Consider the following 142,551-nt stretch of genomic DNA (forward strand, 5'->3'; position numbering starts at 1 on the left):
ACGACGTACCAGCTGGGTGATCCTTTGGGCTAGTCACAGTTCTTTGGAGCTCTCTCGGCCCCACCTACCTCACAGGGTGTTTGTTGTGAGAAGGGAAGGGAAAGAAGTTTGTAAGCCCCTTTGAGTCTCCTACAGGAGAGAAAGGGGGGATATAAATCCAAACTACTCCTCCTCCTCCTCCTCCTCCTCCCCCCCCTCCTCCTCTTCTTCTTCTTCTTCTTCTTCTTCTTCTTCTTCTTCTTCTTCTTCTTCTTCTTCTTCTTCTTCTTCTTCTTCTTCTTCTTCTTCTTCTTCTTCTTCTTCTTCTTCTTCTTCTGCTACTACTACTACTACTACTTGTTTCTGATGGAGAGTTAACTTTGTAGACTATTCCGTATGTAGAGTGTTCTGTATGTGGACTATTCTGTGTTTATCTCCTTGGTGCTGATATGAACAAGCAAATAGGAGAGGTGAACACGGAGTCTATAAGAACATAAGAACAAGCCAGCTGGATCAGACCAAGTCCATCTAGTCCAGCTCTCTGCTACTTGCAGTGGCCCACCAGGTGCCTTTGGGAGCTCACGTGCAGGATGTGAAAGCAATGGCCTTCTGCTGCTGCTGCTCCTGAGCACCTGGTCTGCTAAGGCATTTGCAATCTGAGATCAAGGAGGATCAAGATTGGTAGCCACAGATCGCCTTCTCCTCCATAAATCTGTCCAATCCCTTTTTAAAGCTATTCAGGTGAGTGGCCATCACCACCTCCTGTGGCAGCATATTCCAAACACCAATCACACGTTGCGTGAAAAAATGTTTCCTTTTATTACTCCTAATTCTTCCCCCCAGCATTTTCAATGAATGCCCCCTGGTTGTAGTATAGTGAGAAAGAGAGAAAAATTTATCTAGTGAAGCATCATGATAAATGGAGGTCATGTTTTGCCTCTGGCCTTTAAAAATGATACTCGATTCCTGAGTGGCATTAGTATGATGACAGAGATAAAAAAAATACACCAACAATTTGGACGCACTGGCTGACCTAACAGCTCTATGTGCTGTTTTTAGCTCCTAAGTGCACTCTAAAATGACTGGCCTTTGAGTTATTTCAATTCAGTCACGTTAGCCAACACTGGGCCAACGTTCTCCAGCCGCAGGTATGTGATACAAAGATGATGATAAAATCCTAAACCTTGAAGAGGCGTTCGAAGCCCATATGCAACGCAACGGGATGTTTTCTAACAGTTTTTGTATTGAAATAGACGAAGAGTTTGGATTTATACCCCGCCTATCTTTCCTGTAAGGAGACTCAAGATGGTTTACAAACTCCTTTCCCTTCCTAGTGAGGTAGATGGGGCTGAGAGAGTTCTGAACATACTGTGACTAGCCCTAGGTCACCCAGCAGGAATGTAGGAGTGGGGAAACAAATCTGGTTCACCAGATAAGAATCCACCGCTCACGTGGAGGAGTCGGGACTCAAACCAGGTTCTCCAGATTAGAGTTCACCTGCTCTCGACTACTACACCATGCTGGCTCTCAGAAGTCTCTCCTGATTCCCCTCCTCACACCAGCCTTTACCACACATGACTTTTGTCCACAGGGGAACACAATCTCCACCACATTGTTCAAAATAGCTAGGAAAAACACTGCGGAGATGGAACAATTGTCATCACACCCCCGAAATCTAGCCCTGCTGTATATTTAGAACAGCTTGTTAATTATAAGTGCAGATGGGTCATGACAAGAGCAAGGTGCAACTCATTCCCCTCTGTCTATCTTCAAGGTCGTTTCCTTAACATTCCACAAAGTGAGCGTTGTTGTCGGTACTGTCCCAATGCTATGGACTCAATCCCTCATATCCTGCTTTACTATTCGAGGTATAATGATATTAGAATCGAAGCTTTACTACCTCTAGAATTTATGTTTCTCTCAGACAAACGAAAAATGTCTAAGCCAGTGGTGGCGAACCTATGGCACGGGTGCCAGAGGTGGCACTCAGAACCCTCTCTGTGGGCAGCCGCAAACAGAGTGCCCCCCCCCCCCCCACATCTAGGCTGGCCTGGACTCGATTATTAGCATTAAACCTTAGACCTAGTTTTGGGGAAGCAGTGTAGGTAACCCTGTTAAGCGCTGTTAAACCCCACTGATTTTCATGTGCTGAACTAAAGCACGATCCTTTACCTGGGAGTAAGCTCAGTTGCTGACAATGGGGCTTGCTTCTGAGTAAACTCCCTCCTAGGGTCTTTGATTCACCATTGGAAGAGTTTGCATTAAAGATTTGGCCGTTTCAAAAGCAAAGCCACCGACTACCACCAAGCTTACTCCTGAGTAATGCACGCCTTGGAGCCAACCATTTTTTCTAAACTAAAACCTCAGTATTCAGGTTAAATTGCCGTGTTGGCACTTTGCGATAAATAAGTGGGCTCTTTGGAGTTTTGCAATTTGAACGCACCTGGTCTCTGAAAAGGTTAAAAGCATACATCACTGAGTCTAAAGCTATTGAACAGCCCTAATGTAGAAATTTCTGAAGCAGTTGCTACATTTTTAATCCACGTTCTACATGATATATAACAATGATCCTGTTTTTGTACTTGGAATGTATGGTACTTCTGGTTTATGCCTAATAAAGGTTTTTGGATTGGATTGGATTGGAACAATGGTCTCAAGTTTAACTTTGCAGTGTGGATGGCGAGAGAAGATCAAGCGGAAGAACCCATCCAGAATTATAGGGGCAATTAATAAGCTAAAAATCATGTAAAATTAATTTATTAATCATCTAAATTAATGAGCTAAAAATCATGTTTAAAAAACCATGTGAAAAAAATGGTTCCCATTCCAAAGGACAACCTCTGTCATCTTCCATTCTTTGCTATATCAGGATCTTACAAGACTTCGAAGATTGCCAGTAAAGGATTTCTGTTTGTTTTAGATTGCTGGAGAATTCATTCTTATCCTTGCTGTTATCTGCGGTCTTATCTGGAGCAATCAGGATAGAATATACGTGCGTCAGGTTAATTCCCCAAAAGCCAGTTGGATTTTTTTCGCAAAGCTTTTCATCTTCAACCTTTTCAAATCCGGGAACCACAACACAAGGAAAAACTCAGTCTGCCTCTACTGAATCCATATTCTGACTTGGTACAGTAATGCTGCAAACTTGGCTTGTGTTACCGGAGTCTAGTTTATTGCACAATAAATACGCATTTGTTTCTCATTTACTGAACGCGGAGCCTATGTGTGCCCTCTGAGCTCTGCCGACTTCTGTGATACAGATATTCATTGTTATTTCCTTGGGGGGAAGAGTATATATCCTACCCTTTGATCAAGGGAGACTCAAGGTATCTTACAAACAACAGATCAGTTAAAATAATTTTACTCAGTCGCTCTTTTACCTTTCCCCCTGTAAAATGGAGCCCTGAACAGTTATACCTTTCTAAGTCTATTGAAGTCAGCTGTCTTATGATTGGGGTAATGCAGCTCAGTGGTGGGATCCAAAAATTTTAGTAACAGGTTCCCATGGTGGTGGGATTCAAACTGTGGCGTTAGCATAGTAGGTGAGGAGGGGCATGATGGAGGCGTGTGAGACATTCCAGAGGCGAGGAACATTCCTGGGCGGGGGCTGTGGCAAAGGATGCGGCAAATGTGAAGTCCTTGAATTGAGGCGAATGCACACAGGAGCAAGGCTGCGCCGGTTAACCCTCCTAGCGAGACTGCTTCAAGTTCTGCTACTGCTGAAGGTAACTAAGGCAAAAATCACGTGGCAAAATCACCCATTAGTAACCCCCTCTCGGCACACACAAATAATTAGTAACCTACTCTCGGGATCCTGTGAGAACCTGCTGGATCCCACCTCTGGTAATGCTGCTCTAGGTGGCATTGTATATGTCTTCCTGGCATCCAGTTATACAGCTTTCTGGAATGTAGGATCTAGGAGGGTACAAACTACAAAAAGAATGCCACGTATTTTAATTAGACTGCATTAGAATGCATTTTGCACATAGGTCATGATCCAGTTGCTTTGGGTTCTCAGATGCAGATGTCAAGATTTAGATATCACTCAGTAGAAGACAATTGTATCTCTCCCCCCAGGATTAAGTGGAGGTACGGTGGGGTTTTTTTTACTTGCTTTAAATCCTCTGCCGTTTTTCTTAATGTGTGCAGCACAATTCCCTATTTTTATGTCAAATAGTATTCCTGGCCACCAACAATTGTGCTTTTCTTCTTCCGTGTCCTTGAGGGTGACCTGCCCTGTCACATATTTTGGAAAGATTGGTAATTATGGGGATCCTCTTCTTACCTTTCAAGGGTCAGTGGGAATTGATAGCCTTGTGCCTTCTCCTGGTTTCATGCCTTGTCATTTCTGCCTAAGAAGAATATCTTGTCATTCTTGCAGAATTTTAAGCACTTAATGGGATTTCTCTGATGTCTCATCTTTCTTCTTCCTGTGCAACAGTGTCCAGACATCTACAAAGCTCTTAACTGCGTCATATGACTTTGCCCCCTTTTTTTCTGTCTGCACACAGGAAGATCAGCTTCTGGGCAGTGTGTAATCACATGTTACAAAGTCCTTGTGCACTCCATGTGTGTTTCTCCTGTGCTGTTTTTCTGACCTGAAATGAACTTAGCAACAGTGGAGAGTGAGTTTGGGATTCACACCCTGCGTGTGGACTTCACAGAGGCATCTGTGTGACCACTGTGAGAAACGGGATGCAGAATGAGATAGACCTTTGGTCTAACCTTGGCTAGTCACAGTTCTCTCTGAATTCTCTCAGCCCCACCTACCTCTCAAGGTGTCTGTTGTGGGGAGAGGAAGGGAAAGGAGTTTGTAAGCCACCTTGAGTCTCTTTGAAGGAGAGAAAGGTGGGGTATAAATCCAAACGGCATCTCCTCCTCCTCCTCTCCTCCTCCTCCTCCTCCTCCTCCTCTTCTTCTTCCTCCTTCTCTTCTTCTTCTTCATCTTCCTCCTCCTCTTCCTCCTCTTCCTCCTCCTCCTCCTCTTCCTCCTCCTCCTCCTCTTCCTCCTCCTCTTCCTCCTCTTCCTCCTCCTCTTCCTCCTCCTCCTCCTCTTCTTCTTCTTCTTCTTCTTCTTCTTCTTCTTCTTCTTCTTCTTCTTCTTCTTCTTCTTCTTCTTCTTCTTCTTCTTCTTCTTCCTCTTGCCACCTACTAGGGTTCTTCTTATGCTATATTCTTATCTGGTTGCTGACCACCACAAATAATAATGGGGGGGGGGCCAAGACTTTTAACAGAATTCACATCAAACTGTCATTCCTGTAAAAGGACATTACGAAAATGTGAGGCTTTCCTTGGAGGAAGAGACCTCCCCCCCCCCCCGCAGTTCACTGATATAAAAAACAAAAACGATAGTACATCACATTTGGCAGTCACTGCAGGCAGACGGCAGCTGACTTACTGGAAAATCCAAAATTGCTTTCAGTATCTCTCCCCTGTTGTGAATTTTCTGTTCCAGGTACGGTGGTGGGTCCGGGTCAGTTCTGCAGTATACCGGTAAATTATTTGGGCGTAGTTTTACAAGACTGAAGTTCTGTGAGGAATTTAGCATCCTTTCCCATGCTACGGGTTACTGTTCTTCCTCTGGGTTGTATTTACTTGCCCCATTTCTAGGAATAAACATCTGACCCTAATTACCTGGACAGCTGCTGTTTTGGGGGTGCTTGTACCACTGTTTCTTCCTAGGTTTCTTTGATATTGTTCATTAGCTAAAATAAGGCATCAATTTCCTGCCTTGCACACATCAAATGTCTGTGAACTGTTGTTTGTCTGGGGATCTTTGTTCAGTGCTGTCCTTCTGCCATTCCATACTGTCCACCACTTTCCACCAACAGAGGATCACCCCAATTCCTTTCCCTCCAGTGGGCTCCACCCCACCACTCCTGCAAACCACCTTCATCGGCTGTGATTGTGAGTTTCAATGTCCCTATGCTGATTTGCTGGCCACCAGTCCCTACTGGTGGGGCTTTCCATCTTTTCTAAGTTTTCCTGGGCATTTGTGATATCTCGTTTCCATTTTCGTGCATCAAGACCACTTGTGCAGAATAATGCACTTTCAATCCACTTTCAATGCCCTTTACAGCTGGATTTTACTGTGCAGAATAGCAAAATCCACTTACAAACAATTGTGAAAGTGGATTGAAAGTGCATTATTCTGCATGTGCAAAAGGGGCCTGAAGGAAGCATTTTTGCTTTCTTTTTCATCCATGCCATAGAATCTATCATTCCCCACTGTCAGTAACCTTAACCTCAGTATATCCCTCCCTCCCTCCCTCCCTCCCTCCCTCCCTCCCTCCCCCCATCTATCTATCTATCTATCTATCTATCTATCTATCTATCTATCTATCTATCTATCTATCTATCTATCTATCTATCTATCTATCTATCTATCTATCTATCTATCTATCCATCCATCCATCCATCCATCCATCCATCCATCCATCCATATCCATCCATCCATCCATCCATCCATCCATCCATCCATCCATCCATCCATCCATATCCATCCATCCATCCATCCATCCATCCATCCATCCATCCATCCATCCATCCATCCATCCATCCATCCACCCATCCATCCATCCATCCATCCATCCATCCCCATCCATCCATCCATCCATCCCTCCATCCCTCCATCCCTCCATCCCTCCATCCCTCCATCCCTCTATCCCTCTATCCTCTATTCTCTATCCTCTATCCTCTATCCTCTATCCTCTATCCTCCATCTATCATCTTTCTTCTATCTTCTATCTTCTTCTATCTTCCTTCTATCTTCTATCTTCTACCTTCTTTCTTCTATCTTCTTCTATCTTCTACCTTCTACCTTCTACCTACCTACCTACCTACCTACCTACCTACCTACCTACCTACCTACCTACCTACCTACCTACCTACCTACCTACCTACCTACCTACCTACCTACCTACCGTCAGTCGTCGTCCGTCCATCCCGTCCGTCCATCCATCCATCCATCCATCCATCCATCCATCCATCCATCCATCCATCCATCCATCCATCCATCCATCCATCCATCCATCCATCCATCCATCCATCCATCCATCCATCCATCCATCCATCCGTGTACCAATATATCAATGTTACGTTCCTTTGAAATATATTTAATAAGCTTTGTATTGCTCCCCCCACCCCACAAAAAGCAGGCTTTAGGTAAAGAGCGCTAGAGGTCATATTGGGAGAATGAAAGGGTGCTTGTGCCACAGGAGACTGATCCGGGCAGGTACAGCACAACTTCCCTGTGCTAATTCCCCATGCAAAGTTTGTAGATATAGAAACACCCACAGGCAACACAAACCTGGGAAAGGAAACTTCGATTTGCAAGGAAGTGCTTTACTCCTGCGCCAAGCCAGATTCGGTGACAAGAGCGCACCATGAATGCTACTTGCCCTGCATGAGAGGGAGGTGAATTTGCTACTGACAAAGGACAGAATAAGTAGCCAATAACTACTTACAGGAGGTGGTGATGGCCACTAACCTGGATAGCTTTAAAAGGGGCTTGGGCAGATTTATGGAGAAGTCGATTTATGGCTCCCAATCTTGATCCTCCTTGATCTGAGATGGCAAATGTCTTAGCAGACCAGGTGCTCAGGAGCAGCAGCAGCAGCAGGCCATTGCTTTCATCTCCTACAGGTGAACTCCCAAAGGCACCTGGTGGGCCACTGCGAGTAGCAGAGTGCTGGACTAGATGGACTCTGGTCTGCTCCAGCAGGCTCTTTCTGATGTTCTTGCTTATATCTGTGATAAATTGCGCAAATATCAGTTGATGTTTGACATATCGGCCAAGGCTGAGTCTGGCCAAACAATTGTTCAATTACTTACAAGTTAAAAGTAACGTCTTGCTTGTTGTGGCCAAATGCATGGCACTACCTCTGGTGCACGGAGCGGTGGGGGAGTGTTGAAAGCATTTCTTGCAGACTTGCCCATTCTTGCAAGCTGTTTTCACATGAATGGAGATCAAGGGGTAGCCTCCTGGTATCAGCAGGAATGTGTGCGGGAAGCAGCTCGCGCTTCGCTGTCCCTGATTCTTTGTTCTGTGGTTAGACCTACGAGTTCAAGTGGGAAGGTTACTACCGGACAAAGATGACAAGAGAGATTTGTGGAAAGAAACAAGGGAGCGCGCAGCCTTGGCTTGGTGAGCAGTCTGGGAGCGCGGACGGAGCAGCGCCGTTGGCAAGCGGCACTTTTAGCAGCTTGCTCACGTCGAGGGCCTCGCTGAAGTCTTGCTGACTTCATCCCAGACTGATCGAAAGGCAGTTCAGCAAACAACAACAACAACGCTCGAAAAGCTCGGAGCAGGCCTTGTGATCCTGCGGTCCTGGGGCAACACGGGACGGATTTACACCTGCGTACCTGAGATCAGCATTGGGCCTAAGTGGCCAGGGCCCCTGGAAATTGCAAATTGGTATCCACTAGTGTGTAAAACAGACCCTCGATTTATGAGTTCTGCTTCTGGGGAGAAAAACCTGCACAGGGCAGGATTTTTTTTGTTGCTCTTTTCAGCAAAGCCGCAGAAGGTTTAAAAAGTGATAATAAATTCCCTCCTAGTAATGTGCTCCCAAGCATGTGACGATTAACTCACTCACCAGTGTTGCAGAAATATGTGGCTGAGGTTAATGTGTGAGGCTCTAGCTGAACGGATGGCTGCCATAGGGGCATATTTGGTATTGTTTTCCATTAAAGACGATGGGGGGAGGGGTTTATAAAGTGTTTCACCGTGGAGGGAGAAGTGCAGGACTCAGTAGAGAAACAGAAGATTTTTCTCCAAGCTTTTGGGACAGGCTTAGATTAAGGTGACCAGCTGTCCCGATTTTTGCGGGACGCTCACGCTTTTGTGCAATGTGTCCTGCGTCCCGCCAGGCTTTGACATTGTCCCGATTAGGCAATGTGCTCCTGCGGCCGCGTGCGTGCTGCCGCAGTGCCTTCTGGGGCGCTTCCCTGTTTCCTGACCGGGGAGCGCTGCCGCAAAAGGCAGTGTGCTCATGCGGGTGCATGTGTGTGTGTGCGTGGCCGCCCCTCTTTTTAATAGTAAAAATCTGGTCACCTTAGCTTAGATTATGTGAGTTTGCAGTGAACATCTTCAAGGTGTGGGTGTTGACCTTCAAGGCCTTATGCAGCCTGGGACCCTCGTACCTTTGGGACCGCATTACCCTATATGTCCCTGCTCGGCCTCTGCATTTGGCAGAGGCCAATTTGCTGGTGGTCCCCGGCCCCTCAATGATGCGGCTGGCCTCCACACGGGCCAGGGCCTTTACGGCTCTGGCCCCGGCCTGGTGGAACACTCTCCCACCAGCTGTCCGGGCCCTGTGAGATCTTGGCGAATTCCGCAGGGCCTGTAAGACTGAGCTGTTCCACCGGGCCTTTGGAGAGACCGGCCGCTGAGTAAAGTGCCCCCTCCTGCTCCTTCCCTTCATATTGATGGGACCCGCTCAGAGGTGGGATCCAGCAGGTTCTCACAGGTTCCCGAGAGTAGGTTACTAATTATTTGTGTGTGCCGAGAGGGGGTTACTAATGGGTGATTTTGCCACGTGATTTTTGCCTTAGTTACACCCCTCCTCTCAGCAGTAGCATGCAGAACTTGAAGCAGTCTAGCAGGAGGTGCACCGGTGTGCATGGCAGCCTGCGCCTGTGTGCATTCGTTTCCTGCCCAAGGACCGGCGCAGCAGCTGCGTCCTTGCCACAGCCCCGCCCCCGGAATGCCCCACCCCGGAATGCTCGACCACGCCCCCGTCGTGCCCCGCCCGGTCCCGTTGGCGCTACGCCACAGTTTGAATCCCACCACCATGGGAACCTGTTACTAAAATTTTTGGATCCCACCACTGGACCCGCTGTTCCCCCCTCTTGGGGAGGATTTTAAATATTGGTTTTCGCTGGACGCCTTTTTTCGGTATTAACCGCTCTTTTAAAGGGATTTTAGTAATCATATTTTAAAATTGATGGAGCCTGTGTCATTTGTAATTTATTTGACATGTAGTTAGTTTTTGCTCCCTTGTTTGGTTGTATTGTGGTGGAATGTTATGCTGTACACCGCCCAGAGCCCCCCGGGGATAGGGTGGTATAGAAAACTAAATAATAAACAAAAAACAAACAAAACAAACAAACATATTAGACGTGGCCTGTGGGGGGGTTTATAGCTCATGATTTCGTTTGTACATCTTCTCGGATCTGGTATGCAGTGAAATTTTTGATTCCATGGATCTCACAGGCACGGAACTAAGATTCCCAACAAAACTCTTCTTTCATCCCGCCCCCCCGTCCCTCAAAAGGACATGGGAAAATGACATTGGTATGGAAATAAATTTGGAAACCTACAAGTAATTGGGGTGCTGTGTGGTTTCCGGCCTGTATGGCCGTGTTCTAGGACACGGCCATACAGCCCGGAAACCACACAGCACCCCAGTGATTCCGGCCGTGAAAGCCTTCTACAAGTAATTGATGAAGAGGTGTTTCTCCGGTGCCTAGTAGCATTTCCTCTGAAGAGGAGAAAACCAAGCGCGTGTAAATGTAAGAATCAACTCTGACCTAAAGGGCAGAGATGCCATTGGGCTGGCGGGTCAATGGTCCAATGTCAGCTAGGTTGTTTTTCGCAAGACCTTAAGCAACATGTGTCTCAACTTGCCTACTTCACCAGCCAAGTATTTCTTAAAACGTGTCTTGTTCAGGACTCAACAAACAAATGTCAACTTTGTGAGATATTCAGCCTTGGTTGATGTAGTCTTGAACAGGAGACGATACAGATGAGATTTTTAAATAGTCGCTCCCTGCACAACGCGGTGTGAAGCTATCTGTCATATTTTGATCTTTCAGAGGAACTCAGAGAGTGGGATTTTCTGGGCCATCCAGCGTAGGAACATGGAAACGCCAAGCTGTCTTAGGAGAACAGGAATGAAGTGTTTTGAGTTTTGTTTTCACAAGCATGACTGACCAACTCACTGCCTTGAGCAGAATGTTGTCTTTAAAATGGTCTCTTTGGCTGTGTCCAAACTCATGCTTCAATTTGGCAGGCCAAAGGGATACCACACGAAACCATCGGCAACTTTAAAAAGAAAACAAAACAGAAAATGAGAGGGTCCTACAAATGTTCTGACCGAAAACTGGTGACACGATGATAAAAACGGTGAGAGTTTCTCCCAATGCAACCTTTCTGTTGCAGTTAAAAACAGCATGTCAACAAACATGCTGTATATTTACAAACTGCCTATTATGATCTTTAAAAACAAGACAGGTCTGCGGAGTGGCATTGTTTTCTTCCTAGAAACGTACGAGCTTGATTGATAATTCATTCAATGTAGTGTGCACTAGGCTGTTTCCAGAATTTTGGCTTGTCTCTAAATGGTACTGTAAATTATTTATGCAAACCTTGCTAGCTCAGTAACCCATTCTGCATTGTTAAGTAGCGAATGAGAAGTTGTCCGAACCTCTGCCTTACCTTCATTATAGCTTACAGCAAGCAGTGACTGGCTATCTAAACTTGACCCCAACTCTGCCCAGTAAAGAGCCAAAGGAAAATCTAGTCTGAGAACAAACAATAGCAGATCAGTTTGGTGTGTCAGAGAGTGCTGTAGAGGTCTAAATAAGGTTATCATTTTGTGTGTAGCATTCTTATAACTACTATGGCCAGCTGAAATGTGTATTTGCTGAAAAAGTAGATTATTATCTGCCAAAACAAGTACGGACCAAGGAGCTTGTTCCGCAGTGAACTCTCTAGATGTGGGCACTAACACCGTATATAACACCATAACACCGTCCGTCTCTGTTTGGATTCTTTCAGGGGCTTTCCGCACTACAGAAGGGAGCTAAGGTCGACTCGGTTCCCTTCAGTGGGGGGCGATTCCAGGCTGTCCGCACAGCAACTTACTTGGCCCCCTGGAACTGAGCTAAGTGGGCGGGATCATCTTGGTGCCTGTTTCGCTCCTCGATCGTGATTGGAGCTTGTGTTACCATGGGAAACGGGAGCGTTCTTTTTTTCTCACAGTTTTTACAGTTTACAGTTTACAGTTACATGCCCGCCACAACTCTCCCGTTCTGCGCATGCCACAAAAGCGGCGCCTGATTGGTTGAATGGATGAGGTGTCGTTTTGATGCGTCCGCACTTCGAAGCTTCGAAGCGGTATCGACCTTGTTCCAGCAGAAAGGTGCAGTTCATAACTGCGACAGGGATGTCACAGTTCTGAGGGTGGGGGAACTGAGACAAAACAATGTTGACCTCAGTTGCAGTGTGGATACACTGAGATGAACCTAGATAGAAACCAGTACAACTCTATCAGTGCGGAAAGCCCCCCTGAGACTTTTTTGTCTCTGTTTGGATTTTCTAAGCTATATGGAGAATTGTCGAGTCTAATATTGAAGCACGTTGCCATGTGTGTGCATGTCATGTATTAAATATTCACTTTTCATGTATGTGCTTGTTAAGCAAGGATCATAATTCATTCAGCGGTCTGGGTAAAGCGTTTGGGGTTATGTTTGTTCGTAAATATCAGCCAGTATTTGCTGAAGAAGAGTGGGTTCCAATGCCAGCAAACATTTAACCCATATACATGATACTATTTACTTTAAAAAAACAACAACGCCATTAAAATCCCAATTAGCATCGCAATTGCGGACTAACCAACAAGAGGCAATTGATCAAAGTTGGAAAGCCCTGATACAATCAATACAGGACAATGACTCCAGAAGATTTTGGAAAATAGTCACTGGTGGGCTTAGAGAGAATAGTAGCCTTCCTTCCAGTATCTCAAGAACGCAATGGTATGAGTATTTTTTAGAAACAATGGGGGAGGGCCAGAATCTTCATTCCTCTCTGGCCCAAGTGTTACCTTCTGATAACCCCTGGCCCCCAGTATCCCCCCCTTGAGATTGGGAAACTTATAAGTCAACTTAAATGTGGTAAAGCTGCCGGCCCTGATACTCTTTTACCAGAGCTGTTTATAGTATTCAGGGAATGGTGGTCACCTATATTGGCACAATTGTTTAACACGGTTAACCTAACAGGTATAATCCCCACTGTGTGGAACTATTCAATTATCATCCCTATCTATAAGAAGGGGGACCCTGCCAGTCCTCTTAATTATAGACCGATCAGTCTACTCTCAGTTCTGGGCAAACTCTATGCCAAATACCTCCTTGGGAAATTAACTGATTGGATTGTTGATAGAAATGTCATAGGGAGGGAACAGATTGGATTCCAAAGGGGCAAGTCAACCCTTGACCACTGCCTGGTGTTAAGCTGCTTGATAACCAAATACAAGAGGAAAAAGAGCCCTTGTATGCAGCCTTTATCGATCTCCGAGTGCATTTGATTCTATTAATAGAGAGATTCTCTGGAGGAAACTCAGTAGCCAAGGTATAGAGTCAAGGTTGCTCGAATTAATCAAGATTCTGCACACAAATACTTACTGCCATGTGAGATGCAACATAAAGGGATTGTTAACCCCACAAATTCCAGTTACTAAAGGAGTGAAACCAGCCTGCGTGTTGGCCCCTACACTCTTTAAGCTCTTTATTAACGATCTAGCTTCCTCACTAAGTGAGGCCCAAGTACATAGTCCAACTCTGGGCTCAACTTCTATACCCCTGCTTCTGTTTGCCGATGATGCAGTTGTACTTTCAACGCACAAGAGTTGGACTAAGGAGAGCCCTAGAGCGTTGCATAGAATACTGCACACTCAACGATTTGCAACTCAACCTAGATAAATCTAAAATTGTGGTATTTACCCATAAATGGAAAGCCACCATCTGGCGGGTAGGCCACAGTAGGTTTGAGCAGGTGCAGTCGTATAAATACCTAGGGCTCACCTACCATCATAGGGCCTCCTGGACATCTCATAGGAATCGGGCCATTTCCATCGCTAGATTAAGTACTTCAGCCATCATACGCTTCCTTTATGGGAAAGGCAGAGGATACATCCCTGCGGCATTGAGAGTATTTAATGCCAAAGTGAGCCAACAAATCCTTTATGGGATTCCCATCTGGATAGGGGCATGGAGCAGAGAGGTTGAAATAATTCAGTCGCACTTTCTGTACAAAATCCTTGGCTTGCCCCATTCTGTCCCATATGCGGTCCTGTGCTTAGAAACAGGTCAGCATCGACTGGAAACTCTGGCCTGGTGTCGAACATTCAAGTTTTGGGCCAGGATCTGTTTCAATCGAGATGAACGGGACTACACATCCCAGGGACGCATCTATCCTCCACACAACCCAATGGTGGGCTAAAATCGAAGCCAAACTCAATGAGCTGGGTATTTCCTTAGAGGACCTGCTGATGCTAACAGAGCAGGAGGTCTATGGGGCTATCAAGAAGAGACTTTTTGATAGAGAGTTCCAACAGATGCTAGAGGAAGCCAATAAAACCTGTTCCCTGATCTCTCTGGGAATACCGGTGGATAGGTTAATTGCAGCCCGGTACCTCTACCTCCTGGTTGAGGCCCGGTGGCGCAGAGCAATCACCTTAGCTAGGTGTAATGCTTTGCCCTCTTCCTTTAGCCAGGGACGTCATCTTGGTATTCCACACAAAGAAAGGAAATGCCCCTTTGGCATGGGTTCTGTGGAAACAGTATCTCATATGCTGTTGAATTGTTCCCTTTATGAGAAAGATAGGAAGAAGCATATAATCCCCTCCCTGTACGGAAGTGAAGGCATAACAGATGATCAGAAGGTTATATATCTTTTAAATAGCCACAACCTTGATCTGTTGGAAGCGGTGGCTAAATTTTTAAACGGTGTTATATCAATGCGCTTGAAATTGTAAAACTTGTTTTAAATTTGTGATGTATATGCGGTTTATATGCCATTAAAGGTATTCGAAATTCGAAATTCGAAATTCGAGTCTAATATTGAAGCACGTTGCCATGTGTGTGCATGTCATGTATTAAATATTCACTTTTCATGTATGTGCTTGTTAAGCAAGGATCATAATTCATTCAGCGGTCTGGGTAAAGCGTTTGGGGTTATGTTTGTTCGTAAATATCAGCCAGTATTTGCTGAAGAAGAGTGGGTTCCAATGCCAGCAAACATTTAACCCATATACATGATACTATTTACTTTAAAAAAACAACAACGCCATGCTATAAATAGATGAATTTATTCCTTCTAGTAGCCACAAAATGCTTGTCTTAATTAAAAGGATTTGTCAAGGTATGTGCAGGGGGGAAAAAACGGATTCAGAAAAAGGCTTATATGTTGTTAGTTCGTATTGGAAGTTAAGCTGTCTGTGTTAGGAAATCAATCCAAGAGTCATTTATATTGCTTTTAAAGAGGAATGTGTTTCTGGGTGCAAGGCCATTTCGAAATATTTTGTCATGAAGCAAAAGTACAATTTTGATGTGACCCCACCCACATTCTGGTTAGTTCCTGAGCAGTAAAACATGGATTTATTATGCACTTTCTGTCCTAGGGAACGATAAATCAGCATTATTTTTATTTTAGGGATGTGATGGTAAGAGTGCCTTGTCCAAATCATCTTGTGAATTCATGTGTGTGTGTGTGTGTGTGTGTGTGTGTGTGTGTGTGTGTGTGTGTGTGTGTGTGTGAGAAGTGCTGTCAAGTCACAACAAACTTATGGCAACCCCAAAAAGGGGTTTTCAAGGTAAGCAAGAAGCAGAGGTGGTTTGCCATTGTCTTTCTCTGCAGAGTCTTCTTTGGTGGTGTCTCCTCCAAGCACCGACTTTGGTTAGTTTCCAAGATCTGACGAGATTGGGCGATACCCTGCTGCCTTCCCTTTTTGTGAATCCAAAGAGATCATGAAATTGGAATCATGGCAGTGGCGTATCTGCAAGAGGGATATGGGGGATCAATTGACCCGGGCGCCTCCTATTAGATCACATGGGGGAGCAAAATCGCCCCACACACCCCTGCCGCGGGCTGCGCCTCAGGCCGACAGAAGCAGAAGGGAAGCGCACGGCTTCCAATTAGCCAGAACTGGGCCTGGGCCGGACAGACAAAGGGTGACCAAGCCCTGCCGGTTCTTCTCCGCCACACTTCAGTTTCTTTTCCCGGCAGCTTCACTGTGGGGCGGAGCCATTCCTTCGCGCCCGGTGCATTCTAGTGACGCCAAACGCTCGAAGCAGTAGAGGGGCCATTTGTGTGGCAGAGGAGGAGGAGGAGAAGAAGAAGAAGAAGAAGAAGAAGAAGAAGAAGAAGAAGAAGAAGAAGAAGAAGAAGAAGAAGAGGAGGAGGAGGAGGAGGAGGAGGAGGAGGAGGAGGAGTTTGGATTTATATCCCCCCTTTCTCTCCTGTAGGAGACTCAAAGGGGCTTACAATCTCCTTGCCCTTCCCCCCTCACAACAAACACCCTGTGAGGTAGGTGGGGCTGAGAGAGCTCCGAAACGCTGCGACTAGCCCAAGGTCACCCAGCTGGCCGTGTGTGGGAGTGCACAGGCTAATCTGAATTCCCCAGATAAGCCTCCACAGCTCAGGCGGCAGAGCTGGGAATCAAACCCGGTTCCTCCAGATTAGATACACGAGCTCTCAACCTCCTATGCCACTGCTGCTCCTACGCCACTGCTGCTATGCCACTGAGACAGACCACAGCGCAGGTTTCTCTGAGATGCTGCGCCCCCTAGTGGACAGTGTCTGGAAATGGTACTGCACTGGATATAGCGGGCAATAAGACACAGCTGAGGAGTGGGCTGAAGAAACAGCCGGGTGGGAGGTCCACCGGGCGCCACTTGGCCCGGCCCCGCCAGGCTGCCTGGGACCGCCACCTCGCTCCTCTGCCAGCTGAGGTGAGGGGGGAGGGCGCACTTCAGAAGGTGTTGCCCCGGGCACCATTTTCTCCTGGTACGCCTCTGAATCATGGCTTTTCAAAATCACATACAGGGCTTTTGGGACGATGGTTTTTGCTCCTACTTGGCTCCTTAACTGTGTCATTCTTGATTTTGAACCAAGCCCGGCTACTGAACCAGAAAGCACAAAGAGCATTACAAGACCTGTTATCCAAAATTAAACACATCTTGTTTGCTTACACGTTCAAAAAATAAACCTTGAATAGCTGAAAGTCAGCACCTTTGGCTCGGAACGATCCCATAAAATTGGGTGTCTCAGAAGGGAAGAATTCACTGTTCCCTGGAGAAACGTAAGAACTTTAGCGGCAGTGAATGATTGCTCCAACCTGGAAGGTTTGCTCGCAGGGGGATTGTTTGTAGAAATGGTGGAATTGCCTCAGCCAAGTCAATATTGTCCTTTTTAGAAATGGAGCACAGATCTCACCAGCTTACTACAAATGATGACATTCTCAAAGCACAGCCACTACCACAGTATGTGGAAGACAGAATGAGAATATTGCATTCTTTCCATCAAATCTCCAGTACACGCATTGAACATAAGAACATAAGAACATAAGAACTAGCCTGCTGGATCAGACCAGAGTCCATCTAGTCCAGCATTCTGATACTCGCAGTGGCCCACCAGGTGCCTTTGGGAGCTCACATACAGGATGTGAAAGCAATGGCCTTCTGCTGCTGCTGCTCCTGAGCACCTGGTCTGCTAAGGCATTTGCAATTTGAGATCAAGGAGGATCAAGATTGGTAGCCATAGATTGACTTCTTCTCCATAAATCTGTCCAAGCCCCTTTTAAAGCTATCCATGTGAGTTGCCATCACCACCTCCTGTGGCAGCTTATTCCAAACACTGATCACACGTTGCGTGAAGAAGTGTTTCCTTTTATTAGTCCTAATTCTTCCCCGCAGCATTTTCAATGGATGCCCCCTGTTTCTAGTATTGTGAGAAAGAGAGAAAAATTTCTCTCTGTCAACATTTTCTCCCCCATGCATAATTTTATAGACTTCAATCATATCCCCCCTCAGATGTCTCCTCTCCAAACTAAAGAGTCCCAAACGCTGCAGCCTCTCCTCATAGGGAAGGTGCTCCAATCCTTCAATCATCCTCGTTGCCCTTCTCTGCACTTTTTCTATCTCTTCGATATCCTTTTCGAGATGTGGCGACCAGAACTGAACACAGTACTCCAAGTGCGGTCGCACCACTGCTTTATATAAGGGCATGACAGTCCTTGCAGTTTTATTATCAACTGAAGAGAAAAGACACGTTCAAGCAGTGATTTGGGGGAAGAGCGTGTTTCTCTCTCTCTCTCTGAACTGCCTAGCTTTTTGGATGGCATGTATATTTCTGACGGGTTTGAGAATCAGAGGCTGGGTTTGACATTAATGACATCTCCTCAAACATCACCTCAGTACCAACGAGTAAACCACCCTCATCTCTGTAGGTAGTGTGTGCTGGTGGCCAGTGGAAAGAGAGTCTAATTTTTGGAAGCGCTTTTGACTCTTGTTCTGCCTCAAGCCGATAATCTGCTGTGCTAGGCAGTTCAACTTTGCCCTTGAGGAAAGCCCAGACAATTTCTTTCTTGTCTGGGGGAGGCACACTCTGGAACAGCATTACGCATTAGTTTTTCCTGACAGTGTAACCTATGCACGTACATCTCTTGCCTTGAAAACCCTGTGTGTACATGAATTATTCATTATTTGTTTATTTAAGAACATAAGAACATAAGAACTAGCCTGTTGGATCAGACCAGAGTCCATCTAGTCCAGCACTCTGCTACTCGCAGTGGCCCACCAGGTGCCTTTGGGAGCTCCCAGACAGGATGTGAAAGCAATGGCCTTAAGAACATAAGAACTAGCCTGCTGGATCAGACCAGAGTCCATCTAGTCCAGCACTCTGCTACTCGCAGTGGCCCACCAGGTGCCTTTGGGAGCTCCCAGACAGGATGTGAAAGCAATGGCCTTAAGAACATAAGAACTAGCCTGCTGGATCAGACCATAGTCCATCTAATCCAGCACTCTGCTACTCGCAGTGGCCCACCAGGTGCCTTTGGGAGCTCCCAGACAGGATGTGAAAGCAATGGCCTTCTGCTGCTGCTGCTCCTGAGCACCTGGTCTGCTAAGGCCTTTGCAATCTGAGATCAAGGAGGATCAAGATTGGTAGCCATAGATCGACTTCTCCTCCATAAATCTGTCCATAAATCTGCTCCATAAATCTATTTAATTTATTTATATCCTACTTTTGTTCCCAGTGGGGACCCAGAGCGGTTTACATCATTCGCTTCTCTTCCATTTTATCCTCCAAAAAAAATCCTGTAAGGTAGGTAAGCCCGAGAGGGTATGATTGACTCAAGGTCACTCGGCAAATTCCCACAGCACGAGTGAGTCCTCCAGATCCTAGTCAGAGGAGAATTATACACTGCTGCTCTGCCCTGCAACAAGGGAACGTTTCCTTCGGGGCAGAATTTCCTTGCAGACATGCTCTGTGTTATGACGCCGCAGATCCCAAAAGCCGTGCAGTTAGTGAGAACGAGGAAACCCCGTTGTTTTCCCTTGCTTTGGGGTTTCTGCTCCTTCTGATCCCCCCCCCCCCACACACACTCCCCGTGGGCATTTCCAGGGGATCTGTGGCTAGCTTTTGTGAAAAGCACAAAAATACTGACACAGAGAATATCAACATAAATTTTTTAAGGACTTTAAAAACCAAGCTGTGACGACGAGGAATGACTCAGAAGTGGGGCAGGCAAGAGGCAGAGCAGAAAGTAGGGTGCCTCCTCACGTGTAAACAGGGAAATGCAAGGAGACACCACTACGACCCCACTGCAGAACGAAGAGCCCCAAGGAAAGCACTCCATGTGTAATAGACTTGAAACTCTATCCAGTGTCCCCAAAGAGCAGTTTTATCTGCTCTTAGGGTTAATGTGTGATAATCTGATTCCGCATGGGTCAAAAACAGCAGTGTGAAAACAGTGTGAAAATGGTGTAAAAGGGTTTAAAATGGTGTAAAAGAGTTTATACTGTTTTCACACCATTTTCACACTGCTGTTTTTAGGTCCATGCGGAATCAGCCCAAGAAAGCTAAATACATCCAACAAATCCCAGAAAAATAGAAAGAAGTGCATTTGATACAGCTAATTTTCTGCATGGCCCTTTGAACCAATTTCTTCTAAAAGGAGCAAAATGGAAGATGGGGATTCAGAGAACCTCCTAAGCCTATTATTACAATGCTCCAGTGATGTATTGATATTTTAGCGACTTCAAAAAAAGAGAGGAAAAGAAATCATGCACATTCAGGACGGTAAAGAGGAGAGAAAGTGGTTTGACCATTATGGTCCAATCATCAAACGGTAGCTGAAAGTAGGTGGGAGAGGGCAGGAGAAATACAACTGACAGAAATATTGTGCTTGAGGAAATAGCCAACTGAAAATTGGCTTCCTGGAAAAACATTGTGGTAAAAGTGGTCTCAAAAGAATCAGAGGAGGGGAACTGCAAAAACCCTGAAGTGAAACTTAAAGGCACAAAAACGTGTATGGAAATCAGAGGATAAAATGAACCCATATGGGGCCAGAACCGCTTAAAAAAAAATTCCATGTGGAAAAGCCCTCTGTGAAGATGGGAACTGTAGTCCATGAACATCTGGAGTGCCATAGGTTCGCCACCATGGCTCTATCCCATCCAATGAAAGATTTTGTCCCCATTGTCTGAACCAAGTAGAAACCTTAAACCACATGGTTTTCTTCTGTCCTAAGTACTCAAACATCAGTTACTTATTACCAGAAGAGAAGAAGAAGAAGAGTTTGGATTTATATCCCCCCTTTCTCTCCTGCAGGAGACTCAAAGGGGCTGACAATCTCCTTGCCCTTCCCCGCTCACAACAAACACCCTGTGAGGTAGGTGGAGCTGAGAGAGCTCCGAGAAGCTGTGACTAGCCCAAGGTCACCCAGCTGGCGTGTGTGGGAGTGCACAGGCTAATCTGAATTCCCCAGATAAGCCTCCACAGCTCAGGCGGCAGAGCTGGGAATCAAACCCGGTTCCTCCAGATTAGATTCACGAGCTCTTAACATCCTACGCCACTGCTGCTCGCAGTTAGTTGCCTCAGTGGCCCTGATAATGGTGGCAGAGTGGTGTATAAATCTTGTAAATCAATTAAATAGAATAAATGGATTTGCCATCTTAGAAAACGCTCTTACTAACGTCTTGAAGGAATCTTGCAACGTTTGCCGAATGCTTTTCCTTTTCTATCCTATACCCACCGCTTTTAATGAGCGTTCCGAGCAATAAATAAATAAAGAGAATAATTTATCCTTTAGTTCACTCGGCGGTAGTTCACACGATGCTATGTCTGGATGTGTGTTGCCGACTGTTCAAAAGAAAAGGTGGATCTGTACTTGTGTAACAAACACTTAATACCCAACTCTGTTTTTTCCCCTCTCAACACACGTTGGAAAGGCAAGTAGCTTTTCAAGGAGTCCTTATTCTAATTTGCCCCCTCACAAAACTGTTTTATGTCTACAAAAATGGTCATCGGGGATTAATTCGATGCAGCTGCATGTAATTTTAATTAGGCTCTAAGACGGTGCCATCTAGTCACACGAAATGGGCTCGCTGATGAAGAAATAAGAGCTGGCGTTTCATTTTGGAGACACTAGTAATTAAGACGTTTGTCCAGAAAGTGGGCAGCCTGTCTGGTTGCTCCAGAGGCGGCGTCAGTTCTATAGGATTCTCCGCGCCGGTCACCTGCTTCATATTTTGCCAGTCGGTGCCCTGTGATTTCATTTCCCCCCCCCAACAGATGCCGTTGGGAAGCAAGATCCCTTTGATGCCGATCTTGCTAAAGCTGCCGTTCGCCGTGGTGTCTGAAAGTTTGTTTTTCAATCGCCCAAATGTTTGAACTTCCAGGCTAGACGTGCGGATACATACATTACATGCAATGTAAACACTCCCCGTGTTCCAGAATCAACCGTAATTATGGAACTAAAACAAATCTGACTGTGTTCCCATCACTGGAGTGTTTCATGGTACTTATCTGTTTAAGTTGGAGGCTAATGAAAAGATCAGTATGTTTCACTTCAAAGGGCAGCTTGAGATTGCTTTCCCAGCGACGGGCTTTGCACGGGATTAAAGCGAGTCGCGTTTGCCGCCATACAGTTCTGCTCATTGGTCATGCATTCACATATAGCTCTCTTGAATGTCTAAAGTGGTCAAATGTTCTCCTTTTCCCTAGACTCTTTGCCGTGGGTGATATATGTGAGCCATGTGATCTGAGGTAACTGGTTATATTTAACACTCTCCAACCATTATTTTGTACTCACAGTCAGAGTGATAAAAAGAGTAGGCACCACTGTATATCTTAAAAAACACATACACATCGGTTTTCATTGCCTTTGGTTTTCATCGGTTTTGGTTTTCATCGATTTTTTCAGTGAAAAATTTGTCTCGGTTTTCATCGATTTGCCTTGGTTTTCATCGACGGTAAGGTGCAGGGGTTTGTGGAGAAAAATCACCCGGACAAAGCTGTTGCAGGCTGTGTCTGCAACTTGTTTAATGACAATGTTTTGCCCCATCATTTCAGACAAATCTTAGAGAGACGTCAGAAACAGACCTCTTGGGACAGCTTTCTGGTGCGACATTGGTCCACTGGCTGTGAAGCTGGTCCTAGTGTTATTGTTTGTTACTGTTTTCAGCATTAAACACTATGTTTATTCACCCAAAAATGTGTTTTAGTATGTTTTTTGGAGTGCCTAGAACAGATTAATTGGATTTACATTGATTCCTATGGAAAAGTTTGCCTCAGTTTTCATCTGTTTCGGTTTTCATCGATTCTTTTTGGACGGATTGCCAACGAAAACCGAGGTTCCACTGTATTTCTTATCAGTAGTAGAACCGGTGTGGTGTAGTGGTAGAGGCCCCTTCCGCACATGCAGAATAATGCACTTTCAATCCACTTTCAATGCACTTTGCAGCTGGATTTTACTGTGCGGAATAGCAAAATCCACCTGCAAACAATTGTGAAAGTGGATTGACTGCGCATTGTGGGAGGGGCCTAAGATCGGCAGAATCTAATTTAAAGAATTGGGTTTGATTCCCCACTACTCCCCATAAAGCCTGCTGAGTGACCGTGGGCGAATCTCAGTTCTTTCAGAACCCACACTGAGGCAGGCAAGGAGAACCCCCCTCCAAACTTTTCTGGCCTTGGAAAAAGCCCTCCAGGGTCACCCTAAGTCAGCTTTGACTTTCCATCACCACCACCAGTGTTATGGAGCAAAATAAGTCCTTCTGGGACAAAGACCCCCCCAGGTCGATTCCGCACTTGAGTTATCTCTAACCTGCTCGAAAGCAAGCCGGTTCTGCGTTCGCGACAAACCACTGGGATCGATGTGTTTTGTACCAGCTTCCCAGTGTAACGGCCAAATTACCACTCCAGTTGGGAACTACTACTTTTTCAGGGAACCACACTCGAACTCAGCTCGATTCCAGTAAAGTGCGGAATCTCTGATGCCAGGAGTCCCACATTCAGCCAATCACAGCTGAGTGTTTCGGGCATGCGTACAGCTGGCCAATCAAAAAACGCCACCTTCGTCCCTCCATTCCTCTGGCAGTTTTTTTATAACGTGTGGGGGGAAAGACGGAACATGGCCGTAGAACAGTAGCCAATCGGAATGGAGCGGCGAAGAGGCACAGGATGATTCCGCCCTCTGAGCTGGGATCAAGCTGGTTGCAGTGGGGAACAACAATGGCTTCGACCTAGGTCAGTACCCTTCTCAGGGAACTGGGTTGAACCTATTTTATTCGTGTGCGGAATCGCCCCCAGTCTTGTTGATCTTGTGGCATTTATGGAATTCTGATAATGAGGGTAAGAAGCAGCTGTGGGCTGGAGTTCATGACAACATGTTCTAAGGTGGTCACCATCCCATGATAGAGGCAGCTATTTCTTCATGCAAAGATGATGCCTCCCAACCTTTTCTGAAGCAGCTTCTAATCCAATTAGGTGGATGAAAGCCAGAATAGCCTCTTTGCCTTGGATAAGAGCTGCTTTCCCAAAGAAGGAAACCCATGGGTGGGCACCGTCTTGTTTACAGTCACCACAACTGGGATTTTGTATTCGTATTCCTAGAGTTGGATGATCATGTATATGAATGGAACTGGATTTCCCTTGGGTTTCTCGTAGTCAGTACCATGGTTGTGAGCATTGTATCAACTTTGTAAGCGTATTGGTGGACACCGTCGTGTTTACAGTCACCACAACTGGGATATTGCATTTATATTCCTAGAGTTGCATGATCAAGTGTATGAATGGACCTGGATTTCCCTTGGGTTTCTCGTAGTCAGTACCATGGTTGTGAGCATTGTATCAACTTTGTAAGCGTACTGGTGGACACTGCCATGTTTACAGTCACCACAACTGGGATTTTGTATTTATATTCCTAGAGTTGCATGATCATGTGTATGAATGGAACTGGATTTCCCTTGGGTTTCTCGTAGTCAGTACCATGGTTGTGAGCATTGTATCAACTTTGTAAGCGTACTGGTGGACACCGTCGTGTTTACGGTCACCACAACTGGGATATTGTATTTATATTCCTAAAGTTGCATGATCATGTGTATGAATGGAACTGGATTTCCCTTGGGTTTCTCGTAGTCAGTACCATGGTTGTGAGCATTGTATCAACTTTGTAAGCGTACTGGTGGACACTGCCATGTTTACAGTCACCACAACTGGGATTTTGTATTTATATTCCTAGAGTTGCATGATCATGTGTATGAATGGAACTGGATTTCCCTTGGGTTTCTCGTAGTCAGTACCATAGTTGTGAGCATTGTATCAACTTTGTAAGCGTACTGGTGGACACCGTCGTGTTTACGGTCACCACAACTGGGATATTGTATTTATATTCCTAAAGTTGCATGATCATGAGTATGAATGGAACTGGATTTCCCGTGGGTTTCTCGTAGTCAGTACCATGGTTGTGAGCATTGTTATCAACTTTGTAAGCGTATCGGTGGACACCGTCGTGCTTACAGTCACCACAATTGGGATTTTGTATTTATATTCCTAGAGTTGCATGATCATGTGTATGAATGGAACTGGATTTCGCTTGGGTTTCTCATAGTCAGTACCATGGTTGTGAGCATCGTACCAACTTTGTAAGCGTATCGGTGGACACCGCTGTGTTTACAGTCACCACAACTGGGATATTGCATTTATATTCCTAGAGTTGCATGATCATGTGTATGAATGGAACTGGATTTCGCTTGGGTTTCTCATAGTCAGTACCATGGTTGTGAGCATTGTACCAACTTTGTAAGCGTATCGGTGGACACCGCCGTGTTTACAGTCACCACAACTGGGATATTGTATTTATATTCCTAGAGTTGCATGATCATGTGTATGAATGGAACTGGATTTCGCTTGGGTTTCTCATAGTCAGTACCATGGTTGTGAGCATTGTACCAACTTTGTAAGCGTATCGGTGGACACCGCCGTGTTTACAGTCACCACAACTGGGATATTGCATTTATATTCCTAGAGTTGCATGATCATGCGTATGAATGAAACTGGATTTCCCTTGGGTTCCTCATATAATAGTCAGTACTCATGGTTGTGAGCATTGTACCAACTTCTTTGTAAAGCGTGCATCGGTGGACACCATCGCGGTGTTACAGTCAACGCATACAACTGGGATATTGCATTTATATGTCCTAGAGTTAAAAGCATGATCGTATGCATGAATGGAACTTCGATTTAAGCTTGGGTTTCTCATAGTCAGTACCATGGTTAGAAAGTGACATTGTACCAACTTTGTAAGTGTATCGGGTGGACACCGCTGCAGGTTTACAGTCACCACAAGCTGGGATATTGCATTTATATTCCTAGAGCTGTACGATCATGTGTATGGAATGGAACTGGATTTTGGCTTGGGTTTCTCATAGTCCAAGTACCATGGTTGTGAGCGGTATTGTACCAACTTTGTAACTTCAGGTTGCGATCGGGTGGACAATCACCGTGTTTACAGTCACCACAACTGGGATATTTTGTATTTATATTCCTAGAGTTGCATGATCATGTAATATGAATGGAACTGATTTCCTTATATGGGTTTCTCAGAAGTCAGTACCCATGTAGTTTGTGAGCTTGTTATCAGCGCTTTGTATAAAGCGTGCATTGGTGGACAACCGCCGTGTACAGTCACCACAACCGGGATATTTGCATTTATATTCCTAGAGTTGCATTATTATGTGTATGAATGGAACTGGATTTAAACGGGCCAGTTTCTACAGAGTCAGTACTATGGTTGTGGAGCATTGTACCAACTTTGTAAAACATTTATCGGGTGGACACCGCCGTGTTTACAGTCAACACAACTGGGATATTGTATTTGAGAGTTCTCCTAGAGTTGCATGATCATGTAATATGTCTCGAATGGAACTGATTTCTTTCGTTTCGGCAAGGAGAGTCAGTACCACCATGGTTAGGAGAGCATTGTACACCAACTTTGTAAGTCAGATCGGTAAGAACGCACCGGGCCAGGTTATACAGTCACCACAACTGGGATATTTGCGACGTATATTCCTAGAGTTGCATGATCATGCGTATATGAATGGAAACCTGGATAGTTCCTTTGGTTCCTCGTGAGTCAAAGTACCATGGTGGTTGTGAGCCGCTTGTTATCTAACTTTGTAAAGTTTATTGGCGGACACCGCAGTATGTACGTTAGCTCTACCACAACTGGGATATTGTATTTTATATTCCTAGAGTTGCATTATTATGTGATGAATGGAACTAGCGGATTTCGCTGGGTTTCTCATGAGTCAATTTACCATGGTTGTGGAGCATTGTAGCCCAACTTTAGGTGCAAGCCAGATCGGTGTGGACAATCCGTGTTTACAGTCACCACAACTGGGATATTGCATTTATATTCCTAGAGTTGCATGATCATGCGTATGAATGAAACTGGATTTCCCTTGGGTTCCTCGTAGTCAGTACCATGGTTGTGAGCGTTGTTATCAACTTTGTAAGCGTATTGGTGGACACCGCCGTGTGTACAGTCACCACAACTGGGATATTGTATTTATATTCCTAGAGTTGCATTATTATGTGTATGAATGGAACTGGGTTCTCGTAGCTTGGGCTCTCCTAAGTAGTCAAGCACCAAGCGGTTGTGAGCATTGTACCAACTTTTAGTAAGCCGTGATCGTGGACAATCACTCGTTTACAGTCACCACAACTGGAGGCATTGCATTTATATTCCTAGAGTTGCATGACTCATGCGATGAATGAAACTGGATTTCCCTTTGGGTTCCTCGTAAAGTCAGTGCACCATGGTTGTGAGCGCTATTCAATCAACTTTGTGTAAGACTGTGATTGGTGGACACGCGTGTGTGTACAGCTCTACCACAACTGGAGGACATTACATATTTATATTCCTAGAGTTATACTATTATGTGTATGAAGATGGAACTGGATTTTCCTCGCTTTGGTTTCTGCGTGAGTCAGTAATTCATGGTTGTGAGCATTGTACCAACTTTGTAAGCGTATCGGTGGACACCGCCGTGTTTACAGTCACCACAACTGGGATATTGTATTTATATTCCTAGAGTTGCATGATCATGTATATGAATGGAACTGGATTTCCCTTGGGTTTCTCGTAGTCAGTACCATGGTTGTGAGCGTTGTTATCAACTTTGTAAGCGTATTGGTGGACACCGCCGTGTGTACAGTCACCACAACTGGGATATTGTATTTATATTCCTAGAGTTGCATTATTATGTGTATGAATGGAACTGGATTTCGCTTGGGTTTCTCGTAGTCAGTACCATGGTTGTGAGCATTGTACCAACTTTGTAAGCGTATCGGTGGACACCGCCGTGTTTACAGTCACCACAACTGGGATATTGCATTTATATTCCTAGAGTTGCATGATCATGCGTATGAATGAAACTGGATTTCCCTTGGGTTCCTCGTAGTCAGTACCATGGTTGTGAGCGTTGTTATCAACTTTGTAAGCGTATCGGTGGACACCGTCGTGCTTACAGTCACCACAATTGGGATTTTGCATCTAAATTCCTAGAGTTGCATGATCACGTGTATGAATGGAACTGGATTTCCCTTATGTTGCTCATAGGCTGTGAGCGTTATATCAACTTTGTCAGCGTATTAATGTGGGGGAAACGCTGACTATCATTCTTTTTGCTCGGCCTTTGCTGTTTCTCTTCTTCCTTCTGTTTTCTACAATTGGGAAGTTAGCTGCTCTAAAAATCCTCTTCCAGCCAGTGAAGAACCTTTTAGAGGAACTCTTTGCCCTGCATTGCATTCAAGCCCCTGCAGTTTCTAGGTGACCATTTTTATTTATTTATTTATTTATTTGGAAAAGGGAAGTGAGCTTTCACTGTCCGCTTTTGCCCTCTTGTGGCACGACACAGAAATGGCCACACGCTGCAAAAAATGACTTTGGGGTTTGCCACCATTGACGTATTTACGCCATTTACAGGCGGCCTCTCTCCCCGAGATTTGAAGCGGATTACGCAGCGTAAATTGACGCAGTCGGAATGAAAAGGCACGCAGATAAAATGCAGGGAAAAAAAATGTTATTACCTCAACAGAAAACAATTCTGTAGGACAACACATGCAACGAACCGATAATATGTCCTAAAACAAAGTCTCTCCGTTTTGTCTGGTGCCTTCCTGAACCATTCAGTTATAATGTCATCATCATCAATAACCTTTATTAGGCATACAAAGCAAAGAATAAATAAAATAATGCAGTAATATAAACAGGTTATGTTCCTTTCTGTTTTCCTTGGCCCCTTCCGCACACACAAAACAATGCGTTTTCAAACCACTTTTACAACTGTTTGCAAGTGGATTTTGCTATTCAAAGAGTATTGAAAGCAGTTTGAAAGTGCATTATTCTGCATGTGCGGAATGAGCCCTTGATTCCGTACAGCAATCACTTCCAGGAGAAATTCAGCCGTCTGTTCCAGTGTCTCCTGTTTCTTGCTGTTGAGAAGGAAGTTCATTTGCAAGTCAGCTGGACAAGTTAGTGCTTTGTGGTATATGGACTGTGGTGCAGCAGTGGCGTAGGAGGTTAAGAGCTCGTGTATCTAATCTGGAGGAACCGGGTTTGATTCCCAGCTCTGCCGCCTGAGCTGTGGAGGCTGATCTGGGGAATTCAGATTAGCCTGTACACTCCCACACACGCCAGCTGGGTGACCTTGGGCTAGTCACAGCTTCTCGGAGCTCTCTCAGCCCCACCCACCTCACAGGGTGTTTGTTGTGAGGGGGGAAGGGCAAGGAGATTGTCAGCCCTCTTTGAGTCTCCTGCAGGACAGAAAGGGGGGATATAAATCCAAACTCTTCTTCTTCTTCTCTTCTGGTAATAAGTAACTGATGTTTGAGTACTTAGGACAGAAGAAAACCATGTGGTTTAAGGTTTCTACTTGGTTCAGACAATGGGGACAAAATCTTTCATTGGATGGGATAGAGCCATGGTGGCGAACCTATGGCACTCCAGATGTTCATGGACTACAGTTCCCATCAGCCACTGGCAGGGGCTGATGGGAATTGTAGTCCATGAGCATCTGGAGTGCCATAGGTTTGCCACCACTTTGATAGAGAGTAGTCGCCCCTCCTCTATTGCCGATGGAAATACATTGCACGGATTAGGCCCCATCTCTGTGTTGGCTCCAGTAATAGATAAATGTAGTGCGCCAGCTGCCGATATTTGGGTACTATATTGTGGTATAGAGGGGAGCATGATCTGTTTGCTGATGCTAGAAGCAGCTGTTGTTCCTGGTCTAGCAGTCTTGTTTTTAGTAAGCCGAAGATCTCATTTGGATTAAGCATGTAGAATGGTCCCAGTGAGAAACCAAGAGATTTGATCTTTCTAATGATGTTGGACCACCAATTGGAAATCATCAGATCAGGCATCGCGAGAGTTATAATATTCGTCCTATTATCTTGGTTAAAAAAAGCCCTTCTGAATAAATCAGTTCTGCACAGTTTGTAGAATTGTAGGCATGTAGGAACCCTCTAGAGCAGTGATGGTGAACCTATGGCACTCCAGATGTTCATGGACTACAATGGGCCATGCTGCCAGGGGCTGATGGGAATTGTAGTCAATGAACATCTGGAATGCCATAGGTTCGCCACCACGGTTCTATAGCTTAGACAAGCCATTCCACAAGTTGGGTGCCACATCAGAGAAAGTTGATCTGACCCATTTACATGGTGGCACTCACAGAAAACCCTGAACATAGAATCATAGAATCATAGAGTTGGAAGAGACCCCAAGGGCCATCCAGTCCAACCCCCTGCCATGCAGGAAGACACAATCAAAGCACTCCTGACAGATGGCCATCCAGCCTCTGTCTAAAAACCTCCAGAGAAGGTGACTCCACCACACTCCGAGGCAGCGTATTCAGTGGTGGGATTCAGCAGGTTCGCACCACTTCGGCCACTGTCGAACAGCCCTTACTGTCAGGAAGTTCTTCCTAATGTTTTAAGTGAAATCTGTTTTCTGTACCTCCATTACTCCTTGTCCTAGTCTCTAGAGCAGCAGAAAAACAAGCTTGGTTCCTCTGAAGATACCAGGCACAGATGCAGGCAAAATGTCAGGAGAAAATGCCACTGGAACATGGCCATACAACCTGGAAAACCCACAATACTACATTGTTTGGAGTTGGGGAGGGGGTTGCTCCTGTCACCTGATCCAAATTGTGTTCATGTCCAGGAATGCTTTTAATTTTTTAAAAGAAGGAAATCCTAATTGCATCCCTGTCTAATTTATCTTCTGGATTCTTTCTTTCTTTCTTTCTTTCTTTCTTTCTTTCTTTCTTTCTTTCTTTCTTTCTTTCTTTCTTTCTTTCTTTCTTTCTTTCTTTCTTTCTTTCTTTCTTTCTTTCTTTCTTTCTTTCTTTCTAATTGTGGGAATAATTCTCAGAATAATTCTGAGGTTTGCTCAGAAATAAGTCCTATTCTATTCAGTGGGACTTATACCCAGGAAAGCGGTCTTAGAGTTGCTGCTAGTCCTTCCCTCTTTCTTTAAATAACTGAAAGGTTAATTTTGCAACCCATGAAAAGTAAGTTGGTTCTTGAGTGCTGAATTTTTCATATTTTTCTGTGACAGATCATGGCTTGTCATAGCTTTGTTAGCAGAAAACAGCGTTGCCCCAATTTCCTGGCACAATATGGTATTACTTAGTATAGCATTATTTGGTATTTATGCTCACTATTAGAATACAGAGAAACAGTGGAAGGAAAATTTTATACAAAGTACGAAACTCTGCAGACTTTTCCAGTCTGTCTGACGATGTCTTTGTTTAACTTGGAACATTTCACTAACCGAAGACCTTGAAGTATAAAGGCAAGGTCCAGCCAAAGGTCAGCATATTCAGCCTAGTGTCTCTCTCAATGAAATAATTGGAACCTTAGACGGTGCCGTCCTAAACAGAGTTTACCTCCTCCCGAGCCAATTGAAGTCAGTAGGCTTAGAAGCGTCTAATTCTACTTAGGGTCGCTCTGTAAAGTATTTGGCTTCTATGCTTTATGATAGTTGCATGACCTCATTTTCTTATTTCCAGAGGCTCATATGTCAACAATTAAATATTTCAATTTCAAATGGGGAGGCAGTTACAGCAAGATGCAAGGTCTGCTTGCAGAATTAAACAGGTCACCGGTAGGTGGCACTGTTGTCTGTCATAATTTGAAAACAATTTCGACTCTTGTGTGCTGTGTGGTTTCCGGGCTGTATGGCCGTGTTCTAGCAGCATTCTCTCCTGACGTTTCGCCTGCATCTGTGGCTGGCATCTTCAGAGATGCCAGCCACAGATGCAGGCGAAAAGTCAGGAGAGAATGCTGCTAGAACACGGCCATACAGCCCGGAAACCACACAGCACCCAAGTGATTCCGGCCGTGAAAGCCTTCGACAATACAATTTCGACTCTATTTATATAGAAAGGGTTTGCTTATTAAAGTGATCCCTGATTGTGTAGGATAACCCAGGTGAGCAGAAATATACGGAGCGTTGCTCAAACCAGCTTCCTTTGTCCTTAATGTCATCACAAATCCGGATCTGATTGGATGCGTACTGTGATGACATCATAATAGCGTGTAAATGTTTGAATGGGCTCATTGAAAGAGGAAGGAAACAGGGAAAAAAATGTGCCAAAGGAATAGGGGATCAATGAACAAATGCAAGCAGCTACTACCTCCATCATTACCAACAACAACAATGATAATACCAAGATTTGAAAATCGAGATTCAGTGACTATGGCACAAACCAGCTGAGGTTGTCCCAGAAGAGAAGAAGACGACTTTGGATGTATATCCCCCCTTTCTCTCCTGCAGGAGACTCAAAGGGGCTTACAATCTCCTTGCCCTTCCCCCCTCACAACAAACACCCTATGAGGTAGGTGGGGCTGAGAGAGCTCCGAGAAGCTGTGACTAGCCCAAGGTCACCCAGCTGGCATGTGTGGGAGTGTACAGGCTAATCTGAATTCCCCAGATAAGCCTCCACAGCTCAGGAATCAAACCCGGTTCCTCCAGATCAGATACACAAGCTCTTAACCTCCTACGCCACTGCTGCTCTCCCAGTGGTAATTGGCACCCTGGGCGGCGTTCCAAAAACACTAGGGTGGCACTTGAAACATCTTCAGATGGACAAAATCAACATCTGTCAGATTCAGAAGGCAGCTCTGCTGGGATCCGCACCAGTGGCGTAGCGCCAATGGGGCAGGGTTGGGCGCAACACCCCAGGTGGAGCCGTGGTGGAGGCGTAGCCAGGCCCCGGAGGGGCGTTCTGGGGTGTGGCGTGGCGGGAGAGGGTGGCGCTGCAACAGGGGCGCAGGGTGTGCGTGTGCCCCGGGTGGAGTTTCCCCTCGCTCCGCCTCTGATCCGCACAAATAGTCTGCCGAGGCCTCTGGGTGAGGCTCGAATTGTAATGAAAGGCCAGCAACCAGCTAAAGAACCGGCAGCTGTAATATTAAACGAAATGGCATAATAACAATATCTCAGTCTCCAAATGGCTGCTTTGTAGGCAAAAAGCTTACTGGGAGGACATCCAGTTTAACTGTTCAATATTTTCTGCAAATGAAATTACAGTGTTTTGGCATGTTACATAGCTGACGCAGAAGTCCACCCGCAATTGAATTCTTGGAGGAAGGTAATTTTGTTTCTTAACCTTTTAAGTGTTTCCACCTGAAATGGAATGTTATTAATTCAAATCAGAAGGTTTCAAAATTGTGCACTTTTTTTGCTTCTGTTTGGGGAAAGGAACTGGTTTGCCGGAGGCACCACCAGAGGTGGGATCCAGCAGGTTCTCACAGGTTCCCGAGAGTAGGTTACTAATTATTTGTGTGTGCTGAGAGGGGGTTACTAATTGGTGATTTAGCCACGTGATTTTTGCCTTAGATACGCCCCTCCTCTCAGCAGTTGTGCGCAGAACTTGAAGCAGTCTAGCAGGAGGTGCACCGGCGTCCGTGGCAGCCTGCGCCTGTGTGCATTCGTTTCCCGCCCAAGGACCGGCGCAGCAGCTGCATCCTTGCCACAGCCCCGCCCCTGGAAGGCCCGGCCACCCCCCCCATCGTGCCCCGCCCAGCCCCACTGGCGCTACGCCACAGTTTGAATCGCACCACCATGGGAACCTGTTACTAAAATTTGTGGATCCCACCACTGGGCACCACACCTGTGTCTGAGTTATAGTCCTGCAGTCTGAACGTGCAGGGGTCTGCAACCTGCGGCTCTCCAGATGTCCATGGACTACAATTCCCATCAGCCCAATTGGCCATGCTGGCAGGGGCTGATGGTATTTGTAGTCCATGAACATCTGGAGAGCCGCAAGTTGCAGACCCCCGCTTTATACAATGTCCCGTTATACAAAAGCAGTCCCTTCCCATATAGTGCTAGACGTAGACTTCTTGTGTAGCTTCCTGCCACACTGGTTAGCTTTCTAAGCAGTGAATATTTCTGAAGGCATTCAATAGTTTGAACTCCCACAATAACTTTGAACTGGAAATGCCCAGATTCCAGTTTACCGCACCGGTGAAAACTGGAAGCAGATGTTACATTAAGGAACTTTGCTCCGCTCCCCTACCATATAGTTTAGCCTTTAAAAACAGGTGTGGAAGTCATAGCAGCCGGCAAGCGGGGGTTTAACGCTTTCCTTCTGCACTGTTTCACCTAGGAAAACTATAGCTGATGTACTGAATTTACTGCAGTCATGTAGACATTAAAAAATTATTTCTGAGTATGCCACAGAGCTGTACGCGACCGAAGAAAGATTTCTTTATACACGTGACACCCCTCCGTTAGCGTGAGAAACTTCCTTCCAATTTAGTAAATAGGGAAGTCTGGGTTAGCAGAGATGACTGTATTTATTTATTTAGGAAGTGCGTATGCGGATTCTCCAAACCTTCTCAAGGGAGCTCACGACACAAATTCTAAAAGCAAAAACAAAACAAAACATCACAACAGATCCTATCATTGTTTTTAGATGGTCTCCTACTCCTAAAAATGTAGCCTAGAAGAAGAAGAAGAAGAAGAGTTTGGATTTATATCCCCCCTTTCTCTCCTGCAGGAGGCTCAAAGGGGCTTACAATCTCCTTGCCCTTCTCCCCTCACAACAAACACCCTGTGAGGTGGGTGGGGCTGAGAGAGCTCCGAATAGCTGTGGCTAGCCCAAGGTCACCCAGCTGGCGTGTGTGGGAGTGTACAGGCTAATTTGAATTCCCCAGATAAGCCTCCACAGCTCAGGCGGCATGGCTGGGAATCAAACCCGGTTCCTCCAGATTAGATACACGAGCTCTTAACCTCCTACGCCACTGTTGCTCCTAAGCCAATCACGGCTACAACGGCAAGTGTCAGAAATGTCAAAATGCAGATGCCTTTTTTAAATCGTATGTGGCGAACCTGTCAAAAAGCAAGGAGATATTTGATTAGGACGCGTGATGAAATGCAAAAGATATTGAAAGTTAAGTTTTCATTAGCTTCAAGAAGTATGTTATTAAATATTTGCCATACAATTAACAAAAGTGTATAATGAATTATGTACAGGGCGACAGCGGCCAGAATTGAATTTGCAGCAAGATGGAAAGTCGAGCAACACCCAGATCTTACAAAATGGATGAACAAACTAATAGAATATTCAACAATGGCAAAGCTGACTTCCTTAATATATAATAGAAGAAGAAGAGTTTGGATTTATATCCCCTCTTTCTCTCCTGTAAGGAGACTCAAAGGGGCTTACAATCTCCTTTCCCTTCCCCTCTCACAACAAACACCCTGTGAGGTGGGTGGGGCTGAGAGAGCTCTGAAGAGCTGTGACTAGCCCAAGGTCACCCAGCTGGCATGTGTTGGAGTGCACAGGCTAATCTAGTTCCCCAGATAAGCCTCCACAACTCAAGAGCAGAGAATCAAACCTGGTTCCCCAGATCAGAGTGCACCTGTTCTTAACCACTGCTGTTCCTAATAGGCCTTCTACAGGGTATAGAAGGAAATTGAATTTATTTATTGTTTGTTTATATTTATTCCCCACTTTTTACCACAGTCTCAGGGTGGATTACAATATATAAACCAAAGACTGGGATAACCAAAGGGAACAAGGGCTACATACATAAGAATAAAAATACTGTATTTAGAGCTTACTTAGACTTGAAAACTAATCAAAATTTAAGATGCTGTAACTTTGGCCATTAACAGATATAAGCAAGCTCCACATATTATTTTATTTGTAATAATGAATTTTGACTTCATTAAAAAAAAGATCGTATCACTAAAAACAAAATAAACCAAGTTTGTTTTAAAAAACACAAGTCACAGTCAGTAAAAAAGAGCTAATAAAAGCAACCCAGCACATAAAACAGAACAATTTAACATGGTATTCATAGAAACAGACCTCAGGCTATGAATGGACCATAAAACAGATAAAAAGAATGGAAATCCTTATGTAAAAGCCAAGCAAAGCACATGTGTGCTTTTGTGCAAATCTGACGAAAATTATAATTCACTGTACACTTAAATCCAATTAATTTCATGGAAACTGAAATGTGATTTTTTAAAAAAATAATATTTTGTCTATTCTTTGCTCTATTTTTAGGCTTTAGAAACTGAAATTTATAAATGCTGGATGGTATGAATTGAAGTAATGTTGATAGCGTCTATCCGAGATTATTTATTCATGGCATTTATCTTCCGCTGGTTCTCTAAAGTGCTCAGAGCCGTGCATGATGTGGAGTCTGTCCCACCAAGCAAGGCCCTAGATCAGCTTAACTTCAGAAATGGAACCGCAGAACGTGCTTTCGGGCCTTGATTGTGGCTTCAGGGAATAGGAGAGAATATTTGAGAAAGGAATGTAAAACTTAATCTTTCTGGGAACAGGATAACGTTGCCTTCCCTAGACATTTCTCAGCATCTTATGAAATTCCTCGGGTTCACAGAGAAATGTGTGTCCCAGATCCATTCTCTGCTGATTTCAATGTTTCCGTGATTGTGCAAGTCATACGGGTTGGGGAATGAACAGTCCTAAGCAGGGTTGCACATTTTAACTAAGTCAAAGGGTTTGGATTGGTGTAATTGTGGTTTGGGCTGCACTATTAAATGAAAACCATGGTTGTCGAAGGCTTTCACGGCCAGACTCAACTGGTTGTGGTGGGTTTTCCAGGCTGTGTGGCCGTGGTCTGGTGGATCTTGTTCCTAATGTTTCGCCTGCATCTGTGGCTGGCATCTTCAGAGGTGTATCACAGAGGGAAGTCTGTTACACACTGTGTCCAGTGAGAAGGGAATGTTTAGTGGGGTATATATTGTCCATGTCCCAGGGTGGGGAACCAATCAGTAAGTGTTTGGGTGGAACTTGCCGCGCAAAGGTGTGGTGGACTGCGTTGTATTGTGGGTGGGGTTTTCAGTCCATTTACATTAATATTCACATTTGCATTCATTCAGTAGCAACAGTATTAGTGAATGCAAATCCTGTCTCTCTCTCTGTGATACACCTCTGAAGATGCCAGTCACAGATGCAGGTGAAATGTTAGGAACAAGATCTACCAGACCATGGCCACACAGCCCGGAAAACCCACCACAACCAGAAAACCATGGTTACTTGTGCTCTGACTCTATAGGAAAGCTTGACCTGTGTTTGTTTTCTACAGATGTTATTGGAACAGTATGGAGATCCTGTTTTGTAGAAACTATTCTTACGGCATACTGGTGACATACAAATATGTCTTTCTGGCGGCAGCTAATATCCTTGCTCTGGTTCTTCCGATTAGTCGCCAGCCTCCAGGTGAGTCCTGGAGTTATCCCAGAATTCCAGACTAGGGAGATCCGTTCCAGACAAAATGACCACTTCAGATGGTGAATTCTGTGGTACCACACCCAGCTAGAGTTCCCTCCCCTCTTCAAATCTCCCAGAATTTTTGAAGTTAGATGTGGCAGCTCTAGTGATTGACCACACGAGACAGGGAAAAGTAGTCTTCAGAATTAGCTTTATCTTTCTTCCTTTCGTCTGCAACCTGAATGTGAACAGAATCTACTTGAGTAAATGTACTGTGCTTTTGCTTGTTTGTTTTTGCAGGACACTCCTTGGTAGAGTTATTCACTGCAGTCAATGTCTGCTCAGAGACTAGGTGCAGGAAAAGAGATTCCTCCTAAATATTAGGAAGACCTTTCTGACTGTCGGGGCTGTTTGAGAGTGGAATCCGCTGCCTCGGAGAGTGGTGGAGTCTCCTTCTTTGGAGGTTTTTAAACCGAGGCTGGATGGCCATCTGTCGGGAGTGCTTTGATTGTGTGTTCCTGCATGGCAGGGAATTGGACTTGATGTCCTTTGTGGTCTCTTTAGTTTGGAGACTCTTTAATTTGGAGAGGAGATGTCTGAGGGTGGGGGGGATATGATTGAAGTCTATAACATTATGCATGGGGTAGAAAATGTGGACAGAGAGAAATTTTTCTCTCTTTCTCACAATACTAGAACCAGGGGGCATACATTGAAAATGCTGGAGGGAAGAATAAGGACTAATAAAAGGAAACATTTCTTCACGCAACGTGTGATTGGTGTTTGGAATATGCTGCCACAGGAGGTGGTGATGGCCACTAACCTGGATAGCTTTAAAAGGGGCTTGGACAGATTGATGGAGGAGAAGTCGATCTATGGCTCCCAATCTTGATCCTCCTTGATCTGAGATTGCAAATGCCTTAGCAGACCAGGTGCTCGGGGGGAGCAGCAGCAGCAACAGAAGGCCATTGCTTTCACCTCCTGCATGTGAGCTCCCAAAGGCACCTGGTGGGCCACTGCGAGTAGCAGAGAGCTGGACTAGATGGACTCTGGTCTGATCCAGCAGGCTTGTTCTTATGTTCTTATGTCTCTTCCAACTCTATGATTCTTGCTTCTACAATTGAGCAAACTCTGCTATTCTAACCAGATATAACAATACCAAGAGGGTGGTCTCTTCACATCATCCACTGGTGACTCTGCCATGACGGGCTCTCCGTGGTCCCCGTCATCCTCAGCCACTGGTTCCTCAGACTTTCCCCTGAGGACTCCAAGTACAAGTGGCTGGGCTGGTTAGAGGCTGTCATAACTATTTCCACATCTGATACTTTTCAAATGCAGCTGGAACATATTTCCTGGCCTGGTTAATGAAAGACCGGGCACCCCCCTCCTTTCCTGACAGACTGGCTAACTAGATACTTCCAAGGAGTTAATTTGCATAGCATTTTTGTCTTACCATTTCCTGTTGCAAAAATCCGCTGTGTTTTGAAATTCACGTCACTCAACATTCGGTCAAGAGCGAGCATTTATACAGAACTTCATGAGGAAGCTTTTCCTAGATCAGATCTCTTTGCAGGAGGGCTTCATTTCGAATGCCCCTCACGAGATTGTTTTAAAATCCCCCACACGTTGAAAATAAACACGTGGAGGAAAAGATTCCCCTGACTTGCTCTTTTTCTGTATTCAAAGAGTTTTTTTGTGGGGCGGAATTTTGCTTGTATCACCCTCACTTGCATTCTGAAGTCATTTTGAAGTGCAATCCTAAACTGAGTTGTGCTATTCTAAATCTATTGAAGTAAATAGGCTGTTTGGGTGCTGTGTGGTTTCCGGGCTGTATGGCCGTGTTCTAGCAGCATTCTCTCCTGACGTTTCGCCTGCATCTGTGGCTGGCATCTTCAGAGGATCAGATCCTCTGAAGATGCCAGCCACAGATGCAGAAAAAAACTTCCGAGGAAAAAATGCTGCTAGAACTCTCCATTTCTGTTATTCCGGAAACCACACTGCCCTTTAATGATTCGAAACGTGAAAGCGCCTTCGACAATAAATAGGCTGTGTTGTGTGTAACTCTGAAGTCATTTTGTGGTGCAATCCTAAACAGAGTTATCCTAAATCAGTGGTGGCGAACCTATGGCACGGGTGCCAGAGGTGGCACTCAGAGCCCTTTCTGTGAGCACACGTGCCCAGAGTTTGCCATGTGGAGGGGCGGAAAATCACACCCCCCCCCCCCACATATCTATGCTGGCCTGGGCGCGATCGTTTACCTGGGAGTAAGCTCAGTTGCTGGCAATGGGGCTTGCTTCTGAGTAAACCCTCCTAGGGTCGTGATTCACCCATTGGAAGTGTTGCATGGTTGCTTCACCAAGCTTACTCCCGAAGAACACGTTTCTAAACTGAAACTTCAGTATTCTGGTTAAATTGCCGGGTTGGCACTTTGCAATAAATGTGGGTGTTGGGTTGCAATTTGGGCACTCGGTCTCGAAAAGGTTCGCCATCACTGCCCTAAATCTAGTGAAGTACCGGTAAATAGGCTGTGTTGGATATGACTCTTTACTACTTGTTTCTAAACAGGTCCTTAGAAAACACAAGCTTATGATGCATCTGTCTGTTGTAGGGTCTCTCAGGGTCTCAAAGTGCAGACTTTGGACCACCCACAAAGACGCGATGAAAGAACGATGTTGCCGTATATTAAATTAAGCCCTACTGCGGCTTCATTATTCTCCACTCTATCACACGTCCCAATTACAACACATGGATCTGCCAACATTATGCCTAGCCTGAAATCCTTTTTAAAAACACTTCAGGTAGCTCAACCCTGCTTCATATTTCTTCCTCTCCCAAGCCTTCCAAAAATATCTATCCTGTAGAACAGTCACCAACATCTTAAATCGACCCGCAGTTCAATCTTAGACTGCGATTTTGTCTTGCCAAAATAAGCAGATGTGTTTTCTTCCTGCGTCGCCTTTTGCACCTGCATCCTTTCTGTGTAAGTATGTTGTTTGCCGGCGTTAAAATAAATTGGATGCCCCGCTGTGCATTTGTGGATGCAGAATCAAGACACGGGCAGCAGGTATTTGTTTTTCCTTGCAATGTGTGGAAAAGCCTACTCTGAAAGGGCTCTTTGTGAGGCCCTGGCAAAACGGCATCGTGTGGTGGTCCAGCGGTGCCAATTCTGTCTTCGTCGCAGATGCCCGGAACTCGGTGCAGTGAATTATTTTGCTGACGAAGCTTTCCGCTGAGACAGGCACATCCCTTACGCTGTCCGCAGAAAACCTTTGGGATGACGTTGGACAAAACGGATTGCGGGAAAGACTCGTTTGGCGCATCTTTTTTTAAAAAAGGCTTTTGAAATGCTGACGAAGTCAATTTGGACGTTCAGCAAGTAGCTGGATGCAAATAGCAAGGATACCGAACAGGAAAGGAAATGGGGAAAAACATGACCCAGGGGTTTAAAGTTTGGCAGAGGAGAAGATATCTGCTTGCCAGTTCACAACGGCATCTGAGGGAAGGGTGGAGAAATGAAGCGGCTGCACGCCCCCCGATCCAGTCCTGGTGGGACATCTGCTGCCTAAGAGAGGTTGGGGGTGAAATAGATAGATAGACAAGCCTTTATTGGCATTCCAAAATACAATAAAACAATTGTCCATAAAAGACAGATAGATACAACAAACATTCAGAGTCTTATCAATAGTGAAGTCCAAATGGACTCATCAAAAGTGCCATTCCCATACACCTCTCCACAGACCAGACTGATGACCCACCAACAGAACCCAGGCATCACAACAACATACAGTATCAACACTCCACTATAAAACACAGAGTTTTGTTGGGGTGGCACCAAACACAGGAGAAGGGATAGGGGACGAGGAAATGGGCAAACAATTGATCTGACTGCAGTAGGTTGCCACAGCCTTCAACTGTCACACCATCTGGCAATCGATAACAAAACAACGACATCTCTCTATGAATCACTTGGGGTGAAATAGAAGAAGCAGAGTTTGGATTTATACCTCACCTTCCTCTCCTGTAAGGAGACTCAAGGCGGCTGACAAATTCCTTTCCCTTCCTCTACCCACAACAGATCCTTGTGAGGTAGGTGGGACTGAGAGAGCTCCAAAGAACTGTGTCTAGCCCAAGGCCACCCCTCAGGAATGTAGGAGTGGGGAAACAAATCTGGTTCACCAGATAAGAGTTCACCACTCATGTGGAGGAGTGGAGAATCAAACCCAGTTCTCCAGACTACAGTCCACCTGCTCTTAACCACTACACCACGCTTAACCACTACATCTCCTTAGCAAAGAATGTGGGATGGGGCACCCCCTTTGAGGGTCCATAACGTTGGACCTCCTAAACCAAACTGCACCAAACTTGGGGGGTCCCATCAGGACAGTCTCCAGATGATACCCTGCAATTTTGGTGCCAATACATCCAAAAATGCGCCCCCTGCAAGAACATCTCAGAAATTTGCCCAAGAATCTTTGTTCTGCATTGAGTTTTCTGTTCTGCTGTCAATGGGGGTTGCAGGCTTGGGAGGGGGGGGGGACATTTCTGAAGGCAGTCTCAAAACTTTCAGGGTCTCATCAGGAGACTGCCCTGATGATACCCCCCAGGTTTGGTGCAGTTTGGTTCAGGGGGGCCAAAGTTATGGACCCTCAAAACTGTAGCCCCCATCTCCTATTAGCTCCCATTGGAAACAATGGGGGATGGGGGCACCCCCTTTGGGAGTCCATAACTTTGGACTCCTTGAACCAAACCTCACCAAACTAGGGGGAGTCCCATCAGGACAGTCTCCTGATGATACACTGAAATTGTGGTGCTGATATGTTTAAAAATGAACCCCCTGCAGGCACTAACTGGTGCAAAAAAATGTGGTCCTGGTGGAGTGGCCGTCCATGGGGGGTGGGGGGGCATCCAACTCAGGTTTTGCCCAGGGCTGCAGTTTGCCTTGTTACGCCCCTGGAGGGGAAGTTAGTTCAGCTTGGACGTGATGCCATAAGCTGCCATTGCATTCAAAGGAACCGATCACTGCAATCTGGAAATCAGTTGTTATTCAGGGCGAACTCCAGACCCGACCTTGGCCTTAGCAGCAGACGTTCAGAAAGACCTTTCTGTGCCTGGCGAGCCAATCAGAGGAGTCAGTGCAGACTCAGAGCAAGATTGACCGATCACCTGATCTCAGAATAAGTCACCTCATCTGTTCGTACACCTTGTGAGGTAGGTGGGACTGAGAGAGCTCCAAAGAACTGTGTCTAGCCCAAGGCCACCTTGGTTATTAATAGGTGCGATTGTGCTTGATTGCCCAACTACTGGGCAACCTTCCACCAGAGAATTGACTCTTATTTACAGATCTACCTCATGCTATATCAGTGATGGCGAACCTATGGCACGGGTGCCAGAGGTGGCACTCAGAGCCCTCTCTGTGGGCACGCACAGAGTTCATCATGTGGGGGGGAATCGCCCCCCCCACACACACACATCTAGGCTGGCCTGGGCCGCTGGGATCGATTATTAGCATTAAACCTTAGACCTAGTTTTGGGGAAGCAGTGTAGGTAACCCTGTTAAGCACTGTTAAACCCCAATGATTTTCATGCGAAGTACTAAAGCGCGATCCTTTTCCTGGGAGTAAGCTCAGTTGCTGGCAATGGGGCTTGCTTCTGAATAAACCCTCCTAGGGTTGTGATTCACCCGTTTGAAGAGTTGCATGGTTGCTTCAAAGCAAAGCCAACAACTACCACCAAGCTTACTCCCGAGTAATGCACGCCTCAGAGCCAACCATTTTTCTAAACTAAAACCTCAGTATTCAGGTTAAATTGCCGTGTTGGCACTTTGTGATAAATAAGTGGGTTTTGGGTTGCAGTTTGGGCACTCGATCTCGAAAAGGTTTGCCATCACTGTGCTATATGGTACCATCTTATTGCACCAGTTGTTTTAGTATGGAGCTCCTATATGACCCAAACTAACATCTGTTTAAAGCTCTTTTTAAATGCTGACAGTTAATTCATTAAAAATTTTTTGCCAAGCTACGCTCATCTTTCCTTTCCAAAACCTCTTGACAGGGGACTTTGTCCTCTTTTGGTTGTATGTGTTAAACGCTGATTCACTCCTCTTCTGGCCGAACGCTGAGTTTCCTTTAACAGCTGTTAATGTTTAACGTAAGACCGTTGGGCCCTGAGGAAAATTAAGAGCATGGAAAACAAGTGCTTAATAAACCCTTCTATTCAAAGCGAGAAGAAACAACCCCTCTATTCAAATGATATTACATGCATCGTATCGCTTGAGGTGATCCAGTAGATGGTATTAAATATTAACTGTGCACATTTCCCCTGTTCCGAATGTGAGGTTCTGGGGTTTTCGTTTTTGGAACCGTCTAATAGCAGGCTTTTTGCTGGCCTTGAAAAATCTGTGGCGTAGGAGGTTAAGAGCTTGTGTATCTAATCTGGAGGTTTGATTCCCAGCTCTGCCGCCTGAGCTGTGGAGGCTGATCTGGGGAATTCAGATTAGCCTGTACACTCCCACACATGCCAGCTGGGTGACCTTGGGCTAGTCACAGCTTCTCGGAGCTCTCTCAGCCCCACCTACCTCACAGGGTTTTGTTGTGAGGGGGGAGGGGCAAGGAGATTGTCAGCCCCTTTGAGTCTCCTGCAGGAGAGAAAGGGGGGATATAAATCCTAACTCTTCTTCTTCTTCTTCTTCTTCTTCTTCTTCTTCTTCTTCTTCTTCCCCCCCCCCCCCCCCACCCCCCCCCCCCCCCCCCCCCCCCCCCCCCACCCCCCCCACGCACCCCCCACCCCCCCCCCCCCCCCCCCCCCCCCCCCCCCCCGCCCCCCCCCCCCCCCCCGCCCCCCCCCCCGCCCCCCCCCCCCGCCGCCCCCGCTCTGCCCCGGCCCCCCCCCCCCCCGCCCCCCCCCCCCCCCCCCCCCCCCCCCCCCCACCCCCCCCCCCCCCCACCCCCCCCCCCCCCCACCCCCCCCCCCCCCAAACCCCCCCCCCCCCCACCCCCCGCCCCCCCCAAACCCCCCCCCCCCCCCACCCCCCCCCCCCCCCACCCCCCCCCCCCCCCCCCCCCCCCCCCCCCCACCCCCCCCCCCCCCCCCCCCCCCCCCCCCCCACCCCCCCCCCCCCCCACCCCCCCCCCCCCCCACCCCCCCCCCCCCCCACCCCCCCCCCCCCCCACCCCCCCCCCCCCCCACCCCCCCCCCCCCCCACCCCCCCCCCCCCCCACCCCCCCCCCCCCCCACCCCCCCCCCCCCCCACCCCCCCCCCCCCCCACCCCCCCCCCCCCCCACCCCCCCCCCCCCCCACCCCCCCCCCCCCCCACCCCCCCCCCCCCCCACCCCCCCCCCCCCCCACCCCCCCCCCCCCCCACCCCCCCCCCCCCCCACCCCCCCCCCCCCCCACCCCCCCCCCCCCCCACCCCCCCCCCCCCCCACCCCCCCCCCCCCCCACCCCCCCCCCCCCCCACCCCCCCCCCCCCCCACCCCCCCCCCCCCCCACCCCCCCCCCCCCCCACCCCCCCCCCCCCCCACCCCCCCCCCCCCCCACCCCCCCCCCCCCCCACCCCCCCCCCCCCCCACCCCCCCCCCCCCCCACCCCCCCCCCCCCCCACCCCCCCCCCCCCCCACCCCCCCCCCCCCCCACCCCCCCCCCCCCCCACCCCCCCCCCCCCCCACCCCCCCCCCCCCCCACCCCCCCCCCCCCCCACCCCCCCCCCCCCCCACCCCCCCCCCCCCCCACCCCCCCCCCCCCCCACCCCCCCCCCCCCCCACCCCCCCCCCCCCCCACCCCCCCCCCCCCCCACCCCCCCCCCCCCCCACCCCCCCCCCCCCCCACCCCCCCCCCCCCCCACCCCCCCCCCCCCCCACCCCCCCCCCCCCCCACCCCCCCCCCCCCCCACCCCCCCCCCCCCCCACCCCCCCCCCCCCCCACCCCCCCCCCCCCCCACCCCCCCCCCCCCCCACCCCCCCCCCCCCCCACCCCCCCCCCCCCCCACCCCCCCCCCCCCCCACCCCCCCCCCCCCCCACCCCCCCCCCCCCCCACCCCCCCCCCCCCCCACCCCCCCCCCCCCCCACCCCCCCCCCCCCCCACCCCCCCCCCCCCCCACCCCCCCCCCCCCCCACCCCCCCCCCCCCCCACCCCCCCCCCCCCCCACCCCCCCCCCCCCCCACCCCCCCCCCCCCCCACCCCCCCCCCCCCCCACCCCCCCCCCCCCCCACCCCCCCCCCCCCCCACCCCCCCCCCCCCCCACCCCCCCCCCCCCCCACCCCCCCCCCCCCCCACCCCCCCCCCCCCCCACCCCCCCCCCCCCCCACCCCCCCCCCCCCCCACCCCCCCCCCCCCCCACCCCCCCCCCCCCCCACCCCCCCCCCCCCCCACCCCCCCCCCCCCCCACCCCCCCCCCCCCCCACCCCCCCCCCCCCCCACCCCCCCCCCCCCCCACCCCCCCCCCCCCCCACCCCCCCCCCCCCCCACCCCCCCCCCCCCCCACCCCCCCCCCCCCCCACCCCCCCCCCCCCCCACCCCCCCCCCCCCCCACCCCCCCCCCCCCCCACCCCCCCCCCCCCCCACCCCCCCCCCCCCCCACCCCCCCCCCCCCCCACCCCCCCCCCCCCCCACCCCCCCCCCCCCCCACCCCCCCCCCCCCCCACCCCCCCCCCCCCCCACCCCCCCCCCCCCCCACCCCCCCCCCCCCCCACCCCCCCCCCCCCCCACCCCCCCCCCCCCCCACCCCCCCCCCCCCCCACCCCCCCCCCCCCCCACCCCCCCCCCCCCCCACCCCCCCCCCCCCCCACCCCCCCCCCCCCCCACCCCCCCCCCCCCCCACCCCCCCCCCCCCCCACCCCCCCCCCCCCCCACCCCCCCCCCCCCCCACCCCCCCCCCCCCCCACCCCCCCCCCCCCCCACCCCCCCCCCCCCCCACCCCCCCCCCCCCCCACCCCCCCCCCCCCCCACCCCCCCCCCCCCCCACCCCCCCCCCCCCCCACCCCCCCCCCCCCCCACCCCCCCCCCCCCCCACCCCCCCCCCCCCCCACCCCCCCCCCCCCCCACCCCCCCCCCCCCCCACCCCCCCCCCCCCCCACCCCCCCCCCCCCCCACCCCCCCCCCCCCCCACCCCCCCCCCCCCCCACCCCCCCCCCCCCCCACCCCCCCCCCCCCCCACCCCCCCCCCCCCCCACCCCCCCCCCCCCCCACCCCCCCCCCCCCCCACCCCCCCCCCCCCCCACCCCCCCCCCCCCCCACCCCCCCCCCCCCCCACCCCCCCCCCCCCCCACCCCCCCCCCCCCCCACCCCCCCCCCCCCCCACCCCCCCCCCCCCCCACCCCCCCCCCCCCCCACCCCCCCCCCCCCCCACCCCCCCCCCCCCCCACCCCCCCCCCCCCCCACCCCCCCCCCCCCCCACCCCCCCCCCCCCCCACCCCCCCCCCCCCCCACCCCCCCCCCCCCCCACCCCCCCCCCCCCCCACCCCCCCCCCCCCCCACCCCCCCCCCCCCCCACCCCCCCCCCCCCCCACCCCCCCCCCCCCCCACCCCCCCCCCCCCCCACCCCCCCCCCCCCCCACCCCCCCCCCCCCCCACCCCCCCCCCCCCCCACCCCCCCCCCCCCCCACCCCCCCCCCCCCCCACCCCCCCCCCCCCCCACCCCCCCCCCCCCCCACCCCCCCCCCCCCCCACCCCCCCCCCCCCCCACCCCCCCCCCCCCCCACCCCCCCCCCCCCCCACCCCCCCCCCCCCCCACCCCCCCCCCCCCCCACCCCCCCCCCCCCCCACCCCCCCCCCCCCCCACCCCCCCCCCCCCCCACCCCCCCCCCCCCCCACCCCCCCCCCCCCCCACCCCCCCCCCCCCCCACCCCCCCCCCCCCCCACCCCCCCCCCCCCCCACCCCCCCCCCCCCCCACCCCCCCCCCCCCCCACCCCCCCCCCCCCCCACCCCCCCCCCCCCCCACCCCCCCCCCCCCCCACCCCCCCCCCCCCCCACCCCCCCCCCCCCCCACCCCCCCCCCCCCCCACCCCCCCCCCCCCCCACCCCCCCCCCCCCCCACCCCCCCCCCCCCCCACCCCCCCCCCCCCCCACCCCCCCCCCCCCCCACCCCCCCCCCCCCCCACCCCCCCCCCCCCCCACCCCCCCCCCCCCCCACCCCCCCCCCCCCCCACCCCCCCCCCCCCCCACCCCCCCCCCCCCCCACCCCCCCCCCCCCCCACCCCCCCCCCCCCCCACCCCCCCCCCCCCCCACCCCCCCCCCCCCCCACCCCCCCCCCCCCCCACCCCCCCCCCCCCCCACCCCCCCCCCCCCCCACCCCCCCCCCCCCCCACCCCCCCCCCCCCCCACCCCCCCCCCCCCCCACCCCCCCCCCCCCCCACCCCCCCCCCCCCCCACCCCCCCCCCCCCCCACCCCCCCCCCCCCCCACCCCCCCCCCCCCCCACCCCCCCCCCCCCCCACCCCCCCCCCCCCCCACCCCCCCCCCCCCCCACCCCCCCCCCCCCCCACCCCCCCCCCCCCCCACCCCCCCCCCCCCCCACCCCCCCCCCCCCCCACCCCCCCCCCCCCCCACCCCCCCCCCCCCCCACCCCCCCCCCCCCCCACCCCCCCCCCCCCCCACCCCCCCCCCCCCCCACCCCCCCCCCCCCCCACCCCCCCCCCCCCCCACCCCCCCCCCCCCCCACCCCCCCCCCCCCCCACCCCCCCCCCCCCCCACCCCCCCCCCCCCCCACCCCCCCCCCCCCCCACCCCCCCCCCCCCCCACCCCCCCCCCCCCCCACCCCCCCCCCCCCCCACCCCCCCCCCCCCCCACCCCCCCCCCCCCCCACCCCCCCCCCCCCCCACCCCCCCCCCCCCCCACCCCCCCCCCCCCCCACCCCCCCCCCCCCCCACCCCCCCCCCCCCCCACCCCCCCCCCCCCCCACCCCCCCCCCCCCCCACCCCCCCCCCCCCCCACCCCCCCCCCCCCCCACCCCCCCCCCCCCCCACCCCCCCCCCCCCCCACCCCCCCCCCCCCCCACCCCCCCCCCCCCCCACCCCCCCCCCCCCCCACCCCCCCCCCCCCCCACCCCCCCCCCCCCCCACCCCCCCCCCCCCCCACCCCCCCCCCCCCCCACCCCCCCCCCCCCCCACCCCCCCCCCCCCCCACCCCCCCCCCCCCCCACCCCCCCCCCCCCCCACCCCCCCCCCCCCCCACCCCCCCCCCCCCCCACCCCCCCCCCCCCCCACCCCCCCCCCCCCCCACCCCCCCCCCCCCCCACCCCCCCCCCCCCCCACCCCCCCCCCCCCCCACCCCCCCCCCCCCCCACCCCCCCCCCCCCCCACCCCCCCCCCCCCCCACCCCCCCCCCCCCCCACCCCCCCCCCCCCCCACCCCCCCCCCCCCCCACCCCCCCCCCCCCCCACCCCCCCCCCCCCCCACCCCCCCCCCCCCCCACCCCCCCCCCCCCCCACCCCCCCCCCCCCCCACCCCCCCCCCCCCCCACCCCCCCCCCCCCCCACCCCCCCCCCCCCCCACCCCCCCCCCCCCCCACCCCCCCCCCCCCCCACCCCCCCCCCCCCCCACCCCCCCCCCCCCCCACCCCCCCCCCCCCCCACCCCCCCCCCCCCCCACCCCCCCCCCCCCCCACCCCCCCCCCCCCCCACCCCCCCCCCCCCCCACCCCCCCCCCCCCCCACCCCCCCCCCCCCCCACCCCCCCCCCCCCCCACCCCCCCCCCCCCCCACCCCCCCCCCCCCCCACCCCCCCCCCCCCCCACCCCCCCCCCCCCCCACCCCCCCCCCCCCCCACCCCCCCCCCCCCCCACCCCCCCCCCCCCCCACCCCCCCCCCCCCCCACCCCCCCCCCCCCCCACCCCCCCCCCCCCCCACCCCCCCCCCCCCCCACCCCCCCCCCCCCCCACCCCCCCCCCCCCCCACCCCCCCCCCCCCCCACCCCCCCCCCCCCCCACCCCCCCCCCCCCCCACCCCCCCCCCCCCCCACCCCCCCCCCCCCCCACCCCCCCCCCCCCCCACCCCCCCCCCCCCCCACCCCCCCCCCCCCCCACCCCCCCCCCCCCCCACCCCCCCCCCCCCCCACCCCCCCCCCCCCCCACCCCCCCCCCCCCCCACCCCCCCCCCCCCCCACCCCCCCCCCCCCCCACCCCCCCCCCCCCCCACCCCCCCCCCCCCCCACCCCCCCCCCCCCCCACCCCCCCCCCCCCCCACCCCCCCCCCCCCCCACCCCCCCCCCCCCCCACCCCCCCCCCCCCCCACCCCCCCCCCCCCCCACCCCCCCCCCCCCCCACCCCCCCCCCCCCCCACCCCCCCCCCCCCCCACCCCCCCCCCCCCCCACCCCCCCCCCCCCCCACCCCCCCCCCCCCCCACCCCCCCCCCCCCCCACCCCCCCCCCCCCCCACCCCCCCCCCCCCCCACCCCCCCCCCCCCCCACCCCCCCCCCCCCCCACCCCCCCCCCCCCCCACCCCCCCCCCCCCCCACCCCCCCCCCCCCCCACCCCCCCCCCCCCCCACCCCCCCCCCCCCCCACCCCCCCCCCCCCCCACCCCCCCCCCCCCCCACCCCCCCCCCCCCCCACCCCCCCCCCCCCCCACCCCCCCCCCCCCCCACCCCCCCCCCCCCCCACCCCCCCCCCCCCCCACCCCCCCCCCCCCCCACCCCCCCCCCCCCCCACCCCCCCCCCCCCCCACCCCCCCCCCCCCCCACCCCCCCCCCCCCCCACCCCCCCCCCCCCCCACCCCCCCCCCCCCCCACCCCCCCCCCCCCCCACCCCCCCCCCCCCCCACCCCCCCCCCCCCCCACCCCCCCCCCCCCCCACCCCCCCCCCCCCCCACCCCCCCCCCCCCCCACCCCCCCCCCCCCCCACCCCCCCCCCCCCCCACCCCCCCCCCCCCCCACCCCCCCCCCCCCCCACCCCCCCCCCCCCCCACCCCCCCCCCCCCCCACCCCCCCCCCCCCCCACCCCCCCCCCCCCCCACCCCCCCCCCCCCCCACCCCCCCCCCCCCCCACCCCCCCCCCCCCCCACCCCCCCCCCCCCCCACCCCCCCCCCCCCCCACCCCCCCCCCCCCCCACCCCCCCCCCCCCCCACCCCCCCCCCCCCCCACCCCCCCCCCCCCCCACCCCCCCCCCCCCCCACCCCCCCCCCCCCCCACCCCCCCCCCCCCCCACCCCCCCCCCCCCCCACCCCCCCCCCCCCCCACCCCCCCCCCCCCCCACCCCCCCCCCCCCCCACCCCCCCCCCCCCCCACCCCCCCCCCCCCCCACCCCCCCCCCCCCCCACCCCCCCCCCCCCCCACCCCCCCCCCCCCCCACCCCCCCCCCCCCCCACCCCCCCCCCCCCCCACCCCCCCCCCCCCCCACCCCCCCCCCCCCCCACCCCCCCCCCCCCCCACCCCCCCCCCCCCCCACCCCCCCCCCCCCCCACCCCCCCCCCCCCCCACCCCCCCCCCCCCCCACCCCCCCCCCCCCCCACCCCCCCCCCCCCCCACCCCCCCCCCCCCCCACCCCCCCCCCCCCCCACCCCCCCCCCCCCCCACCCCCCCCCCCCCCCACCCCCCCCCCCCCCCACCCCCCCCCCCCCCCACCCCCCCCCCCCCCCACCCCCCCCCCCCCCCACCCCCCCCCCCCCCCACCCCCCCCCCCCCCCACCCCCCCCCCCCCCCACCCCCCCCCCCCCCCACCCCCCCCCCCCCCCACCCCCCCCCCCCCCCACCCCCCCCCCCCCCCACCCCCCCCCCCCCCCACCCCCCCCCCCCCCCACCCCCCCCCCCCCCCACCCCCCCCCCCCCCCACCCCCCCCCCCCCCCACCCCCCCCCCCCCCCACCCCCCCCCCCCCCCACCCCCCCCCCCCCCCACCCCCCCCCCCCCCCACCCCCCCCCCCCCCCACCCCCCCCCCCCCCCACCCCCCCCCCCCCCCACCCCCCCCCCCCCCCACCCCCCCCCCCCCCCACCCCCCCCCCCCCCCACCCCCCCCCCCCCCCACCCCCCCCCCCCCCCACCCCCCCCCCCCCCCACCCCCCCCCCCCCCCACCCCCCCCCCCCCCCACCCCCCCCCCCCCCCACCCCCCCCCCCCCCCACCCCCCCCCCCCCCCACCCCCCCCCCCCCCCACCCCCCCCCCCCCCCACCCCCCCCCCCCCCCACCCCCCCCCCCCCCCACCCCCCCCCCCCCCCACCCCCCCCCCCCCCCACCCCCCCCCCCCCCCACCCCCCCCCCCCCCCACCCCCCCCCCCCCCCACCCCCCCCCCCCCCCACCCCCCCCCCCCCCCACCCCCCCCCCCCCCCACCCCCCCCCCCCCCCACCCCCCCCCCCCCCCACCCCCCCCCCCCCCCACCCCCCCCCCCCCCCACCCCCCCCCCCCCCCACCCCCCCCCCCCCCCACCCCCCCCCCCCCCCACCCCCCCCCCCCCCCACCCCCCCCCCCCCCCACCCCCCCCCCCCCCCACCCCCCCCCCCCCCCACCCCCCCCCCCCCCCACCCCCCCCCCCCCCCACCCCCCCCCCCCCCCACCCCCCCCCCCCCCCACCCCCCCCCCCCCCCACCCCCCCCCCCCCCCACCCCCCCCCCCCCCCACCCCCCCCCCCCCCCACCCCCCCCCCCCCCCACCCCCCCCCCCCCCCACCCCCCCCCCCCCCCACCCCCCCCCCCCCCCACCCCCCCCCCCCCCCACCCCCCCCCCCCCCCACCCCCCCCCCCCCCCACCCCCCCCCCCCCCCACCCCCCCCCCCCCCCACCCCCCCCCCCCCCCACCCCCCCCCCCCCCCACCCCCCCCCCCCCCCACCCCCCCCCCCCCCCACCCCCCCCCCCCCCCACCCCCCCCCCCCCCCACCCCCCCCCCCCCCCACCCCCCCCCCCCCCCACCCCCCCCCCCCCCCACCCCCCCCCCCCCCCACCCCCCCCCCCCCCCACCCCCCCCCCCCCCCACCCCCCCCCCCCCCCACCCCCCCCCCCCCCCACCCCCCCCCCCCCCCACCCCCCCCCCCCCCCACCCCCCCCCCCCCCCACCCCCCCCCCCCCCCACCCCCCCCCCCCCCCACCCCCCCCCCCCCCCACCCCCCCCCCCCCCCACCCCCCCCCCCCCCCACCCCCCCCCCCCCCCACCCCCCCCCCCCCCCACCCCCCCCCCCCCCCACCCCCCCCCCCCCCCACCCCCCCCCCCCCCCACCCCCCCCCCCCCCCACCCCCCCCCCCCCCCACCCCCCCCCCCCCCCACCCCCCCCCCCCCCCACCCCCCCCCCCCCCCACCCCCCCCCCCCCCCACCCCCCCCCCCCCCCACCCCCCCCCCCCCCCACCCCCCCCCCCCCCCACCCCCCCCCCCCCCCACCCCCCCCCCCCCCCACCCCCCCCCCCCCCCACCCCCCCCCCCCCCCACCCCCCCCCCCCCCCACCCCCCCCCCCCCCCACCCCCCCCCCCCCCCACCCCCCCCCCCCCCCACCCCCCCCCCCCCCCACCCCCCCCCCCCCCCACCCCCCCCCCCCCCCACCCCCCCCCCCCCCCACCCCCCCCCCCCCCCACCCCCCCCCCCCCCCACCCCCCCCCCCCCCCACCCCCCCCCCCCCCCACCCCCCCCCCCCCCCACCCCCCCCCCCCCCCACCCCCCCCCCCCCCCACCCCCCCCCCCCCCCACCCCCCCCCCCCCCCACCCCCCCCCCCCCCCACCCCCCCCCCCCCCCACCCCCCCCCCCCCCCACCCCCCCCCCCCCCCACCCCCCCCCCCCCCCACCCCCCCCCCCCCCCACCCCCCCCCCCCCCCACCCCCCCCCCCCCCCACCCCCCCCCCCCCCCACCCCCCCCCCCCCCCACCCCCCCCCCCCCCCACCCCCCCCCCCCCCCACCCCCCCCCCCCCCCACCCCCCCCCCCCCCCACCCCCCCCCCCCCCCACCCCCCCCCCCCCCCACCCCCCCCCCCCCCCACCCCCCCCCCCCCCCACCCCCCCCCCCCCCCACCCCCCCCCCCCCCCACCCCCCCCCCCCCCCACCCCCCCCCCCCCCCACCCCCCCCCCCCCCCACCCCCCCCCCCCCCCACCCCCCCCCCCCCCCACCCCCCCCCCCCCCCACCCCCCCCCCCCCCCACCCCCCCCCCCCCCCACCCCCCCCCCCCCCCACCCCCCCCCCCCCCCACCCCCCCCCCCCCCCACCCCCCCCCCCCCCCACCCCCCCCCCCCCCCACCCCCCCCCCCCCCCACCCCCCCCCCCCCCCACCCCCCCCCCCCCCCACCCCCCCCCCCCCCCACCCCCCCCCCCCCCCACCCCCCCCCCCCCCCACCCCCCCCCCCCCCCACCCCCCCCCCCCCCCACCCCCCCCCCCCCCCACCCCCCCCCCCCCCCACCCCCCCCCCCCCCCACCCCCCCCCCCCCCCACCCCCCCCCCCCCCCACCCCCCCCCCCCCCCACCCCCCCCCCCCCCCACCCCCCCCCCCCCCCACCCCCCCCCCCCCCCACCCCCCCCCCCCCCCACCCCCCCCCCCCCCCACCCCCCCCCCCCCCCACCCCCCCCCCCCCCCACCCCCCCCCCCCCCCACCCCCCCCCCCCCCCACCCCCCCCCCCCCCCACCCCCCCCCCCCCCCACCCCCCCCCCCCCCCACCCCCCCCCCCCCCCACCCCCCCCCCCCCCCACCCCCCCCCCCCCCCACCCCCCCCCCCCCCCACCCCCCCCCCCCCCCACCCCCCCCCCCCCCCACCCCCCCCCCCCCCCACCCCCCCCCCCCCCCACCCCCCCCCCCCCCCACCCCCCCCCCCCCCCACCCCCCCCCCCCCCCACCCCCCCCCCCCCCCACCCCCCCCCCCCCCCACCCCCCCCCCCCCCCACCCCCCCCCCCCCCCACCCCCCCCCCCCCCCACCCCCCCCCCCCCCCACCCCCCCCCCCCCCCACCCCCCCCCCCCCCCACCCCCCCCCCCCCCCACCCCCCCCCCCCCCCACCCCCCCCCCCCCCCACCCCCCCCCCCCCCCACCCCCCCCCCCCCCCACCCCCCCCCCCCCCCACCCCCCCCCCCCCCCACCCCCCCCCCCCCCCACCCCCCCCCCCCCCCACCCCCCCCCCCCCCCACCCCCCCCCCCCCCCACCCCCCCCCCCCCCCACCCCCCCCCCCCCCCACCCCCCCCCCCCCCCACCCCCCCCCCCCCCCACCCCCCCCCCCCCCCACCCCCCCCCCCCCCCACCCCCCCCCCCCCCCACCCCCCCCCCCCCCCACCCCCCCCCCCCCCCACCCCCCCCCCCCCCCACCCCCCCCCCCCCCCACCCCCCCCCCCCCCCACCCCCCCCCCCCCCCACCCCCCCCCCCCCCCACCCCCCCCCCCCCCCACCCCCCCCCCCCCCCACCCCCCCCCCCCCCCACCCCCCCCCCCCCCCACCCCCCCCCCCCCCCACCCCCCCCCCCCCCCACCCCCCCCCCCCCCCACCCCCCCCCCCCCCCACCCCCCCCCCCCCCCACCCCCCCCCCCCCCCACCCCCCCCCCCCCCCACCCCCCCCCCCCCCCACCCCCCCCCCCCCCCACCCCCCCCCCCCCCCACCCCCCCCCCCCCCCACCCCCCCCCCCCCCCACCCCCCCCCCCCCCCACCCCCCCCCCCCCCCACCCCCCCCCCCCCCCACCCCCCCCCCCCCCCACCCCCCCCCCCCCCCACCCCCCCCCCCCCCCACCCCCCCCCCCCCCCACCCCCCCCCCCCCCCACCCCCCCCCCCCCCCACCCCCCCCCCCCCCCACCCCCCCCCCCCCCCACCCCCCCCCCCCCCCACCCCCCCCCCCCCCCACCCCCCCCCCCCCCCACCCCCCCCCCCCCCCACCCCCCCCCCCCCCCACCCCCCCCCCCCCCCACCCCCCCCCCCCCCCACCCCCCCCCCCCCCCACCCCCCCCCCCCCCCACCCCCCCCCCCCCCCACCCCCCCCCCCCCCCACCCCCCCCCCCCCCCACCCCCCCCCCCCCCCACCCCCCCCCCCCCCCACCCCCCCCCCCCCCCACCCCCCCCCCCCCCCACCCCCCCCCCCCCCCACCCCCCCCCCCCCCCACCCCCCCCCCCCCCCACCCCCCCCCCCCCCCACCCCCCCCCCCCCCCACCCCCCCCCCCCCCCACCCCCCCCCCCCCCCACCCCCCCCCCCCCCCACCCCCCCCCCCCCCCACCCCCCCCCCCCCCCACCCCCCCCCCCCCCCACCCCCCCCCCCCCCCACCCCCCCCCCCCCCCACCCCCCCCCCCCCCCACCCCCCCCCCCCCCCACCCCCCCCCCCCCCCACCCCCCCCCCCCCCCACCCCCCCCCCCCCCCACCCCCCCCCCCCCCCACCCCCCCCCCCCCCCACCCCCCCCCCCCCCCACCCCCCCCCCCCCCCACCCCCCCCCCCCCCCACCCCCCCCCCCCCCCACCCCCCCCCCCCCCCACCCCCCCCCCCCCCCACCCCCCCCCCCCCCCACCCCCCCCCCCCCCCACCCCCCCCCCCCCCCACCCCCCCCCCCCCCCACCCCCCCCCCCCCCCACCCCCCCCCCCCCCCACCCCCCCCCCCCCCCACCCCCCCCCCCCCCCACCCCCCCCCCCCCCCACCCCCCCCCCCCCCCACCCCCCCCCCCCCCCACCCCCCCCCCCCCCCACCCCCCCCCCCCCCCACCCCCCCCCCCCCCCACCCCCCCCCCCCCCCACCCCCCCCCCCCCCCACCCCCCCCCCCCCCCACCCCCCCCCCCCCCCACCCCCCCCCCCCCCCACCCCCCCCCCCCCCCACCCCCCCCCCCCCCCACCCCCCCCCCCCCCCACCCCCCCCCCCCCCCACCCCCCCCCCCCCCCACCCCCCCCCCCCCCCACCCCCCCCCCCCCCCACCCCCCCCCCCCCCCACCCCCCCCCCCCCCCACCCCCCCCCCCCCCCACCCCCCCCCCCCCCCACCCCCCCCCCCCCCCACCCCCCCCCCCCCCCACCCCCCCCCCCCCCCACCCCCCCCCCCCCCCACCCCCCCCCCCCCCCACCCCCCCCCCCCCCCACCCCCCCCCCCCCCCACCCCCCCCCCCCCCCACCCCCCCCCCCCCCCACCCCCCCCCCCCCCCACCCCCCCCCCCCCCCACCCCCCCCCCCCCCCACCCCCCCCCCCCCCCACCCCCCCCCCCCCCCACCCCCCCCCCCCCCCACCCCCCCCCCCCCCCACCCCCCCCCCCCCCCACCCCCCCCCCCCCCCACCCCCCCCCCCCCCCACCCCCCCCCCCCCCCACCCCCCCCCCCCCCCACCCCCCCCCCCCCCCACCCCCCCCCCCCCCCACCCCCCCCCCCCCCCACCCCCCCCCCCCCCCACCCCCCCCCCCCCCCACCCCCCCCCCCCCCCACCCCCCCCCCCCCCCACCCCCCCCCCCCCCCACCCCCCCCCCCCCCCACCCCCCCCCCCCCCCACCCCCCCCCCCCCCCACCCCCCCCCCCCCCCACCCCCCCCCCCCCCCACCCCCCCCCCCCCCCACCCCCCCCCCCCCCCACCCCCCCCCCCCCCCACCCCCCCCCCCCCCCACCCCCCCCCCCCCCCACCCCCCCCCCCCCCCACCCCCCCCCCCCCCCACCCCCCCCCCCCCCCACCCCCCCCCCCCCCCACCCCCCCCCCCCCCCACCCCCCCCCCCCCCCACCCCCCCCCCCCCCCACCCCCCCCCCCCCCCACCCCCCCCCCCCCCCACCCCCCCCCCCCCCCACCCCCCCCCCCCCCCACCCCCCCCCCCCCCCACCCCCCCCCCCCCCCACCCCCCCCCCCCCCCACCCCCCCCCCCCCCCACCCCCCCCCCCCCCCACCCCCCCCCCCCCCCACCCCCCCCCCCCCCCACCCCCCCCCCCCCCCACCCCCCCCCCCCCCCACCCCCCCCCCCCCCCACCCCCCCCCCCCCCCACCCCCCCCCCCCCCCACCCCCCCCCCCCCCCACCCCCCCCCCCCCCCACCCCCCCCCCCCCCCACCCCCCCCCCCCCCCACCCCCCCCCCCCCCCACCCCCCCCCCCCCCCACCCCCCCCCCCCCCCACCCCCCCCCCCCCCCACCCCCCCCCCCCCCCACCCCCCCCCCCCCCCACCCCCCCCCCCCCCCACCCCCCCCCCCCCCCACCCCCCCCCCCCCCCACCCCCCCCCCCCCCCACCCCCCCCCCCCCCCACCCCCCCCCCCCCCCACCCCCCCCCCCCCCCACCCCCCCCCCCCCCCACCCCCCCCCCCCCCCACCCCCCCCCCCCCCCACCCCCCCCCCCCCCCACCCCCCCCCCCCCCCACCCCCCCCCCCCCCCACCCCCCCCCCCCCCCACCCCCCCCCCCCCCCACCCCCCCCCCCCCCCACCCCCCCCCCCCCCCACCCCCCCCCCCCCCCACCCCCCCCCCCCCCCACCCCCCCCCCCCCCCACCCCCCCCCCCCCCCACCCCCCCCCCCCCCCACCCCCCCCCCCCCCCACCCCCCCCCCCCCCCACCCCCCCCCCCCCCCACCCCCCCCCCCCCCCACCCCCCCCCCCCCCCACCCCCCCCCCCCCCCACCCCCCCCCCCCCCCACCCCCCCCCCCCCCCACCCCCCCCCCCCCCCACCCCCCCCCCCCCCCACCCCCCCCCCCCCCCACCCCCCCCCCCCCCCACCCCCCCCCCCCCCCACCCCCCCCCCCCCCCACCCCCCCCCCCCCCCACCCCCCCCCCCCCCCACCCCCCCCCCCCCCCACCCCCCCCCCCCCCCACCCCCCCCCCCCCCCACCCCCCCCCCCCCCCACCCCCCCCCCCCCCCACCCCCCCCCCCCCCCACCCCCCCCCCCCCCCACCCCCCCCCCCCCCCACCCCCCCCCCCCCCCACCCCCCCCCCCCCCCACCCCCCCCCCCCCCCACCCCCCCCCCCCCCCACCCCCCCCCCCCCCCACCCCCCCCCCCCCCCACCCCCCCCCCCCCCCACCCCCCCCCCCCCCCACCCCCCCCCCCCCCCACCCCCCCCCCCCCCCACCCCCCCCCCCCCCCACCCCCCCCCCCCCCCACCCCCCCCCCCCCCCACCCCCCCCCCCCCCCACCCCCCCCCCCCCCCACCCCCCCCCCCCCCCACCCCCCCCCCCCCCCACCCCCCCCCCCCCCCACCCCCCCCCCCCCCCACCCCCCCCCCCCCCCACCCCCCCCCCCCCCCACCCCCCCCCCCCCCCACCCCCCCCCCCCCCCACCCCCCCCCCCCCCCACCCCCCCCCCCCCCCACCCCCCCCCCCCCCCACCCCCCCCCCCCCCCACCCCCCCCCCCCCCCACCCCCCCCCCCCCCCACCCCCCCCCCCCCCCACCCCCCCCCCCCCCCACCCCCCCCCCCCCCCACCCCCCCCCCCCCCCACCCCCCCCCCCCCCCACCCCCCCCCCCCCCCACCCCCCCCCCCCCCCACCCCCCCCCCCCCCCACCCCCCCCCCCCCCCACCCCCCCCCCCCCCCACCCCCCCCCCCCCCCACCCCCCCCCCCCCCCACCCCCCCCCCCCCCCACCCCCCCCCCCCCCCACCCCCCCCCCCCCCCACCCCCCCCCCCCCCCACCCCCCCCCCCCCCCACCCCCCCCCCCCCCCACCCCCCCCCCCCCCCACCCCCCCCCCCCCCCACCCCCCCCCCCCCCCACCCCCCCCCCCCCCCACCCCCCCCCCCCCCCACCCCCCCCCCCCCCCACCCCCCCCCCCCCCCACCCCCCCCCCCCCCCACCCCCCCCCCCCCCCACCCCCCCCCCCCCCCACCCCCCCCCCCCCCCACCCCCCCCCCCCCCCACCCCCCCCCCCCCCCACCCCCCCCCCCCCCCACCCCCCCCCCCCCCCACCCCCCCCCCCCCCCACCCCCCCCCCCCCCCACCCCCCCCCCCCCCCACCCCCCCCCCCCCCCACCCCCCCCCCCCCCCACCCCCCCCCCCCCCCACCCCCCCCCCCCCCCACCCCCCCCCCCCCCCACCCCCCCCCCCCCCCACCCCCCCCCCCCCCCACCCCCCCCCCCCCCCACCCCCCCCCCCCCCCACCCCCCCCCCCCCCCACCCCCCCCCCCCCCCACCCCCCCCCCCCCCCACCCCCCCCCCCCCCCACCCCCCCCCCCCCCCACCCCCCCCCCCCCCCACCCCCCCCCCCCCCCACCCCCCCCCCCCCCCACCCCCCCCCCCCCCCACCCCCCCCCCCCCCCACCCCCCCCCCCCCCCACCCCCCCCCCCCCCCACCCCCCCCCCCCCCCACCCCCCCCCCCCCCCACCCCCCCCCCCCCCCACCCCCCCCCCCCCCCACCCCCCCCCCCCCCCACCCCCCCCCCCCCCCACCCCCCCCCCCCCCCACCCCCCCCCCCCCCCACCCCCCCCCCCCCCCACCCCCCCCCCCCCCCACCCCCCCCCCCCCCCACCCCCCCCCCCCCCCACCCCCCCCCCCCCCCACCCCCCCCCCCCCCCACCCCCCCCCCCCCCCACCCCCCCCCCCCCCCACCCCCCCCCCCCCCCACCCCCCCCCCCCCCCACCCCCCCCCCCCCCCACCCCCCCCCCCCCCCACCCCCCCCCCCCCCCACCCCCCCCCCCCCCCACCCCCCCCCCCCCCCACCCCCCCCCCCCCCCACCCCCCCCCCCCCCCACCCCCCCCCCCCCCCACCCCCCCCCCCCCCCACCCCCCCCCCCCCCCACCCCCCCCCCCCCCCACCCCCCCCCCCCCCCACCCCCCCCCCCCCCCACCCCCCCCCCCCCCCACCCCCCCCCCCCCCCACCCCCCCCCCCCCCCACCCCCCCCCCCCCCCACCCCCCCCCCCCCCCACCCCCCCCCCCCCCCACCCCCCCCCCCCCCCACCCCCCCCCCCCCCCACCCCCCCCCCCCCCCACCCCCCCCCCCCCCCACCCCCCCCCCCCCCCACCCCCCCCCCCCCCCACCCCCCCCCCCCCCCACCCCCCCCCCCCCCCACCCCCCCCCCCCCCCACCCCCCCCCCCCCCCACCCCCCCCCCCCCCCACCCCCCCCCCCCCCCACCCCCCCCCCCCCCCACCCCCCCCCCCCCCCACCCCCCCCCCCCCCCACCCCCCCCCCCCCCCACCCCCCCCCCCCCCCACCCCCCCCCCCCCCCACCCCCCCCCCCCCCCACCCCCCCCCCCCCCCACCCCCCCCCCCCCCCACCCCCCCCCCCCCCCACCCCCCCCCCCCCCCACCCCCCCCCCCCCCCACCCCCCCCCCCCCCCACCCCCCCCCCCCCCCACCCCCCCCCCCCCCCACCCCCCCCCCCCCCCACCCCCCCCCCCCCCCACCCCCCCCCCCCCCCACCCCCCCCCCCCCCCACCCCCCCCCCCCCCCACCCCCCCCCCCCCCCACCCCCCCCCCCCCCCACCCCCCCCCCCCCCCACCCCCCCCCCCCCCCACCCCCCCCCCCCCCCACCCCCCCCCCCCCCCACCCCCCCCCCCCCCCACCCCCCCCCCCCCCCACCCCCCCCCCCCCCCACCCCCCCCCCCCCCCACCCCCCCCCCCCCCCACCCCCCCCCCCCCCCACCCCCCCCCCCCCCCACCCCCCCCCCCCCCCACCCCCCCCCCCCCCCACCCCCCCCCCCCCCCACCCCCCCCCCCCCCCACCCCCCCCCCCCCCCACCCCCCCCCCCCCCCACCCCCCCCCCCCCCCACCCCCCCCCCCCCCCACCCCCCCCCCCCCCCACCCCCCCCCCCCCCCACCCCCCCCCCCCCCCACCCCCCCCCCCCCCCACCCCCCCCCCCCCCCACCCCCCCCCCCCCCCACCCCCCCCCCCCCCCACCCCCCCCCCCCCCCACCCCCCCCCCCCCCCACCCCCCCCCCCCCCCACCCCCCCCCCCCCCCACCCCCCCCCCCCCCCACCCCCCCCCCCCCCCACCCCCCCCCCCCCCCACCCCCCCCCCCCCCCACCCCCCCCCCCCCCCACCCCCCCCCCCCCCCACCCCCCCCCCCCCCCACCCCCCCCCCCCCCCACCCCCCCCCCCCCCCACCCCCCCCCCCCCCCACCCCCCCCCCCCCCCACCCCCCCCCCCCCCCACCCCCCCCCCCCCCCACCCCCCCCCCCCCCCACCCCCCCCCCCCCCCACCCCCCCCCCCCCCCACCCCCCCCCCCCCCCACCCCCCCCCCCCCCCACCCCCCCCCCCCCCCACCCCCCCCCCCCCCCACCCCCCCCCCCCCCCACCCCCCCCCCCCCCCACCCCCCCCCCCCCCCACCCCCCCCCCCCCCCACCCCCCCCCCCCCCCACCCCCCCCCCCCCCCACCCCCCCCCCCCCCCACCCCCCCCCCCCCCCACCCCCCCCCCCCCCCACCCCCCCCCCCCCCCACCCCCCCCCCCCCCCACCCCCCCCCCCCCCCACCCCCCCCCCCCCCCACCCCCCCCCCCCCCCACCCCCCCCCCCCCCCACCCCCCCCCCCCCCCACCCCCCCCCCCCCCCACCCCCCCCCCCCCCCACCCCCCCCCCCCCCCACCCCCCCCCCCCCCCACCCCCCCCCCCCCCCACCCCCCCCCCCCCCCACCCCCCCCCCCCCCCACCCCCCCCCCCCCCCACCCCCCCCCCCCCCCACCCCCCCCCCCCCCCACCCCCCCCCCCCCCCACCCCCCCCCCCCCCCACCCCCCCCCCCCCCCACCCCCCCCCCCCCCCACCCCCCCCCCCCCCCACCCCCCCCCCCCCCCACCCCCCCCCCCCCCCACCCCCCCCCCCCCCCACCCCCCCCCCCCCCCACCCCCCCCCCCCCCCACCCCCCCCCCCCCCCACCCCCCCCCCCCCCCACCCCCCCCCCCCCCCACCCCCCCCCCCCCCCACCCCCCCCCCCCCCCACCCCCCCCCCCCCCCACCCCCCCCCCCCCCCACCCCCCCCCCCCCCCACCCCCCCCCCCCCCCACCCCCCCCCCCCCCCACCCCCCCCCCCCCCCACCCCCCCCCCCCCCCACCCCCCCCCCCCCCCACCCCCCCCCCCCCCCACCCCCCCCCCCCCCCACCCCCCCCCCCCCCCACCCCCCCCCCCCCCCACCCCCCCCCCCCCCCACCCCCCCCCCCCCCCACCCCCCCCCCCCCCCACCCCCCCCCCCCCCCACCCCCCCCCCCCCCCACCCCCCCCCCCCCCCACCCCCCCCCCCCCCCACCCCCCCCCCCCCCCACCCCCCCCCCCCCCCACCCCCCCCCCCCCCCACCCCCCCCCCCCCCCACCCCCCCCCCCCCCCACCCCCCCCCCCCCCCACCCCCCCCCCCCCCCACCCCCCCCCCCCCCCACCCCCCCCCCCCCCCACCCCCCCCCCCCCCCACCCCCCCCCCCCCCCACCCCCCCCCCCCCCCACCCCCCCCCCCCCCCACCCCCCCCCCCCCCCACCCCCCCCCCCCCCCACCCCCCCCCCCCCCCACCCCCCCCCCCCCCCACCCCCCCCCCCCCCCACCCCCCCCCCCCCCCACCCCCCCCCCCCCCCACCCCCCCCCCCCCCCACCCCCCCCCCCCCCCACCCCCCCCCCCCCCCACCCCCCCCCCCCCCCACCCCCCCCCCCCCCCACCCCCCCCCCCCCCCACCCCCCCCCCCCCCCACCCCCCCCCCCCCCCACCCCCCCCCCCCCCCACCCCCCCCCCCCCCCACCCCCCCCCCCCCCCACCCCCCCCCCCCCCCACCCCCCCCCCCCCCCACCCCCCCCCCCCCCCACCCCCCCCCCCCCCCACCCCCCCCCCCCCCCACCCCCCCCCCCCCCCACCCCCCCCCCCCCCCACCCCCCCCCCCCCCCACCCCCCCCCCCCCCCACCCCCCCCCCCCCCCACCCCCCCCCCCCCCCACCCCCCCCCCCCCCCACCCCCCCCCCCCCCCACCCCCCCCCCCCCCCACCCCCCCCCCCCCCCACCCCCCCCCCCCCCCACCCCCCCCCCCCCCCACCCCCCCCCCCCCCCACCCCCCCCCCCCCCCACCCCCCCCCCCCCCCACCCCCCCCCCCCCCCACCCCCCCCCCCCCCCACCCCCCCCCCCCCCCACCCCCCCCCCCCCCCACCCCCCCCCCCCCCCACCCCCCCCCCCCCCCACCCCCCCCCCCCCCCACCCCCCCCCCCCCCCACCCCCCCCCCCCCCCACCCCCCCCCCCCCCCACCCCCCCCCCCCCCCACCCCCCCCCCCCCCCACCCCCCCCCCCCCCCACCCCCCCCCCCCCCCACCCCCCCCCCCCCCCACCCCCCCCCCCCCCCACCCCCCCCCCCCCCCACCCCCCCCCCCCCCCACCCCCCCCCCCCCCCACCCCCCCCCCCCCCCACCCCCCCCCCCCCCCACCCCCCCCCCCCCCCACCCCCCCCCCCCCCCACCCCCCCCCCCCCCCACCCCCCCCCCCCCCCACCCCCCCCCCCCCCCACCCCCCCCCCCCCCCACCCCCCCCCCCCCCCACCCCCCCCCCCCCCCACCCCCCCCCCCCCCCACCCCCCCCCCCCCCCACCCCCCCCCCCCCCCACCCCCCCCCCCCCCCACCCCCCCCCCCCCCCACCCCCCCCCCCCCCCACCCCCCCCCCCCCCCACCCCCCCCCCCCCCCACCCCCCCCCCCCCCCACCCCCCCCCCCCCCCACCCCCCCCCCCCCCCACCCCCCCCCCCCCCCACCCCCCCCCCCCCCCACCCCCCCCCCCCCCCACCCCCCCCCCCCCCCACCCCCCCCCCCCCCCACCCCCCCCCCCCCCCACCCCCCCCCCCCCCCACCCCCCCCCCCCCCCACCCCCCCCCCCCCCCACCCCCCCCCCCCCCCACCCCCCCCCCCCCCCACCCCCCCCCCCCCCCACCCCCCCCCCCCCCCACCCCCCCCCCCCCCCACCCCCCCCCCCCCCCACCCCCCCCCCCCCCCACCCCCCCCCCCCCCCACCCCCCCCCCCCCCCACCCCCCCCCCCCCCCACCCCCCCCCCCCCCCACCCCCCCCCCCCCCCACCCCCCCCCCCCCCCACCCCCCCCCCCCCCCACCCCCCCCCCCCCCCACCCCCCCCCCCCCCCACCCCCCCCCCCCCCCACCCCCCCCCCCCCCCACCCCCCCCCCCCCCCACCCCCCCCCCCCCCCACCCCCCCCCCCCCCCACCCCCCCCCCCCCCCACCCCCCCCCCCCCCCACCCCCCCCCCCCCCCACCCCCCCCCCCCCCCACCCCCCCCCCCCCCCACCCCCCCCCCCCCCCACCCCCCCCCCCCCCCACCCCCCCCCCCCCCCACCCCCCCCCCCCCCCACCCCCCCCCCCCCCCACCCCCCCCCCCCCCCACCCCCCCCCCCCCCCACCCCCCCCCCCCCCCACCCCCCCCCCCCCCCACCCCCCCCCCCCCCCACCCCCCCCCCCCCCCACCCCCCCCCCCCCCCACCCCCCCCCCCCCCCACCCCCCCCCCCCCCCACCCCCCCCCCCCCCCACCCCCCCCCCCCCCCACCCCCCCCCCCCCCCACCCCCCCCCCCCCCCACCCCCCCCCCCCCCCACCCCCCCCCCCCCCCACCCCCCCCCCCCCCCACCCCCCCCCCCCCCCACCCCCCCCCCCCCCCACCCCCCCCCCCCCCCACCCCCCCCCCCCCCCACCCCCCCCCCCCCCCACCCCCCCCCCCCCCCACCCCCCCCCCCCCCCACCCCCCCCCCCCCCCACCCCCCCCCCCCCCCACCCCCCCCCCCCCCCACCCCCCCCCCCCCCCACCCCCCCCCCCCCCCACCCCCCCCCCCCCCCACCCCCCCCCCCCCCCACCCCCCCCCCCCCCCACCCCCCCCCCCCCCCACCCCCCCCCCCCCCCACCCCCCCCCCCCCCCACCCCCCCCCCCCCCCACCCCCCCCCCCCCCCACCCCCCCCCCCCCCCACCCCCCCCCCCCCCCACCCCCCCCCCCCCCCACCCCCCCCCCCCCCCACCCCCCCCCCCCCCCACCCCCCCCCCCCCCCACCCCCCCCCCCCCCCACCCCCCCCCCCCCCCACCCCCCCCCCCCCCCACCCCCCCCCCCCCCCACCCCCCCCCCCCCCCACCCCCCCCCCCCCCCACCCCCCCCCCCCCCCACCCCCCCCCCCCCCCACCCCCCCCCCCCCCCACCCCCCCCCCCCCCCACCCCCCCCCCCCCCCACCCCCCCCCCCCCCCACCCCCCCCCCCCCCCACCCCCCCCCCCCCCCACCCCCCCCCCCCCCCACCCCCCCCCCCCCCCACCCCCCCCCCCCCCCACCCCCCCCCCCCCCCACCCCCCCCCCCCCCCACCCCCCCCCCCCCCCACCCCCCCCCCCCCCCACCCCCCCCCCCCCCCACCCCCCCCCCCCCCCACCCCCCCCCCCCCCCACCCCCCCCCCCCCCCACCCCCCCCCCCCCCCACCCCCCCCCCCCCCCACCCCCCCCCCCCCCCACCCCCCCCCCCCCCCACCCCCCCCCCCCCCCACCCCCCCCCCCCCCCACCCCCCCCCCCCCCCACCCCCCCCCCCCCCCACCCCCCCCCCCCCCCACCCCCCCCCCCCCCCACCCCCCCCCCCCCCCACCCCCCCCCCCCCCCACCCCCCCCCCCCCCCACCCCCCCCCCCCCCCACCCCCCCCCCCCCCCACCCCCCCCCCCCCCCACCCCCCCCCCCCCCCACCCCCCCCCCCCCCCACCCCCCCCCCCCCCCACCCCCCCCCCCCCCCACCCCCCCCCCCCCCCACCCCCCCCCCCCCCCACCCCCCCCCCCCCCCACCCCCCCCCCCCCCCACCCCCCCCCCCCCCCACCCCCCCCCCCCCCCACCCCCCCCCCCCCCCACCCCCCCCCCCCCCCACCCCCCCCCCCCCCCACCCCCCCCCCCCCCCACCCCCCCCCCCCCCCACCCCCCCCCCCCCCCACCCCCCCCCCCCCCCACCCCCCCCCCCCCCCACCCCCCCCCCCCCCCACCCCCCCCCCCCCCCACCCCCCCCCCCCCCCACCCCCCCCCCCCCCCACCCCCCCCCCCCCCCACCCCCCCCCCCCCCCACCCCCCCCCCCCCCCACCCCCCCCCCCCCCCACCCCCCCCCCCCCCCACCCCCCCCCCCCCCCACCCCCCCCCCCCCCCACCCCCCCCCCCCCCCACCCCCCCCCCCCCCCACCCCCCCCCCCCCCCACCCCCCCCCCCCCCCACCCCCCCCCCCCCCCACCCCCCCCCCCCCCCACCCCCCCCCCCCCCCACCCCCCCCCCCCCCCACCCCCCCCCCCCCCCACCCCCCCCCCCCCCCACCCCCCCCCCCCCCCACCCCCCCCCCCCCCCACCCCCCCCCCCCCCCACCCCCCCCCCCCCCCACCCCCCCCCCCCCCCACCCCCCCCCCCCCCCACCCCCCCCCCCCCCCACCCCCCCCCCCCCCCACCCCCCCCCCCCCCCACCCCCCCCCCCCCCCACCCCCCCCCCCCCCCACCCCCCCCCCCCCCCACCCCCCCCCCCCCCCACCCCCCCCCCCCCCCACCCCCCCCCCCCCCCACCCCCCCCCCCCCCCACCCCCCCCCCCCCCCACCCCCCCCCCCCCCCACCCCCCCCCCCCCCCACCCCCCCCCCCCCCCACCCCCCCCCCCCCCCACCCCCCCCCCCCCCCACCCCCCCCCCCCCCCACCCCCCCCCCCCCCCACCCCCCCCCCCCCCCACCCCCCCCCCCCCCCACCCCCCCCCCCCCCCACCCCCCCCCCCCCCCACCCCCCCCCCCCCCCACCCCCCCCCCCCCCCACCCCCCCCCCCCCCCACCCCCCCCCCCCCCCACCCCCCCCCCCCCCCACCCCCCCCCCCCCCCACCCCCCCCCCCCCCCACCCCCCCCCCCCCCCACCCCCCCCCCCCCCCACCCCCCCCCCCCCCCACCCCCCCCCCCCCCCACCCCCCCCCCCCCCCACCCCCCCCCCCCCCCACCCCCCCCCCCCCCCACCCCCCCCCCCCCCCACCCCCCCCCCCCCCCACCCCCCCCCCCCCCCACCCCCCCCCCCCCCCACCCCCCCCCCCCCCCACCCCCCCCCCCCCCCACCCCCCCCCCCCCCCACCCCCCCCCCCCCCCACCCCCCCCCCCCCCCACCCCCCCCCCCCCCCACCCCCCCCCCCCCCCACCCCCCCCCCCCCCCACCCCCCCCCCCCCCCACCCCCCCCCCCCCCCACCCCCCCCCCCCCCCACCCCCCCCCCCCCCCACCCCCCCCCCCCCCCACCCCCCCCCCCCCCCACCCCCCCCCCCCCCCACCCCCCCCCCCCCCCACCCCCCCCCCCCCCCACCCCCCCCCCCCCCCACCCCCCCCCCCCCCCACCCCCCCCCCCCCCCACCCCCCCCCCCCCCCACCCCCCCCCCCCCCCACCCCCCCCCCCCCCCACCCCCCCCCCCCCCCACCCCCCCCCCCCCCCACCCCCCCCCCCCCCCACCCCCCCCCCCCCCCACCCCCCCCCCCCCCCACCCCCCCCCCCCCCCACCCCCCCCCCCCCCCACCCCCCCCCCCCCCCACCCCCCCCCCCCCCCACCCCCCCCCCCCCCCACCCCCCCCCCCCCCCACCCCCCCCCCCCCCCACCCCCCCCCCCCCCCACCCCCCCCCCCCCCCACCCCCCCCCCCCCCCACCCCCCCCCCCCCCCACCCCCCCCCCCCCCCACCCCCCCCCCCCCCCACCCCCCCCCCCCCCCACCCCCCCCCCCCCCCACCCCCCCCCCCCCCCACCCCCCCCCCCCCCCACCCCCCCCCCCCCCCACCCCCCCCCCCCCCCACCCCCCCCCCCCCCCACCCCCCCCCCCCCCCACCCCCCCCCCCCCCCACCCCCCCCCCCCCCCACCCCCCCCCCCCCCCACCCCCCCCCCCCCCCACCCCCCCCCCCCCCCACCCCCCCCCCCCCCCACCCCCCCCCCCCCCCACCCCCCCCCCCCCCCACCCCCCCCCCCCCCCACCCCCCCCCCCCCCCACCCCCCCCCCCCCCCACCCCCCCCCCCCCCCACCCCCCCCCCCCCCCACCCCCCCCCCCCCCCACCCCCCCCCCCCCCCACCCCCCCCCCCCCCCACCCCCCCCCCCCCCCACCCCCCCCCCCCCCCACCCCCCCCCCCCCCCACCCCCCCCCCCCCCCACCCCCCCCCCCCCCCACCCCCCCCCCCCCCCACCCCCCCCCCCCCCCACCCCCCCCCCCCCCCACCCCCCCCCCCCCCCACCCCCCCCCCCCCCCACCCCCCCCCCCCCCCACCCCCCCCCCCCCCCACCCCCCCCCCCCCCCACCCCCCCCCCCCCCCACCCCCCCCCCCCCCCACCCCCCCCCCCCCCCACCCCCCCCCCCCCCCACCCCCCCCCCCCCCCACCCCCCCCCCCCCCCACCCCCCCCCCCCCCCACCCCCCCCCCCCCCCACCCCCCCCCCCCCCCACCCCCCCCCCCCCCCACCCCCCCCCCCCCCCACCCCCCCCCCCCCCCACCCCCCCCCCCCCCCACCCCCCCCCCCCCCCACCCCCCCCCCCCCCCACCCCCCCCCCCCCCCACCCCCCCCCCCCCCCACCCCCCCCCCCCCCCACCCCCCCCCCCCCCCACCCCCCCCCCCCCCCACCCCCCCCCCCCCCCACCCCCCCCCCCCCCCACCCCCCCCCCCCCCCACCCCCCCCCCCCCCCACCCCCCCCCCCCCCCACCCCCCCCCCCCCCCACCCCCCCCCCCCCCCACCCCCCCCCCCCCCCACCCCCCCCCCCCCCCACCCCCCCCCCCCCCCACCCCCCCCCCCCCCCACCCCCCCCCCCCCCCACCCCCCCCCCCCCCCACCCCCCCCCCCCCCCACCCCCCCCCCCCCCCACCCCCCCCCCCCCCCACCCCCCCCCCCCCCCACCCCCCCCCCCCCCCACCCCCCCCCCCCCCCACCCCCCCCCCCCCCCACCCCCCCCCCCCCCCACCCCCCCCCCCCCCCACCCCCCCCCCCCCCCACCCCCCCCCCCCCCCACCCCCCCCCCCCCCCACCCCCCCCCCCCCCCACCCCCCCCCCCCCCCACCCCCCCCCCCCCCCACCCCCCCCCCCCCCCACCCCCCCCCCCCCCCACCCCCCCCCCCCCCCACCCCCCCCCCCCCCCACCCCCCCCCCCCCCCACCCCCCCCCCCCCCCACCCCCCCCCCCCCCCACCCCCCCCCCCCCCCACCCCCCCCCCCCCCCACCCCCCCCCCCCCCCACCCCCCCCCCCCCCCACCCCCCCCCCCCCCCACCCCCCCCCCCCCCCACCCCCCCCCCCCCCCACCCCCCCCCCCCCCCACCCCCCCCCCCCCCCACCCCCCCCCCCCCCCACCCCCCCCCCCCCCCACCCCCCCCCCCCCCCACCCCCCCCCCCCCCCACCCCCCCCCCCCCCCACCCCCCCCCCCCCCCACCCCCCCCCCCCCCCACCCCCCCCCCCCCCCACCCCCCCCCCCCCCCACCCCCCCCCCCCCCCACCCCCCCCCCCCCCCACCCCCCCCCCCCCCCACCCCCCCCCCCCCCCACCCCCCCCCCCCCCCACCCCCCCCCCCCCCCACCCCCCCCCCCCCCCACCCCCCCCCCCCCCCACCCCCCCCCCCCCCCACCCCCCCCCCCCCCCACCCCCCCCCCCCCCCACCCCCCCCCCCCCCCACCCCCCCCCCCCCCCACCCCCCCCCCCCCCCACCCCCCCCCCCCCCCACCCCCCCCCCCCCCCACCCCCCCCCCCCCCCACCCCCCCCCCCCCCCACCCCCCCCCCCCCCCACCCCCCCCCCCCCCCACCCCCCCCCCCCCCCACCCCCCCCCCCCCCCACCCCCCCCCCCCCCCACCCCCCCCCCCCCCCACCCCCCCCCCCCCCCACCCCCCCCCCCCCCCACCCCCCCCCCCCCCCACCCCCCCCCCCCCCCACCCCCCCCCCCCCCCACCCCCCCCCCCCCCCACCCCCCCCCCCCCCCACCCCCCCCCCCCCCCACCCCCCCCCCCCCCCACCCCCCCCCCCCCCCACCCCCCCCCCCCCCCACCCCCCCCCCCCCCCACCCCCCCCCCCCCCCACCCCCCCCCCCCCCCACCCCCCCCCCCCCCCACCCCCCCCCCCCCCCACCCCCCCCCCCCCCCACCCCCCCCCCCCCCCACCCCCCCCCCCCCCCACCCCCCCCCCCCCCCACCCCCCCCCCCCCCCACCCCCCCCCCCCCCCACCCCCCCCCCCCCCCACCCCCCCCCCCCCCCACCCCCCCCCCCCCCCACCCCCCCCCCCCCCCACCCCCCCCCCCCCCCACCCCCCCCCCCCCCCACCCCCCCCCCCCCCCACCCCCCCCCCCCCCCACCCCCCCCCCCCCCCACCCCCCCCCCCCCCCACCCCCCCCCCCCCCCACCCCCCCCCCCCCCCACCCCCCCCCCCCCCCACCCCCCCCCCCCCCCACCCCCCCCCCCCCCCACCCCCCCCCCCCCCCACCCCCCCCCCCCCCCACCCCCCCCCCCCCCCACCCCCCCCCCCCCCCACCCCCCCCCCCCCCCACCCCCCCCCCCCCCCACCCCCCCCCCCCCCCACCCCCCCCCCCCCCCACCCCCCCCCCCCCCCACCCCCCCCCCCCCCCACCCCCCCCCCCCCCCACCCCCCCCCCCCCCCACCCCCCCCCCCCCCCACCCCCCCCCCCCCCCACCCCCCCCCCCCCCCACCCCCCCCCCCCCCCACCCCCCCCCCCCCCCACCCCCCCCCCCCCCCACCCCCCCCCCCCCCCACCCCCCCCCCCCCCCACCCCCCCCCCCCCCCACCCCCCCCCCCCCCCACCCCCCCCCCCCCCCACCCCCCCCCCCCCCCACCCCCCCCCCCCCCCACCCCCCCCCCCCCCCACCCCCCCCCCCCCCCACCCCCCCCCCCCCCCACCCCCCCCCCCCCCCACCCCCCCCCCCCCCCACCCCCCCCCCCCCCCACCCCCCCCCCCCCCCACCCCCCCCCCCCCCCACCCCCCCCCCCCCCCACCCCCCCCCCCCCCCACCCCCCCCCCCCCCCACCCCCCCCCCCCCCCACCCCCCCCCCCCCCCACCCCCCCCCCCCCCCACCCCCCCCCCCCCCCACCCCCCCCCCCCCCCACCCCCCCCCCCCCCCACCCCCCCCCCCCCCCACCCCCCCCCCCCCCCACCCCCCCCCCCCCCCACCCCCCCCCCCCCCCACCCCCCCCCCCCCCCACCCCCCCCCCCCCCCACCCCCCCCCCCCCCCACCCCCCCCCCCCCCCACCCCCCCCCCCCCCCACCCCCCCCCCCCCCCACCCCCCCCCCCCCCCACCCCCCCCCCCCCCCACCCCCCCCCCCCCCCACCCCCCCCCCCCCCCACCCCCCCCCCCCCCCACCCCCCCCCCCCCCCACCCCCCCCCCCCCCCACCCCCCCCCCCCCCCACCCCCCCCCCCCCCCACCCCCCCCCCCCCCCACCCCCCCCCCCCCCCACCCCCCCCCCCCCCCACCCCCCCCCCCCCCCACCCCCCCCCCCCCCCACCCCCCCCCCCCCCCACCCCCCCCCCCCCCCACCCCCCCCCCCCCCCACCCCCCCCCCCCCCCACCCCCCCCCCCCCCCACCCCCCCCCCCCCCCACCCCCCCCCCCCCCCACCCCCCCCCCCCCCCACCCCCCCCCCCCCCCACCCCCCCCCCCCCCCACCCCCCCCCCCCCCCACCCCCCCCCCCCCCCACCCCCCCCCCCCCCCACCCCCCCCCCCCCCCACCCCCCCCCCCCCCCACCCCCCCCCCCCCCCACCCCCCCCCCCCCCCACCCCCCCCCCCCCCCACCCCCCCCCCCCCCCACCCCCCCCCCCCCCCACCCCCCCCCCCCCCCACCCCCCCCCCCCCCCACCCCCCCCCCCCCCCACCCCCCCCCCCCCCCACCCCCCCCCCCCCCCACCCCCCCCCCCCCCCACCCCCCCCCCCCCCCACCCCCCCCCCCCCCCACCCCCCCCCCCCCCCACCCCCCCCCCCCCCCACCCCCCCCCCCCCCCACCCCCCCCCCCCCCCACCCCCCCCCCCCCCCACCCCCCCCCCCCCCCACCCCCCCCCCCCCCCACCCCCCCCCCCCCCCACCCCCCCCCCCCCCCACCCCCCCCCCCCCCCACCCCCCCCCCCCCCCACCCCCCCCCCCCCCCACCCCCCCCCCCCCCCACCCCCCCCCCCCCCCACCCCCCCCCCCCCCCACCCCCCCCCCCCCCCACCCCCCCCCCCCCCCACCCCCCCCCCCCCCCACCCCCCCCCCCCCCCACCCCCCCCCCCCCCCACCCCCCCCCCCCCCCACCCCCCCCCCCCCCCACCCCCCCCCCCCCCCACCCCCCCCCCCCCCCACCCCCCCCCCCCCCCACCCCCCCCCCCCCCCACCCCCCCCCCCCCCCACCCCCCCCCCCCCCCACCCCCCCCCCCCCCCACCCCCCCCCCCCCCCACCCCCCCCCCCCCCCACCCCCCCCCCCCCCCACCCCCCCCCCCCCCCACCCCCCCCCCCCCCCACCCCCCCCCCCCCCCACCCCCCCCCCCCCCCACCCCCCCCCCCCCCCACCCCCCCCCCCCCCCACCCCCCCCCCCCCCCACCCCCCCCCCCCCCCACCCCCCCCCCCCCCCACCCCCCCCCCCCCCCACCCCCCCCCCCCCCCACCCCCCCCCCCCCCCACCCCCCCCCCCCCCCACCCCCCCCCCCCCCCACCCCCCCCCCCCCCCACCCCCCCCCCCCCCCACCCCCCCCCCCCCCCACCCCCCCCCCCCCCCACCCCCCCCCCCCCCCACCCCCCCCCCCCCCCACCCCCCCCCCCCCCCACCCCCCCCCCCCCCCACCCCCCCCCCCCCCCACCCCCCCCCCCCCCCACCCCCCCCCCCCCCCACCCCCCCCCCCCCCCACCCCCCCCCCCCCCCACCCCCCCCCCCCCCCACCCCCCCCCCCCCCCACCCCCCCCCCCCCCCACCCCCCCCCCCCCCCACCCCCCCCCCCCCCCACCCCCCCCCCCCCCCACCCCCCCCCCCCCCCACCCCCCCCCCCCCCCACCCCCCCCCCCCCCCACCCCCCCCCCCCCCCACCCCCCCCCCCCCCCACCCCCCCCCCCCCCCACCCCCCCCCCCCCCCACCCCCCCCCCCCCCCACCCCCCCCCCCCCCCACCCCCCCCCCCCCCCACCCCCCCCCCCCCCCACCCCCCCCCCCCCCCACCCCCCCCCCCCCCCACCCCCCCCCCCCCCCACCCCCCCCCCCCCCCACCCCCCCCCCCCCCCACCCCCCCCCCCCCCCACCCCCCCCCCCCCCCACCCCCCCCCCCCCCCACCCCCCCCCCCCCCCACCCCCCCCCCCCCCCACCCCCCCCCCCCCCCACCCCCCCCCCCCCCCACCCCCCCCCCCCCCCACCCCCCCCCCCCCCCACCCCCCCCCCCCCCCACCCCCCCCCCCCCCCACCCCCCCCCCCCCCCACCCCCCCCCCCCCCCACCCCCCCCCCCCCCCACCCCCCCCCCCCCCCACCCCCCCCCCCCCCCACCCCCCCCCCCCCCCACCCCCCCCCCCCCCCACCCCCCCCCCCCCCCACCCCCCCCCCCCCCCACCCCCCCCCCCCCCCACCCCCCCCCCCCCCCACCCCCCCCCCCCCCCACCCCCCCCCCCCCCCACCCCCCCCCCCCCCCACCCCCCCCCCCCCCCACCCCCCCCCCCCCCCACCCCCCCCCCCCCCCACCCCCCCCCCCCCCCACCCCCCCCCCCCCCCACCCCCCCCCCCCCCCACCCCCCCCCCCCCCCACCCCCCCCCCCCCCCACCCCCCCCCCCCCCCACCCCCCCCCCCCCCCACCCCCCCCCCCCCCCACCCCCCCCCCCCCCCACCCCCCCCCCCCCCCACCCCCCCCCCCCCCCACCCCCCCCCCCCCCCACCCCCCCCCCCCCCCACCCCCCCCCCCCCCCACCCCCCCCCCCCCCCACCCCCCCCCCCCCCCACCCCCCCCCCCCCCCACCCCCCCCCCCCCCCACCCCCCCCCCCCCCCACCCCCCCCCCCCCCCACCCCCCCCCCCCCCCACCCCCCCCCCCCCCCACCCCCCCCCCCCCCCACCCCCCCCCCCCCCCACCCCCCCCCCCCCCCACCCCCCCCCCCCCCCACCCCCCCCCCCCCCCACCCCCCCCCCCCCCCACCCCCCCCCCCCCCCACCCCCCCCCCCCCCCACCCCCCCCCCCCCCCACCCCCCCCCCCCCCCACCCCCCCCCCCCCCCACCCCCCCCCCCCCCCACCCCCCCCCCCCCCCACCCCCCCCCCCCCCCACCCCCCCCCCCCCCCACCCCCCCCCCCCCCCACCCCCCCCCCCCCCCACCCCCCCCCCCCCCCACCCCCCCCCCCCCCCACCCCCCCCCCCCCCCACCCCCCCCCCCCCCCACCCCCCCCCCCCCCCACCCCCCCCCCCCCCCACCCCCCCCCCCCCCCACCCCCCCCCCCCCCCACCCCCCCCCCCCCCCACCCCCCCCCCCCCCCACCCCCCCCCCCCCCCACCCCCCCCCCCCCCCACCCCCCCCCCCCCCCACCCCCCCCCCCCCCCACCCCCCCCCCCCCCCACCCCCCCCCCCCCCCACCCCCCCCCCCCCCCACCCCCCCCCCCCCCCACCCCCCCCCCCCCCCACCCCCCCCCCCCCCCACCCCCCCCCCCCCCCACCCCCCCCCCCCCCCACCCCCCCCCCCCCCCACCCCCCCCCCCCCCCACCCCCCCCCCCCCCCACCCCCCCCCCCCCCCACCCCCCCCCCCCCCCACCCCCCCCCCCCCCCACCCCCCCCCCCCCCCACCCCCCCCCCCCCCCACCCCCCCCCCCCCCCACCCCCCCCCCCCCCCACCCCCCCCCCCCCCCACCCCCCCCCCCCCCCACCCCCCCCCCCCCCCACCCCCCCCCCCCCCCACCCCCCCCCCCCCCCACCCCCCCCCCCCCCCACCCCCCCCCCCCCCCACCCCCCCCCCCCCCCACCCCCCCCCCCCCCCACCCCCCCCCCCCCCCACCCCCCCCCCCCCCCACCCCCCCCCCCCCCCACCCCCCCCCCCCCCCACCCCCCCCCCCCCCCACCCCCCCCCCCCCCCACCCCCCCCCCCCCCCACCCCCCCCCCCCCCCACCCCCCCCCCCCCCCACCCCCCCCCCCCCCCACCCCCCCCCCCCCCCACCCCCCCCCCCCCCCACCCCCCCCCCCCCCCACCCCCCCCCCCCCCCACCCCCCCCCCCCCCCACCCCCCCCCCCCCCCACCCCCCCCCCCCCCCACCCCCCCCCCCCCCCACCCCCCCCCCCCCCCACCCCCCCCCCCCCCCACCCCCCCCCCCCCCCACCCCCCCCCCCCCCCACCCCCCCCCCCCCCCACCCCCCCCCCCCCCCACCCCCCCCCCCCCCCACCCCCCCCCCCCCCCACCCCCCCCCCCCCCCACCCCCCCCCCCCCCCACCCCCCCCCCCCCCCACCCCCCCCCCCCCCCACCCCCCCCCCCCCCCACCCCCCCCCCCCCCCACCCCCCCCCCCCCCCACCCCCCCCCCCCCCCACCCCCCCCCCCCCCCACCCCCCCCCCCCCCCACCCCCCCCCCCCCCCACCCCCCCCCCCCCCCACCCCCCCCCCCCCCCACCCCCCCCCCCCCCCACCCCCCCCCCCCCCCACCCCCCCCCCCCCCCACCCCCCCCCCCCCCCACCCCCCCCCCCCCCCACCCCCCCCCCCCCCCACCCCCCCCCCCCCCCACCCCCCCCCCCCCCCACCCCCCCCCCCCCCCACCCCCCCCCCCCCCCACCCCCCCCCCCCCCCACCCCCCCCCCCCCCCACCCCCCCCCCCCCCCACCCCCCCCCCCCCCCACCCCCCCCCCCCCCCACCCCCCCCCCCCCCCACCCCCCCCCCCCCCCACCCCCCCCCCCCCCCACCCCCCCCCCCCCCCACCCCCCCCCCCCCCCACCCCCCCCCCCCCCCACCCCCCCCCCCCCCCACCCCCCCCCCCCCCCACCCCCCCCCCCCCCCACCCCCCCCCCCCCCCACCCCCCCCCCCCCCCACCCCCCCCCCCCCCCACCCCCCCCCCCCCCCACCCCCCCCCCCCCCCACCCCCCCCCCCCCCCACCCCCCCCCCCCCCCACCCCCCCCCCCCCCCACCCCCCCCCCCCCCCACCCCCCCCCCCCCCCACCCCCCCCCCCCCCCACCCCCCCCCCCCCCCACCCCCCCCCCCCCCCACCCCCCCCCCCCCCCACCCCCCCCCCCCCCCACCCCCCCCCCCCCCCACCCCCCCCCCCCCCCACCCCCCCCCCCCCCCACCCCCCCCCCCCCCCACCCCCCCCCCCCCCCACCCCCCCCCCCCCCCACCCCCCCCCCCCCCCACCCCCCCCCCCCCCCACCCCCCCCCCCCCCCACCCCCCCCCCCCCCCACCCCCCCCCCCCCCCACCCCCCCCCCCCCCCACCCCCCCCCCCCCCCACCCCCCCCCCCCCCCACCCCCCCCCCCCCCCACCCCCCCCCCCCCCCACCCCCCCCCCCCCCCACCCCCCCCCCCCCCCACCCCCCCCCCCCCCCACCCCCCCCCCCCCCCACCCCCCCCCCCCCCCACCCCCCCCCCCCCCCACCCCCCCCCCCCCCCACCCCCCCCCCCCCCCACCCCCCCCCCCCCCCACCCCCCCCCCCCCCCACCCCCCCCCCCCCCCACCCCCCCCCCCCCCCACCCCCCCCCCCCCCCACCCCCCCCCCCCCCCACCCCCCCCCCCCCCCACCCCCCCCCCCCCCCACCCCCCCCCCCCCCCACCCCCCCCCCCCCCCACCCCCCCCCCCCCCCACCCCCCCCCCCCCCCACCCCCCCCCCCCCCCACCCCCCCCCCCCCCCACCCCCCCCCCCCCCCACCCCCCCCCCCCCCCACCCCCCCCCCCCCCCACCCCCCCCCCCCCCCACCCCCCCCCCCCCCCACCCCCCCCCCCCCCCACCCCCCCCCCCCCCCACCCCCCCCCCCCCCCACCCCCCCCCCCCCCCACCCCCCCCCCCCCCCACCCCCCCCCCCCCCCACCCCCCCCCCCCCCCACCCCCCCCCCCCCCCACCCCCCCCCCCCCCCACCCCCCCCCCCCCCCACCCCCCCCCCCCCCCACCCCCCCCCCCCCCCACCCCCCCCCCCCCCCACCCCCCCCCCCCCCCACCCCCCCCCCCCCCCACCCCCCCCCCCCCCCACCCCCCCCCCCCCCCACCCCCCCCCCCCCCCACCCCCCCCCCCCCCCACCCCCCCCCCCCCCCACCCCCCCCCCCCCCCACCCCCCCCCCCCCCCACCCCCCCCCCCCCCCACCCCCCCCCCCCCCCACCCCCCCCCCCCCCCACCCCCCCCCCCCCCCACCCCCCCCCCCCCCCACCCCCCCCCCCCCCCACCCCCCCCCCCCCCCACCCCCCCCCCCCCCCACCCCCCCCCCCCCCCACCCCCCCCCCCCCCCACCCCCCCCCCCCCCCACCCCCCCCCCCCCCCACCCCCCCCCCCCCCCACCCCCCCCCCCCCCCACCCCCCCCCCCCCCCACCCCCCCCCCCCCCCACCCCCCCCCCCCCCCACCCCCCCCCCCCCCCACCCCCCCCCCCCCCCACCCCCCCCCCCCCCCACCCCCCCCCCCCCCCACCCCCCCCCCCCCCCACCCCCCCCCCCCCCCACCCCCCCCCCCCCCCACCCCCCCCCCCCCCCACCCCCCCCCCCCCCCACCCCCCCCCCCCCCCACCCCCCCCCCCCCCCACCCCCCCCCCCCCCCACCCCCCCCCCCCCCCACCCCCCCCCCCCCCCACCCCCCCCCCCCCCCACCCCCCCCCCCCCCCACCCCCCCCCCCCCCCACCCCCCCCCCCCCCCACCCCCCCCCCCCCCCACCCCCCCCCCCCCCCACCCCCCCCCCCCCCCACCCCCCCCCCCCCCCACCCCCCCCCCCCCCCACCCCCCCCCCCCCCCACCCCCCCCCCCCCCCACCCCCCCCCCCCCCCACCCCCCCCCCCCCCCACCCCCCCCCCCCCCCACCCCCCCCCCCCCCCACCCCCCCCCCCCCCCACCCCCCCCCCCCCCCACCCCCCCCCCCCCCCACCCCCCCCCCCCCCCACCCCCCCCCCCCCCCACCCCCCCCCCCCCCCACCCCCCCCCCCCCCCACCCCCCCCCCCCCCCACCCCCCCCCCCCCCCACCCCCCCCCCCCCCCACCCCCCCCCCCCCCCACCCCCCCCCCCCCCCACCCCCCCCCCCCCCCACCCCCCCCCCCCCCCACCCCCCCCCCCCCCCACCCCCCCCCCCCCCCACCCCCCCCCCCCCCCACCCCCCCCCCCCCCCACCCCCCCCCCCCCCCACCCCCCCCCCCCCCCACCCCCCCCCCCCCCCACCCCCCCCCCCCCCCACCCCCCCCCCCCCCCACCCCCCCCCCCCCCCACCCCCCCCCCCCCCCACCCCCCCCCCCCCCCACCCCCCCCCCCCCCCACCCCCCCCCCCCCCCACCCCCCCCCCCCCCCACCCCCCCCCCCCCCCACCCCCCCCCCCCCCCACCCCCCCCCCCCCCCACCCCCCCCCCCCCCCACCCCCCCCCCCCCCCACCCCCCCCCCCCCCCACCCCCCCCCCCCCCCACCCCCCCCCCCCCCCACCCCCCCCCCCCCCCACCCCCCCCCCCCCCCACCCCCCCCCCCCCCCACCCCCCCCCCCCCCCACCCCCCCCCCCCCCCACCCCCCCCCCCCCCCACCCCCCCCCCCCCCCACCCCCCCCCCCCCCCACCCCCCCCCCCCCCCACCCCCCCCCCCCCCCACCCCCCCCCCCCCCCACCCCCCCCCCCCCCCACCCCCCCCCCCCCCCACCCCCCCCCCCCCCCACCCCCCCCCCCCCCCACCCCCCCCCCCCCCCACCCCCCCCCCCCCCCACCCCCCCCCCCCCCCACCCCCCCCCCCCCCCACCCCCCCCCCCCCCCACCCCCCCCCCCCCCCACCCCCCCCCCCCCCCACCCCCCCCCCCCCCCACCCCCCCCCCCCCCCACCCCCCCCCCCCCCCACCCCCCCCCCCCCCCACCCCCCCCCCCCCCCACCCCCCCCCCCCCCCACCCCCCCCCCCCCCCACCCCCCCCCCCCCCCACCCCCCCCCCCCCCCACCCCCCCCCCCCCCCACCCCCCCCCCCCCCCACCCCCCCCCCCCCCCACCCCCCCCCCCCCCCACCCCCCCCCCCCCCCACCCCCCCCCCCCCCCACCCCCCCCCCCCCCCACCCCCCCCCCCCCCCACCCCCCCCCCCCCCCACCCCCCCCCCCCCCCACCCCCCCCCCCCCCCACCCCCCCCCCCCCCCACCCCCCCCCCCCCCCACCCCCCCCCCCCCCCACCCCCCCCCCCCCCCACCCCCCCCCCCCCCCACCCCCCCCCCCCCCCACCCCCCCCCCCCCCCACCCCCCCCCCCCCCCACCCCCCCCCCCCCCCACCCCCCCCCCCCCCCACCCCCCCCCCCCCCCACCCCCCCCCCCCCCCACCCCCCCCCCCCCCCACCCCCCCCCCCCCCCACCCCCCCCCCCCCCCACCCCCCCCCCCCCCCACCCCCCCCCCCCCCCACCCCCCCCCCCCCCCACCCCCCCCCCCCCCCACCCCCCCCCCCCCCCACCCCCCCCCCCCCCCACCCCCCCCCCCCCCCACCCCCCCCCCCCCCCACCCCCCCCCCCCCCCACCCCCCCCCCCCCCCACCCCCCCCCCCCCCCACCCCCCCCCCCCCCCACCCCCCCCCCCCCCCACCCCCCCCCCCCCCCACCCCCCCCCCCCCCCACCCCCCCCCCCCCCCACCCCCCCCCCCCCCCACCCCCCCCCCCCCCCACCCCCCCCCCCCCCCACCCCCCCCCCCCCCCACCCCCCCCCCCCCCCACCCCCCCCCCCCCCCACCCCCCCCCCCCCCCACCCCCCCCCCCCCCCACCCCCCCCCCCCCCCACCCCCCCCCCCCCCCACCCCCCCCCCCCCCCACCCCCCCCCCCCCCCACCCCCCCCCCCCCCCACCCCCCCCCCCCCCCACCCCCCCCCCCCCCCACCCCCCCCCCCCCCCACCCCCCCCCCCCCCCACCCCCCCCCCCCCCCACCCCCCCCCCCCCCCACCCCCCCCCCCCCCCACCCCCCCCCCCCCCCACCCCCCCCCCCCCCCACCCCCCCCCCCCCCCACCCCCCCCCCCCCCCACCCCCCCCCCCCCCCACCCCCCCCCCCCCCCACCCCCCCCCCCCCCCACCCCCCCCCCCCCCCACCCCCCCCCCCCCCCACCCCCCCCCCCCCCCACCCCCCCCCCCCCCCACCCCCCCCCCCCCCCACCCCCCCCCCCCCCCACCCCCCCCCCCCCCCACCCCCCCCCCCCCCCACCCCCCCCCCCCCCCACCCCCCCCCCCCCCCACCCCCCCCCCCCCCCACCCCCCCCCCCCCCCACCCCCCCCCCCCCCCACCCCCCCCCCCCCCCACCCCCCCCCCCCCCCACCCCCCCCCCCCCCCACCCCCCCCCCCCCCCACCCCCCCCCCCCCCCACCCCCCCCCCCCCCCACCCCCCCCCCCCCCCACCCCCCCCCCCCCCCACCCCCCCCCCCCCCCACCCCCCCCCCCCCCCACCCCCCCCCCCCCCCACCCCCCCCCCCCCCCACCCCCCCCCCCCCCCACCCCCCCCCCCCCCCACCCCCCCCCCCCCCCACCCCCCCCCCCCCCCACCCCCCCCCCCCCCCACCCCCCCCCCCCCCCACCCCCCCCCCCCCCCACCCCCCCCCCCCCCCACCCCCCCCCCCCCCCACCCCCCCCCCCCCCCACCCCCCCCCCCCCCCACCCCCCCCCCCCCCCACCCCCCCCCCCCCCCACCCCCCCCCCCCCCCACCCCCCCCCCCCCCCACCCCCCCCCCCCCCCACCCCCCCCCCCCCCCACCCCCCCCCCCCCCCACCCCCCCCCCCCCCCACCCCCCCCCCCCCCCACCCCCCCCCCCCCCCACCCCCCCCCCCCCCCACCCCCCCCCCCCCCCACCCCCCCCCCCCCCCACCCCCCCCCCCCCCCACCCCCCCCCCCCCCCACCCCCCCCCCCCCCCACCCCCCCCCCCCCCCACCCCCCCCCCCCCCCACCCCCCCCCCCCCCCACCCCCCCCCCCCCCCACCCCCCCCCCCCCCCACCCCCCCCCCCCCCCACCCCCCCCCCCCCCCACCCCCCCCCCCCCCCACCCCCCCCCCCCCCCACCCCCCCCCCCCCCCACCCCCCCCCCCCCCCACCCCCCCCCCCCCCCACCCCCCCCCCCCCCCACCCCCCCCCCCCCCCACCCCCCCCCCCCCCCACCCCCCCCCCCCCCCACCCCCCCCCCCCCCCACCCCCCCCCCCCCCCACCCCCCCCCCCCCCCACCCCCCCCCCCCCCCACCCCCCCCCCCCCCCACCCCCCCCCCCCCCCACCCCCCCCCCCCCCCACCCCCCCCCCCCCCCACCCCCCCCCCCCCCCACCCCCCCCCCCCCCCACCCCCCCCCCCCCCCACCCCCCCCCCCCCCCACCCCCCCCCCCCCCCACCCCCCCCCCCCCCCACCCCCCCCCCCCCCCACCCCCCCCCCCCCCCACCCCCCCCCCCCCCCACCCCCCCCCCCCCCCACCCCCCCCCCCCCCCACCCCCCCCCCCCCCCACCCCCCCCCCCCCCCACCCCCCCCCCCCCCCACCCCCCCCCCCCCCCACCCCCCCCCCCCCCCACCCCCCCCCCCCCCCACCCCCCCCCCCCCCCACCCCCCCCCCCCCCCACCCCCCCCCCCCCCCACCCCCCCCCCCCCCCACCCCCCCCCCCCCCCACCCCCCCCCCCCCCCACCCCCCCCCCCCCCCACCCCCCCCCCCCCCCACCCCCCCCCCCCCCCACCCCCCCCCCCCCCCACCCCCCCCCCCCCCCACCCCCCCCCCCCCCCACCCCCCCCCCCCCCCACCCCCCCCCCCCCCCACCCCCCCCCCCCCCCACCCCCCCCCCCCCCCACCCCCCCCCCCCCCCACCCCCCCCCCCCCCCACCCCCCCCCCCCCCCACCCCCCCCCCCCCCCACCCCCCCCCCCCCCCACCCCCCCCCCCCCCCACCCCCCCCCCCCCCCACCCCCCCCCCCCCCCACCCCCCCCCCCCCCCACCCCCCCCCCCCCCCACCCCCCCCCCCCCCCACCCCCCCCCCCCCCCACCCCCCCCCCCCCCCACCCCCCCCCCCCCCCACCCCCCCCCCCCCCCACCCCCCCCCCCCCCCACCCCCCCCCCCCCCCACCCCCCCCCCCCCCCACCCCCCCCCCCCCCCACCCCCCCCCCCCCCCACCCCCCCCCCCCCCCACCCCCCCCCCCCCCCACCCCCCCCCCCCCCCACCCCCCCCCCCCCCCACCCCCCCCCCCCCCCACCCCCCCCCCCCCCCACCCCCCCCCCCCCCCACCCCCCCCCCCCCCCACCCCCCCCCCCCCCCACCCCCCCCCCCCCCCACCCCCCCCCCCCCCCACCCCCCCCCCCCCCCACCCCCCCCCCCCCCCACCCCCCCCCCCCCCCACCCCCCCCCCCCCCCACCCCCCCCCCCCCCCACCCCCCCCCCCCCCCACCCCCCCCCCCCCCCACCCCCCCCCCCCCCCACCCCCCCCCCCCCCCACCCCCCCCCCCCCCCACCCCCCCCCCCCCCCACCCCCCCCCCCCCCCACCCCCCCCCCCCCCCACCCCCCCCCCCCCCCACCCCCCCCCCCCCCCACCCCCCCCCCCCCCCACCCCCCCCCCCCCCCACCCCCCCCCCCCCCCACCCCCCCCCCCCCCCACCCCCCCCCCCCCCCACCCCCCCCCCCCCCCACCCCCCCCCCCCCCCACCCCCCCCCCCCCCCACCCCCCCCCCCCCCCACCCCCCCCCCCCCCCACCCCCCCCCCCCCCCACCCCCCCCCCCCCCCACCCCCCCCCCCCCCCACCCCCCCCCCCCCCCACCCCCCCCCCCCCCCACCCCCCCCCCCCCCCACCCCCCCCCCCCCCCACCCCCCCCCCCCCCCACCCCCCCCCCCCCCCACCCCCCCCCCCCCCCACCCCCCCCCCCCCCCACCCCCCCCCCCCCCCACCCCCCCCCCCCCCCACCCCCCCCCCCCCCCACCCCCCCCCCCCCCCACCCCCCCCCCCCCCCACCCCCCCCCCCCCCCACCCCCCCCCCCCCCCACCCCCCCCCCCCCCCACCCCCCCCCCCCCCCACCCCCCCCCCCCCCCACCCCCCCCCCCCCCCACCCCCCCCCCCCCCCACCCCCCCCCCCCCCCACCCCCCCCCCCCCCCACCCCCCCCCCCCCCCACCCCCCCCCCCCCCCACCCCCCCCCCCCCCCACCCCCCCCCCCCCCCACCCCCCCCCCCCCCCACCCCCCCCCCCCCCCACCCCCCCCCCCCCCCACCCCCCCCCCCCCCCACCCCCCCCCCCCCCCACCCCCCCCCCCCCCCACCCCCCCCCCCCCCCACCCCCCCCCCCCCCCACCCCCCCCCCCCCCCACCCCCCCCCCCCCCCACCCCCCCCCCCCCCCACCCCCCCCCCCCCCCACCCCCCCCCCCCCCCACCCCCCCCCCCCCCCACCCCCCCCCCCCCCCACCCCCCCCCCCCCCCACCCCCCCCCCCCCCCACCCCCCCCCCCCCCCACCCCCCCCCCCCCCCACCCCCCCCCCCCCCCACCCCCCCCCCCCCCCACCCCCCCCCCCCCCCACCCCCCCCCCCCCCCACCCCCCCCCCCCCCCACCCCCCCCCCCCCCCACCCCCCCCCCCCCCCACCCCCCCCCCCCCCCACCCCCCCCCCCCCCCACCCCCCCCCCCCCCCACCCCCCCCCCCCCCCACCCCCCCCCCCCCCCACCCCCCCCCCCCCCCACCCCCCCCCCCCCCCACCCCCCCCCCCCCCCACCCCCCCCCCCCCCCACCCCCCCCCCCCCCCACCCCCCCCCCCCCCCACCCCCCCCCCCCCCCACCCCCCCCCCCCCCCACCCCCCCCCCCCCCCACCCCCCCCCCCCCCCACCCCCCCCCCCCCCCACCCCCCCCCCCCCCCACCCCCCCCCCCCCCCACCCCCCCCCCCCCCCACCCCCCCCCCCCCCCACCCCCCCCCCCCCCCACCCCCCCCCCCCCCCACCCCCCCCCCCCCCCACCCCCCCCCCCCCCCACCCCCCCCCCCCCCCACCCCCCCCCCCCCCCACCCCCCCCCCCCCCCACCCCCCCCCCCCCCCACCCCCCCCCCCCCCCACCCCCCCCCCCCCCCACCCCCCCCCCCCCCCACCCCCCCCCCCCCCCACCCCCCCCCCCCCCCACCCCCCCCCCCCCCCACCCCCCCCCCCCCCCACCCCCCCCCCCCCCCACCCCCCCCCCCCCCCACCCCCCCCCCCCCCCACCCCCCCCCCCCCCCACCCCCCCCCCCCCCCACCCCCCCCCCCCCCCACCCCCCCCCCCCCCCACCCCCCCCCCCCCCCACCCCCCCCCCCCCCCACCCCCCCCCCCCCCCACCCCCCCCCCCCCCCACCCCCCCCCCCCCCCACCCCCCCCCCCCCCCACCCCCCCCCCCCCCCACCCCCCCCCCCCCCCACCCCCCCCCCCCCCCACCCCCCCCCCCCCCCACCCCCCCCCCCCCCCACCCCCCCCCCCCCCCACCCCCCCCCCCCCCCACCCCCCCCCCCCCCCACCCCCCCCCCCCCCCACCCCCCCCCCCCCCCACCCCCCCCCCCCCCCACCCCCCCCCCCCCCCACCCCCCCCCCCCCCCACCCCCCCCCCCCCCCACCCCCCCCCCCCCCCACCCCCCCCCCCCCCCACCCCCCCCCCCCCCCACCCCCCCCCCCCCCCACCCCCCCCCCCCCCCACCCCCCCCCCCCCCCACCCCCCCCCCCCCCCACCCCCCCCCCCCCCCACCCCCCCCCCCCCCCACCCCCCCCCCCCCCCACCCCCCCCCCCCCCCACCCCCCCCCCCCCCCACCCCCCCCCCCCCCCACCCCCCCCCCCCCCCACCCCCCCCCCCCCCCACCCCCCCCCCCCCCCACCCCCCCCCCCCCCCACCCCCCCCCCCCCCCACCCCCCCCCCCCCCCACCCCCCCCCCCCCCCACCCCCCCCCCCCCCCACCCCCCCCCCCCCCCACCCCCCCCCCCCCCCACCCCCCCCCCCCCCCACCCCCCCCCCCCCCCACCCCCCCCCCCCCCCACCCCCCCCCCCCCCCACCCCCCCCCCCCCCCACCCCCCCCCCCCCCCACCCCCCCCCCCCCCCACCCCCCCCCCCCCCCACCCCCCCCCCCCCCCACCCCCCCCCCCCCCCACCCCCCCCCCCCCCCACCCCCCCCCCCCCCCACCCCCCCCCCCCCCCACCCCCCCCCCCCCCCACCCCCCCCCCCCCCCACCCCCCCCCCCCCCCACCCCCCCCCCCCCCCACCCCCCCCCCCCCCCACCCCCCCCCCCCCCCACCCCCCCCCCCCCCCACCCCCCCCCCCCCCCACCCCCCCCCCCCCCCACCCCCCCCCCCCCCCACCCCCCCCCCCCCCCACCCCCCCCCCCCCCCACCCCCCCCCCCCCCCACCCCCCCCCCCCCCCACCCCCCCCCCCCCCCACCCCCCCCCCCCCCCACCCCCCCCCCCCCCCACCCCCCCCCCCCCCCACCCCCCCCCCCCCCCACCCCCCCCCCCCCCCACCCCCCCCCCCCCCCACCCCCCCCCCCCCCCACCCCCCCCCCCCCCCACCCCCCCCCCCCCCCACCCCCCCCCCCCCCCACCCCCCCCCCCCCCCACCCCCCCCCCCCCCCACCCCCCCCCCCCCCCACCCCCCCCCCCCCCCACCCCCCCCCCCCCCCACCCCCCCCCCCCCCCACCCCCCCCCCCCCCCACCCCCCCCCCCCCCCACCCCCCCCCCCCCCCACCCCCCCCCCCCCCCACCCCCCCCCCCCCCCACCCCCCCCCCCCCCCACCCCCCCCCCCCCCCACCCCCCCCCCCCCCCACCCCCCCCCCCCCCCACCCCCCCCCCCCCCCACCCCCCCCCCCCCCCACCCCCCCCCCCCCCCACCCCCCCCCCCCCCCACCCCCCCCCCCCCCCACCCCCCCCCCCCCCCACCCCCCCCCCCCCCCACCCCCCCCCCCCCCCACCCCCCCCCCCCCCCACCCCCCCCCCCCCCCACCCCCCCCCCCCCCCACCCCCCCCCCCCCCCACCCCCCCCCCCCCCCACCCCCCCCCCCCCCCACCCCCCCCCCCCCCCACCCCCCCCCCCCCCCACCCCCCCCCCCCCCCACCCCCCCCCCCCCCCACCCCCCCCCCCCCCCACCCCCCCCCCCCCCCACCCCCCCCCCCCCCCACCCCCCCCCCCCCCCACCCCCCCCCCCCCCCACCCCCCCCCCCCCCCACCCCCCCCCCCCCCCACCCCCCCCCCCCCCCACCCCCCCCCCCCCCCACCCCCCCCCCCCCCCACCCCCCCCCCCCCCCACCCCCCCCCCCCCCCACCCCCCCCCCCCCCCACCCCCCCCCCCCCCCACCCCCCCCCCCCCCCACCCCCCCCCCCCCCCACCCCCCCCCCCCCCCACCCCCCCCCCCCCCCACCCCCCCCCCCCCCCACCCCCCCCCCCCCCCACCCCCCCCCCCCCCCACCCCCCCCCCCCCCCACCCCCCCCCCCCCCCACCCCCCCCCCCCCCCACCCCCCCCCCCCCCCACCCCCCCCCCCCCCCACCCCCCCCCCCCCCCACCCCCCCCCCCCCCCACCCCCCCCCCCCCCCACCCCCCCCCCCCCCCACCCCCCCCCCCCCCCACCCCCCCCCCCCCCCACCCCCCCCCCCCCCCACCCCCCCCCCCCCCCACCCCCCCCCCCCCCCACCCCCCCCCCCCCCCACCCCCCCCCCCCCCCACCCCCCCCCCCCCCCACCCCCCCCCCCCCCCACCCCCCCCCCCCCCCACCCCCCCCCCCCCCCACCCCCCCCCCCCCCCACCCCCCCCCCCCCCCACCCCCCCCCCCCCCCACCCCCCCCCCCCCCCACCCCCCCCCCCCCCCACCCCCCCCCCCCCCCACCCCCCCCCCCCCCCACCCCCCCCCCCCCCCACCCCCCCCCCCCCCCACCCCCCCCCCCCCCCACCCCCCCCCCCCCCCACCCCCCCCCCCCCCCACCCCCCCCCCCCCCCACCCCCCCCCCCCCCCACCCCCCCCCCCCCCCACCCCCCCCCCCCCCCACCCCCCCCCCCCCCCACCCCCCCCCCCCCCCACCCCCCCCCCCCCCCACCCCCCCCCCCCCCCACCCCCCCCCCCCCCCACCCCCCCCCCCCCCCACCCCCCCCCCCCCCCACCCCCCCCCCCCCCCACCCCCCCCCCCCCCCACCCCCCCCCCCCCCCACCCCCCCCCCCCCCCACCCCCCCCCCCCCCCACCCCCCCCCCCCCCCACCCCCCCCCCCCCCCACCCCCCCCCCCCCCCACCCCCCCCCCCCCCCACCCCCCCCCCCCCCCACCCCCCCCCCCCCCCACCCCCCCCCCCCCCCACCCCCCCCCCCCCCCACCCCCCCCCCCCCCCACCCCCCCCCCCCCCCACCCCCCCCCCCCCCCACCCCCCCCCCCCCCCACCCCCCCCCCCCCCCACCCCCCCCCCCCCCCACCCCCCCCCCCCCCCACCCCCCCCCCCCCCCACCCCCCCCCCCCCCCACCCCCCCCCCCCCCCACCCCCCCCCCCCCCCACCCCCCCCCCCCCCCACCCCCCCCCCCCCCCACCCCCCCCCCCCCCCACCCCCCCCCCCCCCCACCCCCCCCCCCCCCCACCCCCCCCCCCCCCCACCCCCCCCCCCCCCCACCCCCCCCCCCCCCCACCCCCCCCCCCCCCCACCCCCCCCCCCCCCCACCCCCCCCCCCCCCCACCCCCCCCCCCCCCCACCCCCCCCCCCCCCCACCCCCCCCCCCCCCCACCCCCCCCCCCCCCCACCCCCCCCCCCCCCCACCCCCCCCCCCCCCCACCCCCCCCCCCCCCCACCCCCCCCCCCCCCCACCCCCCCCCCCCCCCACCCCCCCCCCCCCCCACCCCCCCCCCCCCCCACCCCCCCCCCCCCCCACCCCCCCCCCCCCCCACCCCCCCCCCCCCCCACCCCCCCCCCCCCCCACCCCCCCCCCCCCCCACCCCCCCCCCCCCCCACCCCCCCCCCCCCCCACCCCCCCCCCCCCCCACCCCCCCCCCCCCCCACCCCCCCCCCCCCCCACCCCCCCCCCCCCCCACCCCCCCCCCCCCCCACCCCCCCCCCCCCCCACCCCCCCCCCCCCCCACCCCCCCCCCCCCCCACCCCCCCCCCCCCCCACCCCCCCCCCCCCCCACCCCCCCCCCCCCCCACCCCCCCCCCCCCCCACCCCCCCCCCCCCCCACCCCCCCCCCCCCCCACCCCCCCCCCCCCCCACCCCCCCCCCCCCCCACCCCCCCCCCCCCCCACCCCCCCCCCCCCCCACCCCCCCCCCCCCCCACCCCCCCCCCCCCCCACCCCCCCCCCCCCCCACCCCCCCCCCCCCCCACCCCCCCCCCCCCCCACCCCCCCCCCCCCCCACCCCCCCCCCCCCCCACCCCCCCCCCCCCCCACCCCCCCCCCCCCCCACCCCCCCCCCCCCCCACCCCCCCCCCCCCCCACCCCCCCCCCCCCCCACCCCCCCCCCCCCCCACCCCCCCCCCCCCCCACCCCCCCCCCCCCCCACCCCCCCCCCCCCCCACCCCCCCCCCCCCCCACCCCCCCCCCCCCCCACCCCCCCCCCCCCCCACCCCCCCCCCCCCCCACCCCCCCCCCCCCCCACCCCCCCCCCCCCCCACCCCCCCCCCCCCCCACCCCCCCCCCCCCCCCTCCCCCCCCCCCCACCCCCCCCCCCTCCCCCCCCCCCCCCCCCAACCCCCCCCCCCCCCCCCCTCCTCACCCCCCCCTCCCCCCCCCCCCCCCCCCCCCCGCCCCCCCCCCCCCCCCCCCCCCCCCCCCCCCCCCCCCACCCCCCCCACCCCCATTTCCCCCCCCCCCCCCCCCCCCCCCAACTTTCCCCCCCCCCCCCCCCCCCCCCCCCTTCCCCCCCCCCCCCCCCCCACCCCCCCATTTTTTTTTTCTCAGAGTGGCAAGACACTTTATTAATTCTTAGCCAGATTATAGGACTGGCATTGCACTTTTAATATGACTTGGCTTGCTTACTCTGCCGTGCAGGTGCAAATTGCTTGCCGAGAAATTTAATTTGGGAGGAAGAGCTGCAAAAGTGAACTGCTGCCTTCAAACATCTGTTAAAAGCACAGGGCTCTAATGAATTAGATGGGGCAGCCATACAGCTCCTGCCACACAGACTATGGGGCAGCAGCATTATGGGGCAGCAGCATTAACTGCCTCAGACTTGTGAAGGATCCTCTGGAGATGCAGATGCAGGCGAAACGTCAGGAGAGAATGCTGCTAGAACACGGCCATACAGCCCGGAAAACACACAGCACCCCAATTTTACCTTTGCTGGGAAAACTGTACCCATAGTCCTCTCCACCCCAGAAGGCATAAGGGGACAATTTTGAGCAGAAAATGACCCCAGGAGAAAGTGCTAGCTGCAATCCCAGAGTTTGTGTTTTGTGAAAACAAAACCCATCCCTTTAAAAGAATTACAGAGTGTAACATGGAGTTCTGCTTTGAAAGCAAAGGAAAATATTTAAGTTGCAAGGTTTGCCAGAGGCAGAAAAACGGCGCATTCTTCAACTGAATTGAACTCGCTGTTCAAACTGGCTTTGCTGATTGGTCAGGAGGACTGCTGCGTTCGAGCGGGATTTGTTGATCTTTTTATCCCACCCCTTTTTCCAGGATGACCGAAGTGACGTATGTGGTCACCCTTCCCGAATCTTATCCTTGGAAAGAATTATGTGAAGGAGGGTACGCTGAGAAAGGGGGAGTGGCTCCATATTACTTAGCACGCTTCGTGGGCGAGCGAGAATTTGTGTCCCGATCTCCTAGTTCTCTTCCCCTTCCGCACATGCAGAATGATGCACTTTCAATCCACTTTCAATGCACTTTGCAGCTGTGCGGAACAGCAAAATCCACTTGCAAACTATTGTGAAAGTGGACTGAAAGTGCATTATTCTGCACGTGCGGAAGGGTCTGTCTGTCTGTCTCTCTCTCTCTCTCTCTCTCACACACACACACACAGAAAACATGCTTACGCTTTTCCCTCCTGTTTTCCTTGCACCCTCACCAAATAGCTCCACATTCACAGAAGTACATAAATATCGATCTAATGATGGAGTCGAGAAGAGGATCGCAAACTTATTCTGATGATACCAGACTTGCAGAAGTTTGTTCTGCTATACCTAAGCTCAATACTAAAAGGCAGAGAGATTCAGAACACATTATTAAAAGGTAAAGGTGTGCAAGCACTGAGTCATTACTGACCCATGGGGGCCACAGACTAACTACGCAGTTTTGCCTGCATTAATGGGGTAGTTTGTTATTGCCGTTCTCAGTCATCCACGCTTTACCCGCAGCAAGCTGTTTACCGACCTTGGAAGGAGAGAAGGTTGACTGTTTATTAATTTGTCTGGAGTTCTGCCAATGCCCTAACTCTAAACTACTCTGGACGAACGAACACAACACAACTATTCTACCGCAAAAGTTGCAAACGCAAGCACATTTCCATTAACATGCGGTCGCCACAGCTCAAAAAGGATATCGAAGAGATAGAAAAAGTGCAGAGAAGGGCAACAAGGATGATTGAGGGACTGGAGCACCTTCCTTATGAGGAGAGGCTGCAGCGTTTGGGACTCTTTAGTTTGGAGAGGAGATGTCTGAGGGGGGATATGATTGAAGTCTATGAAATTATGCTTGGGGTAGAAAATGTGAACAGAGAGAAATTTTTCTCTCTTTCTCACAATACTAGAACCAGGGGGCATCCATTGAAAATGCTGGGGGGAAGAATTAGGACTAATAAAAGGAAACACTTCTTCACGCAACGTGTGATTGGTGTTTGGAATATGCTGCCACAGGAGGTGGTGATGGCCACTAACCTGGATAGCTTTAAAAGGGGCTTGGACAGATTTATGGAGGAGAAGTCGATTTATGGCTCCCAATCTTGATCCTCTTTGATCTGTGATTGCAAATGCCTTAACAGTCCAGGTGCTCGGGAGCAACAGCCGCAGAAGGCCCTTGCTTTCACCTCCTGCATGTGAGCTCCCAAAGGCACCTGGTGGGCCACTGCGAGTAGCAGAGAGCTGGACTAGATGGACTCTGGTGTGATCCAGCTGGCTTGTTCTTATGTTCTTATGTTCTTAACATTATATCGAGCCACACAACTGAAGCCTCAGCTGAAAAACCTGAGTGAAACCCTGCTTTGGGGTGGGCGTGGGGGAGGCAAATAACACCTCTGAGGTCCTACTGAAATGGGCTTTCAGTTCCTGTAGTAAAAAGATCCCAAATGTCCAAGCACCCCCAAGCGTAGGGCTTCCTCGGGCAGATCCTATCTCTTTACTATGTAAGCATATTTGCTTCTTGGTATCTGTAAAATTATATTCTCCCTGGAAGCAGCAGCAGAAGATCTAATTACTGAAGAACTTCAGCATCGATGACACTTTCAAAACCGTTCTCCGCTGGAGTTACAAAATGCATAAGCCAGCATAAGCCGGAGAGGAAATTCTGGCTTTGCATCTGGTAACAGAAATAAACTCTCCACTAGCTACTCAAACAAAACACGAAATTGAGTTGCTTGTGCCAAATGGTCATGATCTCAGACCACGCACTTATGCTTTGGGTAGCAAGTTCCATTGCTGTAGGCAGCCTGCTTTGTTTTGCCTAATAGTAAAGTTGGCCCCAACCTCTCTCCTAGGACCCCACAATAAGTTGAAACGGTTTGCGCTGCAGCACATAAAGCTAGCATTCTGTCCTTGGGAAGGAAGCAAGGGTCATGCAGCTTTGCTTAGCTTTTGCACCACAGGAACAAATGATCCCAAGCCTAGTCCAAACGTGAAGTCCTACGGACATTGGTTTTGCCCACAACTTTTGGCATGGTGGGTTTATCAATATGTATCATTATTAATGTGCCCCCATCTGTAGATACTTAAATCCAGAGGTTGGAGCCATGAACAGACAAGCCTGAGAAAAGCAATAGGTTTGCAAAAACAAAACAAAACCCTGAAATGATTAAAAAAAAGACACCGGGGGATAAAAAAATTAATAGGAGCAATGCCCTTTGAGATCTTGGTGGTGTCTGTGGGGGTTGCTAAGCCAGCGATAACAGTCTTCAAACCTGAGCTTCTCTCAGTAAAAGGGGACTCTTTTGGCCTTCCAGTCCACTTCTGCTCACCTTCCTCTTGCACTGGAGGGAGGACTCATCGGGGCCGAGTTTAGCAGCAACCAGCAGGCAACTTGCCACCGTGCAATTTGTGCAACTTCCTCAGGTGCAGCAGCGGCCACTGTTGGACGCCACACAACCAATCTGGGCCTGGCAGTAGCCTCCATAAAACTTGTGCAACTCGGCTGGGCCCAGTGGTGGCCACGGCACGATTTACCAGCGTGATTTGCTACTGCACAACTTTTGTCATTGGGACAGGCTTTTCTCAGGGAGAGGATGCCAGTGGGGAGGGAGGAGATAGAGATCAGGAGGGTTCCTAGAGGGCTGTTTGACGCCATGACATCACTTCTGGGTGTTTTGGCTGGAAATGACATGGAGGCATTGAAGAATGGTGTCCCCATTTTTTGGCCATTGAGCAGGCGTGGAGGAATGAGGAGTGGCAGTGGGGGAAATCCCCTGCTGAGAGAGGGGAAATGGCGACCCTATCACATGTCAACATTTCAGTCTAGATATGAATTCCATGAGGAGGATCTCTTGTGGGATTCTTTTAAAAAAAACAAATTAGCCTGCTTTGAAGAGGAGGACGAAGGCGGAGAGGAGAAATGGAGATCCAAACACCGACCCTGAGTCAACAAACAGAAATGGTGGCTTGCCAGTCACTGTGAAAAGTAGCTACAGGGAATTTATCCTCAGTTTGCCTACCAGTTGTAAACAAGAGCTCATTTACAATTCAAAGTCACCACCACCGTATCCACAATGATTCTATCTCAGAGGAGGCTAGATGGGAATCTCTCTGCCTTATCTGCAAATGCGGGACTCTTTTTCTTATCCAGGTGGGCAATCAAAAATGCAAATCCCAGCTCACCTGCATTCCAAAGCATTACATTCCTAACATGCCTTTTTTTTTTGAATGAATAGAAGTACTGACAATGGGCTGGGCCATGCCCCTGACTTAATTGATTTTGTGAGATGCTTTGGGAAAGTTTAAGAACATAAGAACAACACAAGAAAGAGCCTGCTGGATCAGACCAGAGTCCATCTCGTCCAGCGCTCTGCTACTCGCAGTGGCCCACCAGGTGCCTTTGGGAGCTCACCTGCAGGATGTGAAAGCAATGGCCTTCTGTTGCTGCTACTCCCGAGCACCTGGTCTGCTCAGGCATTTGCAATCTCAGATCAAGGAAGATCAAGATTGGTAGCCAGAGATCGACTTCTCCTCCATCAATCTGTCCAAGCCCCTTTTAAAGCTATCCAGGTTAGTGGCCGCCACCACCTCCTGTGGCAGCATATTCCTGGTGCAGTGGAATAAAAATGGATTAAAATGCTCCAGCTTCCTTAAAGATAACATTCATTCTCCTTAGCAATGCTGAAATAATCTCTCCCCCCCCCCACCACGAAACGATCTCTGCCCCCTCCATTTAAACCAAGACACTAACCTCTAGTTAGTGTAGAAAATGATTCTTGGAATCATTTCAGGACAAAGTCTAAACTGAGCTTTCAAACAGTGTTGCTTTGGGGCCAGAGGCACTTATGTCTGCTGTATGAACAAAGACCAAGTTGTAAATGGGCAATGATGTTTGAGAAATCCCTCCTCGCACAGGGTAATTTAAATTAAGAAGGTGTAATGCGATATGACGGCGTGTGAGGAATGGAAATTTTTTATTCTCCATCGCAAGACGGCCCGGCGAAGGGAGAAAATATTGCTTTATTGACAGCTCATAACAGCTCAGAAAAAAAAAATCAGCAATTGCAGATAAAGTACCGGTATCTAGCTGGTATCTACAAATCAAAGATTCTCAAAGCAAAACTGGATCCCTTGCTACAACAGCAAGAGAACGTCTGTTCATTTCCTTTTAATTACAATAGAATCACAGAGTTGGAAGAGACCCCAAGGGCCATCAAGTCCAACCCCCTGCAATGCAGAAACACACAATTAGAGCACTCCTGACAGAGGGCCATCCAGCCTTTCTTGAAAAACCTCCAAAGCATTTTTACTCCGAGGTAGTTCATTCCACTGTCTTCTAGCAGAAAACAAGTTTGCTCCCTCACCAACATGACATCCCTTCAAATATCTAAACATGGCTATCAGGTCACCTCTTCACCTTCTCTTCTCCAAACAAAACATCCCCAGCTCCCTGAGTCTCTCCTCGTAGGGCCTGGATTCCAGACCTTTGACCATTTTGGCCGCCCTCCTCTGGACCTGTTCCATATTGCTTTTCAACAGTTGTCTTAAGGACATTTGTGACTTTTAAGGCAGCATGCCTTTAAGACATGCAGTAAGGTTCCATAGTTGGATGAAATCAGATATGGCCAAAGGCCTTATTCAAAAAGGCAGAGTCCGTGTGGGAAACCAGTGGAGGCTGCAGAAGAAAAAGAAGAAGAGTTTGAATTTATACCACACCTTTCTCTCCTGTAAGGAGACTCAAGGAGGCTTACAAGCTCCTTTCCCTTCCTCTCCCCACAACAGACACCTTATGAGGCAGGTGGGGCTGAGAGAGCTCCGAAGAACTGTGACTAGCCCAAGGTCACCCAGCAGGAATGTAGGAGTGCGGAAACACATCTGGTCCACCAGATAAGCCTCCGCCACTCAGGTGGAGGAGTGGGAAATAAAACCCGGTTCTCCAGATTAGAATCCACTTGCTCTTAACCACTTCACCTCGCTGTTTTAAAAAAAAAACATCTTGAGTCTGCCAGAGAGAGCAACATAGATAAGAAGTGCAAGGAAGGCATTCAAGAAAGGAAGAGATTCAAGGGGGGCAGTGCTCCACAGTGGTGAGAGTACTGAACTAAAGGTCTAGATTCCCACTTGAGATATTGCATACAGTAGAAGCTTCCCGTCAGTTTTTCTCAGCCCAACCCAGGGGCGAAACAAGGGAGAACTGCGCCCGGTGCATGCGTGCCCCCCGCGCCCTGCCACACCCCAGAAAGCCCCGCCCCGGAACGCCCCGCCCTTGCTGGGGCACCTGCCCGGTGTGTTGCGCACCCCCTGTCCCTTTGGTGTTACGCCTCTGGCTAACCTATCCCTCTGGCCCCTTCCACACACGCAAAACAATGCGTTTTCAAACCACTTTCATAACTGTTTTCAAGTGGATTTTGCTCTTCCGCACAGCTTTAAAGAGCACTGAAAGCAGTTTGAAAGTGCATTATTCTGCATGTGTGGAATGAGCCTCTGTTTCGTTGCGAAGATAAAATGGAAGAAGGGGAAACCATGAACCCAGACCTGAGTTTCTTGTAAGAAAAGTGGGATAAAAATAGGACAGTTTTACTTGCTTTGTGTTTCTGAATATCGACGCTGCTGTTCAAAGCACAGGGACACAGCTAGCAAATTTTTAAAAACACCACTGACTGATAATTCAGGGTCTCGTTGATTTCAGTAGGTCTTGCTTATATCTTTTTGTCAAATGGGGCACTGCAGATGCTTTTCTTTTAACCAGAACAGGGGGTTCTGTTACGTGCCCTCCTGCCTTCTCTGGCCTTCAAACACCTCGAGATGTATGTGTAATCTTCCAGGGTGAACTGTAGTTTCCCAGAGTGCAGACTGATGAAATCCCAAAATGTTTCAGATGCATGGTCTGGTTCCGCAACTCTTCCTTGTGCCACGTCTGTCTCCCTTTGCTGTACGAAGCAAAAACAGCTGAGGTAGGAAGAAAGGTTTGCTTGTGTAAGTTCGAAAAGAACGCCAAGTTGAAACTAAGGTGCAGAACAGAAGGAGGGCAGAGAATCCTACTCTTCAATGCTAATTTTTCATCTTTCCTACAGGTCTCTGTGTGAAGTCTTCCTGACCTTCAAAAAATAAGTATTTTTCATCTCACCCATTAAGTAGATCAAGCCTCTTAGGAGCGGAACATTTTGTGAGAGCTTTAAACACAAGAGTTACGTAAAATTTATTTGTAGTTTTCAGAGCAAACGTCTCTGTCGCTCGCAAGGACAGATATTTGTGGCAAACTTCGTTTGCACGTTCTGCTGACCTGATTTGAGAGTCTAGTCCTGGAGGATATAGATGCTAAGCACTGAAGTCCAATTTAAAGTAGTTTTTTTTTAAAAAAAGGTATCCTGGTTTACAGCTACCGCATTGCAGTCACTAAACGACACCTTTTGATGCAAGAGAGGAACAGCAAATCTCAGAAGATGGTCCAAAGATCTTTTTCTTGATGCCAAAGATGCTTGTCTGTATTTCTTGCAACTGAGGCATCTGATGCTAGCGGTATGCAGGTAATTTGTGCTTTTCTCTTGCAGCAGTGGGGGTTATGGATACACAACAATTTATCATGTCCAGCCTACTAAGGACAAAAGAAAAAGTACAACTAGCCTAAAACTACGGCAAGACAGCAGATGAACATACAAAGCTGCCTCAGACCACAGGTCTACTTAGCTCAGTAACATCTCCAGTGATGGGTAAATACCAGAGGTGGGATCCAGCAGGTTCTCACAGGTTCCCAAGAGTAGGTTACTAATTATTTGTGTGTGCTGAGAGGGGGTTACTAATTGGTGATTTTGCCCCGTGATTTTTGCCTTAGTTACACCCTTCCTCTCAGCAGTAGCGCGCAGAACTTGAAGCAGTCTAGCAGGAGGTGCACTGGCGTGCGTGGCAGCCTGCGCCTGCGTGCATTCGTTTCCCACCCAAGGACCGGCGCAGCGGCTGCGTCCTTGCCACAGCCCTGCCCAGGAATGCCCCACCCACGGAATGCCCGGCCACGCCCCCGTCATGCCCCTCCCAGCCCCATTGGCGCTACGCCACAGTTTGAATCCCACCACCATGGGAACCTGTTACTAAATTTTTTGGATCCCACCACTGGTAAATACACCATCATCTCAGTCTTAGAGGAGTCCTTCCCAATCAAGGACCTTTCAGTGGAGGTGTCAGGAATTGAACCTGGCACCTTCTGCATCAAAGACTATGCTCTACCACTAAGCCACGGCCTCTTCTGCATGGCAAAACAACAGAATGGTGGAGCTGAAAGACCTGGCGAGTGACACAGAAGAATTTTTTTACAGTTGCCTCTGCTGACGTTCCCTTTTTTATCCAACTCTTGAAGTCTCTCTTGCATACATTGACCCTAAATAACGGCGAGGCGGTGAGGGTGTCCTGAGCGACTGAAGTTAAATTAGAGGTAACATGGAGCACAGTTGCTTTGAAGATCAATCTCAACCCTCCCACCTCCACCCCCAACCACAATCTTCAGTAGAAGAAGAAGATGATGAAGAAGAAGAAGAAGGAGAAGAAGGACAAGAAGAAGGAGAAGGAGAAGATGAAGAAGGAGGAGGAGGAGAAGAGGAGGAGGAGTTTTATCCCACCTTTCTCTCCTGTAAGGAGACTCAAGGTGTCTTACAAGCTCCTTTCCCTTCCTCTCCCCACAACAGACACCTTGGGAGGTAGGTGGGGCTGAGAGAGTCCTGAGAGAACTGTGACTAGCCCAAGGTCACCCAGCAGGAATATAGGAGTGAGGAAACACATCTGGTTCACTAGATAAGTCTCTGCCACCCAGGTGGAGGAGTGGGGAATCAAACCCGGTTCTCCAGATTAGAATCCACCTGCTCTTAACCACCATACCATGCTGGCTCTCAGTTAGTTCTATTACATCTGCGGTTGGCTCTGTTGTACCCCATGAAGCCGACTGTAAATTGGAAGGGGTAATTTAGATCAGGGAGACAGCACAGGAGAAAGGGATCAATGGCAATCACCCTCTTTTCCCCAAGCACCAGTTGCATGGGCTTCAGTAAATAAACAAACCTTGTGCAGGCAACCTAACCATTCATCTCCCATGCCATGTCTAATTTGAACTGAACAACGTGCCCTAGAATCCTTTGGAATAGCCACATTTCAGACTGAGCTCGTATGACAAATCCTATCATGCAGCAATAGTGAAAACGGTATTAAATGAGGAAATGCCGGCCTCGGAGTGGAGGAGAACGTAATAAACTCAGACAAAAGTTAAGGGAAGGACAACTTGGGTTAACAGAACAAGAATTCAGGTCACTAATCTTTTTCGATTTTTATGGGTATCTAGGGTATCTAACGATTCAAGGTTATCTGACCTACATTTAACACACATGACTTTGTTCACAAATTGTCAGGAGTCAACGATGAAATCCCACCTGAATGTTTCCAAATCTCTTCTTCCCAGCTTGATCCCCAAACACACTGAATTACTTAAGCTCTGGCTTCCAATCGTGTCCTTTCCCATTAATATTCTACTACAGATGGTGAGTTGACTCTTATTGAAACACACAACAATACAGAAGGCTTGAAACCGATCTCTTCCAGCTAGAGTCTTTCTAGTTTTTCGGAACCGTATTGACAAATAATTCCCCCAAGTGGCTTTGTCAAGGGAAGGATCAAGCACGTTAAAACTTACCACCGATGCCGACGTCTTGCATTTTCTTGATTTTTCACTTCCACGCCACGGACAGGATTTTAAAAGCAATCGCCCCCTAAACAAACAGGAAGGTCAACCCGATCAGAGGTTTACCAGTCAAAAAATAGCAGCAATATGAAGAAGGGAAGAAGGCTATATTAGCTGTGCGATACGAGCACTGTCTACAGCTGCTATTTTCGTGTCAATCATAATATTTAAAGGAGGGAGGAGGTGGGCATTAAAGGCAAGCATGACTTTTAAAGACCCCTCCCAGCTCTTAGCTAGAGCAAAGTCACCAGTCCAGGAAGTGAATGGAAACAACTGTGTCCAAACTGAAGCTGATTCTGCTGGAATCACAGACACAGTAAATCCCTGTGGCTAAAACTTTTTTTTTTTCCCCAGAATGAAATTGCACCAAGAATAAACATGTACCTCTACTTCTTGGTCAGCTATTAACTTATCAACTGTGCAATCCAGTTCTGCTTATGTCAACTCAGAAATAAATCCTCTACTGGGTGCGATTTAGAATCATGGAATCATAGAGTTGGAAGAGACGCCAAATTGGCCAACAAGTCCAACCCCCTGCCTTGCAGGAACACACCATCAAAGCACTTGTAACCTCTATCTGTGGGTTCTGTGGGGCAGAACTTGGAACGAGTTTGCAACAACAAATTTTTAAAAAACAAAATGGTTTACTTTCTGAACAGATAACATCAAACATCAACATTTAACATCACACTTCAAGGTCCTGTTCAGGTTGCATTTTTCAAGTCCTTCTATTTACAGTCTACTGATACTGCCAAGTCCAATTCTTCTTTGCAAGTGAGTCGGCTCCTGAAGACTCCAAGGGCTTGGTGAACAGGATTCAACATGGTGAAGGTTTCCAGGAGAACTCTCACCCATTACAAACATAAAAAGAAACCCTGAAACAATAAATTCCAACATTTACAACATAGCAAAAATAACTCCCTTCCCACTAGTTCCCAACAACATTGCAGTTACCTTAACAGGGTGTTAAGGGCTTATAGAAATCAAGGTCCGAGTCTGGTAGCCTTGTCTCCTCCAAACTACATGAGGTCTGCAGCCTCTTGCTGCTTTGAGTCTCCACCCCTTACCGGGTCAACCCATTCTGAGCATGGGGGGTTACACACTCCTGACAGATGGCCCTCCAGCTTCTCTTTACAAACCTCCAAAGAAGGAGACTCCATCACACTCCAAGGTAGTGCATTCCACTGTCGAACAGCCCTTACTGTCAGGAAGTTCTTCCTGATGTTTAGGTGGAATCTCTTTTCCTTCACCTTGAAGTTTGAACCCATTACTCCTGGTCCTAGTCTCTGGAGCAGCAGAAAACAAGCTTGCTCCCTCACCAACATTTAAGCTCAAGGAAGTGGGTATAGGACTGCCACTTTAGTTTGATCGTTGTAGGGCAGTGGTGGTGAACCTTTGGCACTCCAGATGTTATGGACTACAATTCCCATCAGCCCCTGCCAGCATGGCCAATTGGGAATTGTAGTCTATAACATCTGGAGTGCCAAAGGTTCGCCACCATGGTTGTAGGGGGACAAAGGAGGGCTTTGGGGCCTCTGTAAGTAACCTTAAGCATCTTTACCTGGAAGTAAGCCCCAATAAGTTCAGTGGGATTTACACTGCTCTTTTCAAGACCTTTCAGATTTTCTCTCCAGGAGCCATGCAAACAAGGAAGTGCCAGGAAACACATTTGAGGTTGCTGTGTTGGACATCACTCCTTAGAGATATTAATCACCGTTGATTAGACCAAAGTGGGTACACAGTGATCACTCTTTCTGTAATCCTCGTATGAAAATACATCATACTTCTGGGAAATAAGCCCCGGTGCCCAGTGTTAACAAGGAATGGAAAAATCCACGTTGAGCCAAATGTAACAAACAATATTGAAGGGAAGGAGACAAGCCCAGGTAATCGAGCATTTGATGAAGAAAGTGAACTTGGGTCAACAGAAAGCAAACTTGGCCCTGTTGGGCAGTTGTTGGGATGGTACAGTTTTGTCAAGCTATGCAGTAAGGTTAAGGTGACCAGATGGTTACCTTTGTGAACCGGGATGGGGGGTAGGCGGCCGCGCGTGCACGCAGCTGCAGAAGCACACTGTCACAGGGCGGGAAACGGCAAGCCCCAGAAGGCCGTGCTTCTGCGGCCGCGCACGCGGGAGGTTGCCGCACTGCCTTGCGCCCCAGAAGGCAGTGCGGCAGCCTCCCAAAAATTGTCCCGCCAAAAGTGGGACGTCTGGTCAGCCTGAGTAAGGTAAACAATGCCACCTATCATTGGCTCTGCATTGATACGGCCTATTTTGCGGAAGCAAAAATGATACCAAGTCACGCCTAAGCTGAATCACAGGTGTAGGGAAACCAGTGGTGGTATTCAAATAATTTAACAACCGGTTCCGGTGGTGGAATTTAAATACTTTAACAACTGTTTGTTTACAAGCACCATTTTAACAACCGGTTCTGCCGAAGTGGTGCGAACCGACTGAATCCCACCACTGAGGGTAACTGGTTAAAAGTTGGTGGTGTTCCATAAAACAAACTGCACACAACATTAACCAAAATGGGGTGTATAAGTTCTTTAGAATGAAATGCTGGTGCCCACATCTAGACTTGGCTACTACCAGTGAAAGACAGTTTTGATTCTGAAGGCTATGTGTGGGTTGATACTGTGAGAATAGGTACAGATTGTGGGAATGGTCGAAGGGACCATATCGCACCATTCTTGCTCCATTAACCCTGGCTTCCCGTTTGCTTCCGGGCTTGATTCAAAGGGCTCGTGTTGTCATTTAAAGACATGCATGATTTGGGTACAACATAGCCAGCGTGATGTAGTGGTGTGGTGGTAAAGAGCAGGTGCACTCTAATCTGGAGAACTGGGTTTGATTCCCTGCTGTGCCACTTGAACTATGGAGGCTTATCTGGGGAACCAGATTAGCTTGTGCACTCCCACACGTGCCAGCTGGGTGACCTCGGGCTAGTCACAGTTTTTTGGAGCTCTCTCAGCCCTACCTACCTCACAGGGTATTTGTTGTGGGGACAGGGAAGGGAAAGGAAATTGTAAGCCCCTTTAAGAAAGGGGGGGGGATATAAATCCAAACCTCCTCCTCCTCTGACAGATGGCAGAGCAGCAGTGACGTAGTGGTTAAGAGCAGGTGCATTCTAATCTGGAGGAACCAGGTTTGATTATTCTTCTTCTTCTTCTTCTTCTTCTTCTTCTTCTTCTTCTTCTTCTTCTTCTTCTTCTTCTTCTTCTTCTTCTTCTTCTTCTTCTTCTTCTTCTTCTTCTTCTTCTTCTTCTTCTTCTTCTTCTTCTTCTTCTTCTTCACTGGCTTCTCCATATGACCCCCATTTAGCTTTTGAGATCTGACAAGATCAGGCGAGCCTGGCCAATGGAGGTCAGGCGGGGCACTGAGTTAATCTCAGGTTATCTTTTCATGCCACCATGCATAATTAGAGCTGATTTATCATGGCTTCCCTTTCAACTTGGCACAACAAGAAGAAAGGATGAGCTTGGATTTATTTCCCAACCGTTAAGGAGACTCAAAGGGGCTAACAAACTCCTTTCCCTTCCTGTCCCTACAACAGACACCTTGTGGGGTAGTAGGTGGGGCTGAGAGAGTTCTGAGAGAACTATGGCTAGCCTAAGGTCACCCAGCAGTCTTCAAGTGTAAAAGCAAGGAAACAAACCCAGTTCACCAGATTAGTGCTCTTAACTTCTACACCACGCTGATATATTGTTTTTTACTCAGGCGAACCCATTTTTGACACAATTGGTAAAACAAGTCTCTGAGCTAATTTTGTTCCATGGGCTTTTATAAAAAATCTGCATCACACGCTGCTTTAATTTGATACGAACTGACACCATGCATTTCTCAGGGAGATTTTAAATTAATTAACTAGAGGTAGCGAAGAAACAAACCAGTGAAGTGTGAGAGGGAGGGAAACCATATTCCCTTGGCAACTGGATAGGACTTTCTTAGGAGTGTTGCCAGTGTGGTGTAGAGGGTCAGAGCGGTGGGTTTTAATCTGGAGAACTGGGTTTGATTCCCCACTCCTCCACACCAACAGCAGAATATAATCTGGCGAACCAGGTGTGTTTCCCCGCTCCTCCACATGAAGCCTGCTGGGTGACCTCGGGCGAGTCACAGTTCTCTCTGAACTCTCTCAGCCCCACCTACCTTACAAGGTGTCTGTTGTGGAGAGAGGAAGGGAAGGAGTTTGTAAGCCACTTTGAGACTCTTTACGGTTGAGAAAAGGGCGGCATAAACTCTTCTTCTTCTTTGGAATGCTGTGTCGCCCCTCCCTGCGTGTCCCCTGCTGACATCAAGCTAAAACCTTGGAGTTTTATTCTGTCTGTTTTAATTATCTGTTTCCATGGCCTGTATCCCACCTGACAGCTGCGATAATGAGAAAGAGACAAGGTCTCTGAGTAATTAGCACGATAGGGTGCTGTATAGTTTATATGAAAGAAAGCCGGGGAGCAAACAGCGTGGGAACGGAACCAAAGCTCTGCTACCATGTTTCCCCGAAAATAAGACAGTGTCTTATATTAATTTTTGCTCCCAAAGATGCGCTATGTCTTATTTTTAGGGGATGTCTTATTTTTCCGCTCCACAGCTGCATGCTCTGGTGTTCTGTTCGACGGGCATGCTTCCAAACAAAAACTTTGCTATGTCTTACTTTCGGGGGATGTTTTATATTTAGCACTTCAGCAAAACCTCTACTACTTCTTATTCTCAGGGGATGTCTTATATTCAAGGAAACAGGGTAGTACTGTCTACTCCAGGGGTCTGCAACCTGCAGCGCTCCAGATGTTCACGGACTACAATCCCATCAGCCCCTGCCAGCATGGACAATTGGCCATGCTGGCAGGGGCTGATGGGAATTGTAGTCCACGAACATCTGGAGAGCCGCAGGTTGCAGACCCCTGGTCTACTCAGATTGGCAGGGGGTCTCCAGGGTTTTTGGTTGAGGTCTTTCACATTACCTCCTGCCTGGACCTTTCATTCATTCATTCATTCATTCATTCATTCATTCATTCATTCATTCATTCATTCATTCATTCATTCATTCATTCATTCATCATTCATTCATTCATTGCATTTTTAAACCGTCCTCTCCCAAAGGGCTCAGGGCGGCGTGCAACAGATAAAATATGCAATCTAATAAGCTAAAATCATGTACAATAACTTAAGCAATTTACAACTAACAGCAGCAAGAGTAATAAAAGAAACAACAACTGAATGGAAAACTCCTGGTGTCCTTTTACCGCTGTGCTATAGAGAGTGTCTTAACCTGCACAAATCCTATGGTTCTCCAGTTGCACAGTGGCGGATAGGAAGGCGCTCCAAAGGGTGATCACTACTGCACAGAGGATTATCGGCTGCCCTCTCCCCTCCTTGGAAGAACTGTATAATTCCCGAAGCCTAAAGAAAGCCCAAAATATTCTGAGAGACCCGTCTCATCCAGCACACTCTCTTTTTGAACTGTTACCCGCCGGCAGACGATACAGGACAAAGAGGCTTAGAGACAGCTTCTACTCTAGAGCTGTGGCTATGCTGAACTCCGCGGCTTCGTGTTGATGTGTTTGGGGCTGTGTAGGGATGGGTGGAGGAAGGGGAAAGTGGGGATGGGGTATGAGTCTGAAATTGTGTGCATCGAGGAATGCTGCTGTAAATTTCGTTGTGCGTGCACAATGACAATAAAATGCTTATGCTTATGCTTAAAAGTTGGAACCATTTCATAAAAGCAGATGGCGATATACCCTCCCATTCCTCCCTTGCGCCCACAGGAGGCCTAGATAGTATTGGGTGTTATCCTCAGCCCGGCTGGCCAAATGCTCGGCAGAATAGGTCTGTCTTGCAGGCCCTGCGGAAACTCTGCAAGTCCTGCAGGGCCCTGATCTCTAGGGAGCCTGTTCCACCAGGTAGGGGCCAACCGGATCTCTTTTGGGCCAGGGATGCTGGAAATAGACCATGAGACCCTCCCCCACCGAACCACAACCCTTCTTCACCCCCGATGCCTTCAACAGGCTCTTAAAAAAACTCTGCTTTTCCATCATAGATGGTTCTCAGGATGGCTCATACAGCCCATTAGCCATCCAGGCATGCTGGGGGAACAGATGTTTCAGCATCCTCTTTCTGGTCTTGAAGGACAATGAACATATGCTCACTCAAAGACGCTCCTTCCTCTCAAGGCGACGTTGATGCCGGAGAACAGCCTGTCTCATCTCGTTGTCCGCCACATGAACAAAATGCCCTTTGACTACTAGGTCTTCACGACATATTGCGAGCAATTAAAGAGTTGCGCACGGAATGCCAAACAGGCTCGGCAAAACCCTGCACGGGGAGCAACTCGGGCCTCAAAAGATGTGTCCAAAGGAGGATTGTGGGAAAGCGGCCACGTACCATTCCATAATAACCCCACTGGTTATTGTGAAGCGCGTCATAGAATCATAGAGTTGGAAGAGACCCCAAGGGCCATCAAGTCCAACCCCCTGCCATGCAGGAACACCCAATCAAAGCACTCCATCCTGTTAGCATCAATGGAGCGTGGCATTTCCTCCAGAGGTGGGATCCAGCAGGTTCTCACAGGTTCCCGAGAGTAGGTTACTAATTATTTGTGTGTGCCGAGAGGGGGTTACTAATGGGTGATTTTGCCACGTGATTTTTGCCTTAGTTACGCCCCTCCTCTCAGCAGTAGCGCGCAGAACTTGAAGCAGTCTAGCAGGAGGCAGCCTGCGCGCATTTGTTTCCTGCCCAAGGACCGGTGCAGCGGCTGCGTCCTTGCCACACTGATAGCGGAGCCAGAAGTAAACCTGTTCCACTTCTGGACCTTTTGTGTGTTAGGTAGAAGCCAAATGTATTAGATAGGAAATAGGATTTATAATTTTCTCTGTATCTGTGACTGCATGGAACCTCCTTGGCTCGAGGCAGGAGTCCACCTCGGCCCCACCTGAGCCTGTCCTTTCACGTGTAAAGGCCCCTGATGGATGCACACAAAAGAAGATCTCGAGGAAAGCGCCTCGCCCTGCCAAATCCCGTCAGCAGGCAGATAAGGGGCCATCGTCATCAAGCTCCGTTTCCTGACCCCGAACACCTGGAGGACCCTTTGTGATTCTCCACGCCAGGGCATACGTCATCGCCCTGCGCCCTACTCTGGCGCCAAAGGCCAGAAGGAGATGCCTATCGAACTCTGATTGGTTCCTGCATATCGCAAATGCATGATTGGTTGTTTTGAATTTTGTTAATGAATGGTGGTGGGCTGTCTTGAGTTCTCCCGGGCTCCCGACGGGAGAAAATGTATTTAAGATGTTGTAAGGCTGCTAGGCAGCGCAGTGGCCTTGTGGGATGGAGGTGCTGACACTTAGGTCAGCATCTCAATAAACCTTCCGTTTTATTATACTCGCCGTGTCGGGTCTTGCTTGGGTTCCTGGGCGCTGCCGAGAGCTGGGTACCTCGGAGTTTGTAAAAGTTACCAAGAGCAGCGCGGTAACAACACCCCTGCCCAGGAATGCCCCGCCCCCGGAATGCCCAGCCCCGCCCCCGTCGTGCCCCGCCCAGCCCCATTGGCGCTACGCCACAGTTTGAATCCCACCCCCATGGGAACCTGTTACTAAAATTTTTGGATCCCACCACTGTGTAAGTCACTTTGGGGAGAAAGGTGGGGTAAAAATGTATTAAACAAACAAACAAACAAATGCTATTATATCAGCAACACACAGGCATGAGCTGATGGGAAAATTTTGGTTACTGTTTGTATTGCTTACTTTTTTAAATTTAGTACATTGTTCTAGCCCAATTTCCGTCATTTTCAGCGGCTATTATTTTGTTTCGCTTATGCCATTATTTATGTCCTAAACCTTTATGTGCAGTAGAGGCAATATCAGCAATCTTGAAAATGGGTCAATTAGAACAAGGGGGAAAAAATTGGCAGGAGAAGAAAGAAAGTGGTGGGGAAAGGAAAGGTCTTGTGAGTTCATTTCTCACAAGGGAAAAATGAAAACTAGACGAGGATTATTCAAATCAGGCAGAGTTCAAAATTCATTCTCCCCCGTCGTTTGAAAACTAACTGGGAAAAAAACAGGAGGAAGGTTTTGCAGTCTTGGCTAATGCTAAGTCAGTAATTGGCCTTCCTGGCTTCCTCTAAAAGTTGATTCCAAAGAATCAGCGCTACCTTTGTGAAGGCCCCGGGCCCAAAAGGTACAGAACTTACCTGGTGGGTAGAACGGGATTTATGGCTACCAATCTTGATCCTCTTTGATCTGAGATTGCAAATGCCTTAGCAGACCAGGTGCTCGGGAGCAGCAGCAGCAGAAGGCCCTTGCTTTCACCTCTTGCAGGTGAACTCCCAAAGGCACCTGGTGGGCCACTGCGAGTAGCAGAGAGCTGGACTAGATGGACTCTGGTCTGATCCAGCTGGCTCGTTCTTATGTTCTTATGAGCAGATTATATTGAAAGAGATATGGGACGCCGGCAATAAAGGACTGTCACGGTGAACATTTTGCATTCATCTTGGCAACTTTGGGTGCAGCGCTATTATTTTCGAAGGAAGGAAGAAGCAGTAAAATACAAACGAGTTATTACAAAAGGGAGCTCGGGTCACAAACAACACCAGCAATCCAGCAATGGCCTTTCAAAAATGAGAAGCAGAGGTGGTTTGCCATTGCCTTCCTCTGCGGAACCTTCTTTGGTGGTCTCCCATCTTAGTACTTAGCTTCCGAGACCTGACAAGATTGGGCTGTACCACACCACACCTATCCCTCATCCTGTGATAAGAAGAAGAAGAGTTTGGATTTGTATCCCCCTTTTTCCCCCTGTAGGAGGCTCAAAGGGGCTTACAAGCAGCAGTGGCGTAGGAGGTTAAGAGCTCTCGAATACCTTTAATGGCATATAGATTGTTTAAGATTAGCTTAGCAAGATAATAACAGCCTTTACAACTTTACAATTTCTGACGAGTTAAAATAACACCATTTAAAAATTTAGCCACCGCTTCCAACAGCTCGTAGTTGTGGCTGTTTAAAAGATATATAACCTTCTGTTTATCTGTAATGCCTTCACTTCCATGTAGGAAGGGGATTATGCCTTCCTACCTATCTCATAAAAGGGACAATCCAACAGCATATGAGATACCGTTTCCACAGAACCCATGCCACACGGGCATTTCTATGTGGGATTCCAAGGTGGCCCATACAAAGGGAAGAAGGCAGGGCATTACACCTAGCTAGGTGATTGCTCTACTAATCGGCCTCAACCAGAGATAAAGGTACTACTGCAATTAGTTCATCCATAGGTATTCCCAGAGAGATCGGGGAAATGGCTCTTTATTAGCTTCCCAGCATCTGTTGAAACTCTGTCAAAAAGTCTCTTCTTGATAGCCCCATAGACCTCCTGCTCTGTTAGCATTAGCAGGTCCCTCCAAGGAAATGCCCAACTCATTAAGTTTGGTTTCGATTTTAACCCACCACCACTGGGTTGTGTGGAGGATGGAGCGTCCCTGGGATGTATAGTCCGTTCATCTCGCATTAAACAACCTGGCCCAAACTTGGAATGTACTGCACCAGGCCAGAGTCAGCCGGGATGTTGGCCTGTTTCTAAGCACAGGGCCGTGCATAGGGTCAGAATGGGCAAGCCAAGGATTTTATACAGAAAGTATGACTGGACCCTTTCAACCTTCTCTGCTCCATGCCCCTATCCAGACATGGGGATCCCATAAAGGATTTGTTGACTCACTTTGCATTAAATGCTCAACGCTGCAGGGATGTATCCTCTGGCCTTTCCCATAGAGGAAGCGAGTAATGAGCTCGCTGTGGCATCTAATCTGGAGGAGGAACGGGTTTGATTCCCTGCTCTGTCCGCCCTGAGCTGTGGAGGCTGATCTGGGGAATTCAAGATTAGCCTGTACACTCCCACACATGCCATCTGGGTGACCTTGGGCTAGTCACAGCTTCTCGGAGGTCTCTCAGCCCCACCTACCTCACAGGGTGTTTGTTGTGAGGGAGGAAGGGCAAGGAGATTGTAAGCCCCTTTGAGTCTCCTGCAGGAGAGAAAGGGGGGATATAAATCCAAACTCCTCCTCCTCCTCCTCTTTTTCTTTTTCTTCTTCTTTTTCTTTTTCTTTCCCTTCCCTCCCCCCCACAACAAACACCCTGTGAGGTGGGTGGGGCTGAGAGAGCTCCGAAGAACTGTGACTTGCCCAAAGTCACCCAGCCAGCTGGCATGTGCTGGAGTGCACAAGCTAATCTGGTTCCCCAGATAAGCCTCCACAGCTCAAGTGGCAGACCGGGGAATCAAACCCGGTTCTCCAGATCAGAGTGCACCTGCTTTTAACCACTACTAGATAGCTTTAAAAATGCCAACAGGCCAGTATGAGTGCATATTAGTGTTAAGCGTACTTAAGCCTATGTTTGAATTGTGGCCACAGTGCTTTGGGTGTATTGGGAGCAAGCCACCTCCGATACTGGCAGAGATCATGGGACGAATCCTTCATCAACACTGTTCCATGAACCCTCTCGCAGGACCAATTAATATACTTTGGTGAGGCGATTGTTCACCAAGGCCAACATCCCAGGAGTTTGAACAGGATACGCACAGTACACTAGTGCTTCTGCAAGCTAATGCCCACGGGGAGCTGGGGAATTTCCATCGACGCCAAGGAAGCTCTTCGGCCTCAGGGGACTGCCCAGGTGTGAGTTTCAACACTGCAGTGGTGACTCAAGAGCTTCAGCCCATAGACTGGCATTCGTGACTACTTGGTAGGAATCCTGCCAGTCTAACGGTATGCCGATTTGGGTTCTGGTTTCTCACAGTTCAACTCATAACATCAGACAACAAGATGCCCTCGAGCTGCCAAGAGACAGGGCTTCCTAAAATAGGCCCATTATGCAAGGAGAACTTTCCTGGAGGTTTTTTTGCCCTGAGGGGGGCGGGGCGGGGTATCCTTGTGGCGTAGGAGGTTAAGAGCTCGTGTATCTAATCTGGAGGAACCGGGTTTGATTCCCAGTTCTGCCGCCTGAGCTGTGGAGGCTGATCTGGGGAATTCAGATTAGCCCGTGCACATGCCGGCTGGGTGACCTTGGGCTAGTCACAGCTTCTCGGATCTCTCTCAGCCCCACCTACCTCACAGGGTGTTTGTTGTGAGGGGGGAAGGGCAAGGAGATTGTCAGCCCCTTTGAGTCTCCTGCAGGAAAAAAGGGGGGATATAAATCCAAACTCTTCTTCTTCTTTGTCGTGTATATGCAAGGAAGTGTCCCATTGCCTGCTGTGTGGCTTGCCTGCCCCCCACCCTTCCAGGTTGCTCCTAGTTTAAGGTGACCAGATTGTCACCTTAGTAAACTGGGACCCGGCCAACCCCGCGCGCGCAGCTGCAGGAGTGCACTGCCTTCTGGGGAGCTCCCGTTTCCCGCCCTGTCACAGGGCGGGAAATGGGAGCGCCCCAGAAGGCAGTGCGCTCCTGCGGCTGCATGCACGAGAGGCTGCCGCACTGCCTTCTGGGGCAAAAATCGGGATGGATCAAAAAACCCGCGGTACGGGGGACAAATTGTTTTAAGGCGGGACTGTCCTGCCAAAAGCGGGACGTCTGGTCACCATATACTAGTTGGCTACAAGATTGCTGTTTTTTTTTTAAAGCCCTTCCTTTTTTTATATTGCTATTTTTCATACAGCTATTGTGAAGGCTTGTTATTTATACAAACATTAGCCTTTATCGGCATAATCAGAAAGCAAAATAAATACATAGGTAATAAAAGCAAAAAAGCCCCCAACAGGACCATAGCAGATACATACTATTAGATACTCTCAGCTGTCTCCATAATCAAACTGGCGACCTCTTCACAAAAACCAGGGTCAGAGTTATTCAGCAATAAAGATAATCTAATCAGATCTGGCAGCCCAGATTGGAAAAGTGGATATAAATTGATATATTTGGACCTGATTTTAGCAAATCTGGTGCAGTGCAGAAGTTGGTGGGCCAGGGTTATTTATTTATTTTAAAGCCAGCCATCAGTCCCCCGGAAATGTCTGCGGGGGGAGACGGGAGACCTGAAGAAGGAGGAGGAGGAGGAGGAGGAGGAGGAGGAGGAAGAGGAGTTTGGATTTACACCCCCCTTTTCTCTTCTGTAGGAGACTCAAAGGGGCTTACAATCTCCTTTCCCTTTCCCCCCCTCACAAAAAACACCCTGTGAGGTAGGTGGGGCTGAGAGAGCTCCAGAGAACTGTGACTAGCCCAAGGTCACCCAGTTGGTATGTGTGGGAGACCGCAGGCTAATCTGAATTCCCCAGATAAGCCTCCACAGCTCAAGCAGCAGAACAGGGAGTCAAACCCGGTTCCTCCAGATTAGAATGCACCTGCTCTTAACCACTACACCACTGCTGCTCTCCAAGGCCAAATTGGGGTTTGCCCACTCTCAGGAACCGCGGGGCTTCCGGAATCTGCCGCGACATAAGTATGAGCACATCTGAAATCGAAACTCTGCCCCAAAGGAGATGTACCCTTACTGCGGGACAGAGCACCACATTTCCACGAAGCTAATTTAATACCCCTTTCCTGACAAAACTCACAACCATTCCTAAACAAGGATTGCTAGCCCTTAGCCACCTGGGCAGAGTTTTCGCAAGCGGAACTGCTTGCTGTTATCTAACTGCAGGTGGGGCTTTTGTGTTAATATGGATCTCAGGACTTCCTCGCTTGTTGCTTCTGTGACCCACAAACGACCCGGTTTTAAAAATAGACCTCCGCTTTCACTATGGCATCCAGATGCCAGCGATTAGGTTACACAGCAGGGCAAATTAGAAGGTAGAATTCTGTATCTTCCTTGGCTAAATTTACCAAGGAATCTGGCCTTGCAGCGAAGTTCTCCTTGGCCTGTTCCGTTTTCTTGTCTGTTCCCGCTCCGTTCAGGATCGAACCAACTGGAAAATCTGTGACTAGAGGGCCAACATATATTTTAATCATTAAATGGCAACCACCATGAGAGAGGCCCCCGATTAATTAATTAATTAATTTCATTTATACCCTGCCTTTCTCCCCAGTTGGAACACAACAGGGCTTACGTTGTTCTCCTGGGCTCCATTTTACCCTCACAACAACCCTGTATGGTAGGTCAGGCTGACAGCGGGCAATTGGCCCATGGTCACCCAGAAAAACTTCTATGGCAGAGTGGAAGTTCTAACCTTGACACCCTAGATATTAGTCCTACAGTATAACCATTACACTGCAGTGTATTTACCGGGGGGTGTGTGTGTGTGTGTGTGTGCTAACCCTTACCCCATGCTATTCCCTCAATTTCCAAACTGACTAACCCTGTATTATTGTTAGTTGCACCTTAAGAGACCAGGGTGGGGTAGTGGTTAAGAGCAGGTGCAGTCTAATCTGGAGAACCGGGTTTGATACCTTGCTCTGCCACTTGAGCTGTGAAGGCTTATCTGGTGAACCAGGTTAGCTTGTGCACTCCAACACATGCCAGCTGGGTGACCTTGGGCTAGTCACAGTTCTTTGGAGCTCTCTCAGCCCCACCCACCTCACAGGGTGTTTGTTGTGGGTGGGAGGAGAAGATTGTAAGGCCCATTGAGTCTCCTTACAGGAGAGAAAGGGGGGATATAAATCCAAACTTTTCTTCTTCTTCCTAATGGGGAAAAAAATATGCAGCTGTCTTCGTGTTTTCCCAATGTAGTGAGCAGTAACTAAGGGAGTAATTGAAGCACACTCTTTGTTGGCAACAGATGAACAGATAAATCTGACCCTACAGGGTAATTGTTATTCTAATCCCTCTGACATAAATGGTGGCCAAGGGCAACCAAGAGCATGGCTCTGGTACTTTTACTAATTGGGTATGTACCAAGAGAAACTCTCAGAGCATCCCACCTCTGCCCTCCTGCATGCCAAGGTGAACTTCCTGAGATTTTATCTTGTGCCTGGCTATAAATTCCCGTCCAGGAGCTATACCAAGCATGAGCACTGGGGAAAAGAGAAATGGTATGTCAGAAGCAGAAGCAGATTAGATGAGAGCCAGCGTGGTGTAGTGGTTAAGAGCAGGTGGATTCTAATCTGGAGAACCGGGTTTGATTCCTCACTCCTCCACCTGAGTGGCAGAGGCTTATCTGGTGGACCAGATGTGTTTCCGCACTCCTACATTCCTGCTGGGTGACCTTGGGCTAGTCACAGTTCTCTCTGAACTCTCTCAGCCCTACCTCACAAGGTGTCTGTTGTGGGGAGAGGAAGGGAAAGGAGCTTGTCAGCCGCCTTGAGTCTCCTTACAGGAGACTTTTGTCTGAGTTTATTAGGTTCTCCTCCACTCCGAGGCCGGCATTTCCTCATTTAATACCGTTTTCACTATCACTGCATGATAGGATTTGTCATACGAGCTCAGTCTGAAATGTGGCTATTCCAAAGGATTCTAGGGCACGTTGTTCAGTTCAAATTAGACATGACATGGGAGATGAATGGTTCGTTTGCCTGCACGAGGTTTGTTTATTTACTGAAGCCCATGCCACTGGTGCTTCGGGGAAAGAGGGCGCTTGCCGTTAACCCCTTTCTCCTGTGCTGTCTCCCTGATCTAAATTACCCCTCCCAATTTACAGTCAGCTTCATGGGGTACAACAGAGCCAACCGCAGATGTAATAGAACTGAGAGCCAGTGTGGTGTAGTGGTTAAGAGCAGGTGGATTCTAATCTGGAGAACCCGGTTTGAATCCCCACTCCTCCACTTGTGTGGCAGAGGCTTATCTAGTGAACCAGATGTGTTTCCACCCTCCTATATTCCTGATGAGTGACCTTGGGCTAGTCACAGTTCTCTCAGACCTCTCTCAGCCCCACCTACCTCACAAGGTGTCTGTTGTGGGGAGAGGAAGGGAAAAGAGCTTGTCCGCCGCTTTGAGTCTCCTTACAGGAGAGAAAAGGGGGATATAAATCCAAACTCTTCTTCTTCTAACCGGGACTGTAAGAAAACCTGTGACATCCTTTGGAAGTCTCTCCATGATGGTCTAGTTATCAGGAACGAGCCGCAGGAAACAGCCCTACCGCAGCATTAAACCACAAGCGCACTTAACTAAATTGCTATTTTGTACTCCTTCTGCTGTTATTGTACTATTTTTCCTGCTGATTTTATTGCTGACCTTGAGGGTTTTTTTTTAAACCCTGGTTTTATGGATGGTTTAACTGTTGACTTAGACATTCCTTCTGCGATCAAAGTCTTCTGTGGCAAGGTGAATCTTCAACTCATGTACGGGTCATAGTTATGTTTATATAAAGATTTCCAGTCCCTGGAGGCATAAGAACATAAGAACATAAGAACAAGCCAGCTGGATCAGACCAAAGTCCATCTAGTCCAGCTCTCTGCTACTCGCAGTGGCCCACCAGGTGCCTTTGGAAGCTCACATGCAGGATGTGAGAGCAATGGCCTTCTGCAGCTGTTGCTCCCGAGCACCTGGTCTGTTGAGGCATTTGCAATCTCAGATCAAGGAGGATCAAGATTGGTAGCCATAAATCGACTTCTCCTCCATAAATCTGTCCAAGCCCCTTTTAAAGCTATCCAGGTTAGTGGCCATCACCCCCTCCTGTGGCAGCATATTCCAAACACCAATCACACATTGCATGAAGAAGTGTTTCCTTTTATTAGTCCTAATTCTTCCCCCCAGCATTTTCAATGAATGCCCCTGGTTCTAGTATTGTGAGAAAGAGAGAAAAATTTCTCTCTGTCAACATTTTCTACCCCATGCATAATTTTGTAGACTTCAATCATATCCCCCCTAAGCCGCCTCCTCTCCGATAGGCGATACAATCTAAATTTCTTTAATCCATAGTTGGGGGTCCCACATGGTTCTTGCAGTGTGCTTCGTAGATTAGAGTCAAGGATGTTTATTGATTAGTCCTCTAATATTTTAGTGCCCCCTGAGTGTGACAGTGGTGGCGAACCTTTGGCACTCCAGATGTTATGGACTACAATTCCCATCAGCCCCTGGCCATGCTGGCAGGGGCTGATGGGAATTGTAGTCCATAACATCTGGAGTGCCAAAGGTTCGCCACCACTGGGTAGGATGTATTAAAGATTTTCAAATTGAACATCATATTCTCAGTGATTGTTTTCCATTATCAGCTACGGTCACTCCCGGCACTGATTGCTCATTAGCTCCTTGGAGCAGCAACAATCTCCCTCTCTTCCTACCAAAAATGATCTGGACAGACACTGTTGCACTTAAGGTCCATCCCCTATTATACTCTGAAGACTTGCTTGATTTGAGATCCAAGGTCCTCCAAGCTAACAATCCAGATGAAACCTTTAAAGCATTTGAGGGCATTTCTCTGAGGATCAGGGAAGAAACATGTGTGCAGGAACTCATAAGAACACAAGAAAGAGCCTGCTGGATCAGACCAGAGTCCATCTAGTCCAGCACTCTGCTACTCGCAGTGGCCCACCAGGTGCCTTTGGGAGCTCACGTGCAGGATGTGAAACTGTTACTGCGCTGCCTGGTAACTTTTATTAGCTCCAGACCACCCAGCTCTCGGCAGCGCAGGGGAACACAAACAGGACCCGACACAGCGAGTATATTGAATAAAAAGAAGATTTCACTGAGATGCTGACCTATGTTTCAGCACCTCCGCTCCACGGCAACTGCCGCTCCCTAGCAGCTTTACAACCACTTAAATCAGGGGACTTCAAACTATGGCCCTCCAGATGTTCACGGACTACAATTCCCATCAACCCCTGCCAGCGTGGCCAAGTGGTAGGGCTTATGGGAATTGTAGTCTATGAACATCTGGAGGGCCACAGTTTGAAGACCATTGACTTAAATAAACCATTTCTCCCGCCGGGAGTCCGGGGGAGTCCAGGACAGCCCACCACCATTCATTAACAAAATACACAGTAACCAATCATGCATTTGCAATACATGGGAACCAATCAGAGTTCGAATGGGCAGCCCCTTCTTGGATTTCGCGGCTGGAGGAAGGCGAGGCGATGACGTATGCATTGGCGGGAAGAACACAAAAGGTCCCTTGGGTGCCTGGGGTCGGGAAACGAATGATGACGATGGCCCCCTTATCTGCCTGCTGGTGAGATTAGGCAGGGTGAGGCGTTTCTTCCGGGGGTCCCCTTTGTCAGCGTCCATCAAGAGTTTTACAAGTGAATAGGGACAGGCTCAGGTGGAGCAGGGGTGGATTCCTGCCTTGAGCCAAGGAGGTTCCATGCAGACGCAAATACAGAGGATACAAAAGATAACTATAAATCCTATTTTCGATCTAATACGGTTGGTTTCTACCTACCTAATACAGAAAAAAAACACAGTTTAATCTTTATTCAGAACAAAGTCCAGAAGTGGAATAAATTCACTTCTGGCTCCGCTATCAAAACCGATGGCCTTCTGCTGCTGCTGCTGCTGCTCCCGAGCACCTGGTCTGCTAAGGCATTTGCAATCTCAGATCAAGGAGGATCAAGATTGGTAGCTATAGATCAGTGGTGGCGAACCTATGGCACAGGTGCCAGAGGTGGCACTCAGAGCCCTCTCTGTGGGCACGCGTGCACATAGTTCGTCATGTGATAATAGTGTAATTATTTCAGGGAGATTATTAGTATTAAACCTATGACCTAGTTTTGGGGGAGCAGTGTAGGTAACCCTGTTAAGCAATATTAAACCCCACTGATTTTCACGAAAGCATGATCCTTTACCTGGGAGTAAGCTCGGTCACTGGCAGTGGGGTTTGCTTCTGAGTTAACGCTCCTTGGGTCGTGATTCACCCATTCGAAGCGTTGCACAGTTGCTTCAAAGCAAAGCCACTGACTACCACCAAGCTTACTCCTGAGTAACGTGCGCCTTGGAGCCAACCATTTTTTTCTATACTAAAACCTCAGTATTCAGGTTAAATTGCCATGTTGGCACTTTGCGATAAATAAATGGGTTTTGGGTTGCCGTTTGGGCACTCGGTCTCGAAAAGGTTCGCCATCACTGCTATAGATCGACTTCTCCTCCATAAATCTGTCCAAACCCCTTTTAAAGCTATCCAGGTTAGTGGCCATCACCACCTCCTGTGGCAGCATATTCCAAACAGCAATGCGTGAAGAAATGTTTCCTTTTATTAGTCCTAATTCTTCCCCCCAGCATTTTCAATGAATGCCCCCTGGTTCTAATATTGTGAGAAAGAGAGAAAAATGTTTCTCTGTCAACATTTTCTACCCCATGCATCATTTTATGGACTTCAGTCATATCCCCCCTCAGACGTCTCCTCTCCAAACTAAAGAGTCCCAAACGCTGCAGCCTCTCCTCATAAGGAAGGTGCTCCAATCCCTCAATCATCCTCGTTGCCCTTCTCTGCACTTTTTCTATCTCTTCAACTCCCTTAAAGAAGAACAGGAATCACCCAAGCACTGAAATACTATGGTGAATGTAGTTTATTAAAACGCTTACTACGTGGATTATATTCCAAATATAGGGAATCCAACCAGGCTAGTTTACCACAGGTATATTTCATTATTCTATGCCACCCTTCCCTTCATAGGCGCAGGGCAGCTCCCAACATACTTAATAATACATCAATAATAATACACAAAATCATACATACTTAATGATACATAATTAAAAACAATTAAAATCATTCCAAGTCTGATGGCGCCCTAATTCCTATTAGGACGGGATAAATACCAGAGGAGTTTGCTATCAAGTAATATGTTTGGGGCTTAAATTAAAATGTAACTCTTTTGGTTGTGGTTTTTCTGGGCTGCAGGGCCGTGGTCTGGTAGATCTTGTTCCTAACGTTCAAAGCTACTTCAGACTCGTGGCTGGCATCTTCTAATGCCAGTCACAGATGGTGCAGGTGAAACGCTAGAGAACAAAGTGATCTACCAGACTACTCTGCACTTCCCGCAGCCCGAGTAAAACCCACAACAACTCAGCGTTGAGATCTGGCTGTGGAAAGCTCTTCCTATTAACAATACATTGAACTCGTTTGTTTTGACTATTAATTCTTTCAGATAATTTCTGCTCGTACTAGAAGAGAATTGTGAAGGCAAAACTGCATTTCTGTGGGTTTACGCTCTATGCCATCTTGGATTTATGAGAGCCAAAGGTATAATTAAGAACATAAGAACTAGCCTGCTGGATCAGACCAGAGTCCATCTAGTCCAGCACTCTGCTACTTGCAGTGGCCCACCAGGTGCCTTTGGGAGCTCACGTGCAGGATGTGAAAGCAATGGCCTTCTGCTGCTGCTGCTGCTGCTCCCGAGCACCTGGTCTGCTAAGGCATTTGCAATCTGAGATCAAGGAGGATCAAGATTGGTAGCCAGAGATCGGCTTCTCCTCCATAAATCTGTCCAAGCCCTTTTTAAAGCTATCCAGCTTAGTGGCCATCACCACCTCCTGTGGCAGCATATTCCAAACAAATATTCCAATTAAACAGCCAGTACGGGACATAGCCATTTAAGGACATACCCAGTGGCAGGAAATCATGGTAACAACTAACAACTGACTATCTTCTGAAGAAATCCTCCAGTCAGTGAGAGCAGGTTGTGGAATTCCCTAAATATGGCAGAGACTTCAGGTTGGCACACTTTAGAGCAGTGGTGGCGAACCTTTGGCACTCCAGATGTTATGGACTACAATTCCCATCAGCCCCTGCCAGCATGGCCAATTGTAGTCAATAACATCTGGAGTGCCAAAGGTTCGCCACCACTGCTTTAGAGTTTTACCATGAGCTCTTTCGGAAGGGAGACATACTCATATCTCTTTATCTCCACGTGCTTGTCCCTGCCAATTGGACACAGTTAAAGTCAGTCAGGAGTTATTATATTGCCCTTTGTACAGGAACACTCAGCCTTTATGTACGACTCCGATCTTATCAAAATTTCCAGGCAGACCTGGGGAGTTTTATATATCCCTCTTTTTTTATAGATCGTTTCACTGAAACCACATTTAAGGTGGCCAAACTTTGCTCCTCGGCATGTTCAACAAGGAAGCAGCTGATGTTTGCGCCTGACAGCCTATTTATTAATCCTGTCTGTCCTATTGAAATCAGCTTGTAATCTGACTTCACAACTGCGTTGTATGCAAATGTGCTGACGACTCTTTGTGTGTGTCAATCTTGGCTGATCTCGACCCGGCTGGCCTCGACCCGGGCCAGGACCTTTACGGCCCTGGCCCCTGCCTGGTGGAATGCTCTACCTCCAGCTGTCCGGGCCCTGCGGGACCTTGGTGAGTTCCGCAGGGCCTGTAAGACTGAGCTATTCCACCGGGCCTTTGGGGGGGGCTGGCTGCGGTTTTATCACCCCCCACTGAAGCTGCCGCTTTCCATCTGGCTGGGCCCTGGTTTCCATCCTGGGTCCTACCTATCCCCTCCCTCCGCTGGCCTTTAGATCGGGCGCTTTGTTGTTTTAACTGATATGTAACTGTAATTGTTATTTAAGTTTTTACAGTTTTAGGTTTTAATGAATTAAGCTGCATTCTTGTATTTGAAATGTTTTGTTGATTGTTGTTTAAAGTGCAGCTATTTTGTGAGCCGCCTCGAGCCCTTCGGGGGTGAGGCAGCTTATAAATCTCATAATAAATAAATAAATAAATAAATAAATGAATGAATGAATGAATGAATGAATGAATGAATGAATGAATGAATCTGTGAGTGTGAAAAACAGAGACTGATCGATTATTGCTTTAATCTGTTTTCCTCGGCAGCAGATTGTACCGAGAAGGCAGAATCTTTTAAAATAAACCAAAAAGAGAGAGAGAATGCTTAGAAGATTCTAGGTTCAAACTCAAATATCTCCAGTTAAAGGGATTTCAGAAAGCAGGGCTAAGCAAGGGCTGTCGGCAGGTTTTGGAGGAATACAAATAAACAGTTTTGCCAAACCGCCAACAGTTTGGGGTTGCTTGTAAGAACAGAAGAGACTTAACGGTTTGAATCTTTATAAGGTCATGTCACAAGAGTGGATTAGGAGCTCCGGTCAGACCAACAGTCCTGCAGGCCCAGAACCATCAATTGGGTGCAGTCAGATCTACAAAGACTTGGGTGAAAAGGTGGCTTTTCTTGTTCTGCTACTTCCAGCTTTTCAACTGAGGAAGAATTGAACTTCTGACCTTTCATGTGCAGCAAAGACCATTCTCCCTTGAGTCATAGCCCTTTCTTTTATCTCCCTTTCTCTTATTTCCTAGGTAAGGGAGGAGATATCGGAAATCAAAGGCTCTCGTTGTAACAAAGCCATTTGTTATTCATTATAGCTGACACAGACACTATGTCAGATCCTAACCCTATCTTGCCACTCAACCTTGGTTTGGATGGGAGCGCTGAAGAATGAGAAAAGGCCCAATTGCCCATTTCTATAAGAGAATCTGTGGCTTAATGCTGAATCTATTTTTAAAAAAAATTGGCTAGAGGACAATTCTAATTTCAACACACTTGCAAAGGCTGAACGACACTGTGTTCCACAGCTTGGGTTTCACTTATTCGGGATAGATCTCAGGTTCAGCGGGTGACTCTTCAAACATTTGGGGACGGGAGACTCCAAGGCCTCTTTGTCCCAATCGCTCTCCTATACCTTTGAAACAAGGGTCAAAAGACACGTGAGCTCAGAGGTGGGTGGAATTCAGCCTTGAGTTGTCGTACGGTTTGTTTACTAGGATCCCTGTGGTATTTTAAATTTACAATGCAAGAGCTGGTATTCAAGATCTCTTAACAGCTGGAGCGTCACCAAACTGTGCCAATGGCATGCTTGGAACGCAGGAGGAAGATTATGCCAAACAATCCTGGTGCCCAATTGACATTGTGACCAAACTGGAATACTGAAAGAATCCTCTAAGGTCTTTTATTATCTTTACCAATTCAGTTCTCTGCTGGTCTGGGCTGCGGGGAAGAAGAAGAAGAAGAAGAAGAAGAAGAAGAAGAAGAAGAAGAAGAAGAAGAAGAAGAAGAAGAAGAGGAGGAGGAGGAGGAGGAGGAGGAGTAGTTTGGATTTATATCCCCCCTTTCTCTCCTTGCCCTTCCCCAAAGGGGCTTACACTCTCCTCAAAGGGGCTTACACTCTCACATCAAAGACCCTGTGAGGTAGGTGGGGCTGAGAGAGTTCAGAGAGAACTGTGACTAACCCAAGGTCACCCAGCAGGAATGTAGGAATGCCTCCCTCCTTCCCATATTTCCTCCCCCTCCTACTTTCTACTGGGGACCTTTGCCACTCTGCAGAGCCCTACTCTAGAATGTAGGAGTGCAGAAACACATCTGGTTCACCAGATAAGCCTCCGCCACTCAGGCGGAGGAGTGGGGAATCAAACCTGGTTCTCCAGATTATGGGGCTGATTCAGACAGGTTTCATCACGCAATGGACACCTTGCGCATAATCGACCCATATGTTCCAGGGCTGCACCCACTCATTGAAATGGGTGTCGTGCAAGACACGATGGCCAAAGAAAGATTTCTCCTTTGAGCTACTTTGCCTTTTTTAAAAAAACTAATCAAGGGGACACCTACCTGAATGAGATCAAGCATAAGAAAATGAATCTCCTCCCAAGGAAACCAAGGGCAGTGCAATTTCCCTGTGAGTGGGAGCAGATGCAGGAAAGCTTTCTTCCTGCTCTCAATGGAAATGCCTCATTTCCTACATCCGATTGGCTTCCAGCCAGTCCACACAACCACTGTGCAAACTTTGCTTATCAGCTGTACAGCACTGCGCGTTCTTTGATTTTCAGCTGTCCGGCATCGTGAATCAGCCACTCAAACTGTGAACTGCACGCACAGATCACAACCTGGCCTGCTTCTGCAACCTTGGAAAACTGGAAAAGTGGAAAAGTTTTGCTCACATTCTCAGATCTAATGATATATTATCTTTTTCAAGGGACATCCCCAGATTCGGTCATAGTCATGTCCTAGTAGCTCCATTACCCCTTCTGCACATGGAGAATAATGCACTTTCAATCCACTTTGCCGTTGGACAATGGGGGCTGGGACACCCCCCTTTGGGGGCCCATAACTTTGGACCCCCTGAACCAAACTTTACCAAACTTGGGTCGTATCATCAGGAGAGTCTCTTGAAAAATCCCTGAAATTTTGGTGCCGCCAGCCTAAAAACTGCACCCCCTGGCAGCCGGCAAAGTAAAAACCCTAAAATATTTTTTAAAATACACCTGACTCGTGTATAAAAAATGTGCTGAAAAATTTGATGTATATGCGAGTATATACGGTATGAAAGTGGATTGAAAGTGCATTATTCTGCATGTGCCGAAGGGGGCCCACGTGTTTCCCAATTCACACTGGGCATATGGTGGTTGGGAGGACTGAGTCCTTCCCTCATGCTGTTTACTGTATCCTGGGTAGTCATTATTTCCCCACTGGGGGCTGTGCATATGCTGACAGTGCTAAATGTCAGTTTCATCTAGCGGAATAAACAGGGGGCCCCAGGGGCTATTTCAGGGCCAAGAAACCAAAACACTTAAGGAAAGAAGACTCAGCACAAGGCTTCAGACCAAAACTATGCTCAGGTGAAAATACAACACATGTTTTCAAAGTGCCGCGTGCACCCATGGCTAAATTGCAGTTGCATTTACCGTATATACTCGTGTATAAGTCGACCTGCATATAAGTTGAGGCACCTCCATGGGATTCTGCATCATCATCTGTATGTCCAAATGTAACCCAACTTAGATTTTAAGAGGGATATTATCAGAAATGGAAAATCTACTATTAGCTTCCATTGTAAACAATGGGGGATGGGGCATCCCCTTTGGGGGTCAATAACTTTGGATCCCCTGACCCAAACTTCACCAAACCTCACTGGTATCATAAAGAGACTCTCCTGATGAGACCAGCCAGGTTTGGTGAAGTTTGGTTCAGAGGGTCCAAAGTTATGGACCCTCAAAGGGTAGCCCCATCTACTAATAGTTCCCATTGAAAACAATGGGGAATGGGGGCACCTCCTTTGGGGGTCTATAACTTTGGACCCCCTGGACCAAACTTTACCAAACTTGGCTGGTATCATCAGGAGTGTCTTCTGAGGGTACCCTGAAATTTTGGTGCTGCTAGCATAACAACTGCGCCCCCTGCTGGCCGGCAAAGTAAAAACACACAAAATGTTTTAATGACCCGCATATAAGTCGAGGGGAGCTTTTTCAGCATTAAAAATGTGCTGAAAAATTCGACTTATACATGAGTATATACGGTAAATACATTTTTTAAAAGTAGCCAAATGAGAACATACCCTGTTTCCCTGAATATAAGACATCCCCTGAAAATAAGACATAGTAGAGGTTTTGCTGAAGTGCGCAATATAAGGCATCCACCAAAAGTAAGACATAGCAAAGTTTTTGTTTGGAAGCATGCCCGACGAACAGAACACAGAAAAACAAGACATCCCCTGAAAATAAGTCATAGCGCATCTTTGGGAGCAAAAATTAATATAAGACACTCTCTTATTTTCAGGGAAACACGTACTAAAGGATTTTACAATTTTTTTTAAAAAAATGGGAGGTTAAAAAATTTGATCCTCACGGATCTCTTAAGTAGAAAGATCTTAAGTTCTTCCTTATAGATATTTTGTGTCCCATCTTAGATATATTTGGTTTGGCTTTCATTGGGGGAGAGCAGCATGGGGGATATTTCAACCTCATCCCTCCAGCCAGCCCCCACCCGCACGCTCTGCAGCAGCCTGCCTGCCTTCCAGAGAGGACAAGCAAAATGTTTGCCTCATCAGATGGGCAGACATAAAAACACAGCAGAGAAGGGAACGTTAAGCAAATGTGACCTACTGTGGTACACCTCTGAAGATGCCAGCCACAGATGCAGGCGAAATGTTAGGAACAAGATCGGCCAGACCATGGCCACACAGCTTGGAAAGCCCACAACAACCAATGACCTACTTCTGTTTCTATATTACACAACCAAAAAGCCCTTCAAGCAAAGATTGGCAGCGATTGGATTTTCATTAGTTTCCAAACGCACATCCCTATGCCCTATCATTATTGCTGTTTTAGTAATCCATGCAGAATTGTGCTTTTAATGGAATGACGTTGTTCTTTTTTGGGGGGGTGTGTGTGTGTTTTGATTAAACAAATGCTCTAGCATCCGTAGGAGCTGGACTGTGATTTAAGCAGGTCTAATGGTGTTCACTACCAGCTGTGAATAAATGACCTTATTAGTTCAAGAGTAAGAAAATCACTGTAAAGCAATTTTACAGTAAAATTACTGTAAAGCAAACAAACACCACTTCATCAACATATACAGCCGACAGTGCCGTTTTTAGGACCTCAATCTACGACAAAAGAGGGAAAACATGTAAGCGGTCTGGATTTCTTCTTCTTCCCCAGGAAGGAACAGCAAATATTTTTGCAACATGACATAGATGTCAATACAGCTTACACATTTCCACTTCCTCCGGCCTTTTCTTTAGCCAGCGATGCTACTGATGTAATTTAGGCATGGGATACAGTCCAAGGGGTTTTAGCCAACAGTAACAAACAATTCAACTGTTTTCAAGTGATGGCGGTCATATTTTTAGTTCCTGCAGATAATAGTATCAGAGGGTGTCCAAGACATATATACATTTGGCATATGTAGGCAGAAAAAGCTAGTGTAATCCCCTCTAATGCAAAGTGATTAAAGAGTCAGGATCCCTGCATAGTTCCGCATCTTGTCGCCCTAAGATGACCAGAAGAGCAAAGTGAATTTTTACAAAGTAAGTCTGTACTGGTAACAAGAGGAAACTTTTTGCTGCGACTGCAGTTCCAGGACTCAAGTTTCAGCTGAAATATTTCACTACCACAACGGCAACATTGTGTTGGTGGTATAGAAGGTGTGGTGTGTCAGGACATGGAAGGAATGTGGATCGCTGGTATTTGATCCTTGCCTGGAGGTTACCTCTGATGGCCTCCTTTTCCTCTCTCTGTATTTAAAAGCTGTCTGAAGGCAGAAATCCAACCGGGACAGCCTTTTCCGGGAATGCAAGCCTGATGATGGAGAATATTTCACCTGTTGAATTTCTACCAGACGCATAGGTGTCAAAAAGGCAGAGGTGCCCTAGTCAGAAAAAAATGTGGCAACTTTGTTAAGACTATTCATCGTTTGCCTGCACAATCCAAATACACCCAAAGCTTTTTTCTTTTTTTACAAAAAAACAACTCTAGAGTATTTTCACACTTGAAACCAAGATTTTTTAATTGGTTGCCGATCCTTCCTTCCTTCCTTCCTTCCTTCCTTCCTTCCTTCCTTCCTTCCTTCCTTCCTTCCTTCCTTCCTTCCTTCCTTCCTGCCTGCCTGCCTGCCTGCCTGCCTGCCTGCCTGCCTGCCTGCCTGCCTCCCTTCCTTCCTTCCTTCCTTCCTCCCTTCCTTCCTTCCTTCCAAGTTAAACCCCACCCCTCCACACTCAAATGAACCATAATAACCAACAGGTCAATGGCATCATGAGACCCATATATATTAACAAAGATTGCCATCCACTAAACAATAAATGATGCCCCAATTGGACCTTTTATGGTGGCAGTTTTGTACTTTCATCTGTGGGATGATTTCAGCAGCCAGCCATGATGAGGCCAATATTAATTGGCTAGGGCAGGGAGGGGGGGGGGTGCCATACAGAATACAATCAGGATCCTTGCTTAGTCATTGTTGACCGAGTTCAGCTAGGTGCCTCAGCAGATATGCCACGTCAAACTTAAACACTGTCATTGAGCATGACGCAGGGTTGAACCCACAGAGCCTGTTGCTATCTTCACCGATGTTCCTTACCCATTCACTGAATTTTTAGGGTCCCCTTCCCCCCCAAAAAGTAAGTTTCTAGCCCTCCTGATTATAGATACGTATGCAAAAATATTGAAGGCAGCTCTCCTTCCCAACTGTTTACTGAGAAGGGCATCTGTTCCTGCTTTTCTGGCCAAATGAGGACTCAAAGCAACTCACAGCACTGTTTTCCACTTGGCCCTCACAACAACCCTGCGAGGTAGGTTGTAACTGGTTCAAAGTCACCCAGCAAGCTTCTATGGCAGAGAGGGGATTTGAAACTGGGTCTCTCCAATTCTAGTCTGACCTTAACCACCATAACATGCTGGCTATACCAGGGGTCTGCAACCTGCGGCTCTCCAGATGTTCATGGACTACAAATCCCATCAGCCCCTGCCAGCATGGCCAATTGTTTTGAAAGTAAAGTGTAGTCCTTTATGTTCATGGACTACAATTGGCCATGCTGGCAGGTGCTGATGGGATTTGTAGTCCATGAACATCTGGAGAGCCGCAGGTTGCAGACCCTTGGGCTATACTGACTGATTGACTAATTCATACTGTAGTACATTAGCCTTTATTGGCACAATCAGAAAGCAAAATAAATACATCGGTAATAAAAGCAAAAAAGCTCCCAAAGGACCATAACAGATACATACTATTAGATACTCTCAGCTATCTCCATAATCAAATTGGCGACCTCTTCACAAAAACCAGGGTCAGAGTTATTCAGCAATAAAGATAACCTAATCAGATCTGGCAGCCCAGATTGAAAAAGAGGATATAAATTGATATATTTGGACCTGATTTAAACAAATCTGGTGCAGTGCAGAAGTTGGCAGGCCAGGGTTTCAACCGCATTGGATTTGCAGCTGCATAACCTTGCAGATTTTTCTAAGTTACCAAACCTACCCTTTAACAGGGCAGAGGGCTGATTCAGCATTAATTAGTCAGCTCGATGTGTTGCAAACTTAGCAAATCCACTGATAAAAGGATCATTCAAAGTTATATTGGATGGATGTTTCAGACTAAAGTCATCACCAAGAGACTAGTCAGACAATGAGGATCAGCTCATGGGTGTGAAATAGCCTCTTCTGACTCAGGGACAGGGGCTGATGACTCACTCTTTGTGTTTACTGGGGACGTGTACTGTATAAAGGGTGAAGTGTCATTGGGAGCATTGCATCTCTCTGCCTGCTCATTTTGATCTTGGCCTCTCCCAAGACGTTCAGATAAGAACATAAGAACATAAGAATGAGCCTGCTGGATCAGACCAGAGTCCATCTAGTCCAGCTCTCTGCTCCTCGCAGTGGCCCACCAGGTGCCTTTGGGAGCTGACGTGCAGGATGTGAAAGCAATGGCCTTCTTCTGCTGCTGCTCCCGAGCACCTGGTCTGCTAAGGCATTTGCAACCTCAGATCCAGGAGGATCAAGATTGGGAGCCATAGATCGACTTCTCCTCCATAAATCTGTCCAAGCCCTTTTTAAAGCTATCCAGGTTAGTGGCCATCACCCCCTCCTGTGGCAGCATATTCCAAACACCAACAGCATATTCCAAACACCAATCACACAGATCAGCATATATGGCTCTTCACGAGGGGTGTCCAACTCTGGCGTTTCAGATGTTCACGGACTACAACTCCCATCAGCCCCTGCTGTCATGGCCAATTGTAGTCCATAAACATAAAGGACTACACTTTATTTTCACAACAATGCTGTGTGAGGGAGGTTAGGCAGAGAAGCAGCAACTGGGCCAAGACCATGAACAATGGACTCCACCCAAACACAGGATTTGCATTCACCAATACTACTGCTGCTGCAGGGCATAAAAATGTGAATCACTCCCTGGACGGATAAGCCCCACCCGCAATACAATACTATCAACCACATCTTTGCATAACAACTTCCACCCAAACACTTACTGGTTGGTTCCCCACCCCGGGACATGGACAATACATACCCCAAACATTTCCTTCTCTCTGGACACAGCGTGTAACAGACTTCCCTAGCTGCGATACACCTCTGAAGATGCCAGCCACAGATGCAGGCGAAACGTTAGGAACAAGATCCATCAGACCACGGCCACGCAGCCCGGAAAACCCACCAGAACCAGTTGAACCCGGCCCTGAAAGCCTTTGACAATACATTGGACCAAGATCAGTTGGTGAATTTCATGGCAACATGTAGATTTGAGCTTTCCCAGATCCTAGTTGAGAGCTCTTACCTCTACGCCACACTGGCGTAACTTGGGAGGTGCTTGTGAGCGTATTTTAACAAAAATCAATTAACCTCCAACCTTTGCTTGAAGGCCTTTGCAAGAAGGCCATTGCTTGCACATCCTGTCTGGGAGCTCCCAAAGGCACCTGGTGGGCCACTGCGAGTAGCAGAGAGCTGGACTAGATGGACTCTGGTCTGATCCAGCTGGCTTGTTCTTATGTTCTTATGTTCTTTGGTGACACCATCATCCATCCCAGCCGAGTCACACTTGGTCTATTCACAGTTCTTCCTTAGGTGGGAACCAGATTCTCAGCAGGTCTGCTGCGACATCCCTCAAGTTATTCTCAAGAGTAGACCACACCTTTCCTTGTCCAGCTGATTTCCAGCCCTGCTTTTGTAACCCCCATGCTCAGAATGGGTTGACCCAGAAAAGGGTGGAGACTCAAAGCAGCAAGAGAAGGCTGTAGAGCTCATGTAGTTGGAGGAGACAAGGCTACCAGACTCGGACCTTGATTCCTATAAGCCCTTAACACCTTGTTAAGGTAACTGCAATGTTGTTGGGAACTACTGGGAAGGTAGTTGTTTATTTTTGCTATGTTGTAAATGTTGGCGTTTATTGTTTCAGGGTTCTTTTTGTGTTTGTAACGGGTGAGAGTTCTCCTGGAAACCTTCATCATGTTGAATCCTGTTCACCAAGCCCTTGGAGTCTTCAGGAGCCAACCCACTTGCAAAGAAGAACTGGACTTGGCAGTATCAGTAAATATTAGGACTTGAAAATGCAACCTGAACAGGACCTTGAAGTGTGATGTTAAATGTTGATGTGATATGTTAAGAAAGTAAACCATTTTGTTTTTAAAATTTGTTGTTGCAAACTCATTCCAAGTTCTGCCCCACAGAACCCACAGATAGAGGTTACACTTTGCCCAGTACAGAGAACAGGCAGAATGGTCTAGAACAGGGGTGTCCAACTCTGGTGCTTCAGATGTTCATGGACTACAATTCCCATCAGCCCCTGCTGGCATGGCCAATTGTAGTCCATGAACATCTGAAGCGCCAGAGTTGGACACCCCTGGCCTAGAACAAATATTTCTCTTTTAGGATGAACTGTCCTGCAAATATTGATTGGAAAGGGAGGACCATCCGACATTTGCATCTTGGTCTGTAGCCAAAGACACAACGAAGTCAGAGGCTGTCCTCTTGGTTTGTACTTGGGATTCTGCCACGGCTGGACCACGAACAAGTGCTGCTTGTCTCCGGCAGAACAGCCGAATAAGTGCAGACAAAGAAATCTGTATCTGGAACATGTCTCCGGTGGTTGCCTGCCAATTGTGAAATGGCCAAATGAACATTATCCCAAAGAAGGTTACGTAACAAACAAACAAAAAAAACACCCCGGGAAAATTAGAGCAGGTGGTCAAATCAGGGCGGCGGAGGCTTTTTCAGGTCGTAGAGTGAAGATGGCACCCCTAAGATCTTGGGTTCACTAGAGGCTGATCTGAACTGCTGCTAGGATTTCTTCCTGAAGTGGAAACAGTTGTTTCCTGCTACTCTGGAGTTAACTCCTAACTAAGGCAGCATAGTAACTCAAACAGCATGGACTAGTGGTTAAGAGCAGGTGGACACTAATGTGCAGAACTGGGTTTTGATCCCCACTCCTCCACATGAGCGGCGAGCTCGAAGAAGAAGAGGAAGAAGAAGAAGAAGAAGAAGAAGAAGAAGAAGAAGAAGAAGAAGAAGAAGAAGAGTTTGGATTTATATCCCCCCTTTCTCTCCTGCAGGAGACTCAAAGGGGCTGACAATCTCCTTGCCCTTCCCCCCTCACAACAAACACCCTGTGAGGTGGGTGGGGCTGAGAGAGCTCTGAGAAGCTGTGACTAGCCCACGGTCACCCAGCTGGCGTGTGTGGGAGTGCACAGGCTGATCTGAATTCCCCAGATAAGCCTCCACAGCTCAGGCGGCAGAGCTGGGAATCAAACCCGGTTCCTCCAGATGAGATACACGAGCTCTTAACCTCCTACGCCACTGCTTATCTGGTGAACCAGATTTGTTTCCCCACTCCTACATCCCTGCTGGGTGACCTTGGCCTAGTCACAATGAATTCAGAACTCTCTCAGCCCTACTTGCCTCACAAGGTGTCTGTAGTGGGGACAGGAAAGGAAGGGGTTTGTAAGCCACCTTGAGTTTCCTTGCGGTTTAGAAAAGCAGGGTATAAATCCAAATCCTTTTCTCCTCTTCCTCTTTCCTGTACTCCAGGTACACTACTGGTTGTCCTTTCCCCTCAACCCAACCTTTTCCTCTTCTCTCCCTTCTTCTGAGTCTCCCAGGTTGCCACCCCCCTAACTTCAGAAAGTGAGGCCACCCAAAGCAGCCCCTCCAAAGGCGACCACAGCAGTTGGGCTGGTTCATAAACAAGGAGGTGGTCCTTCAGGTATGCTGGTCCCAAACCATACAGGCAGTGGTGGGATTCAAATAATTTAACAACTGGTTGTTTACAAGCACCATTTTGACAACCGGTTCTGCCGAAGTGGCGCAAACCGGCTGAATCCCACCATTGCATACAGGCAGAGGTGGGATCCAGCCCAGGGATTCTCACACAGGATTTCTATGGTGACCCGTGGTCAGCGCCAGAGCGAGGCGAAATTGTGAGGAGATAACATCTGGTGGAGATAAGCCAGCAGCCCGGGAGGCCAGCGGAGGTCCGTCATTTCATGGAAGTCTGCAGCGTGCTGGTTCTGGCACCTTTGTCATTCTCCAGGGAGAGGCGTGTGGGAGGGAGGAGCGGAGGGAGTTCGGAGAGTCGGGGAGATGTATGTGATGCATGATCTCACCTGGCTACGTCTTGAGGAGAGGCGTAAGCGTCTGAGCTAATCACCTGGGGGCAAGACCATTGTCCCTAGCCCGGTGACTGAGCCGGGCTGAAGTTCATGACCCGTGACTCACTGGGGATGAGAGTGGGGGGAGTCGCGATCGACCAGAAGGCGTAGGAAGTAGGTGTTCCAGCCGACCGCAGTGCTGGGTCAGCGGTGCACTACTACATCTCCTCCTTTTACATTTTAGAAGGGAGGCCGAAATGCTGAGGCGATTTGGGGGGGGCCTTGTCTCCTCCGCTATTTAGTCGGGGATTGACCCGAGCTGCTTGTGCAACATTAGAACTTGGTTGCGGGGCAGGGGAAAGTCGAGGGGCTTCTTACTGCGTTACAGGCAATAATAGATACACATTGAGCGATACAAGACCGGCGATGGGGAGCGCCACAATCAAACCAATGCAGAGCTGTGTATTAGCACTCAACCATCACCTCCCGGCAGCCAGCTCCAGAGGGCTGACCACCAATTGGGCAATACATCATACTTTAAACTGGATACAACTTTTGCAATTCCGCGCTTTCATATGGAATCAGTGGGAGTTATCAGAAGATTAAAACAACACATATTATGTACATTCTCACAACCTTGGTGATATAATATGTAATAAGAAGTAATCAATAGCGTACGATTATCTAGGAGTGCGGCTTGGCGAAGTTCCTGCTGCTCGGGAGGCCAAGGCATCCAGAGCAATGGAGTAGAAGTTGATGGACATAGGGCACAGGCCAGCCCGGCCAATGGTCTTAAGCGTTGTAAGAAGCGAGTCGGGGACTCCCACTAGGAGGATTCTTGAGGGAGACGGAGTCTCCGGCGGAGGGCAACCGCATCAGCTCGGCAAGAGGGTCGAGGGCAGGCTGAGGCCCGGCCCGGTGGCGCCCGGGCTCCTGGGGTGGAGCCTGAGGCAGGGCGATGGTGAGGCGACTAAGGCAACAAGAGTCCCGGCAGAGAGCGAGCAGGGATGTAGTGAAAAGTTCTCTCCCATAGTCCAGAACCAACCCTTTGGGAGTAAGATGTTCCCGTCTGGCGGGGAATGTCCTCGATAGCGTGTGCAGTTCCAGTTGGCGAACGGTGAATGGGCCCGGAGTGGGTTCACGATCGTCGCGCCCGGAGATGCGGCGCGGAGTGTGAACTTCGTGATTAGCGACAGTCTTGGTGACAAGGAGGCGCCCGGCGGGAGGTTTGGGCAACCCGAGGTCCCAGTCGGCTCATAGAGTACTTGATGGGCCAGAAGCATTCATAAAGGGCTTAAGCCAGACTCGCTAGGAAGTCTCCAGGAGGGCTTGCAAGCGGGGGAGCAGGCAGGAGCTTAGCAGGCTCCCGACTCCTAGGTACTGGCCAGGCAGAAAGATGAGACGTTGGCAGCGGCAGCAAACTGCTCCCAGATGTTGGTCTGGTGGCTTCGTCGGGGGTGGCGATGTCGCCGCTCGGCAGGAAGGCAGCAGAGCAGGCAAAGGATGGTGGCCGCTTGAGTTGGCGGTGATGATCGCAAAGGCGGCTGGGAGGTTCTCGGGTGTCTGGGGTGGCCTTGCTGGCGCCAGCGGCTCTTGCCAAGGCTTGGCGTGGGTTGCTGATGTTTCCCAGGTCATCCAGGTCTTTGGACCCGTCTGGGCGTCGGCGTCGGCGTTCCCGTTGAGGCAGCTGGGCGGAAGGATCCTTCAGAAGATGTGTTCCATCTCTGGGATGGGGTTAGTTTCCTCCCACAAGCGCCATTCCATGGCCTGGCCCGTCATGGCCGGTCGATCCACAGGAGCCTGTAGGAATAGGGACTAGAAACACACCCCTTCCCCAAGTTATAGGAGGGCGGGTCCCTTGGAGTTCAGTTCTAAATGGTGTGAGGAGAATCAAGATGAGGATTTTTTATTGAGTTAGAGTTTAATGTGTGAGGAGCTATTTTTGCGAATAGCGTGTAGTGCAATTCTGCTGGGGGAGCATCTATCCCTCTTTCTTAAAATTATATGACAGAGAGGGCAGGGGGTGGGACCCTGGGGAGTGTGGGTATGCATCGCATCAATGCTCTGAGGGCTTTTCGAGGAGCTCTTTGGGGAGTGGGTGCTTCAGAACAAGGCATTCAAGGCGGTTGAGGGCAGAGGACTCCACATGTGCAGGGGGGGGGTTTTTCTTGTAAAGGGAAATATACTTACGTGATCTTGGTGGCCAGCGCGAAGGGCTGGATAGTGCTAAAAATTTGTGATGAATTATCTTGGGGAAAAGCCGCCGCCCGAAACCACTCGCAAAGGCGGTTTGGCCAAAAGCGTCTTAGAAATTGATGATGGTGCTATAATACCATGACCGCTGGAAGCCCAAACTGGTTTGTGGGTGAATTTGGTCGCGGCAGCCTCCTTTTTAAACTGGGGCCTGTCCTGGCAGTATAGCGGTATCAGAGACGGGCCCAGATTTTAATCCAGGGAGAGGGCCAGTCAGCCAATTGGCCCTCCACGCCCCTCTACTGGTTGAAGAAAGACAGAGGAGAAAGGAAGGAGAGAAAGGGGGTAGTTTCCCTCTGCGCGGAAGTTGAAGGCAGTTCCCGGAGGTACAATCCGGGGATTAGTGATCTGTGTGATGGATTTATCATCCCAGATAAAATGGATTTTGACCCTAGCTCATGAGTCTCTTCCCCAGAGATTAACATGGATGTCCAAGATGATGGGGCGTACCGTGAGTTGTAAGCTCCAGTCCTGGGCTGTGGACGTGTGAGCGGGCGCTCCGTCTGTGGTTTTGTTTCCTTTACCCCAGATTAATGCGGGGCAAGCCACCGATGGAAGCCACTGGTCAGGCCGGCTGCCTGATGACAGTCACATCAGCCCGGTGTCCACCGAAGCCCATAAACATGCATCCCTCTATGGCGAGCTCGGTATGGTAGGGAAAAAGCTTCCGATGGAGTGTTCAAAGCTGCGATGGTGGTGCTGGCTGCGCCATGTTAGCTGGGGCTTGTCGCCTTGGAATTCCGGCAGCGGAGCGGCGCAGAACTGAGGAAGGATCAACTGTCGCCCAGCTGGTTCCGATGAGCAACTCCTGCGGGATATTCGTCCAGATTTGGAGATGGATGGGTCCCTGGTGCGTGGGTCGATTACTCGGGAATGATGAACACTCCTGCTCAGCCAGTGACCTTAGGCAGCACCAACCCAATAGTCCCGGCAGGGATAGGGTGTGATGCAGGTTAGGCGACAAGGACCTCGTGGAGACGAAGGAGATGGGCTGGGTGCGTGGCCGAGATACCAAGAGTGGGGTTTGGGCTGGGCCTTGGTGTCTGGGTCTGCTCTAATATTCTCCTCCTTAAGTCCTGGGCTGGGGAGGCAGCCGGTATGAGAGTTTCCCGATGGGCAGTCGGCTTCCTGCTCCAATGGAAGCCTCTCTGGCATCGTGGGCGGCACCCGGGTCTTAGGCGACCTTCTCCTCTTGGGGAGGACCACCCTCCTCCATGCGAGGGGTTGTGGAAGCCCCGCACGAGACCCGCCTACACTCCCTTGGTGTCGGGTCTGCGCGGTTAAAACGGTCATCCTGGGCTGCCTCCCGCCCGGTGGAGAGTGCTGCGGCGAGGCTAGCTTGGTGGGCGGAGAAGATCGATGTCCTGGCAAGCCTGCAAAGCATGTCGGCCAGTTCAGGATCTTTGCCCAGGCCACGTGATTGCTCCTGCGGCACTCCCGTGGAAGCGTTCTCTTTAGCGCATGAGGCTTCCGTTTGGAGCCTCTTCGCTATCTACCTGCCTCTTGTGGCGCTTCCTGGAACCTGTTCACAAATTGACGCCAAGGGCTCTTGGGGCTTTACCGCGTGTATGTTGGGCTCTGTGTGGGTAGCCAGGGTGGGGACATACGACAAGCAAAGCGCTCAGGCGTGGGGTATTTACTCAGGCAGGATAATCTGATTGTTGGGGTTACTGAAGGCATCGAGCCGTAAAGAGCTGATAGCGGCGATTGGCCCAGGCAGCGAGGGTAACCCTGCTAAACATTGCTGGGAACTTCGGCTCTCCCAGATCTGGGAGGGTGTGCGGGGGGCTCCGGGAGCGTCGCGGAAGGTGATTAACCAGTCGTCGAAGGAACCATTAAGTGATTCCTACAGCGATTGCCTCTAGCATGCCTCTCTCACGCAGGGGCTGGTGACTCCTAAGTCCGCCGGCTTTGCGAACTCAGTGAGGATGTTATAGCTTAAGAGGCGATTTTCGACCGCCCGGTGATACCATCCTCCCCTCATTGTCACCAATGAAATGGGCCGAGGGCACAATGCGAGAATGTCGGCGTCGTCTTCCGTCCAGTTTCTTTCTTTGCGGAGTAAAATTGGCTATCGGCTCGTTTGAAACCAGCGCCATTAGGTGGCTGGCCAGTGCAGTGGCTTGGAAAATGAAGGCGGAGCAAAGGGGAGAGCTGAGCGGCGGAGAATTTGAAGAATGGGCAAGGGGGGCAGAAGGAGGACGAAGTCAATTTTAGCGGATAGAGAAAATTCCGGGGAGTTGAGAATTGAAGATTAGTCGAAGGCTATGGCAGGGCCATAGGTCTGCAGGCTGATAGCGACATGGCATTGTCTCCGTCAGTAGCAGTGACATCGTGGCGGGCTCGCAATGCGAAGAGTCGCCGATGTTTTCAAGATTATGTCCCCCCCTCTGGGTACCATGGACATTGAGCTGTCTCCTCAACCGGTTTCGCGCTCCCTCTCTTCACGGGGACCCTGCGGCGTTGCAGCTAGCGCTTTCAGTTAGTGCGTGCTTGTCATAAGCCCTGCTTTGCAGCTCCCATACTCACCGGTGTTCCGTCGGACGAGAGTGTCTAGGGCCGTGTCTCTGGATCGCGATCCAGAGGACAGGCGATACCAACAGTGAATCCCTGGATCGCCCGATCCAGCGGACCGGTATCGCTGACCCTTCCCAGCGACGGTGAGCAGGGTGGAGGTCGAGATTCCGGGTTTGGTACCAACATGAGTCGATTGCGTGGTCAGCGAGGCGAGCCGCGAGGAATAACATCTAGTGGAGATCGCCAGCAGCCCGGGAAGCGGAAGTCCCGTGTTCCCTAAGCCGAGAGTCTGCGCGTGCTGGTTCACAGCACCTTTGTCTCGACTCTGCTCCGAGTGCTAGGAGGAGGAGCGGAGAGTTCAGCGGAGAGGCCGGGGTGATGCATGATCTCACCTGGCTCGTCTTGAGGAAGGGCGTAAGCGTCTGAGCCTATTAATCCTCACCTGGGGGGCAGACCATTGTCCTGGCGATGACCAGGCAGGCAGTTCATGACCCGTGACTCAGGGGATGAGGAGTAGAGTCGTCGACCAGAAGGCGGTAGGGCGTAGGTGTTCCAGCGCTCGACCACGGTGCTGCTGGGTCAGCGGTGCACTACTACAGGTTCCCGAGAGTAGGTTACTAATTATTTGTGTGTGCCGAGAGGGGGTTACTAATGGGTGATTTTGCAACGTGATTTTTGCCTTAGTTACGCCCCTCACCTCTCAGCTTATTGTAAGCTGCCATTGTGAACTTGAAGCAGTCTAGCAGGAGGTGCACCGCCGTGCGTGGCAGCCTGCGCCTGCGTGCATTCATTTCCCACCCAAGGACCGGTGCAGCGGCTGCGTCCTTGCCACAGCCCCGCCCAGGAATGCCCCGCCCCCGGAATGCCCAGCCACGCCCCTGTCGTGCTCTGCCCAGCCCCATTGGCGCTATGCCACAGTTTGAATCCCACCACCATGGGAACCTGTTACTAAAATTTTTGGATCCCACCACTGCATTTGGAGGTCAAGACCAGCACCCTGAACTGTGTCCGGAAACAAATCAGGAGCCAGTGTGGATGAGCTAAAACATACCTAAGTTTACTGTCATAACTCTGCTTCAAAAATCAGTGCAGGCCTGGTAGTTGTTGTGGAGCAAATGAATGGACTGCGCAAGACCCAGAAAAGAGCCACCAGCAATGCATTCAGACTTATGTGAGGGTAGCCCTGAGGAAATGATCCTTGGCACGAAACTGAGGACCTTACATGTTCAGAAGAGTGGTTCTATTTCCATCTGCATGACGTCTGAGGGCATGTAGCTCATGCAGAAAGAGGACTCGGTGTTTCGTTCAGAAAGTGGACATGCACAAACTGTTTAGGACTGGGAACTTTCTTCCAGCTACATGCAGTGCTGTGTTAGACCTTTAACATTTTTTAAAAAAACTAGAAGGCTGACAGGAATAAAACTACTCCCTTCCACACCAGGGCAATCTCCTGTTTTCCAAAAGCTGTACCTGGTAACTCATTCCCCCTGTTTCACTCCTATGAGAATGTGAGGCCTCTTCCGCACACGCAAAATAATGCGTTTTCAAACCACTTTCGTAACTGTTTGCAAGTGGATTTTGCTATTCCGCACAGCTTCACAGAGCACTGAAAGCAGTTTGGAAGTGCATTATTCTGCAGGTGCGGAATATGAGCCTTAGTGAGAATTGCTAAAGTTATTCATCGTTGTATGGGTCCCTCACCAAAGTCTCTACTTTTATTTATTTATTTATTATTTGGGTTTATAAACCGCCCTCCCCCGAAGGGCTCAGGGCGGTGAACAACATAGATAGAGCACATCATCAAATTAAATACAATAAATATGGATTAAAACAGCTCTAATAAAAATAAACCCTACCCCATTTAAAATGCAGCATTACTTAACTCAGGATGGTGCCTGCTATCAATTCCCATAAACCCCAAAAGGGAAGGGGTGGCAGGATCTCCATGATGTCATAAAGTCAGTCAGTCAAGTATTTATTGTTTGAGCCATTGGCTATAACAATACAAAAATACATGCAGTTAAAACAGTAACTTAGTTAAAACAATAATTTAAATTAAAACAATAATTTAGTTTTACATTAAAATATAAATTATTAGTGTTCGCAATCTCTAAATTAAAATGCCCCATCAAATACGTCAGATGTTTTTGCAGCTTCTTCAGCTAGTCTAAGTTAATCTCCCAGTACTTTACAACATTAGATTCAAACAGCTTTGAATACTTTGCTCCAGTAGGCTTTCCCTAGCCGCTTGGGGAGCAAAGAGAGAGCCATCTTATAAGAAACATAGGAATCAATATCCGATAATAAGAAAATCAGTTTCTCATCATCGGACAAAAAAGCTGTCCTAGGTAGTATTGGCTCCAAAAACCTTTTCCTTATTTCAGAATATAAAGGACAGGAGAGTATGTAGTGGAAGAGATCCTCAGGCTCTTGTTTTCCACAGATATGTCATAAAGGAGGGAGAGGAAAAGGAATGAATCATTAGCTTTCCCCCCAGCATTTCGGGCAGAAAAGGGTCTTTCTCAGTACCCCAGTTCTTTTAACTGAAGTTGCCTGAAATTGAACCCACCACCCCTTCCAGGCTAAGCAGGCGGTTGAGCCAGCCTCTCTCCAGAAAGTTTGTTTACTCTGGGGGATTCTGCACACACAGCATATTTATAACAAGTTGCAGTTGTTATAAATGAACTGATTTTTCAACAATACATTGAACCGATTTTTGTTTTCTTTCCATTCTCATGTGTGCCGTTTATGCAGTCAGGGAACGATCTGAGTCCATGAAAACGTAAGAACATAAGAACATAAGAAGAACATAAGAACAAGCCAGCTGGATCAGACCAGAGGCCATCTAGTCCAGCACTCTGCTACTCCCAGTGGCCCGCCAGGTGCCTTGGGGAGCTCACCTGCAGGATGTGAAAGCAATGGCTTTCTGCGGCTGTTGCTCCCGATCACCTGGTCTGCTAAGGCATTTGCAATCTCAGATCAAAGAGGATCAAGATTGGTAGCCATAAATCGACTTCTCCTCCATCAATCTGTCCAAGCCCTTTTTAAAGCTATCCAGGTGAGTGGCCATCACCACCTCCTGTGGCAGCATGTTCCAAACACCAATCACATGCTGCGTGAAGAAGCGTTTCCTTTTATTAGTCCTAATTCTTCCCCCCAGCATTTTCAATGGATGCCCCCTGGTTCTAGTATTGTGAGAAAGAGAGAAAAATTTCTCTCAAAACGTGTTGGTTTTGTGCCTTCGCATGGAAACTCTTCTTTTAAAAGTTTTTTCCCCCACAACGCCTGCATAGTTGCGAAGGCATGCAGAAACGAACCCCCGCAGCCATGACGATCGTCTCGCAATCCGGTCAGCTGCACCTGCTTAGCTTTGCATGTTCAACACCCAAAATTAAAATACAAAAGAGAAAAAGGAACTCTCCTGCATCGGCTGGGCAATAACGAATGTGTTGCTGAGAAGAAGAAGAAGAAGAAGAAGAAGAAGAAGAGGAAGAAGAAGAAGAAGAAGAGGAGGAGGAGGAGGAGGAGGAGGAGGGGAGGAGGAGGAGTTTGGATTTATATCCCCCCTTTCTCTCCTGCAGGAGACTCAAAGGGGCTTACAATCTCCTTGCCCTTCCCCTCACAACAAACACCCTGTGAGGTGGGTGGGGCTGAGAGAGCTCCGAGAAGCTGTGACTAGCCCAAGGTCACCCTGCTGGCGTGTGTGGGAGTGTACAGGCTAATCTGAATTCCCCAGATAAGCCTCCACAGCTCAGGTGGCAGAGCTGGGAATCAAACCCGGTTCCTCCAGATTAAATACACGCGCTCTTAACCTCCTACGCCACTGCTGCTCTGAGTAGATATATGAGTGAAATGGTGGTCATACTGGCTGCCGTGGAGAGAAAACATACTTGGGGGACTTGTGAAACGGTCAGTCTACGACATGCTGGGCTATGTTCTTGCCTTCAACCCAGGAGCAGAGGCGTAACTTCAAGTGGATGGGTGGGGGTGCGCGACACACTGGGTGTGCACCCCTGTGGGGGCATGGTGGGGGCATTCCGGGGGCGTGGTGGGGGCATGGGATGGCGGGGGTGTTCCGGGGCAGGAAAGGGGCGGAGGACACACCAGTGTACCCGGCACATTACCCCCTTGCTACGCCTCTGCCCAGGAGTTTGCAAAGAGATAGCTGGTTTAGCAATTTTTGCAAAGCCCAGGTTGAGAGAAATATGACAGGCCTGAGTTGTTTTGGGGAAGAGAGCTGTGGGAAACTCTTCCCCCAAATGATATATATAACGTCATGAAGATGTTATATTTGTGCTGTGCAGAATCCACCGCCCTGGCACACGGCAGGCAAATACGTGCCCGTGAACTCCCAAAACACCATGTGTCAGGTAACCTTTCATAACCCACACTGCAGATGCCAGGGCATATTTTGAATCATTCATCACCTATTTTAGGATAATTGTTATTATTTTTAATATCCCTTTGTTTCTTTAGAAGCATGCTCTTGTCTTTTAAATCATGAACGATTATCTACTGCAGAGTGCACTAATACTGCACGTATCCATCTGGAGCAGTGATGGCGAACCTTTTCGAGACCGAGTGCCCAAATTGCAACCCAAAACCCACTTATTTATCGCAAAGTGCCAACATGGCAATTTAACCTGAATGCTGAGGTTTTAATTTAGAAAAAACAGTTGGCTCCAAGGCTCACGTTACTCAGGAGTAAGCTTGGTGAAGCAACCGTGCAACACTTTGGCTCATTCCGCACATGCAGAATAATGCACTTTCAAACTGCTTTCAGTGCTCTTTGAAGCTGTGCAGAATGGCAAAATCCACTTGCAAACAGTTGTGAAAGTGGTTTGAAAACGCATTATTTTGCGAGTGCGGAAGGGGCCCCTGAATGAGTGAATCACGAACCTAGGAGGGTTTACTCAGAAGCAAGCCCCATTGCCAGCAACTGAGCTTACTCCCAGGTATAGGATCATGCCCAGGCCAGCCTAGATGTGTGTGTGTGTGGGGGGGGTGATTTTCCGCCCCTCACATGACGAAGTCTGTGCACGCGTGCCCACAGAAAGGGCTCTGAGGGCCACCTCTGGCACCCGTGCCATAGGTTTGCCACCACTCATCTGGAGTAAAGTCTTTTAGCAACATCTAGCAGCAGAAGCGAGTATGGGGAGCCGAGACCGTGATCTTTGGGCATGGGGTGTGGGGTGTCAAAAGCCAATTCCTGTCTTCAACTGCCAAATAATCCATGTTTCCATCATCCCACTCTCAACTGAAGTCCAGACTATGCAAACTGGACAAGACCGGCCATAAAATAGACTTCTGGGGTGACTCCCACAGTAACAATTCCACAGTTAGCCATGTTAGCCTGTTGCAGCAAAAATAAACATGCAATTATGTTTCTTATGTTCTTAATTAATGTTTTATTCTGGAATAAAATTTAATGGTCCAGACTAGAGTCTGCTCTGCCGTATATTGGACAAAAGCGGGCTCCTGAAAGCCAGCGTGGAGCAGTGGTTAAAGGCAGGTGCACTCTAATCTGGAGAACTGGGTTTGATTCCCCGCTCTGCCACTTGAGCTGTGGAGGCTTATCTGGGGAACCAGATTAGCTTGTGCACTCCAACACATGCCAGCTGGGCGACCTTGGGCTAGTCACAGTTCTTCGGAGCTCTCTCAGCCCCATCCACCTCACAGGGTGTTTGTTGTGGGGGGTAGGAAGGGAAAGGAGATTGTAAGCCCCTTTGAGTCTCTTTACAGGAGAGAAAGGGGAGGGGATAGAAATCCAAACTCTTCTTCTTCTGCTGCTAACGAAAATTTGTACCAAACCATAATGTTCTTATTCCTTACAGTGCTGTCAGTCTCTTGTTTATTTTGGGTAGGAGTCAGTATGGTATAGTGAGTAGAATGTCCTATTTGGAACCAGGATATCCAGGTTTGGAGTCTCAATCTGCCATGGAAATTTGTTGGGTGACCTTGGGCCGGTCGCCTCTTTTCAGCCTAGCCTACCTCGCAGGCTGGTTGGGAGGATAAAATGGAGGGAAGCTAAACAAAAGCTGTTCTGGGTTTCCGGCAAGGAGAGAGGCCAGGTACGAGTGAAGCAAAAATAAATTACCCTTCTCTGGCATGCTTCTTCTAGTCCCTCTTGAACAACTGCACAAACCAGTGCTGTCCGAGAGCAGTGGTTCGTTTCCCCAAAAGGCACAGACGGGAGGGAGGGCGCGTCCCAGCGGCAGGTCTGCTGAATCAGCTGCTGTCTGGCGGCAACACTATGGCAATGCCCCGTGCTGACTGGGAATACGCACAGCCTGAACCGAAGTCTGTAACATCAGCTGCTGTACCACACGAGTTAATAATGGGCGAAGACACTTTGCACGCAATTTTGGCAATGAAATTATTTGCCTCTCTCTCTCTCTCTCTCTCTCTCTCTCTCTCCTCCCCCCCTCTCCTCCCCCCCCCCTCTAATCGATTCCCCACTTCAAAATTGGAGGTCGATACACACCGGTTTGGTTTGCTTTGGAACCTTTTGAGTGCGGATTCATTGTCCCCACTGCAGCCACGCAGGACTCCCCACTGTTGGTGGATCGAACGCGCGCTGTCCTGATTGGCTGCTGCGTTGTGCTGGGGCAGGAATTCTTTTTCCTTACAAACTGACGGATCCACGTCTCCGCAAGCACGCGTGGGAACGTTTTTAAGTGAATGCAAGGTAGACACACACTCCCCCACCCCCACCCCTTGCCTCAGATCAACGTGTAGATGTGTGGACATCTGTTTTTGTGCAAAAATGGGGGGAAAGGCTGCGCACGCATCGAGCAAACCCTGCCGTGGCCTGATTGGATGGCAGGATCGTGTCACTATCAGCGGCGGGAAACCCAAACCCGGAGTCACCCCCCGGACTTCCCCACTGCTTCGCGCTCGGTGCGTGGTTTCCAAAAAGGTGTACTTCCGACCAGGATCCGAAATGACGCGCGCTGAGGGATGGGAGGAGTGGCAGAATCAGAGTGACTGTGTTGTCGCCGCTGGTGTAGTGGGGAGTGCTGCAGGACCCCGAGATATTTGCCATGAGGAGCGCGCATCTAATGGTGAGTGGGGAATCGACCTCTCTCTCTCTCCTTGCCCCAGCTGGGAACTCGAAGTAGTTCACGTCCTTCTCATTTTCTCCAGTTCAACCTTTCAACAACTCACCACTCCTAACCGCTATAATACACGGCCTCTAGTCTAGAGATGAGCAGTAATTCCAGGAGTTCTCCAGGGCTCACCTGGAGGCTGGAATCCGTAGCATGGGGTCGGGGAGGAGGACTGAGGAGCTGCATTCATAACAGATTCCCACCATAGCTGTTTCTTTAGTGCTAAATTAACCGTCACGTGGAGTCTGGTCGTCAATCTTTTGTTTTGCGTGGGTTTTTGGTTCAATAGTACACAGTTCCTCCTTTCTAGTATTCCTATACGCCTGTGTATGCTGTTAGAGCCAGCGTGGTGTAGTGGTTAAAAGCAGGTGCATTCTAATCTGGAGAACCGGGTTTGATTCCCTGCTCTGCCACTTGAGCTGTGGAAGCTTATCTGGGGAACCAGATTAGCTTGTGCACTCCCACACATGCCAGCTGGGTGACCTTGGGCTAGTCACAGTTCTTCGGAGCTCTCTCAGCTCCACCTGCCTCACAGGGTGTTTGTTGTGGGGGGGGGGAGGAAAAAGGGATTGTCAGCCCCTTTGAGTCTCCTTGCAGGAGAGAAAGGGGGGATATAAATACTCTTCTTCTACTTCT

At 61.6% G+C, this 142,551-nt stretch overlaps 1 protein-coding gene across 1 annotated transcript; it reads left to right on the plus strand.

Annotated features, from left to right (window-relative positions):
• The first annotated feature begins 12,760 nt into the window (after positions 1-12,760).
• LOC125446188 (basic proline-rich protein-like) lies at positions 12,761-98,774 on the plus strand. Its single transcript, XM_048519743.1, has 5 exons — positions 12,761-12,829; positions 13,589-13,732; positions 16,552-16,713; positions 77,226-78,725; positions 98,721-98,774. Exons 1-5 carry the CDS (start codon positions 12,761-12,763, stop codon positions 98,772-98,774), a joined length of 1,929 nt encoding a protein of 642 aa, XP_048375700.1.
• Positions 98,775-142,551: the final 43,777 nt, after the last annotated feature.

Source organism: Sphaerodactylus townsendi, linkage group LG17 (assembly GCF_021028975.2).
Source record: "Sphaerodactylus townsendi isolate TG3544 linkage group LG17, MPM_Stown_v2.3, whole genome shotgun sequence".
NCBI lineage: Eukaryota > Metazoa > Chordata > Lepidosauria > Squamata > Sphaerodactylidae > Sphaerodactylus > Sphaerodactylus townsendi.

Excerpts from the sequence above, each read along its gene's own strand:
- LOC125446188 (XM_048519743.1), top strand. The coding sequence starts at position 12,761 with ATGGGGGAGGGCCAGAATCTTCATTCCTCTCTGGCCCAAGTGTTACCT. Across the intron at positions 13,733-16,551 it reads GGAAAGCCACCATCTGGCGG|TGGACAGTGTCTGGAAATGG; the intron begins GTAGGCCACAGT and ends TGCGCCCCCTAG. Across the intron at positions 16,714-77,225 it reads TCGCTCCTCTGCCAGCTGAG|CCCCCCCCACCCCCCCCCCC; the intron begins GTGAGGGGGGAG and ends CCCCACCCCCCC.